The following is a 127,500-nucleotide window of genomic DNA, read 5'->3' as shown; positions in this document are numbered from 1 at the left end:
AATCACAGGAAATGCACAAAACATCAATCTGTCAGCACACACCTGTAAGAAAAGAAAACAAAAATATATATGTATACTTGTTTACAAATAATCCATGGGGTATATAAAGAAAACATAATTAAATTCAACATTCTACTTTAATAAATTAAATAGCCGTTGCTTACCACTGGATGAAAACTATGTAAAAAAAAAAAAAAAAAAAAAAAAAAAAAAGCACTACATACAAATATGCACAACGCGCATGCGCACACACAGCAGCAGAAGAAAGCTCATCGAAGAATATACAGACGAATCCTCCTCCTCCTCCCTCTGCACCTGTTGTTTCGTGTGTAAGGAAGGGCGCCTGGCCACAGGTCAGAGGGGCTGGGGAGGAAAAGCTCTCACGACTCCACCACTTCCGGTCCCGTGGGAATCTAGCGGTGGCGTCGGGAATGGCTGACTGAGCAAGAATGGGAATGTTCCTGTGTCTTATGACACCTCAAGTCTCCTATCATATCCTGTGGAAGCGCTGGCCCACCGGAAGAGGATTCCTTTAGAATGGGAATCAGGACGATCATTCCAACGCGAGGTCACCCCGGTTTCCGGCAAAACAAGCGACAGGAATCGTTTTTCAGGAGCGTGAAGGATACTTCTTAGTTCGCTGGAATAGGAATCAGCTTTGGACTTCCTGCAATTACATGGACCACCGGATGTCGCAACACTCGGACAGGAAACGTTCCCAAAAATATTTTATGTGGCGTACACATGGAGATACGAATTTTCTAGTCGAGGGAGGTAGGCTTCATTAACGAAATTCACAATAAAAGACGATTTATATCAGGACGCGAGAATTTTTTAAAAGGTTCGGTTTCGGAATTCCAATTCGCTCGGGAATCATATTCAAGACCTAAGAACCTGGGAATTATAGGGATTCAGTCTAAGTCGCTCCGATAGCGCGAGAATGGAACCACAGGGCGTTTTCTAGCACGGGAAATAAAATTAGCTCCTGACGATGATACAGATCATTTTGATAACGCTACCTCTACAATCACAAATATTTAATGTTTGGTGAATCATTAAAAAATGAGCAAAACTTTTGATTGTGTATAATAATATACCTATATATGTGTGTGTGTATGTGTGTATATATATATATATATATATAAATATATATATATATATATATATATATATATATATATATATATATCTGCGCACACATACATATATATATATATACATATATGTGTATATAATTATAAATTTTCGCAAAATCTTGATCGTATATAGTACGCTTATACATACATAAATACATACACATGTTTTATGTATATATTTATATATATGTATATATATAATCTTATATATTGTATATATAATCATATAGTTTTATATATTTGTTCTAGATACAACTAACTGTTGGAGAGAACTTTATCCTCCTTGTATAATTGCCGAGTGAATTTAAGATGGTTGGATATAAGAACTTGAGTGGCAAATACTGTTAAATTTGTGTATACATAAATCTAGTCATGTGTATGTATGTATAAGCGTACTAAATATGATAGAGATTTTGCGGAATATACAAGTACCTACACAGAGACTCAAAACCCACCCTTGGAAACATACTCCCTCACTTCTTAAAACCGGCGCACGCAGACGAGGCTGCTGTCTTGTCCGCCAATCGTGACTTTATAACGGAGAAGCAGTCTGTAAAAATCCACTTGAAATCGGCCGTGCTTTCGAAGCATATCGAAACAGCGCCCTTTTCGGTTAAGCTCTTAAACTGCTCGATGGCCGATCAGAGGGTGCTATCCTTTTGATGAGTTATGATTTCAATGTTGAAGTGGGTCTTTAGGAATCGATTATTTCTCAATTTCGACCGCGATACAAAAGGTGCCGGGCGATTTTATTTCCGGCCAGAAAAAGATTCGCGTCTTGTCTCCGTGACAATAAAGTCTGATCATGAATCTCGTAAAAGGTGTAACGACGGAAAACGTCGGAGAAGAAGGAGAAGCGTCTCATTCGATTAAATCTCTCGGCTCACTGGGTTTCCTACGGGATATTTAATGAAACTGCCCAGGGAGACTTTTTCTGGAGCTACTGCTCAGTCACGAAACTAAGATACTGCATTGTTTGCTAAACTTCCACAGCACCTTTGCTTTCATTTTTTTTTTTCACGAGTTACTTGATATGCAACAAGAGCTTGTATGACTCCAAAGTGGCAAAAGGTTATCAATGTAATAAACCTCAAGGAGAACACTGGAAAATTTTAAGGATTTTTATAGCAGAATTTCATTTAAAGCTCATGACTGAGAGAGAGAGAGAGAGAGAGAGAGAGAGAGAGAGAGAGAGAGAGAGTGTAATCTTGCAATTATACACACTCGAAAGTAAATCGATTATTTTATAGCGGATTAGTGATTAGATAACGGTTTCAGCGAAGAGAGATGATCAGTAGACTAATCTTTCCAATTCGTTTCTACAGGTTATTCTTAGTAGAATCAGAAAGGTCTAACGAAGATGAAACCATAAACAAAACAAATGTGCATGTGAAAGTACGTAAACACACACACATTTTCTATACATATACTTAATATATACATATACATACATATGTATGTATGTATGTATGTGTGGTGTATATATATATATATATATATATATATATATATATATATATATATATATATATATATACATATATATATATATATATATATATTTTTTTATATATATTATATTATATATACATAGTGTATAAAAATACATTTTCATACAAATACATACAGTTTGACACCTTGATTAACAAATACATTACAATGATCGCTGTTCTATGTTAATAACACCACTGTAACGAATATTACATTTAATGTAACTGCAACCTTTTAATACGTAAAAAAATTGATGCATTTTATGACGGAGGTTAACATATAGCGAACAAAAGAAAAAAACTGAAAACCAAATGCAAATATAATGAAAGCATGAAGTTTACCCAATATCACTTCATGGCCCGAGACCCTCAAAGAATAAAAATCTTTTGCGAGCAAACCACAGAAGGAAAATGGCAAGGTGCACAAAAGCATCGTTTTTATCCAGCGTATCTGAACGACAGGCATAAGCTACATAAAACAAACAGGAAAAAAGATTACATCTCATCTCATCAGCAAGAGGATGAGGTGAATGAAGCCCTTAAGCTCCGCTATGTAAGTCATATAAAGCTTGTACCACGGTCTATAGATTACAGACCTTGGCTTGTACGCTAACAAGACGAAAACAGAACTACAACGCCGACTGTACACCAATAACACGAACACAATCAACTCACAAGTATCGTCGACAGCAATTCCAGTTAAGCCTTGATGCTCCGAGTTGGACTCGCCCGAAGGAGCTCTTTCGACTTGGGAGAGAGAGAGAGAGAGAGAGAGAGAGAGAAGAGAGAGAGAGAGAGAGAGTTACAAGGATTAGGATGTCTCAAAGACTTGTTAGTCCATCCGAGGAGACATCGTGTGCTCTCTTATGTCTAGGAGCAGGTTTTACTGTTCATTCTGTGTCCCAATGATTTTGTCTAGAGAGAGAGAGAGAGAGAGAGAGAGAGAGAGAGAGAGAGAGAGAGAGAGAGAGAGAGATTAATTATTCACCTTGACTTCCTCCAAATCACTCTTACAACCAGTTAACCCCCCCCCCCCCCCACCCCGCCATACGGCCACGGTAATATGAGAAGCGGTAAAGCGGCAACATATGAAAATGAGATTATGTAAAAGCCGCAAATGGTGATTGTGTGAGCTCTCGACAACTTTCTTGATTATTAATATACTTGGCCAAAACGAACGTTTACAAATACCGCCACGCTAATAGACGCCATGTTAATCAAGCGCTACTCGCATCATGAAAAGATAGTAGAACGCTCGATGATGATGAGTAGCTGGAATTGTATACTTCATAACGAGGAAAATCAGAAAAACAATACTGGAGGATTACTACATAAGGACAATGATGATTCCTTCTTATTTTCCATTATGTATATGAAGACGTTAGACGTAAAAATTCATGGCCCATAACAAGGATGAGACTCTCCCCAAATTTTCGGAAACAAAAAAAAAAAAACACACACACACACACACACACCCAATTTGGTAATTGTAAAAACTCGTACTGTCTCTCATGCTAAGAATGTAAACTGAATCCAGTATGAACCTACTTTTTCACTTTACAAACAAACAAACAGCGAACAACCAGAGATAATATATATATATATATATATATATATATATATCTATATAATATATATATATATATATATATATATATCTATACAGTTAAGAGAGAGCTCGTATTATGCCCCACGCTAACATATAATATGTCTTTCTCTCTTGTATATCATCAACTGGAGGTTGATGAGGTCACCGTCAATTCATCAACTAAGGAAACCTTTGACAGCAGACTAATAACGAACTGCGCGTTTGTTCCCTGCTCCATAACTCATCATCATCATCATCATCATCACGAATTTAACTTTGATTTTCTTCTGTTGATATCATCATCATTATTCATTTGCAAAAATACCAGCTTTCTGTCTTGATATTTTCATTAGGTAACTAACTTCGTTGCCCTGAGAGAGAGAGAGAGAGAGAGAGAGAGAGAGAGAGAGAGAGAGAGAGAGAGAGAGAGCAAATGTGTGTGTGGATAATCACATGAAAGCATATACGTAGTGAAATAACTATGACATAATCACACCCAAAGAGTATCACGTATTTGGGAATATTGTTCACCATCCACAAGATTATATTTAAGAAATGGACATACCATAAACAATTTCGATCATTTAAAAAACCAAGTCAAGGTTAACTAGTGCAAATTCCCACATTAAACATAATAATGGCTGCTTGAAGTTTAAGCGGTAATAAATACAAACAGAGATTATTAGTGATTACAGAAAGGAGCAGATGGGTCTATTACAGTCGTTTACCTACACTTTTCATTTTGCCTTTTCCAGTCTTGGGGACAAATTTTGAAGATGACTATCATCGAAGCAAGTCGGAAAGTCAGTGTTGGAGAGTATAGAGGGGTGCGAGGGCAAACTGTGGCAAGCCTAAATTTTTTTGTCACCAAAACTTAGTGAGACCAGAGGGTTAAGTTGAACAATCGGTATTTAGTGCGATTACCTATCTAGCTTCTGGTCTTGGTCGATAGAAGATGTCATGGAAAGACCAAACAGACCAGAGAGAGAGAGAGAGGAGAGAGAGCTCGATTAGAAATAGCATGATAACAACTCAAAATGGAAGAGCTGAATGGAAATTCAATTCTGATGAATAAAGCGTCAAGGGCCTTAATAAAAATTACATTACTGTTAAATACGGGGAAATGAAAAGAGTCAAACAGCAGCCTGAGTGCGCGCGTGTGTGAGCCCGAAGAGTGAAATGTAACAAAACGTTTCTTCTCTAAATGCACAGTCTCACGTTCAATACACTGCAGCAATGATCTGCAAAACTAACAATGAAAAAGAAAAAAAAATAGAATCATCCCGAATACCGGTTGACACACAGTTGACTCTCTCTCTCTCTCTCTCTCTCTCTCTCTCTCTCTCTCTCTCTCTCTTTTGCCAGCAAGGCCATGAGCATCAATACAGTATATATATATATATATATATATATATATATAATATATTATATATATATATAATATATAGCTGACGAAATAAATAAATATTAAGATTGAAGAGAAGAGAGCGAGAGAGAGAGAGAGAGAGAGAGAGAGAGAGAGAGAGAGAGAACAAAATACCAAAATACGAATTACAAGCGACCTTAACGAATTCGAATTACTTCTCAAAATCTTAACCATGATTACGGTGGCAAATTATCAGTCATTTCGTGACTTGGTGAAAAAAAATTAAAATAAATAAATAAATAAATAAATAAAATAAAATTGGTACCAGATTTTCTGTACATTGAAAAGTCCAGCACAAAGGACTCTCGCCTGTAAACTCAATTTTACTTCTGCATGACAATACTTCTGGTTACAGTTCAACAAGAGAACGTGTGTTAGAGTTGTTTGGTTTTGCGATATGTCAAATATGCTTGAGTAAACGTTCGTATATATATAGTATGTTTCCATTGTCCTCAGGTGATCTTTGCTCAGCAATGACGTGACCTACATCCCTATTGGTATGGCAAACATGAAAGTTCCTTCCATTCAGTTCAGGGTAGACGTCATAAATCAAGATTATGTAGCACACACAGCGTTAAACTTCTTTTATGCTGACGGACAATACTTACTGAATAATAATAAAAAAAATTATATGTCTGATTCTTCACGAACTTTCAGTGTTGACGACACTTTAGGAGCATCTTTGCCAATGAACGTTAGTATTCGTTTAACAGTAATCTTAAGAATATAAAGTCACTTTGCCAAAAAGTTCGTATGGTTTTCTAATGCACATGGCCTAATTATTCTATCATTCTCATAGAGGTGACTACAAAAATAAACACACAAAAAACTCTCCACTAGGTGAAGCAATACGAGACTAATACATTATTCTTTGGGAAACTGTCTCCCCGACATTTGTATTGTTATGATTCTACAGATATTTCTCCATTAACAGCAATACGTATTACCCCTGGCAGTAGCGACAATCCCAAATAACCATGAATGCCAGTACGGAGACATACAGTTATCAAACCCACTACTTGTATTAGCGTTGTTCCTCTACATAACTTTAAATAACCAAATATGTTCTCAAAAGGTTTTGTTTGTTCTGCCGAAATCATCAGCAATATCATCTTCAGTCACAGCGTTGCCTTGAGCACGTTTGACGATTACTTTTCTCAGTTCTTTATGATAAATATACTACATGACTTTTACTGAATGCATTGGATCCGCCTTTCTTAATCCATTCATCAATTCATACAAAAGAATCTTGAATCTACTGGCTGTGGTAACCTCTCTTAATCCCGCTAATGGCAGTTAGGCTTAGCCCGCCTCTCCCATATTTTTTATTATTTTTGTAGTTAGAAAAGCGAAAAGGGGATCAATAAGGGCTTGAACGAGCCGCCCTTAACATTTTTTTGAAGTAGATTTATGGCTGCACTTTTCGTGTAAGTGTAAACCAACAGAATCCGTAGCAAATAAGAAACTAAGAACTCTCTAAAGTAAAAGAACAGAAATAAACAATAATAAAAAATAAATTATTTAGAAAGATAAAAAAAAATTGCTTATAAGGGTAAATATCTAATATTTGCCAAAAATTTAATTTATAAAAAAAAACTGTAAAATACGATTAAAAGAAATTCATGAACTCTCCAATTCCCAAGCAATGTACATAACATAAGAGTATAAGCGCAAAAAACTGGAGAAGAAAGATAGGAGGAATTAACACCTAAAGTTAAAGGAAACATCGAAACACCGGGAAAAATACGCTGGGTGCATGACTAATGGTCAAACCTCTGATTCGAGTGCATCAGGTGGATGAGAGAGAGAGAGAGAGAGAGAGAGAGAGAGCTAGGAAGACTTCCTTGTCCATTCTGAGCGACTTCAGATAATGTAACTTCCTTCTAAAGGAATCAGAGGATTTTGATCTCACAGTTTCATCATAATCATGATAATCATTTCCTGGGAGAAATACACCCACAATTATGTATGGGTACGTATATTTAAAAATAAATCTTCGCAGAGAGCATTCTGGGATTTGTTTGATTCCCCTTATATATGTACCCATACATAACTGTGGATCTGTTCCTCCTTTTCAAGACTCATGCTACTCTAGGAATATTTTTTAGTCATTTCCGCCCCAAACGCCGTGAGACGCTACTTGTATCTTTCTTGGGCGCTTTCACAAACCTCTGCTAATCTGCAGCGCCCCGTCTCTATGTCCTCCAACTATTCTGGTACCCAAAGAAGCCCAGTTGACAGAATCGCGTACAGTAATATAGTAGACCTTGCTCTCAGGGGTAATGAGAAGATCGTGACCACACCGTCCCCATCCCCTCTTCATCATTATCTATGAAACTTCCATAATTTCCCTTATGGTATGATGAATTACTACCTCCACCCTACCTCCTTACTCTTCAATTCTTCTTCTTCAAGCTCGGTTCTCAAATACTCAGAATCTATAAGATATAGTTTCTCTGTCAAAATATGATTCATATCCGTATGAAAATATAACTGCTACTTGACCCTTTGAATAATCTTAATTTCGTATGCTATATCAGCCTATCTGACTGTCAAATCTGATTCAGCATACCCATTGTTTGATATGCCTTTTATAGCCTTTCACTAAATGCCATCTCGGGATAACCCATACTGGACATCATTGTTCCTAAAGATTGGAAAGATTCTTTCTTATCAATATTTATGTTCTCCATCTAGTGTCACTTCATAGCTTTGTGCAGACTTTGTCCCCATTTCTTCTCGTTTTCGTTGATTTCGTTGAGTCCCGCGTCTCTTAAACATATATAACGCATTCTATTCAGTGAGATTTGTAAATCTCGTCATATTGCACAAATGAAAACGGCATCATCTGTATAATTTGTGCCCGTCAAGTTTTTAACATTCCTTTCTTAACCTGTTCCCTTTGCGATCTTTATATAATATATATATTATATTATAAATATACCTATATAGATATATATTTATATATATATATATGATTTACTCGTTGAAAATAGGACAAATCAAGAGGAAAGGTTAAGGTTAACAGAACATCCCCTCGAAGCACCCCATTATTCACTGCAAATTCACTTGACATACCTCATAACATACTGCGCAATATGCCTTTTCCTTTCCACAAACATTTGATCTGTGCACTTCGGCCCCTTTGATATAGACTTCTCATTCCCAGTCACCAGTGTACTAAGTTTACGAAATGATATTTCAGTTTCAAATACAAGTCATTGCTACAGAGACCACATCAAAACTTGTTTTCCATTGCCCACTTTCTTCTGATATTGATTCCACTTCAGAGCCGGTGAATTCATTGTGCAGTTCATTCAGGTCTGACTCAACTTCTGATATATCAAAATTATCCCACTTATATCTGTCGTTCATGAATTCACACAAATGCTTCGCCCAGCTTTGTCTTTCTTCTTCCTGTGATATTACATATTAACCAAGGCCTCTTTTTGATACTGATTTTTCAACCATAGTTTCTTTCATTAATTGACATAGTGGTGCTTAGCCCTACATCAAAACGCCCACTTCGCGTAAATTACATACTCCATCACTATTGGTTTTAATCGTGTGCGCAAAAGCTCAAAAACAAAAAAAACATGAAATTCAAATTTTTGTGGGCTAGAAAGTATTCATATTAAACAAGGCCTCTTTTTTATACTGATTTTCAACCAGATATTTCATTAATTATATAGTGGATTACCCTACATCAACGTCACTCGCTAAATATATACTCATCACTATTGTTTATCGTGTGCAAAAGCTCAAAAACAAAAAACATGAATTCAAATTTTTGTGGGCTAGAAGTAATCAGTATTACTAACAGCGGTATCTTCTAATTGCGGAATTCGAAATGGCTGTTGTCACATTTAACTGGCCAATGGTTATGTATGCTCCCTCGTCACTAACCCTTCACGTGTTCCATAATCAGGGAAAAGCATACATCTGAATTCAATCAACAGGCATCATATCGTAAACAATGGGGAAGGTGGTCAACTTTCCCAACTCGTCCAAAAAAGCATAACAATCTGACATCGGAAAACTCCGAAACAAAAAAAATTTGGAAAATCACTTGTCCTGTATTTTTTTCTCCTGAATTGAACAGCTAAAATACTCTGGCAAACGAAAACAACGGACGCGTGCTTAGTTACAATGGAATGATCCGAAACTATTCATGTAATTAAGCAATATTTCCTTCTATGGGTAATATTATTTCATCATTTTTGTTTGCTCGTACTTCAATATACAATAGTCTTGAGATATTGACTGTCGATGCGAAAATCAACACGTTTTCCCGCAATTAATAAACCATAAAAATCTACAGTTGAAGAGATTAATTTTTCTGAGTTTTCCATATAAAAAACATGATAAATTACAAAACATTTCAATGACGTTGTTTTAAACGATTGAGCAACCCATTTATTTGATAACACTGTCTTCAAGGATCTAATCTTTAATACTGTGATCAGACTGACATAGTATATCTAGTTAAAAATCTTTCATAAGATGAACCTAGTCTAAAACCTCAGAAATCTTATATGATAACAAGAAAATATTAACTTTATCAACCACAAAGCACATATTATTACATATACAATACGTAATTCTGCTACACGCATAAACATAAATGACTTATATACAAAATTATTTACAACATTTCTTTCTAAAACTGACCTAAAGGATCGCAATGGAGCATAAACATCTACCGGCATTCTGGGCTTAGCAATAAAAAGTGGCTAGTTTTGGGAGCATCCCACTCCAGGACTGGCTAAGCTCGAGCCTAGGAAAGTTGCTAAGGACTTCTCTGAACAACTTCACTTTCACGCGGAACTTCTCTGTAGATGTGCTGCTCTCATACGCATGGGGAAACTCGACATTCATCATTCTTCTTGGGGGACTTTAATTGTGTCTAATATTTTGAAGGTCCTTGGTTGTATACCTTTGACTCCACGGCAGTTACTCCTGACGAAGCTATTAGCACTTAGTAAGCATTGTGGATAAGTCGTAATCTGAAAGTTAGCTAGTTTAACAAGCCCTTCTTCAGGAGTTCTGTCAACATTCCTCTGTTTCTTGAATGGTTTAACCTACTTACGAAGGGGAATCCTTTCACATCATTTCTTTTCTTTCAAAGAATATGTCGAATTTTGGCAGGTAGGACTTTATTTGTCTCTTGAGCTAAAAAGACTAAGAAGGTAATGATTTTCAGCATCGGAGGATTCAGCCTTATAGCTGAGTGATATATAAATTCCTATAATGCGCTTTAGTGTGTGTGTGTGTACATATATATATTATATAAATATATATATAATATATATATATAAATATATATATATATCTATATATATATATATATATATATATATATATATATATATATATATATATATATAATATATATAATATCTATATATATATATATATATATATATATATATATATATGAGAGTCTGAGAGAGAGAGAGAGAGAGAGCGAGAGAGAGAAGAGAAGAGAGAGAGAGAGAGAGAGAGAGAGAAGAGAGAGAATCGTAAAATTTACACAAATTTAAACATGCTTACACAAGCGTAATTTTCTCCTCCTCTCTCTCTCCTCTCTTCTCTCTCTCTCTCTCTCTCTCTCTCTCTCTCTCTCTCTATCTCTCTCTCTCTCCTCTCTTTAAAAACATTAAAGGCTAGGTCACTGCATATCCGCCCTTAGGGGTTTTGTATTTGAATGGAGGCCAAGTCACAAATTAATGAAAAAGGAGGGTGATCAGGTGACCATGAATCCTATTCTGAAGGAGCACTTTCACTTCCCTCCACCAACTCCACTCCGCTAGTCCCTTTCTTTCTTCTTCTTGTTCCTCCTCCTCCTCCTCCTCCTCCTCCTCCTCCTCCTCCTCCTCCTCCTCCTCCTCCTCACCCCCCCCCCCAACCCCCAACGCTGCTCTTCTTCCAACAGGGGAGAGACTGCCATCTACACAAGATCTTCTATCAACATTCACAAAACCCCAAAACATTGAACGACCCATAAACATATTCTCTCACTTCCTTTTACTGTCAACATCGCATTATCTCTCTCTTTCTCTTTCTCTCTCTCTCTCTCTCAACACGCGGCCCTTTACCACAGCATCATCATGTCTTTTCTAATCACACCTTGAGGTAGTGGCCTGGTGTGGGCGCGTGGTGGGCGGAAGGTGGGTCAGGTGGGTCAGCCACGCCCCTACTTCACTTCATCCATTCGCCGATATCTCTCGCCCAGTTCCCGGCCCTCCTCTCTCTCTCTCTCTCTCTCCTCAAATCTTGACTAGTTCTTCCTCATTTTCTACCAGGATTTAAAACAAAGATATAAAAAATATATATAAAAAACAAGTGCATAAATAAAAGTACGAAGGAAAACTGCACAGTTTATGCAACAGCCTTTCAAACTCAATATTTTTAGCCATATCAGATGTAATGACTGACATAACTTCTCATAAGAACAGCTCCCAATTTCCAGGGGCAATTTCCTTTTTTCTCGTGGGTAATGATGCAATCTCGTCCCACGAAAATGTCACTATCAATTATTTTCATAAACTCAGAAGCAATCATTTGCGTTACATAGTAGTAATTCACATTTACCCTCTCTCTCTCTCTCTCTCTCTCTCTCTCTGTGAGCTGTCAAAACAAATTCCTTTCCATAAGCTCACCGTTCTCTCCACTGACCGACCTGTCTTAAAAGTCCTTCCCAGCGCAAGGACTGCGAGCCCTTTCTCCCTCTCTCTCTCTCTCTCTCTTTATATTCCACTTTCCTGTTAAAAAGAAACTGTGCTTCGTCCCCCTTTGGTTTCCAAACAGTTTTTTTTCCCCCTTTTAGGTGGCCCCCCCTCCGTTTTTTAGGTTAAAACCCTTTTTTAACCCCCCTGAGAGAAGAAGAAAAGAGAAGGAGAGGGAGGAAGTAGAAGGAGAGGGGTTAAAGGGGAGGAGAGAAGAGGAGAGAGGAGAGAAGAAGAAGAAGATAATTTAAAAAGCCCTTCATATTACTATATATATGTGTGTATATATATATATATATATATATATATATATATATATAATATATATATATATATAGAGAGAGAAGAGAGAGAGAGAGGAGAGGAGAAAAGAAGAAGAAGAGGAGAAAAAAGAGGGAAAAGAGAAGGAAGAGAAAGAGGAGAGAGAAGAAAAGAGAAGAAAATTTATAAGCTTCATATGAATAGAAAAGGACTTCAGCTTTATTGTAATGAAGAGTTACTCACGTTAATTGATCATAGCTATTAAATCGTATCGATTTCCGTGACTTGCTCTCCGGACTTAAGCCAGTGAATAAATCTTCATTTTTTCTTAATCAAGTTTCTAACGTCATAAAATAAAGTTTCGAACAAGTACTTGAGATCATTGGGATGAATTTTTAAGTTTTGCCGCTGTCTCTTTATAAAGTGATCTGAAACAGCTTTAACGTGCTCTGGTGAAATATTGCATGGAAAGTTATCCTCAACGGAAATAACATATGAAGAATGAACAGTTTGGGCAGCAAATGTGCATTCTTCATATCCTTCTGCGTTACCGAATTCTCCCACTATCCCTTTCGCACATGTTTTATTCATATACTCATTCCATTCACTTCTTCAATTCTCATTCCCACTTGAAACGGTGTCATCAAAGATTCAAATTGTTTTGAGGGCAAATGGTCTTTCTCTCTTTATATATATATACTATATATATATATATATATATATATATAAATATATATATATATATATATATACTATATACACACACATATATATGCATAAAGCTACAAATGTCCTTTAATATCCTCACTGGTTGGCCGAGTTGATCAGTCACTGAAGTCCTGATTTCTCCTCTGTCCGCTGGGCGTTGGTTCGAACCCACGAGAGGGCGAAATTATTATATACTAAAAAATTCCCCTTCAGTTAACATATATGAAAATATATTAATTCCGAGGTAGAGCAAATAGGATGTTAAAGGAAATTTGTAGCTTGATGCATGTATATGAATCATGGTGATGTGATAAAAATTCATAAATATACATATACATATATACATATAAACACACACACACATATACATACATATATATATATATATATATATATATATATATATATATATATATATATATATGTATGTGTGTGTGTGTGTGTGTGTGTGTGTGTGTGTGCATGTGTGTGCAATTGTAATAGCAACTATGTTTATTTTACTTCTCGTATTTGTAACACTTTTTTGGATACACATGTCACAACAAAGATTTAGATCCAAATGCAAGAAAGACGAAGAAATTCTGATGTCCCATGGCGGGAATCGAACTCTCATCCCAAGTAATCAGAACGAAGTCACGTGGACGACCTGACCACCAGGTTGACAAACACGTCTAATTACTCGGGATGTGAGTTCGATTCCCGCTACAGGACATCAGAATTGCATCATATTTCCTGCATTTGGATCTAAGGCTTTGTGGTAGACAGCGTATCTGGTAAAAAGTGACAGTAGATTCTATGTACACATACATATACATACATACACGTACGTATATATATATGAGTATGTATATATATATATATATATATATATATATATATATATAAGTATATATATATTGCACTCAACACACATATATATATACATATATAACTGGTAGTTGAGGAAGATAGTTATCTTGGAAATATATCGCTATAATTTCAAACCCTTTTGGTGTTTTTATGGACCCCTTTTATTAGATGGAACTGTGTTTTAACAGAAAATAATTTACAGTCTTTATATATTCATTATATAAATATTATATATATATATATATATATATATATATATATATATAAAATATATATGTGTGTGTACACACACACACCACACACATACATACATATTATATATATATATATATATATATATATATATATATATATATGTGTGTGTGTGTATACACACACGTTATTTAGCCAAACAGTCTCGTAAAAGAAAACCTGTTGTTAGCCCCTTGTGACTCAAGCATATTAAAATTTCAATTCGGATGCCTTTTATATGTCGTCAAAGAGTACATGAAATTCTGACCAGGTTACTCAAAACAAATACCGAAATGCTTTTGACAACTTTGAGGGATGAAAACTGTATAATGTATATTCCATCAAACAGAAAGAGAGCCAGATGCCCGCTCAGAAGAATGAATCACAAGCAAAGTTAGGAGTAGAAGCCAATATAAGAGGAGGAAGATCGATAGCTAAACCTACAACTTTTTTGACAGCTCCAGAGTGGATCACGCTCCTGTTGAGCGAACCGAGATCCTGGGATTTGTCCTTCACCGCGGTGGAATTGGACCAAGGTAAAATCAAAGAAGTCGGACAGCTAAGGAAGAAGTTTACAAAGGCAACATATAAAAAGTAAAATTCTAAAAGAAACGCAGCTGTGGTCAAAAGCTATCTCCGACGGGGTATTCCCATCTGTAACTTGAAAAACCAGTACATGACATTTGACCCGATAATTTCATCTGAAATTTCGTAAGTGGTTTCGGGTTCACTCGCAACCGTAAGAATAAAGAAAAAATACACAATTAATTAACGCAGGAATAAAAAAAAAAGGTAAATCTAATTTATGAGATACCAAAGTAATATCTTAAACTCATGACGTGTAATTTGCTCGCTGATTATGATCAAAGTTTTTTGCCAATTCAGGCTTCCCCAAGATATTATCATAACTTAACTTTGGCGAAATAAAATGAATAATCACTAATGGAATGAAAAACATCACCTACTTCATTACCAATGCGGGCGGGCATTAACGGAGAATGCCACCCTGAGCAAGATGTCTTTTTAACGGAAAAGGTTTTCCTCCTCCTCCTCCTCCTCCTCCTCCTCCTCCTCCTCCTCCTCCTCCTCCTCCTCCTCCTCGCTATAATTATGATCTAAGACTCCTCCAGACTTTTATGGCAGTCAGGAACGTGCTTATTATCATTTGCCGGACAGGACTTTTCATATCAAAATACTGGAAAAGCTCCATAAAAAGAATTGCAAGAAGAAAGTGAAGGTTCCTGAACCCCCCCCCCCACCCACCCTCCCCGCTCCGAAGTGAATAAAAACAGAAGAAGCGAAGAAAAAAAGGAAGCTCCGTGTTTCGTATCTCATCATGATGTGGGTAATTAAGTGTTCATTAGGGTAGTTAAGTGTACGCTAAAACAGTTAAGTCTCATGATACCATACCGAGCGAGACAGGTAATTAATGGTTTATTATAAGGGATAGGATGCATCGCCAAAAACTCTGTTGAGAATGTTAATGGACACCGTCGAAGTATGTAAACCTTCGGCTTTTATATATAATTAAGGTCATTAAGGCGAGTCAAGCGGGGTCACGTAAATTATAGATGCTTTTAGCTAAATTTTACTCGACAGCCGAGTGGACTTCGTTTCTGCAGAGGTTGAGGAAAGTTTCAAGATTCTTTCTTGACAGCAAGCAAGCGTGCCCACGCACACGCACACATTCCTTAAAAGACACGGAACTTTTGCAATACGCTCTCGCTTGTCCTTGATAATAGTTTCTTTGAAATGTTTGAAAGATAAACTTTTTCGCAGATTTTCAAAATTCTGAGAGATATACATCGATTTAGTAGGATATAACAGTCATAAACATCTCTAACCAAAATCCAAATTTTTGGTAAACTGCGCTTACTATGCTAACGATATCTATTGGTTACAAATTAAAATGAAATTACTGACAGTGTAGATACCCACAGGTATAGTAATTCACATCGATTTCGCCTTTGCAGTCTAAAGAGCTTTAGAAAAAAAAATGCCCGGTATTTCATTAGAAATAACTATTCAGTACTGTTTGACATGCACATTATTTATATTTTCATTTTATTCTAATAAATGTCCTCTCCTAAAATTCCTGCATCTTTAACTCAACGCAAAACACCTTTTTCATACCTTTTTTAGGCTTTCCTAACCTCCCCCCACAAAAAGAACAACAACAACAACGTACTTTGTAGGCTTACTCCCCGGGTAAGCGAAAACATATTCCTGAAATGAGAGACAAACTTATCACCAATATACCTTTAATCAAGAACTCGACCGGGAAGCACATATATATTTGCGCAACTTGTGAGGTTATAAATGTAAAATCAGTATTGAAATAGAAAATAAACAATGTTAATTGTATTTCAACTAGTTTCCAAACACTCCCAGCTATCCAAATTATCAATTATAACACACACACATATATATATATATTATATATATACATATATATACATACACATTCACATGTATGTACGTTTGTATATATGCAATAAACAAAATATCCTGATGTCTTAAAAACACCCTAAGCGACGAAGCCTCTCATTAAACCGTACAAAATTACGCCTCCATTCATAAGAACAGCACTTAAACTTGCAGCTAGGTAGTGAAACCTCATGTTTCTACATGCCCAATCGGTGTAATAATTCCACCTTTTATTATCCATCTTTTCCTTTTTTTCCCATTTTTTTTTCTTTATCAGAGCGGTGTTGGTCGAATGCCTGAAACGCATTTCAGCCTTTAATGACGCTAATTTTGAGACATGCATAGCGCTAATTTGGAGTCGTAGGCAGCGCTAAATTTAAGGAAGGCAACGGCGGGAATTGCGGGAATGCGCAATTTACAACCGCCGTAAATGTCCTCGTGATTATTATCAATTACCGAAGCATGCATCAAGGCGACACACAGGTTAATTTGATTCGGCGAGAGCAGCTTCTATTAACGGAGTCCCAGGACGCTTTTTTCTTAATCTTTATTTTATTTTTTATTTTGGCAATTGAATGTTGATAATCTGAATGCTCTATATTTAGCAGGACATTTCAATAAATTTGTGGTGTGCTTATCGCGATCATTTGAGCGTATCGATGTCCAGTAGAACTTGATATTGAAATTAAGGGACCGTGAAAACATGGCATAGGCACCAAGACTACAAGAATGAAAATAAGATAAATAAAAAAAGATGAAGATTGACTAAAGCATTCAGGATGTAAAAGGTCTAGCGATGATATAGAATATAACATAGAATTTAGGTCAAAGGCCAAGCCTTCGGATACACGAGGTCATTCAGAGCTGAAACGGAAACTGACAGTGAAAAGGTTTGAAAGGTGTAACAGGGGGAAAAAATCTCGCACTATGAATCAATTATTACGAGAGGATGGAAAGTAAGATGGAAGAAAGAGAATATGAACGAAGGTACAGTAAAAGGAATGAAAGGGGGTTGCATCTTTCTAGGGGCCGAAGGGATGTTACAAAGAACCTGTAGTAATGCCTACAGTGCACCGCATGAGGTGCACGGACGGCACTCCCCCCCCCTTAACCCCCCCCCTTAACCCCCCCCCCCCTTTCGGGATATAATTGATAAACATCACTTTTTTAACGCACGAAGAACTATTTAATAAAAAAAATTAAATTTCATCAGAAAAACTAAAAATTACATACGCAATAGCGACACGAACTTGCATTAACACACCGGCTACACTGCTACCTAGGCCACAAAACTCATTGCAAGGTTATGAGAGAGAGAGAGAGAGAGAGACCTTACCTTACCTTACCTAACAGTTCGTTCGGGTTGCCCCAGGTCCCTCAGTGTGAGGCACCTCTAATGTCTACCAGAGAGTTGCTAGTACATCTTCCGGTATATTTTGCATCTTCCAATCGTGGATGGTCTGGGATGCAGTTTATATTTTGATATTTGTAAGCTTATTCTTAAACACATCTACGCTCACTCCTGATATATTCCTCAGATGAGCTGGCAACGCATTGAAATAGACGCTGCATTATCGATGCTGGTGCGTAGTGGATTAATGTCCTGTGGTGCTTTCCTTATTTTTCCTCCCGTATTGTTTTGGGCACTATTAATCTAACCTCTGCTTGCTCTTTCTGATATTTTTAGTTCCATGATATTTTCTGTTATTCCTTCTATCTGTTTCCATGCCTGAATTATCATGTAGCGTTCTCTTCTCCTTTCTAGACTATATAATTTTAATGATTTGATTTTAGTCTTTCCCAGTAGTCAAGGTCCTTAACTTCTTCTATTCTAGCTGTAAAGGACCTTTGTACACTCTCTATTTGTGCAATATCCTTTTGATAGTGTGGGTACCATATCATATTGCAATATTCAAGTGGACTACGAACATATGTTTTATAAAGCATAATCATGTGTTCAGCTTTTCTTGTTTTGAAGTGCCGTAACAACATTCCCATTTTTGCTTTACATTTTGCCAAAAGAATTGCTATTTGATCATTGCATAACATGTTCCTATTCATCATCACACCAAGGTCTTTAACTGCTTCCTTATTTGTGATTGTCTCATTATTAGGTCCCTATATGCATATAGCTTTCCTTCTCTGTCTCCATAATTTATTGATTCAAATTTATCAGAGTTAAATACCATCCTATTTTCCTCTCTGCCCAATCATATACTTTGTTAAGGTCTCTTTGTAGAGCGTTCCTATCTTCATCAAACAAGTAATTTCTCTACTTATTCTTGTGTCATCAGCGAAACTACTCACTACCGAATCCTTAACATTACTGTCTATGTCTTCAATCATAATAACAAACAGTATTGCAGCTAACACCGTACCTTGTGGCACACCGGATATTACCTTGGTTTCATCCGATTTCTCATCGTTTGCAATAACTATCTGTTTTCTGTTGTGTAAAAATTCTTTTAACCATCTTCCTACTTTATCCACGATGTTGTGTTTTCTAATTTTCTTTGCTGATATATTATGGTCTACTTTGTCAAAGCTTTTGCAAAGTCTAGATAAACCACATCTGTTTCATTTCCGCTTTTCATATTTTTTGAATATGTTCTCACGGTGGACTAACAGTTGGGTTTGTGTACTTTTTCCGGGTACGAAACCGTGTTGTCCTATATTAAATACAAATTATTTTTTTATTAAATGTTTTCATAATATTTTTCTTCATTACCCTTTCATACACTTTCATAATATGTGATGTTAGACTCACAGGCCTATAATTACTTGCCTCAAGTCTTGATCCACTTTGAAAGTAGGGGTGATATATGCTAATTTGTGCTCATCATAAATCTTGCCTGTATCTACACTTTGTCTTAATAATATTGCAAGTGGCTTTGCGATAGAATGAACTACTTTCTTTAACAAAATAGCAGGGTTTCCCTCAGGCCCTGCAGCAGCTCCATTTTTAATTTCATTAATTGCCGGCACAATATCAGCTTCATTAATTTCTATGTCAGCTAAATATTCACTATTTTCGTCCCTTACTTCTATATTATTATCTTCATTATCTATTCTAGGGGTGAATTCTCTCTTATTATCGTTCTGCCAGTATGTTGCAAATTTCCTTTTTTTTGTTTTTTTTCATTCGTTAATCTCCCTTCAATTCTCAGAGGGCCTATTTCTATTCTTCTTTTATTCATCTTCTTCGCATATGAGTATAATAGTTTTGGGGTTTTGCTTGATAATTTAATAAGGGTTTTTTCTTCCAATTCCCGTTTTTCATTTTCTTTTGATTGTATAATCTTTTGTTCAGCATTTTCTATCTTACTTTTTAGTTCTATAACTTTCCATGCATTTTTTTCTTTTGCAAGACCTTTTTTCCACTTTCTGATTTTCTGGAACAAGATCCTTCTGTCTCTTGGTATGCATGAAGGATGTTTACTTTTCTTCTTCGGTATATTTATCCACTATTTTCTCTAATATTTTATATAATATCTCCGTATTTACTCTTATGTCATCACTTACGAAAATGTTATCCCAATCTTTGTTTAATTCTTCATTTATTTCTGACCATTTTATATTTTTACTGTAGAAGTTGTATTTTCCATATCCTTCCCACTTTTTCATTTCTTGCTTATCTCTGTTTTCACTTGCTTTGGAATGAACTGTTAATTCTATGACATTATGGTCTGAAATACTCGCATTATAAACTATTATTTCTTTAACATAATTCATCTCGTTCACAAATACTAGGTCTAAAGTATTTTCCTTTCTTGTTGGCAGGTGATTTATTAGTTGAATGTTTGTATTCTAGTAGCATATCCAATAGCTTTTCGAATTGCCTCTTATCTTCTGCACTACTATTACTCTCTTTTTTATATGTATAAGTACATCCACAATCTCCTATTCGTTCTTTCCATTCTACGAAAGGAAAGTTGAAGTCACCAGATAGGAGAATAGTCCAGTCCTTGTGATTTCTACATATATCATCCAATTTTTTTTCAATTATTAAGTCAAACTCTTTAGTATTAGGAGGTCTATATATTACTATGTTCATTAATTTTTCAGATTCAAATTCTACCGCTATTAGTTCACATTCTGAGTTACTATATTTCTCATATATTTTTTCCTTGTTTTTTGTCTTTCCCATATATTGCGGTTCCCCCTTGATTCCTATTTTTTTCTATCTGATCTATAAGTTTGGAACCCTTTTATTTGATCATCATTCCCAGTCTCTTGGGAATACCAGGTTTCACTTATATTCATTATATCTATTTTCTTTTCAATTTGGGTTAGTTCTTCTAAGTACTCTATTTTTCTTTTTGAGTTACTCGTAACTAAACCCTGCGCATTCATCACTATGATGGTTTGCGTGTTTTCTCCTTCATTTAATATTGGTAGTAATAAGGATTTTCCCATGTCTCTTTCCCTGTTCTGGTATGTTGTTCTTTTTTTTCATTTCCAGAAATTCTGACATTAAAAAATCCAACTTTTCCATAATATTTGATCTTCCTTCATCATAATTATTCATTTTGTGTCTGAATCTGCAATTTTCTCCGTTTCTGCAATATCCTCTTGCATAATAAATACAGTTATTATCCCTTGAGTAGAATTTTGGAGCTGATGCATTGAAATTTTTTGCTGACATCTCTGCATATCTCATTGGTGGTTTGCTTTTCTCTTTTACCTGATATTCTTGATTTCTCTCTTTATTTGTTTCTTTCTTATTTTGGATTTTATTACTTGGTTGGTTATTTATTTGATTATGATTCATGGCTACAGGGTGCATATATTTGCATTTTTTGTCGAACTTACATCCTTTTCCTTCTTTTAGGTTTTTGCATATTTTTGGATGCAGATCTCTGCAATCATCCCCATATCCATCTAGGTATGCACATTTACCATATATTTCATAGTTGTGACATACCTTAGGATGTTTGTAGTAACATCTTTCTCCAAATCTGCAATTCCCTCTTTTCAAAAGGTTGCAGATTTTGTCTTTCTTGTCTATGTTTTCCTCTTTCCCGTCATTGTGTAGATCTGGGTAGAGCCTCTTCGGGATTTGCTTTTCTGTTGCCATATCGTAATTTATTTCTTCGTAGGTATGCTGCTTTATTGCCTCATATGTAGTATCAATGAGTATCTCTGCATCCATACTTTTATCTTGTTCTTTGTTTTCCTTATTTTTTTCTGTCATTTCATTTTTGTTTACTTCTCTTCCGTTTTCCTCTTCTTCTTCTTCTTCTTCTTCTTCCTCTTCTTCTTCATCCTCAACTATTTGTACATTCAATCTTGATTTAATAACATTGTCTATCCATGATAGACATGTTGAACAAAAAATTCTTGTATCTTTTCTCATATCTTGCATTACCTCAGCACACTGTGGATGGGTCGGAATGTTGCATGCAGCACATTTTCTGATTAGGTTTTGTGGATTGACTATGCTATACCAAACCTTACACAGTTTGCATGCTTTTGGCATTCTTTTTCCTAATGCGTCAATTAGGATATTCACAAGATTCACCTTATTCATTTTCTTTGTCGGAGAGAGAGAGAGAACGCCGAGTACCTGTTACACTTTAGAAAGAAAAATCCGGATCAAATTTGCTCAGACATATTTATTTCACTTAATTACAGCAATGGTGCATTGATGTGAAATACAGCTACCGTTAGCAATGCACTAACGTATTTAAGAGGCTAATTAGCTTACATGTTCTCATCCAACAGCTACTCTCTCTCTCTCTCACACACAAACACACACACTAATATATATCATATATATTATATATATATATATATATATATATATATATATATTGTAAGGGTATTAAGCACCTCTTGTATTGTTTTCTTGTCTCGGACGATCGAAACGGTTGTTTCGGGTTGTTTCCCCGTGAGGGTCGTTTCACCTCTTGTTTATTGGTAGAAGAGGTGGAGGTAAGGTAACGTCCGACAGCCCGTGTCTGACTACTTCAGTCAGTAAGGTACAGAGACCTGAGCAGGTTATAAGCAGCATGGGAGTTCCATGCAGGCATGGTTGGAGTCCTTAATGGTTATTTGGTTACGACTTGGGACCTGCAGGGTTAAGGACGAGCATCAAGATGTTCGGCAGAGCCAGTTTTGTCTGGGTTAGCAGCTTCGTCTGTGTTATGTTGAGGACCACGGCTTCAGAGTTGCAGCTTCGTCTGTGTTCTCCTGAAGGGCAGTTTCGTCTGTGTTGTGTGTGCAGCTTCGTCTGTGTTCTCCTGAAGGGCAGCTTCGTCTGTTTGGTTGACAGCTTCGGCTTAATAAATTTCTTCAGGAGGTATTCTTAGCGGGTCCTCGTGTGTTATCTCTGCAACTTGCCACGGTTTCCTGGGTGTGTAGTGTCCTGCAGCATTTATTGCAGAAGGCTTTTGTGCCTTAGGTTTTCCCCAGTGTTTTGATATTAATGCTTAAGGTAATTATGAAGTTGAAACTGTATTTGTGGCATAATTTGTTAACCCTGCTCTTGATTTTTATGGTCCATTATTATTGATTTGTTTCTTTAATTGTAACCTTATGTTTCTTGTTAACTATTTGCTAACTGCTCGTATTAGGGTTACTGTATTAATTGTTATGGCATTTTACAGATACTTTTATGTAAATATTTTCCCCCTGCTTGCAAGGAATGTTTATTTTTGGTTTTTTGATTTACTGACTCATTCATTTTGTTAAAGATTGTTATACTGATTGTTCGATATTTGCCTTTTTGATATTTGCCTTATCTGATAATTTTCATTTTAAATGGTTATTTTTGCTTAATGGTTTTTGCTTTGCCACTGATGCCTTTATGTAAATATTGAATTCAAACAATTTTACATTTTATATATAATAAATTAGTCTTAAGGTCTCTGTTTCGTATTACTTGTTTCGTCCTCCTTTGACTGTCTCAATTGCTGCCAGATTTTCAGTCCTGATACATTTTTCATTTATTTTTTTTATACTTATTTAATAAAGAACCTGATTAACCCAACAGTGGTTCATAACTATATATATATATATATATATATATATATATATATATATATATAGAGAGAGAGAGAGAGAGAGGGGGGGGGGCCTGTTGGTTGCGCACTTGTAACCTTAAGAGTGTGTGTGTGTGTGTGCGCGCGCGCACGCACTTAAATATGCTCTTTTATTATTCGGAAATACCAAGCACCTTTCACGCTTCTGCACAACATTAAAGTCTTAAGGGGTGCTGTTGCTACTCCGACCCCCTTTTCCTGACCCCAGCAGCTGATGCTGGCCCACAATTACAGGTGGGTTGGCTGGTGAGCGATGGGCTGGAACAACCAATCCATGGATCTAGCAAATGTGAGCCTTGCATCACACAACCTAACCACGGCGCCCACTTTAGCTGTTGAAACCCCTGTCCCCAAAACATATCCAAATTTCACTTGCTCGAAATGGAAAGCTGAAATGTTTAGCATCAATGAAATGCCAAGCCACAGTAAAGGTTTGGACGTGAACAAAAAGACATAAAAATATATTAATGAAAAAGAAGCGCAATTTGGTAAGAGGTTGTGCAACCTAGCGATAAGGTTGTTGAAGCAAGTGTCAAACTGGGTGAGAATTGTGAATTGTACATCATTCGAGTTTTCAAAAGAAATAAAGATGTGGGCCTGGAGGATGTCGGTTTGACTCAAGTCTGACTGTGGACGGGACTTTATTTTCACCTTCTCATCTATGAATTCCAATGAAAAAATGTCTTCTTTATCTGTGAAAAGGAACTCTTGCTAAGCTGATCACTGTGAAGAATTCACACGGCATAATATGTAGATATTATCGTTATGAAAAACTAAATTACATTTTGCTAGTGTAATGCCAGCATTCAGACAATGTGCCCTTTCTTTTTTCAGCAGACCATGTTCCCCGGTATACACCAGGATGGCAAAACCGTTGCTGGAGCACAAACCAAGGTTATTATACTCAAGTCGATGATACCCACGCCGTTCCTTGCCCAGGTGAGTACTGCCACCATTTTTTTATTCCATTTTAATCTTGAAACGTCACTATCATAAAATGCCATTTTTCTTAAAAGATTATCGACAGAACGAGTGAAACTGTATTGTCTTTCATTCAATAATGTTCAGAACAGCGAGTCTACACAGCAGGCAGGATCTTTCTACTCCGTCAAGTAACTGAGCGACGCGTACAACTTCGGTTTATAGCTCTGAAGGCCCTAACCAATGGCAATGTCGCTGTTTTTGTCTAAGTTAACCATCTGACTGATGTCTGATTTACCATTTCACCCCAAAAAGCCGAAAAACTAAAATAAATTTCAAAATACTGCTTCAAAGGTTCGCGAGTGACTGGTTTGGGGTCGAGTATACTATAACTGGAAGTTTCTGATAAGGCGGGGTGGGAGCTCATTAAAAGTAACATATTCATATGTTATCATACGACATAATGTTAGTTGGTGAAATATCATGTTATAAAAAAGAAAAGTTAAGGAGTTTGACATCAACTGATTGTATATTATTCATATTATTATTATTATATCTTATCAGTCTTCCCAAGGATTCGTTATTAAATAAGTGATCAAAATGGATGAATGTAAATAATTAAGAAGTTAGACAGCTAATTTAGGAAAAATAAGAGAACAAATGAGTAGTTATAGGGTGATAGCAATGCAGCTGGGACAAAACGACAAAGCATGTAACTTTCAGCATTATCTTTAGCGACCTGTAAGGCACGGTGTTGGTGTTATACCCTACGGAGACGAAATGGCTGAAAGGGTCAGGTATATCGAGATAAAGAGGCAGCGAGAGGTGATCACTGTGACTTTACTTTGGGGGTGGTAGGGTGTCACACGAAGACAGGTATGTGGATAGGTTTCAGAGGAAGAATACGTGATACAGAAGTTTCGTGAGGGATCAGGTGAGAGACTCCGTGAAAGGGATAGACAAAAGGGACGAAATACATGTTGGAATAGAAGGGCCTAATCTCGCGCTCAAAGAAGGGGAAAATAAATAATTAGGATACGATGGGGAATCATCAAAGTTAAAATTGTTCATGAAAATTTAACTTATCCAAACATGATTCCTAAATGCTTCCCAACCTTAAATACGTAAAATACATAAAACATTTGCAAAGTGGCAAGATAGTGTTTGAGAACTATATCATTTTTATTAGATAAGCTGAAACCCTTTGTTAAAATGCAGAAAGCTACCAGCCCATGGCCATCAGCAGGCAAATCAGCCTTATCCATAAAATAGATATAACGTAGCAAAGAAGAAATTATATATATTACAATGACCTTGAAAAGAAACTGAGAAACTGACTGAAAGACCAAGTCTTTATCCTACAATTTATGATAAGTGTCTGGTGATGAACATCAAACCGGAGAGAAATATCAGCAACTAGGGCTCAACCTCAACCCACATAATTTACACCATGTAATAGTTTTAGTTAGGTTAAGCGAATCCACAATTACTGACCAACAATATTTCCCGGATTCCGGTTTTCTCGACGTATTTAAAACTCTGCTACTACCGTATACCATATGCCCTCAGACACAGAGGGTAATTCCCCTCCTCATTAAGGCACTTGGAGAGGAAACAACTGTTTCTTATGTCGCCAAAGCAACGACATTCAACCAGTCTTCGGGACTTCACGACATACCTCAGGTTGCCGAGTTTTCAAAATTCTGTGGGCCAAAAGGGTGTGGCCAGTCCCCGAACGAAAAATGGCAGTATTCTATCGCCTTGGCAAAATAAATTACATCTATGGGAGAGCTGATTTGGTCATGTCCAGTATTTTACTAGTTACTAAGCAATCACATCAAAGGCGCAATTGCGTCTTCTGCCCAGGCATGATGTTATGATGTTCTGCATAAAGCTTCCTCCTTGATCCAGAAGTTCCAAGATAAAGGTGACGGTGACTTTTGTCTCTGAAGTCACACTTTATATACTCTTCATAAACACTTTGATGCTGTAGTGAACAAGAGTACGAAAGTCGTGCAAGTGAGCGCAAGGAATGAAAACATCCCCAAAGAAAATGTCTACCAACTGTGGGAGACCTGGGCCGAAACATTTCCCGACAGGTTTGGTAAGGCCAGATAATTTATCGATACGTACGTTAAAGGGTGATCCCTTTTAAACTACCAGAAACCTTTTAAAAAAATATCCCTTTCCTCGAGTTTATTGGCTCGAGTTTATTGGCTCGAGTTTGTTGGATAGCAGGAAAATATACACGAAAATATACTGGAATACGACGTGAACGATGAGGACGAAGTTCGTTGTGCAAAACAAGAAACAACGTTAGAATATTAACCTGTAAGAGTCAGGACCAGACGTATTTTTCTTCGCAATTACACATGCTGCCAAACCTTTCTGTTATCACAATTGAATCAGCCTTCTATATAAATATATTTCCCCTTTTTCGTGCGCAAGCTATTTCTGGAGTATAAAAAGAATGCTGGGTTAAAGCCTTAATAGAATTACAGTGGAGTCCTTCTGAACAGCCAATCAGGGGCTTGATAAGAATCTTCTGAAAGCTAATAAGTAAAACCAACCATTGTCGATTGCAAGACCATAATTACGGTTAATCTCGCCTTTAATGGCCGACTCGCTGCCTTCAGGACGAAATGGTTTTCTTACGTTGGAAGTTTTCTAATGGCCTTTCTGTTTCAGTTTGTACCGCCGGAGTAAATATTTAGAAAGCAAAAAATAAATAAATAAATAAATAAATAAATAAACACAGCAGCAGTTCACAAACTACCCTCGACAGCGGCACGATCGTAATAGACAAGATTTTTCCTATATGCTCTTAATAATCTTCAACGTGACCTGCCTTTTATTTCAACAAACTAAATGCCCGGAAGCACTTTCCCCAAGATGTAACCGAGTACCGGGACCTTTCCCTGAGAAAAGCGGGACGCCATATCTTAAAAACTAACCATAGAATGATTTTTAAAATAATTTCTTTATGTTTCCCAACAAACAATTTCATTTTCAGAACGAAAGTAACATACCTAACCTAGAGGCATGGCAATTCAAGAGCTCTTAAAAATACTTATACATAAAGAGAATTTCATTTTCAGAACATTCCCACTCCCTTTGAAATAGAAAATTTTTTTAGCGTTTATCCAACTTTCTCTGATTTAGCTTTCTCTAGCGTATTTATACATAAAGCTCCGCGAATTCATACTATAAACAAACACACGCAAAATGCTAATAGTAAAGGCTCATTATAACATTGATCAACTGGGAACTGAAGTTGAAATATCTGAAAAAATCTTCTACGGAAGAAGTAGGTAAGGACTTTCAATACCTAGCACAACATTAAACTGACATACATATTAAATATAGTAAAAACAAGTATCACAATTTGACAGAGAGAGAGAGAGAGAGAGAGAGGAGAGAGAGAGAGAGAGAGAGAGAGAGAGAGAGAAAAGAAAAACACTTTTTAAAATAAGACACAGACAAGGAATAAAAGTACGAAAGGGGGAGTGTACTGAGGATAAGAGTATTGAGATATATCAGGATTAAAATAAGGTCTGCCTGGTTCTACTTGGCAACTAAAATCCCTGGAACTTCCATTTTAATAAAAATATTAAAGATTTCTTTTTATAAATGGGAGAAGGAGACGATGTTGCAAAAAATGCACTTACAATCTCCCTTCGCCTAATTTGTTACAAATAATACGATATTTCATAAAGGAAAGTTTATTTTCGGGTCGTTACGCTAGATCGAGGTAAAACATTAACCACTGAAATTTATATCATAATTAGCCTAATGTCTCTCCGGTGTTTTATCTTCCACAAATCTCCACTCATCTCTACTAACCTCCCTTCTTATAGAACTGACTATAGAATTTAGGCCTAACGCAAGAACTGGGATCTATGAAGTCATTCAGCGCTGGAACAGAAATTGACAGTAGTATAAGGTTTGAAAGGTAAAACAGGAGGAAAAGCTCAAAGCAGTTTCGCAATGAATCAACTGTTAGGAGAGGGTGGAGAGTAAGACGAAAGAAAGAGAATATGAAAGGAGATACAGGAAAATGAACGAAAGGAGATGGGGTTGTAGCTAGGGGCGGAAGGTACGCTACCAAGAACCTCAAGTAATGCCTACAATGCACCGCACGATCCCTTCTTATAGTTCTCATCCATGTAGGTGTGGGTCTTCTGACTCTTCTAGTGCCCACGGGAGTTCGACTGGCAATATCCAATACTGTTCTGTCTCCTTTTCATCAACATCCCATCTACGTATGGAGCTTCCGTGATTTCCCTAATGGTAATACTTCTCACTCTATAGTAGAAGTCTCCTGTCTAATATTCTTCTTGAAGCTTTATTCTTAAATCGACAAAACTTTTGATATAGTTTCACTGTAATAACTCGAATCACGTCCGTATAGCAATATAGACCGACCTTCCTGGATTTTTAGTTTACAATTTCTGCCTTTTCCATTTCCACGGCTTACTACTCATCCCGCCCTACGTCTATGCCTTCTTTAGGCATTGACCGAATTCTAACTCAACGGAATCTGTACAAGATATTATTGTTTCTAATAATTATTATGAAAAATTCAACCTCATAATCGTTTCTTGATCTAAAGTTATTTTACCCCATAGTGCACAACTGTCAGGTTGTAGTATATCATCTATTTGGAGACTACAACGGGATTGTAGATGGTAATCTCCGTTACGAAATCGCTGATACAGTATTTTCTCATTGATACTGTTCTCTAGTGTCGACATATTTCGGCCATCTCCCTGGCCATCATCTGGACGTTGCAAGGGACGTTCTGGATGAGCATTGTTGATGGGTCATCTTTCATAATAATAATAATAATAATAATAATAATAATAATAATAATAATAATAATATCTTCAGTTATATTCTTTGTTAATCACTATACATCTTCGCGTTAAAGAATTACAATCAACTAAAATACTGATCAGAATAAATGCGCATTATGAGTCGCGAAAACATCTGGTAAAAAGATTCCTGGAGTCTCTTAATTTGGTCTGCACATACATGCAAGGTATATAAACTCTCTCTCTCTCTCTCTCTCTCTCTCTCTCTCTCTCTCTCTCTCTCTCTCCTATAAAAATTAGAGTCAGCAAATAAGCAGTTCGTTAAGGTAGCATGATCTCGACAAAAGAAAGAGGTGATCAGGTCCAATTGGGCTCTGCAAATTTACTCGAGCCTGTGGTCGTCGTCTTCGCATTTTCCACTTGAATGCGTATTTCCTTATACTGTTAATAGACGCATAATAGAAGAGCTCGCCATATTTTCAAACGCGCATCAAAAAATACGTTTTCAATTATAAAGATGCCCCGCAATATAGCAAGATCCTGTAATTGGGCTGAAATGGCTGCATTCCTGCGTAATCTTTCTTTTTCAATTTAAAACACATTGTCAGATGTTCCAATTGTTGGCGCTCAAACGAATCATTTCGCTGGCAAACATTGCTACTGCATGTTCAACAGCACAATGTTGCTTGGATAACAATTTCTCTAACGTAAGCCAAGACAGGGGACGGGCAACACATTCGATATATCGTAAACATATTTAGGGGTATGTCCAAAATGGTCAACATTTTTATGGATCGACGCGAGCCAACCATAAAAGATTTAAACATGCAATTTATAAATAAAACTTCCAGATAATGTATTCACTTCTACACGAACCTATCACATTCCGCAGGAGTTTCACTGCCCAATCTGAGCTTTTTTCTTCTGGCTGAACATTTTATAGATACAAAGGTTAGTGAGTACATTTTGTGGATCAATTTAGCATGAAGCCACTGCCAAAATGGAGGAAAAGAAAGTTGTAGAAAGCAGGACGAAAAGAGAGCTTCGTTAATCTAAAAGGATATTCGTTTGTTATAAACAGATACTCATTCAGACATGACTGTCAGAACTAAAGACTTGCATTTTCTTTGAGAATGAGTGAGCAGGCAAAGATTCTAAAGGAAAAAAGATCGTTCTTCGTCCCAACGGTAATATACAATCAAAACAAGCCAACACCCGCCCCCCCCCCCCTCCCCCCCACAAAAATTGTGAAGGCAAAACAGCGGACTAAACTTAAATTGAGAACATTACCAATGACCATCGGAATACTTGTCTCTTCAATGTCAATCTTACAGTGAACGAAGAAATTAGTTTGGGTGGAAATGCAAGCATCTCAAGAATAACAGCAAGAGGGATTCCTTGAGTTGGGAAAATGTTCAGATGTTTGAAAACAAAAGAAAATATCTCCATGCATTATTGACTACAAATGCAATCAAAAGTTTGAAGTTTGCTATTTTTAGATGAAAAGTAATAAGGATCTTTTATCATCTACCATAACTAGTATATGCTGGGGATTAGAAAAAAAGTAGTAATGAGGACATGAGAAACATTAAAACAGGATGTAAGCGAAGCATATATGTTCACTTAACTAGTCCCACAACTACTTAAAAGTTCATGAGCTGATAACTAATGAAACATATATACCTACAGAAAAAGATATATAATGCACGTGTAAAACAAATACTAATAAACAAACTGAACTGACTAGTGGATGCTATAATTTGACAGAAACTATATTCCAAGATAAGTATAGATAGGCAACAACACTCGCCTTTTGTTTCTAGAGAAGAACTGTCTCTAGTCGTAACTCTAAGGCCTCCGTCGTCACTGAGCTTTCCAAGAATTCAATTCATTTTTATTTTCGAAACGAGTTCAAATTTTTCTCCCTCGAAGAGCAGACGAAAAGAGTCAGTCAACCTTTGGACGCATCTCTTCAAAGAGGGTGTTAATTGCATAGATTAGGTGGGTTAGATGTGAAATTGTTTTCAGAATGTCCCGCCCCAACAGAAGCACTAATTATAGACATCATAAAAGCAATTACGACGAGAGGGTATTTTGAACTCGCTACCCCGAACATACCAACCCACAAATAAGACAAGTTCACATCAAGCAACTGCACGACCGTGCTTTGCGCGGAGTCTGATCTAGAGCCGTGGTTCCCCCGTCGAAGGCAGCACCTAGGACCACCTTAACGAGCAGTTACGAGCACGTAAGAGGGATATTGGAAGCAGTAGATGAGCGTCTAATTGGTAGACGGCTTCCCAATAGCAGTCACGATTCGACTTGGCCCTGGAGATGCGTCCTCTTCATAGGTGTTCATCATCCCTTAAGGTGTAGAGAAATCAAGGTCCCTTTTAACTGTAATTGCGACTTCTCTCACGGTATAACCTCGGATTGCAATCTGTCTTGATCTCCACGCTGTCTGTCCATGCCACCACAGACACTCCAAGGAAAAGTGCAGCCACTTCTCTATCACCAATGTACTACAGTGGGTGTAGATGACACCGAGGATTTCGCAACTGATAAAAGTAAAGCAAGTCAAAGAAAAACATCCCCTTCGCCTTGCTAATGATATCAATTGAAGCTTTAAATTCGTTGCGAGGTCAAGAATTGTTTGAACTTCATTAAGACGTGTTACAGCATTTCTTTCATTAGGTGGAGTCCAAAGGGGGTTATTTAAAATAAAAAATCAATATAGAAAGGGGGGTTAGTTCTACCGAGTTGCAACGGATGAACTGTGCTTGGCAATAAAAGGGAAAATCTGCAAGTTTTCACATTAAAAAACAACTATACTTGGGTTTCCTATTGCAAAACATCAGACATTTAAAACCCAGGTTCACAACTTTAAGTTCAGAAAAATGATGTACATGAAGCCATACCAATTATTTCTTTAAATGTCACTTTGCTTTCGACTTTAAAAGTAATCTTATTTATATGAAATTTGTCTTGATCTTTAAGTAGGGGCATATGCTGAATAAATCTAACCTTCATATCTATAGAAATCACTCAAGTAAATGAGACTGTTTAAATCAAAACACAACGTTACCATTTCTATTGTGTATTCATTTCACAGACGTATACATGCCCTAATTTACAGATTTCCTTGTATTTTGATATTTTTCTTCAAGCTTAATGCCTCAAGAGAGGCAATAAACCTAAGTACACCTGTACCTCAACACTTAAGAATAAGTACCCGACTGATGTACCTTGAGTGATGCTCAGAGGCGATTTCTAACGTAAAGCTTCCGTCGTTTAATAATCACCTTTTCTGCTTTTCCTCTATAAAGAGCTGAACCAACTAATGCCTCGCCTCCACAGGTTTTTATTCAAAGCGTCTTTCTTCCCAAGTACAAGGTAAATCTCTCTTTTTTTATGTTATTTCATCATCACCATATGGAACATGACTGACGGAGTGGTCATTAGGTGTTATGCGATTTCTTTTCCTATCATAAAACATTCTGAATTTGTCCACCAGTGAGTAAAAGAAGGCCCAAAACTGTAGATATCACTGGCACTAAAAATGTGGAAGGCTAAGGCCCTGTCCGACGGACAAAAACTGTTCCCATAACCCGTCCCACTATACTGACCGACCTAGTATGGAGCCAGAACGATTCGATTGTCTGGTAACACTGCTTCAGAAGTGAGAGAAAATATGAACAGCTGGAAGTGCCCTACGTGCATGCCCGCTAGTGTGGACAGGCCATAACAGTAACCTTGCCACGTGGGGGGGTAAGTACGTCAATCGTTTTAAAACATTCGACAACTTTAAACCAAAACTGATGAACGATAAACTCGAAGAGCATCGGCACAACAACAGATACCTTCCCTGTAAATTTCAATCTAGGTATATGAAGACGTTTACGTACAACATTCCACTCATCACCAACATACTCAAATGTGGGGCTTATTCAAACGTTTCACACGCCATTATTTTCAAATGAAGATTTTGGCATAAGTCACCTCTTCACTCAAATTTCCTTTCCCAATATATACTGCTTGGTACGACAATGAAACTATATCCAACAGATTTTGTCGATTTCAGAATAAAGCATTGAGGAGAATTTTAGGAGTCAGATGGCAGGATCGAGTTAGAAAATGTAAGGTAAGGTGCGGGAATACCGACCTATTAAGAGAAAAAATTGCATAAAAATTCCATTTTGTACCTGAGAGAGTGCACACTGTGCTCAAATCAAACTACACAACATGGCCAACCTATGGTACACTCATAAATCCTCTATTCAGAAAAATTAAGTATACCAGACCACTGAGCTGATTACCAGCTTTCCTAGAGCTGGCCCGAAGGATTAGACATTTTTACATGGCTAAGAACCAATTGGTCACTTAGCAATGGGACCTACAGCTTATTGTGGAATCCGAACCACATTATATCGAGAAATGTATTTCTATCACCAGAAATAAATTCCTCTGATTCCACGTTGGCCGAGCCGAGAATCGAACTTCGGACCACCGGATTGGCAGCCGAGCGCAAGAACCACTCGTCCAACGAGAAACTCCCTCCTCAATTCAGAGAATAAGTCCATACTTTGCATTTAAAAAATTTTTGCGACCTCTGTTGGTGTTCTCCTAACGTGGGGAAACACCGACCGGGGGTTGGGGAACCCCCCAAAAACCAAATTTCTTTAAATGTCATTTAAATTAGATCAGAAAGACTTAAATGACATTAGACATACGAATAGGTAAAGTTGAACCCACCCATTAAAAATTTCCTTTTTTTAGCATAATGACAATTATATTGCATCATAATTTACTAAATATTACCTTAAAATTTAAAAAAAAATCAATCTATCAATCAATAAAAAATAAAAACAATGTTTCACTTTTTGTTATGTATTTCGAAAATATTCAAAATTTCAAAATATTCAAAACTTAAAAAATATTTCAAAATTTTCATAATTTCACGCATCTGTGTTGGCGGTCGATGTTCCCCTGCATGTTTACGGTCGGTAGTTCCCAGCACATTTTTTTTTTTTTAAAAATGCCAGTGGCAGCCACTTCAAAAGGACACACTTAATATCACTTGATAACATGTCAATATGGCTAAATATTGTGATGAAACCTAACTAGAAACAATCACACCATATTCATGGACTTGAGATACTATGTGAGGAGTGTGACAAATTACAACAGATATCCAAAAAATCAATTTTCTTACCGGATAAACACAGATGGCATGATGGCATAAACCTGTTGCTTTCATGTTGTTCACCAAGATGGTTGCTGTGTTAGTGATGAGTTTCGGTGCAAAATTTGAAATAGTTTTCATACCAGAGCATTCGGTCGGTGTTCCCCCGCGGTCGGTATTCACCCACCTCACCATAATGGGAAACGGAGGTTTCACATGTAAAAGAGACAATGATGAAAGGGTGATTGTGGTGGCTTTTAGACATGTTCTCTGCACAAACTCGGGAAATAATAGTTCGTGACAGTTGTGACGACAACTATAAAACGCGAAAATAAAAATTACACATATCCAAGTTTAACCAGACCACTGAGCTGATTAACAGCTCTCCTAAGGCTGGCCCGATGGATTAGATATTTTACGTGGCTAATAACCAATTGGTTACTTAGCAACAGGACCAACAGCTTATTGTGGGATCCGAACCACGTTATACAAGAGATGTCCACGTATATCAAGAGATTTCTTATCACCAGAAATAAATTCCTCTTGAGTTCCGCATTGGCAGCAGCTGGGAGGGAAACCTGGGCTACCAGAGTGATAGGCAAGTACGCAACCCACTGGTCTAATGAGGACTAGGAAGTGTTCTTGTGCGTGTGCATTTTTTTTTTCTTGAAGGCTTTCAATTGCCAGGTTTTTTTTTTCTTTTGTTGTGTTGATACGAAAACTTTATTGTGGGATCCGAACCACGTTATATCAAGAGATGTATTTCTTATCACCAGAAATAAATTCCTCTGATTCCGCATTGGCAGCAGCTGGGAGGGAACTCGGGCTACCAGAGTGATAGGCAAGTACGCAACCCACTGGTCCAATGAGGAACTAGGAAAGTGTTCGTGTGCATTTTTTTTTCTTGGAAGGCTTTCAATTGCCAGGATTTTCTTTTGTTGTAAGGACCAGCTGTTAACATAGACACTGATTACCTTTCATGGTTATTTATTTGTTTCTTTTAATATGCATTTCTGTGTTTTGTGGTATTGTTGATACGAACTGGGTGAGTTCTGGTGTTAATGGGAGATGATCTCTCTCCCTACAGATGTTCCAATGACAGTCATGGCATATAGCCACTTAAGGACTGGTGACTCACACAAATTGAAATAATACGGAGTATTTAGTGACGGGATGGGGAATGGGAATTTGATTCTAACATTGATATCACTTATGACTAATTAATGCTTTGAAGCGGTCGTTCAATAGTTTACTATTTGCATATCCTTCATTTAACCTGCCTTAAGTTAGTCTGGTAGAATAAATTTTATATTTGTATCCCAGGTTTGAGTTAAGCACACTAGATTAAATGCAGGTTTTAAGAATTCATGAGAGAGAGAGAGAGAGAGAGAGAGAGAGAGAGAGAGAGAGAGAGAGAGAGAGAGGTCACTTTCACCAAAACTTTCGAGGTGTTACCCAATTGTTTTTGGGGGGGTTTAACACACACACACACACACACACACACACACACACACACACACACATATATATATATATATATATATATATATATATCTATATATATATATATATATATATATACACCCCACATTTAAACTAAACTTATAAAATGTCAAAGCACGTTATTTTTCATTAAAATGGACATTCTCTCTCTCTCTCTCTCTCTCTCTCTCTCTCTCTCTCTCTCTCTCTCTCTCTCTCTCTCTCTCTCTACTGTAAGGGTTGCCAAGAATCAGAACATTCACATATATCGTTATTACGCAGTCTCATGCTGACATGTCTAATAAAAAAAAAAAAAATGGGGGAGGGGGGCCGATTTCATTAACAAAAAATAATACTAAAAATCGACCCAGCGTCTGACCCGCATGTCTGGACTCTCAACAAACCGCGTATAATCACTTCGTTGTAAACGAACCCGAGCAGTCTTCAATCCTCTGGAACGAGCCCTGCAACATATTCCCCGTAAAGAACGGCCGGACCTCGAAACCGCATCGCACCGCCAGAAGAGATTCGATGCCATTAAGAACGATAGCAGAGCGAGGCATTTTTCATCCAATCAGAGTTTAAATATTGGCTTCTGACAACGCGATAAGCAGCGCAATACCGATGGGGTCCCGTTGAACAAATTATGCCATGACACTGATGCCAATGGCGAACTGGCCTTTAGCACGAATCAATTTATTGATGGCGCACCTGATAAAATAGGTTTAAAAGCCACTTTGCATACAAACTACATTCTCCTCCTCAACCCCTCTGACTTCCATCTGCCTTCTATGTTTGCAATTTGCATCATATTAATCACTGGTTCCTCTCTCTCTCTCTCTCTCTCTCTCTGACACACTTCAAAGAATGCCCTGCTTTTTTTAAAGATGTTACAATATTTGCATAATAAACAGTAAGCAAGGAGACGTTACATTTTAAGTATTTCGAATAAATTTTTACTTATCTACGAAACATTGAGGACAATTTGTCACAAAATCATTCTCTCCAACGCACCTTCAGAAACACAGTCCCACCACCCAAGAAAGGAGACTGACCTGAAACCCATGAAAAAATGATATATCGGAACATCACACGCCCGTAACTCATTCCGGTTATCCAGTCCCTACTGAGACAGACGCTGTACGGTTAAAGAAACTATGCCTGCGCTAATATACCACACCTGTTACTGTTTTCGAATTCAAACCCTCGTTACACGTACATATAAAAGTTGTTGCAAAGAGAAGCTCACAACTAAAGATGAGAGTGGGACACTCTGTCCTGTCACCAAATAAGACCCGGCATAAAGATGAGCATTTATCCCGTATGTCGATTTCCGTAGCCCTGAGATCAATTTAGATTGTAGCAATCAAAACAGATATACGGAGTGGGTCTCTCGCTGGAAGGAGAGGGGAACTGGAGCGGGAAGGCGTGAAATGGAAGAGGAGAAAGAATTACAACTGGAAGAGGAAAGTGAAGGAAGGGTACACACCAAGGCTTACAGACCTGGTAAAATATAGAGAGAAAAGCAAAAGATTGTGAGTGCAACGGGCAGATCGGAGCAAAGACAAGAAAAATTGCGACACAGAGGAGCGGAAAGTTTTGAAAAAAGATACATTTCAAAGGCAACAATGGGCAAGCAAAAACTGGAATGGAAAAGCCGATGGCATCGAGGAACGCCTGAGGTTATAGTCATGGATTTGGCATCCCTTATTAACACCGACCCCAACTTGGTCAATTTCAATTTCAATAATCGTCCAATGATCAATTAAGTCATACGTTACAACTATCTATGGGGGAATATATGGTCGGATTGAGCCTGGGGTGGTACGAGTGTTGTCAAGCGCCTAAAAGAGATTTCTTTACTATGTATGGGTTGTTAGAGCTAACTGTTATAAACTGTCCCAGGATAGAAAGAGACGAAAAAAGTGTATATCGACTGCAATTATGAAATGGAAATTGTATTACGCTGCAGATAAAGAGGGTCTGAAGACTTTCATTAAGGTTATGAGAACCGGCGGTATCTTCGAACGGATGCTGGGACCTATCTATTGATCTTTGGTTAAACACTTCATAAACGTTTACTGAAAACGTTGGCCGTTCTGTAATGACACAAAGGTAATCATCAATCTGCGCCAGAGGATCGCGGTAAAAGTAATCGCCTTGATTTTCTTGGATGAATAATATGAAAACTTAAGAAAGATTCGTATATATTTCCGTCGGTTGGCTTTTCCGAATACTTAACCGTAGTACTTCGAGACATTTCCATCAATCTTACTGAAGTACTTTATTGAAAAGAATTTGATCATAGTATCTACACGAATGCCACAATAAGTGAGGTTATCGAAATTAATTACTTCTTCATTACCAGGACTGTAAGATGCAAAGAGCCATTGTGCCGGTTTAATAAACAAAGAGGCAAGCGAGCACAAAATGTTCTTTCTTCCGGTCTCACCCACTTCTCGAACCCGGGGCGACTTATCTATTCTGTCCCAGTTAAGAGACAGCTACTATGGGAAACGTCTCTAAATATTTTAGTTTTACCCACAGTGTCCTAACCTTCGAAAATATCAACATACGCAAATATGTCTATCATACACTTTGCCAATCATTGCTCTTGGTCTAAAATCCCTTCCCAGTTAGGGGAGTGACAATCATGACATCTCACTCTTCTTAAAAGTAGTGGAAACTGACTTGAGCTGGAGTTTCTATCTCGGCTTTCTTTTGGACGTTGAATTATCTAACCTAGTTTTCCCCCTTAGGACTGAGAACACAGCTGCCGACATTAAGGTTACCCTTCCCGAGTGGGGTGGAGAGGGATATATATATATATATATATATATATATATATATATATAGATATATATATATATATATATATATATATATATATATATATATATATATCTCTCTCTCTCTCTCTCTCTCTCTCTCTCTCTCTCTCTCTCTCTCTCTCTCTTTTTCTTTTTTTTTATGCAACGACAACAACAAACCTTAACGCCACAATTGCCTAATATTCTTGTTTATGTTTTTACACCGAATGCCTTGAAACTCGAAAGGAAGTGAATTAAGTCATTCCAAAGGAGAACTCAAACCCACACTGATGGAAACTCGGAGGTTAGAGCTTAATCGTTGACACGACAATAAGCACAAGAGTTTACTCCAGCTCATACATACAAATAAGTATATATTAGTTTTACCAGACCACTGAGCTGATTAACAGCTCTCCTAGGGCTGGCCCGAAGGTTTAGATATCTTTACGTGGCTGGGAGCCAATTGGTTACTTAGCAAAGGGACCTACAGCTTACTGTGGGATCCGAACCACATCGAGAGATGAATTTGTCGCCAGAAATAAATTCCTCTGATTCCGCGTTGGCAGGAATCGAATACAGATAAGTATATATCGATCTCTGACAAACTTTTCATTTCTTAAAGGATACCTCATGCTCATCTGAATGATGTAGTTTTAAAATATTTTCCCGGCCTCAGTGACCTCCGACCCTACAACTAGACAGATAGTTAAATTAGTTAACTAATTAAGGTGATATGTTAAACATTGACCGCTAAATTAATACATCTTGGCTTTCCATTACTATACGTATTATGAACATATCCATAATTCTAACCATGAAGCAGACTGTATTCATAATTTTATCTTTGTTTATGCTCTTTAGTTTTCACATACATACAAACATACATACGTACATACCTAAGTGTAGGCTTGTGGGTGTATATGTCGAGGCACCAGAACGAGGCAATCGATCTCATATGAAAGAAACAATAAATACAATCCAGCGATTTAAATACAAAACCTGTTGGCGATAATGAGCGTTAAATTGTTTTCGAAGCAGTGAGAAACCAGACATTTTACCGAGAGCCCGCCGGTTGCCTCTACGAGAAAAAAAAGTAACGATTGATTAATTAACACCGAATAACACAGAGCTGGTTTTAAATGTTTTATACAACGAGAAACTATACATGACCTGGTGAAGAAAACCGATGAAAATGAAATGGCCAAAGATATAAATTTGTACTTAGTCCGAATAACAAAATTTTAATTATAAAACGCATGAGTGCTTATAAACACAGACAAATCTGATTTCTTCACGCCGTTTGGATACGCTTGTCACTACCAAGTCTAGAGTTCGGAATGAAGAACAATTGAATAAACTCCAGCTACCAGTGATGACATTTGAATTATTCGCACATGAAGAGCTGGGGTGAGGTTAAGCTAAATCACTCGCCCACGAAGGAGGACTAAGTATATTTTAGCTCATACATACCAATATCCGTCTAATTCGGATAAATTTGGCTATTCACAAATTACAAAGGTGGTAGTAACAAAAGCAGGCGTTCTGAACTGTAAAGGGGTTAAACAAACTAACAAAAATTTAATAAAAAGAAATAAATAAATAAAAACTGTGAAGTCGATCAGCCCTCTATTAAATTGGAAAATTATCGATCATGCAAAACAATGAAGCAATATGCCTTTATCTATAAAGAAGTCAACTGCGGCTGACCGAATTGTGATAACAGCTTACAAATTGCACAATGTAAAGTCAATCAGTTGAACTAGTCCTCCATTCCATTCACTTATAGCAGTACTACGTCTATGAGGTCTTTTTACTCCTCATCCGAACGGAGTTGCAACTTCGCTTTGTCTCAGTTTTTTCAAATTCCCTCATCAGCGCCAGAATCTATTTTCTATCCCACATTATTACTAAACATAATTTCGGGCTGCTCAAGGAGCAAGGGCCTGTGCAAGCACAAGGCTGCTTAAACCAAAACAACGACACAAACCCCTCCGTGTTTTTCTACAAATTTCGATTGAAAGAAGCCTTGACAACTTTGGAGAAAAGTGTAAAATGAGAAGGAACAAGGAATCATGTCTACATTGGACTAGCCTTCCACGAAGTATATAGTAAGATTTTTTTTTAATAAAGACGAACATAATCAAACATAAGAATCTGCCGTCAGCGCGGTCTATGAAATAGGAGCAACAACAATGGCATTATAGCGTGAAATGAAACAGGTTGCTTACATAAGGGAAACTCACAAGCGTGTTCATCCTCTCTCTCTCTCTCTCTCTCTCTTTCTCTCTTTTTCTTTTTTTTAAATAATGCTTCCAACCAACATCAATTTCTCCTCCCGTTGCCCATAATCTTTTAGCCATTCCATTAACTCTGCTCTATTCCATAACTCACCTCCGAAGTTATTAATATCGCAATGATTGATGGAAAAATTCTCATGATACAATTAGCATTTTTCATCATTATACGTCTTCCCTCTCCCGTCTTCCTTCATATATAATGATCCGTAGAGTAACCTGAGTATGGCCTTACAAGATAGGATACCTTTCATTTTCTTAACCTTGAAGAATATATACATAACCCAGAATAAATAGCAGCAGCTGAAGAACAACTACCGTTTCATTTTCAATGAAATAAATATATCGCGCATGGGGATTTCCCGCCTCCGTTTCATTTTATCATAAACGGTCCCTGACATCATAATCAAACCGATAACACACCCAGAGGAGAAACAAAAGGTGAAATGAGAATAGTAAAAAAATAACATGAAAAATGCTCTCTCCCTCTTTTTTTCTTTTACCCACCGATGACCATCTCGGCCCTGGGGCGCATAAGGACCCATGCGTGTCCGAACTGAAATATAAAAAATAAACAAGTAAATAAAAAAATAAAAAATAAAAAGAGGAAAAACAGACGTGCGGTCCTAATAAACAATCAGGCGAAAGTTGATGAATTCGAGCCGCGGCCCTTGACACTATCGAGAGTTCATTAGTTTAATTGTTTGGATTTACACACCCAGACAAGAATGGAAGGGTGGTGGGGGGGTGGGGGTGTCAGTGAAAGGCGCTGATAAAAATGGGAATGGGGATGGGCGAGACTGAAGAAGGAACAAATTCGACAATGACAATAATAATTAAAAAAAAAAAAAAAAAATCCGGGGAGATAAATAGATAATGAATGATTAAGACTTGCCGCTTGAAGATGGTCACGTAAGATAAATTGCAAAGGACGGTCATTACCATCCAAGATTTGACCCAAACGTTGTCTCTATATCTTAGAACATTGAAATTATTGTAATCCTCTCTCTCTCTCTCTCTCTCTCTCTCTCTCTCTCTCTCTCTCTCTCATTCGAAGAAACTACCGGTAGAGACCCATATCCCATACCTCTTGTATAAAACTCCAACTCACCAGAAACCAATCGCAGCTAGGAATCACCAGAAAGCCGATACTACTAAGAGACGAGGAGGCGGAAAGTACCAACAACCAACCTAGATAGATAGATATACCCATGGAAGCTGCTCTCACCACCCCCAAGGCTCCAAAACATGAGCTAATTCAAAGATGCGCGTGCTCTCTTAGACCCACCCAGTGGTTATTACAATCCGACGACTCCACCTCTCATCATCAGCTTTAAAATGGCTGGCAATAACCACAAGTCTAGAGAGAGAGAGAGAGAGAGAGAGAGAGAGAGAGAGAGAGAGAGAGAGAGAGAGAGAGATATTCCTCAAAAAAATGTATCGACTGGTGGTCACACTATCAGCTTTTGCAGAGTGTTTCGTAAAGTACGTAAGTCTGAGAGAGAGAGAGAGAGAGAGAGAGAGAGAGAGAGAGAGAGAGAGAGAGAGAGATTCCTGAAAAAGAATGTATCGGCCAGTGGCCATACTAAATATTAGCTTTTGCGGAGAGAGTAAATTTCATAAGTTATGTAGGTTTGAGAGAGAGAGAGAGAGAGAGAGAGAGAGAGAGAGAGAGAGAGAGAGAGAGAGAGAGAGATTCCTGAAAAAGAATGTATCGGCCGGTGGCCATAGTAAATATTAGCTTTTGCAGAGAGAGTAAATTTTTCATAAAGTATATAGGTTTGAGAGAGAGAGAGATAGAGAGAGAGAGAGAGAGAGAGGAGAGAGAGAGAGAGAGAGAGATAGAGAGATTCCCTGAAAAAGAATGTATCGGCGGCCGGTGCCCATAGGTAAATATTAGCTTTTGCAGAGAGAGTAAATTTCATAAAGTATATAGGTTTGAGAGAGAGAGAGAGAGAGACAGAGAGAGAGAGAGAGAAAAGAGGAGAGGGCTTAACGGGGGTGGCCCCCCCCTTCTTTCCCATCGCTCCCCCCCCCCCAAGGAAAAACATCCCACCGGGTATGGGTGGTTTTCTAATATTGTGCTAGGCATAATCTAAGGAACACCATGTTAATCTCATAGAGTTCCTGAAAGAGAATGTATCGGCCGGTGGCCATAGTAAATATTAGCTTTTGCAGAGAGAGTAAATTTCATAAAGTATATAGGTTTGAGAGAGAGAGAGAGAGAGAGAGAGAGAGAGAGAGAGAGAGAGAGAGAGAGAGAGAGAGGCAGGCTACGGGGGCCTTCTTCCATCGCAGAGGAAACATACCGGTATGGTGGTCTATATTGTGCTAGGCACATAATCTAGACACCATGTTAATCTCATAGCGTCTGGAGATGATGAAGGGTTGGTTACAGATAACCACAGAGCCCCGAGTGATGGATGCCATGCCCACAAGTTGGACAGCCCCTCTACTCAAAGAGCCTTTCTGAAGATCCAGATCCCACTACTTCTACCTCACACCCTGACCCTTTCCTTAAAAACCTTCTGTCATCCGCAATGCACCACGCCCCCAACCCCCAACCCAACCCCAGTCGTTGGGTCTCGGGTGCTTAAAAGCTAGTGATGACCATGGTTTAAAAGATGAAAATTACATATTCAAAACCGCGAAACGACAGAATATTAGCCGTATTCTAAAAGTGACAGTCACTGATGAGAAATGAATAAAAATGAACGCGGCGCAACTTTAAAATATACTCACACATAAAAGCCATGACTTTAATATCATCAGAGACATGGGAAAACTCGTTTACAAGTACTACAAAAAATGTTTTGGACAAAAAAGAAAATAAAAACAGTAGGACTTCCCAAAGCCTAACAGGACTTGACCTACAAGCTCCGATGATCAAAAAGCACTGGACTTATACTCTGTTTTTTTTCATCTGTCCATCTGCCTGTGGTGTTTTTGTATGGTAACACTGCATCCCGGGCTTTAGAAAGTAATGTTATGTTTAAGTTTTAGGTAAATAAAAGGATATCTGGGCGTACATTTGCAACTGAAAAGTGTTTTAATAATTTACTGTATGCGAATTACACCGTTAATATTCGAAATAGGATATAATTATAATCGTTGAATGTAAGCTGAATGTAACTATCTAAAGCCCGGGACGCAGTGTTGCCATACAAAAACATCACAGGCGGATGGACAGATGAAAAAAAACAGAGTATAGGTGATGATAATAATGACATTTAATAGCTAACCGTGGTCCAATAATTTTTCCGCATTACACAAAGAAGAAATGCTACTTGACACTTTTTAGATAACCCAGAATGACCAAGATGAAAAAATAAACTGTTGTATTGAGTGGCAAGAGTCCATACCAATTAAAAACCAAAATGACTATGATAACTAAAAACTGCTGTATTAAGTGGCAGGAGTCCATGCCAATTAAAAATAATAGTGTACACCTTCGTCAGAAAGGTTCAAAAACAAACTTTGGTCTACAAAAAATATTCCCTAATTTAAAATGAGAGGTAATGGGACTTTAAACATAACCATTTCTTGCTTTCCTTTTAAATGGCATCTATTATTTAAAATGGATTTTTCCGCGTTGTTTATTAATCACAGCGAAAAGGAATCTGCATACTTCTACGACCACGAGAGGCTCAAATAAATATATTAATAACAAGGCAGTGCGGAGTTAAAAACACAAAACGGTAAGGTGAAGGGAAATCTCTTGACAGAAAGTTCTGAGACATAGCTACTAACGTATTATTGCCATTCATAACAGCAGTGGAGTAAAGATTTACTCTCTTTCAATAATATTGCGATGTTCTCCAATGATTTGAATTGTATGCATACACTGCTTATTTTGTCAAACTCGCGTCTCTTATTTTCTTTTTAGCATCAAAATATCATTAAATATCGATGAAACGAGTTGAGATAGTGATATACGTCGAAAAACAACAACAACAATGAAAATAATATCAAAATAGGTTACTAAAGAGCACACCTCTCAAAGCACGATACCACTATAATATGCAGCCAAATGTGAAGTAATCATACTGTCAAAAAATCCCTGGTTCAATGTTTATCTTAAAAACAGTGGAACAGAATTTAATAAAAATCTGGACTGTCAAAAATCCCTTGTTCTATGTTTATCTTTAAAACAGCTGAACAGAATTGATAAAATCTGGAAGCCATCAAGAGATGATTAACTTTTGTCAAAAATAAGGTGAGAGTTCAGACTACTTCCACGGTAATAAATCGTTCGCACAAAATAGGTATCTTCGAATCTTTAATCACCCTAAGGTCACCTGGCTGAAATATATGACAAGCTTCATCAAACGATCTTCGCCCGGTCTTGAAATATGTCTTAAATCGCAATAACCAAAAGAGGGAATCCTTCCCTCCAGTTTCCCTGGCACTGGTATTAACCACGTACTGCTAAAGTAGTCTGAATAAATCTGTGGATAAAGGAACGAATGAAAGTTTGCGAAATATTCTATAAAGAAATAATACGGACTTTTATAATGGTGCGACGATACAGATCAGCTGTTGAAAATGCATAAATAAAAAGATGTCATCTACAGGACCAGGAAGGAGAATGGGATTCTTTCAGAAACAAAGAAAAATAAGGATTATTTCGAAAGTTGAGAGAGAGAGAGAGAGAGAAGAGAGAGAGAGAGAGAGAGAGAGAGAGAGAGAGAGAGAGTTTATGTTACGATATCTGGAAGAGCATAAAACTGAAAACAAAATATTTCAGTAACCTAAACACTTCACAAACAGAAAACTAATAATAATAATAATAATAATAATAATAATAATAATAATAATAATAATAATAATAATAATAATAATACTTAGCTTAAAGGCATTGTCGACAGCCGAAAAGCCTGAAAATACGAACTCGAGGCTGAAGTCCGGGAGCCTTTTAAGCAAAAGCTATTATTATTATTATTATTATCATTATTATTATTATTATTATTATTATTATTATTATTATTATTATAAAAGTAGTTTAACCAGACCACTGAGCTGATTTTCAGTTTCCTAGGGCTGGCCCGAAGGATTAGAACTGGGACCAAATAGGTCTTTCAGGATAAATAAATAAATAAAAAAAAAACTGCACAGGCAAATGCTTTTATAGTAGACCACAATAAGCAAAAGCAAACTCTGCTAAGAAGGCATGAGGAAGACGCCGAGAATACAATTACGCTTGTAATTGTATTCTCGGCGTCTTCCTCATGCCTTCTTAGCAGAGTTTGCTTTTGCTTATTGTGGTCTACTATAAAAGCATTTGCCTGTGCAGTTTTTTTTTTATTTATTTAGTAACCGCTTCAAGCAAGATAACCTCAGAATATGGGAGACTACGATCCAGATATAAGAAGAGAGAAAAAAACTCAAACTTCCCAACCTTTTCTTTCTTTCTTTCAGTACAGAGGTAATCAGGAGAGAGAGAGAGAGAGAGAGAGAGAGAGAGAGAGAGAGAGAGAGAGAGAGAGAGAGAGAGAGAGAACGAACCGAAGAAAAACCTAAAAGGTCTTACCGTACGTGAGAGAGAGAGCAAATGATGCCATTACCATAGAATCCGTTTCTTGTGTGGGGTCTGGAAAATCCGTAGAGGGAACCGCAGGGGAATGACTGATGTTCCATCTATAATGTTATGATTTCAGCTACGAAGACAATGGAGGGGGAAAAGCATCCATCACTTTCCCGGCAATTGCCAATGACAGTCGACCCTTGATCCATCACTGGATGGAGGAACGTACGTACATCAAGGTGAGGAACTCGCATCAAGCATCGGGAAGGATTGATTTTCACCTTCCAGGACGTGGATACCATTCGAGGGGGAGGTGGGCAGGGGAGGAGGTCATTCTGGACGGGGGTACTTCAAGATGAGTTTATTTAGAGAGGATGTTACTTCTGTAGTTCATTATACATAGGGGGTAATTGCGTATAAGAACTCCTGGGTGGTCATTCGGAATAAGGTGCCTCACACAAGGTATTTCCTGTGAGCAAACACGAAAATAGACGAATGGTCTGCATTGCTGTTTATATTTCCTTACATTCAGATCAATTACACATAAGTGGCAATTTACAATATCAAACAACGCAAGTGTTCCTTTATTCCATTGATGCTTTTAATATGCTGCTTCTGGTGATAACGAGCCAGTTCCAGCATACAACTATATCGAGCCTAACATGATGTTTGAAACATTGATAAAGCACAAATAAACCACCTCCAAGTTTCGTAGATGAGTATTATCTCTAAATACTCAAACTCAATGTTTTGTAATAAATTTCCCTATCAGGAATGTCAAAATCTCGATCCCTCAGATGTAAAAAAGCTTGTATCAGCTTGTATCAAATGTTCGCAGTTATGTAAAATAAAAATTTACAAACTTTCATTCAAAGTCTTGTAATCCACATCGTATTTTAAAAACCCACATCTGACAAGCGCCGCAAATTTTACTTTATGAAAATGCAAATTTTGTAAATAACTCCCACTGAAAATCAGACAGAAACATACGAATCGAAAATTTCCACTAACTCTAAACAGTATAATCTTTCATTTCTGAACTGAGAAGATACATATGTGAAACATATGTGATAAATATCGAAAAAGGTAAAGAACCAACGAACTTCTGACAACTGACGTTAAAAATTTAACAGACAGTGTTAAAACTATACGTTAGTTTCCTTAGCTCCTATAAAAGTTTATTTAAAGCAAAATAACTGTTTCTAAGGAAACTTTGCCCGTAATTAAAGTCAACCTCGGAATAACTTTTAAGAAAAGCCAACACCAATCAATAAATGCTGAAAAGAAAATGATAGTAATGCTAATTAAAATAAGAATTCCCCGTTCACATTACCTCCTCGACGAAGCACACCATTTACTCAAGCCTACGTCTAAAATATTCAGGATTTTAAAGGGCTACGAGGAGGGGGAAGGGGGGAAGGGGGAATAGGGAAGGGGAAGGGGAGGGACGTGTTGTTACGAGCTAAGCGGTGAAACGTCTTACTAAATGACAAATGTGCATAAGAAATTTGATGAGTGGATGTACCGATTCCAATGAACAATGGGTTCGATGAATAATGAAGACGAGGAGTGCAAATGAATGAGCGACGGGTTGGAGATGGCGAATAAAGGTTTGATGAATAACGGATGCGGACGTGACGGCGGAAACATCCACTGGATCGAATGATGTCAATTAGACCCAAGCAGAAGAATGCCTCATGTAATCTGCATTCGCATTAATCATTCCCCACGGCAAAACCACAGCGTTTCACACAATGCGTAAACGCACACTAGGTATTCCCAAATAACGGAGGGACATTCGGTTCAGTATTGCTGTCCGCTTCATCCGCAAAGCCATACTGTTTACTGAAATTATGAAGCAACCGAAACAAATATACAAAAGATCATTGCATCGTCGCTTAACGCATCTGTAAGAGTTTATGTCCCTACGAAGTTCCTCGCTGGGCGAGTGGTTTTCACGCTCGGCTGCCAATCCGGTGGTCCGAAGTTCGAATCCCGGCTCGGCCAACGCGGAATCAGAGGAATTTATTTCTGGTGATAGAAATTCATTTCTCGATAAAGTGCGATTCGGATTCCACAATAAGCTGTAGGTCCCGTTGCTAGGTGACCAATTGGTCCCTAGCCATGTAAAAATATCTAATCCTTCGGGCCAGCCCTAGGAGAGCTGTTCATCAGCTCAGTGGTCTACTTAAACTAAGATATACTTAACTTACGTCCCTACGATCTAAGCCGAGGGTGAACCGACGGCCAGCGAAAGGTTTTGAGATCCAATCACAAGATTTCATTGTTACTGTAGGAAATGATGAGTCAAAAGCCAATATCCTTGTCAGTTGTACGGGAGTGAAGTTATAATATAAACAAGTCGACTGACTTCTTAGTCGTAATTTTCTTTACGGTTATTGTATTCTTTCATTATACTACAAAGAAGCTCAAGCAGTTCATCATTTCATCATCCTTGATTCACCAATTAGAGGACGAATAGTCTTGTTTCCTCTGGAGCCACCCCTAAAGAGGTACAGTTATATATACACATACACAAATTATATATATATATATATATATATATATATATATATATATATATATATACCATATATATATATGAGCAAACTAGGTTAAAGTTGATGATTGCGAACATATACATTTACTTACAAAAGGTTCTGGTAATCATGACCAGCAGTGTTCGTTGTTCGTTTTTACAAACAAACACGCAAAAACACAATATATACATATACATATATATATGTATATGTATTTTTTATACATACATATATTTATATATATATATATATATAAATAAATATATATATATGTATTATTATATAGTATAATATATATATATATATATACTTCTAAATAATACTAAGACACCAAAGTTCAAATTCAAAAAGAAAGAATTAACAAAAAAGTAAGAGGACCCACTATACTGGCATGCATAACCTAATGCAGACTGTATGGCTCATAAGCTAAAATTTAATATTGGGGAAAAAAGCAATTTCTAAGATATATCGGAAATGCTGTATATCCTATGAGAAAATTCTATGGGCATACATCACATCTGTCATGAATTAACGAGTAAACCATACAAACAAGTTAAATAAATGGGTCTGTGTAATGGCAGACGTGGAATTAATTTAATGGACCACTTTACAGACAGTGCCATAGCCAGACACAACAAAAGATGATATTCTTAAATTATTACTATTATTATTCTTATTATTATTATTATTATTATTATTATTATTATTATTAGAATAGAATAGAATGCAGAGTTTAAGGCAGAGGTCAAGAGCTGGGACATGTGAGGCCATTCATTGCAGAAACGGAAATTAACGGTAGAAATGTTTGAAAGGCGTAACAGGAGGAAAACCTTAAAGCAGTTGCACTATGAATAAACTGTTAGGAGACGGTGGAAAGTAAGATGGAAGAACGAGAATATGACGGAGGCAGAGGAAAAGGATTAACAGGTGTTGCAGCTAGGGGCCGAAGGGACGCTGTCAAGAACCTCAAGTAATGCCTACAATGCACCGCATGAGGTGCACTGATGGCACTAACCCCCAACGGGTTTTTCTTATTATCATATTATTATTATTTATTATTATTATTATTATTATTATTATTATTATTATTATTCAGAAAAACACCCCATTCATATGGAACAAGGTCACAGGGGCCATTGACTTGAAAATCCGAAAGAAAATGGTGTTCATTAGGAAGACGAGAAAGCAATGGGAAGGACAGAAAGAGATCTCTCTTATTAAAAGGAAACAATAAATCGGTAAATTTAAAAAAATATGCATTAAAATTCAAGGAGAATAGAATTTCGGTAGTAATGCACTGCATTTTCGCTTGAACTTTTGAAGTTTCAACTGCACGACATCTTATTCAAGACCGAATATCTATTATTCTCGTATATATGATGAAGACGATTACGAAGTTGTACCTGAGAGAGAGAGAGAGAGAGAGAGAGAGAGAGAGAGAGAGAGAGAGAGAGAGAGAGAGAGAGCCTTTTCACGGTTTTAGAGCGACTGCATTCGTATATATAAAAGGTTAATAACTTGGCGTTTAGTTACATTTTTCCTCAAACATCAAGGAGAGGATTTTTGTAAGTGCCGCATTCCCAATATTCTACAAATCCGTAAAAACTTGGACATTATAAGGATCGTTTCAACAAAAACGTTATTTTCCTATTTTACTTCTACGTCATATTTCCGCTCTGGTCGCCACAATAATATAATCTTGATCATCATGATAATCATAAATGACAGCAATAATATCGCCATTTCACTCGAACCATCACCAAGATTAAGATGGAAAGAAAATCTTTTTTCTCATTAGTTCAGAAATTTTTACTTCACCAATTTTTGTTGCTTTAATTTGTTTTATGTACAAGGGATGGAACTGCTAGATCCGCCATTTAATCCCCAAAGATCTCTAGTGAGGAATTAAAACTTCACAGCATCTGGCGTTCTCTTACGGACACCCATCCACGGAACGACCTGACTCAACGCTGATGAGAGGAAAGCCATCACTGCAGTGGGCGTGTCCTTTTATCCTTTCGATCAGCGCAGATGAGCAACATTGGGGCTCGTCAGCACTTATAGAGCCAAAGCCGTTTGCCACATAACTTACGTGGCCATCCGCGAGTAATATCAGATAAAATGTGGATTTATAGTAAAACTATTTTCATCCGTCACCCATTTTTTTTATTATTTTTTTTAGCGTCTAGTCACGCCCTGCAGCTATGAACAAGCGAAGGGAGAAAACAAATAAATCAGAAAGAGAGAGATAAAACCAATAAAGAGATAAAATATGAGAAATAAACAAGAGGGAAATGCTGTCGCATCCAACACCGGTGAATTAATATCGGGAGTTATCAGAGCGAGACTAATAAGAATAGAGAGTTCCATCGCGCAAGTTATGTGGCGTCGTAATTGCCAGTATTACCAGAGCAGAGACGCCACCTGAAGGTGTGTGAGAGAGAGAGAGAGAGAGAGAGAGAGAGAGAGAGAGAGAGAGAGGGAAGGAGAGAGAAAAGAGGGAGAGAGAGCCTGAGCGAAGGAGAAGCCTTAACAATCTAAAGAAAAAACGGCCCACATTTTTTCATTCACAAACTCATCGGATTCTCTAACAAAAGGACCAGCTGCGAGGATATATTTCACGGATTAAAAATGGAGGAGTACAATAAGACTCGTAAAAGAGGGCGTACGTCCCAAATTCCATTTGAGAATGAGAGAGGAACGTCAATGACAATTTAAAAAATCTAAAACCGATAAGAGGACTTACTACCATTTCCAAGTCGACGATAACAAACTCAGCAATGTAAGGGATTAATATATTCTAAATTCGTAAGATTTACATTTCATCTTGAGTATCGGAATCTAAAAAAAAAGTCACTCATTTCGTATTCTATAACCCTATGGAGCAGTTTTGTTCTTGCATTCACCGGCCACTGACATGCATACGCATATAGACACTTGAAACAAGAAACTAAGCAATACATTTATCTGCAATAAAATTGCAATATAAGAGAATAACAGTTAAAAGTTTTGAAACCCCCTGGCATGACTGGAGCCCTCTCAAGAGCAATCACAACAAATGGTAAATAACTTACTCGCGTGAGCTGCTATTTGTCAAATATGCATATATGTTTAAGGAGCTTACATACATACATACACGCACGCAAGCACGCCCCCGCGCACACACACACACACATATATATATATATATATATATATATATATATATATATATATATATATATATATATATATATATATATATAGATATATGTATATATCTATATAGATATATAGATATATATATATAAATGTATGTATATATATGTGTGTGTATGTATGTATATATAAAAAAAAAAATACATTATTATATATATATACATATAATTTATACACACACACATATATATACACACATAATCAGGATCACAGTAGGCAAAAGCCCACATGCTATATACGTCAGAAAAATGCACAGCGATACTTCTGTTAACGGTAATGCAGGACAAGCATTCAACACAATCAACTGACGGAGGCATGAATAAGGCCGAATAACCCCTGTTTCCTCGAATGCAATAATGAGATACTAAGTCTGGAAAACAGACAAGAGTAAAGAAAACGAATGTACTATTGGTGACCAGTTTATGGAACTATAATATTAGATGGGCTCCAGTGGCTATTTTTTGACCAACCACGGCGTTTCTTTCATTTAAGCAGGCAGCGATATCGTTATTATTTCCCTCTGTTTTCTATTATTCTCCCATAGAAGATTAACAGCATATTAAGAACAATAATCTAACTAACTGTACGTAGGCGCGACTGTACAATACAGATTTTTAAAAATTAGATTTCCCCAAATTTCCACAGGAAAATCTCAGACGACGCACAAATTTAGAAAGTCACTTTAAGCATCGAATTAATCTTTACAGCAGCAACTAAGCAAAACCAACAGGCTGGTGAACAACCGAAAATTATATATGTGTAAGAGATGAAAATATCTTTCTGTAAAGTATATTTAACACAAATATGACTTGAAGTATATAATTGCTTTTCGATATAACCGGTCATCAATGGTGTAATTAACTTCGTTTCTATCACATTTTAGTTTTCTGTCAAAGAAAACTATTGAGATGGCTTTGTTTATCCGTCCGCACTTTTTCTGTCCACCATAGATCTTAAAAACTACTCATATAGAAGGCTGCAAATTGGTATGTGGATCATCCATCCTCCAATCATCAAACATACCAAATTGCAACCCTCTAACCTCAACACTTTTTACTTTATTTAACGGATAAATTTAGCCCTGATCGTGCGTCTGGCATCGCAACACACAGGTCACCACTTACGTCTGAGTTTCATCGGACGAGTTTTTCTTACGCTGTACAGAAATCTTGATTGCGCCGAAGAAACTTCGGCGCATCCTTTACTTGTTTATTTTAAATATTGCAGATGTTGTTACAGTTGTAAATACTGTTGTATGTCTTATGGATTGTACCATCTGAATTATTACTAGTTGCTTTCACTATTATTAATATTCTAACAATATTCATAAGTTAATTTAGATACATTATATTTACCGCTAATGTTAGCGCGATTGCCGACGACAATATTCTTTAACAATATTTGGCATATTCGCAACTACTTTTGCATTATCTACCTTAAAAAATATTATTATTATTATATTATTATTATTATTATTATTATTATTATTATTATTATTATTATTATTATTATTAACGCGATGACCAACGACATTTTTCCTTAACAATATTTTACATCAGGGGAACTATTTTTGCGTGATCTACAAAAAATATTACTATCATAATTATTATTATTATTACAAAAATGGTTGTCAGTGGCGAACGTAATCCAGATAGAAATACAATCCACAACTTTGTTATTGCAATGTAATTTAAAAATGACGAGCAACAGAAGAGAGCTTTTGAGAACCTGCTCTGGTTCCACCTCCAACCAAAATCTTTATTCAGACACCTGTATACTTTACAGGCATACAATTCTTTATGCGTTTCCTTTATTATTATTGATTTATTACTGAACAATGCATGATGCACAAAACGTTTTTAACAAACTGCTACTTATATTTCCAAATTAAAATCGAGAATACAAATGAAGGACGGCCACAGTCTACAATCCGAAGGGACTTGCTGGAAAATGGATACAATCTGCCATCCGTCATTACGGTTTCAGCTTGGAATATCATCATCATTAAGAATTCCCTTCTCAACGCTTGGCGATTTCCCTCGACATCTTTAGGCTTAATATTAAGATTTTTCTTTCACACCGTTATGAATTGAGATTACGGAATCTCTTCCATTATTGTCATTATCGACATTACAAGCAATATAACCCATGAAATTGTGTTTTAATTCTAAAACCATAAATAACAATGAAAATGCTGGACAGATGGCCATCTACAAACCATCGTCCCGTAGAACTATTCCTTCGGCTTACTTGACGAGAGCGAAAAGTTACGACTAATTATACCGATTGATATGAGCGGGAGACATTTTCGTTCGCCAAGAGACTTACTCAGTCTTTTTCTCTCTCTCTCTTTCTTTTTACCGTATTTTGCTTAAGTGAATACTGAGTGGGACGGGGTATTAAAACTACCAGAAGTGAAGCTTGCGTACCCCTATCATTGGTGATTACGCGATTCCCAATTTCAAGGGTCTATCTTCGATCATCTCAAAAGATATTCTCAACGGTGAATATAATTATAATAATAATAATAATAATAATAATAATAAAAGCAATCATTATTCATTCCATTTATCCATTATAACGGTAAAGGGACTTAGCAGTATCATTCACTTCATATTTTGAAAATAAATGTATATGAAATAATGTCACCGCAACTTCAGTGGTTAGAACTTAGAAGCAAACAATTACGGATTCGAAACCGTATGATAAACTTCCGCAGAAATTCTCGTTCACTCGCTCTGTCTCTCTCTCTCTCTCTCTCTCTCTCTCTCTCTCTTGAGCCTGAACCTAACGGGAGACTTGTTTTAACCCCGCACGAAGGAGCAACAGGTATTATTATAGGAGGTACTCGGCTGGCATCTGAGACAGGAATGAATGGAAGCGGGTTCGTGTTTCTGCCAAGTGCGAGAGAGAAAAAGGGGGGCTTTAAAAAAAAAACTTTTTAAACATGAATATTCACGAAACGTCCTAAGCCCAAGGGCTACTGAAATCACATCAGAAATTAACGTTAACTTCACTAATTTCCTTACGAATGGCAACCACGAATAAATAAAGGAAGGACTGATTTATTGATGAATAAATAAGTGAATAAATATAGAAGAATAGGATATCGACTCCAGTTGATAACTCCGTCTTCCTGAACACGATGGCAGGTTTATTATTGCGGTCAGCTGTCTCAAAACTTCCTCAGTCCAGTTCATCATTCATCCGTTTTTGCTTGGAACTCTTCTAAGAGTAGATTCTCTCTCTCTCTCTCTCTCTCTATCTCTCTCTCTCTCTCTATACGTGAGCTAGTTGTTGCTCGGCTGAGACAGGATTAGGAAGTTACAAAATATAAAAAGAAAATATGTACAGACATTTGAGGGCGCGATATATATATATATATATATATATATATATATATATATATATATAATATATATATATATATATATATATATATATATATATATATATATATATATATATAAACATCTCGGATAATCAATTCTAATTTCTTGATTTCTAGTGGCTAGTGGACGTTACATTTAAACACACTTGTATATATGTGTGTGAGCTCGAGTGTTCAAGCACTTATTGAACTAAAACTGATGTTTCAAGGCCAGTCCAGAAACAATATTCTTTGCGGGAATCTAACGTCACATGCCTAACAAATGTCCGGCCAAACAAAATTTGCCCCACTGAGTTCCGACTTGCTAATAAACGGAAGTGCATTTTTTTTATTTACCTTTCATATATACAATGAAATACTTGTACATCTTTACGATCAAACAAGAGTAACTTACACATGCTATAGAAAAATATGCTCTTGCATTACAATAGTGTCAGTGTCAGCCATGCGACTACATAGCAGTCTCTGGGAAGGCTCGACTAGGGAAGCGACCAGCCCTCCGCACAACCATCTCCCCTGACGTCTGCAATGCCTCTGGCTCGGTCAAAACACACCAACTCTCCTGAACCTCCTCCACCAACGCGTTGAGGAGGATCAACGCACGCACGAACGAACATCCAGGTAACCTCCTCCCCGTGCCTCCCCGTTCCACCTCGCCCTCGACGATGTACCTGCGCCAGCTCACCTGTAGCGGCAGCAGACAGTTGCACGCCAGCCGCCTTTGAGCTAGCACCAGACCCGCGTCACTGGTGGGTCGTCGTAACCTCGGCACTGTGACGCACACACACACACACACTCGCTGGAACATTCAACTCTGGTTGAAGAGGAATCGTCGTGAAGTGATTACAGTGATCTCCCGTCACCGGAGGAATTTTAAACGATATACAGTGCTCCGTGAATGAGTCCATCACCCGGAAGATTTGGATCGTATCAGTTTATTTCGATTTTCTTATTTTATTCTGTTGGGAATTTCGAAAAATTTTGTATTCCATCTCGATGACATGCCAGTGGAGTGTTGCCTTGCCCAACGGATTGCAAGAATGCGGTGGAGGTGAAGAGAATAATAATTGTGATTCTCCGTTGTTTTGAGTTGATGTTGACAGATTTTGGTGAACTCATAATAACCCCTTCCTCGAAAGTGTCCCTTTTTGAGTTCTGTGTCAGACCTTCGCCACTTGTGACCTGTGACCCGCATGTCGCCAGCAGGTCAGGCAGTGGCAGTGTAGTGACCTAAGTAGTGGGAAGAGGAAATTCTAGTGGATAGACGGACTGTTAAAAGGCTGAATGCGAGCCATGACAGACTTGGACACTAGCGCCGCTGTCGTCTGGCCAAAGTGGTGTTATTCTAGTAAGTCAGCTTGGTATCATTCCCGTAAGTTAAACTTCAGATTTCTTTTCTCACTAACTCTTTAATCTAGAGAAGTAGCCACACAAGGCCCCAAAAGTCCTTTCACTAATGCTTCCCCTTAGTTACTTCCACTCTTAGTTGCTCTATTTCCGTAGGTGTGTTCAAGTGATAATGTAGTGACAGCTGAAATCTTGAAAGTGGTTCCGTCGTTATTGTAGCACAACATTATTTTCCTTATGACAAGGCTGCCACAAATTTTTTTTTTTCCTTTTAAGTTTTAGAAGGTTGAAAATGATAAATGTAATTGTAGAAAATTACACAATATAGGAAGGTTTTTAAATGAGTAAAATTTAGAAGATATATACATATTAAAAATGAATTTACACAAGTAAAAAATCATGAAATGAGATTTTATCTAAATTTTCAGTGGTGATTCAATCATTCACTGGGTTTATCTAAATATATTTTACACAAGTAAATAAATCGCCTCTGAATCGAATTTATCTAAACATTAATAAGGTATCAATAAATGAGAAGATTTATTAGACGTTGCTGTCCACCGAACCCGAACAACATAAAGACTATGCATGTAAATTCGAATAGCTACCTTTTTTTGGTAAAATGTAAATTAAGGAAGTGTGTTCCCAGCGCAGCATGTAGTAAGCTTCGGACGAAAATAAACCCCAAATTCCGGGATATGCAAAAGCATCGTACACGTTTCCAAGACACTTGAAAAATTCCCCCGATCGCAGGCAGCTCCTTAAAGGGGGTAAGGCCAAGACTGACCTCCGACCTGCATTAAACCTTGACAGTCCAATCCCTTTTGCCCTTATCAAAGGCCTTATTCCGGCTTCCACGGAGCCCTTTTCCCTTTATCAAGGCCCTTACTCTGCTTAAGGATGATGTCAATTAGTCAATATTCTCCAGTTCTTTTTCCAAGGAAGATTTCTACTCGCCATAAAATTGATACGAAAAATGAAGACGAATGTAAATTCTACCTTGTCGGGAAGCATCCACACGAATCTCAATTGCAGTCGAAGATATGGCAGCGTAATGTTATAAAGCAAACCGAAGCAAGATGTTCCATAAACACAAACTGTCCATTCTCGAGAGGGAAGTATCAAACGATTATTATTCTAAGATGCCAGTGGGGCAACGTGACCTCTATGTACGGAGTCCTTAAGGGTGGGAGTAATAGGAAAGACCAGGAAGGCATCGGTTGTTAAAATATACCCGCAACAATAGTCTATAACGAACGCCAACACTGTCCCCTTTGCTTGAATGGGAAGGTGATGGGAGGAGTTGACACGAGGGACCCAAAAGTCCTCTAGAAATAGAATATCACACCGCCCACAGAATACTATTATTGCGCATTTCTATTCTAGTGCTTTCTTGCCGTTACGTTTTATTTTAATATATTTTTTTTATTCTACCCTACTTCTACTTCCGTCATCATTCACTGCCATTATACTTCTATTTCTATTAATGTGCTCGTCTAATCTAATATTCACCGCTAATATGGACTATTCTATTTCTATTCTATGATGGTTTATTCTATTTCATTTCTCTTCCGTTTCCCACCATATTATTCGGTCTTCCTGCTCTACTTAGGTTGTGTTTTCATATCGTTCCTGGGTCTCTCCACTCCATTTTTAGTCCCTCCGTGTAAAGTCATTCAATTCTGCAACGCATTCTGTCTCTATCTGACAGATTCTCCTCACCGTTCCAATAATGAAAACTTTAAACATCTCTCAGGACCTAGACGACTTTTCACCAAAGATACAAAAGCATCTTAAGGAAATTCTGAGGGCAATTTAATATGCAAAGAGCTCCTTTTACTTGTCTCAAGATTTTGTCTCGATGAAGCTCACAAGTGATTCGCGCACGTCGTGAACAATATTATTTACATTTAAATAAAGGGGAGCTCTTCCTTGTTCCTGAAATCATATACTGCGACAACCGTCATCTGGAAGGGATATAACCATACCTGGAGACGAACTCCAACAAGCGAGGAGTTGCAAAACACCATAATGACAAAACGGTGCTTTGAAAGGCAAAGTAAACTGTGTTATAAATATGAAGCTGCATTCAAACCGACGAAAGTACAAATCAAAAGCATAAAAAAAGGGGGAGGGGGAGGTAGTACACTATAACTTTTGCCAATCATGGGTGCTGTGAAATTTGTTACGTTTGATGTGACTTGTGGCCAGGGAAAATAAAAAATGTATATTAACCGATAGGAGGAAAATGAATGCACATTTTGGAATATTTTTAAGAGTAAAATTTGGAGACAGTATCAACACCCTCGGAACGGAGATATCAACTCACTCTCTATCTTGTAGAACAGGAAATTAATCTGCAGTGACCTGAATTTATCATTTAGCACATACGATAAGTGAACGACTTAGGATTACGAAAGTGTTTTGATTCACATAACAGGGAAATTGCTTAAACGTCATAAAACGACTATAATCATTTTCCGGTTATCGGGCCTTAAAAAAAATAACTCCGCCAATAGATGTCAGCACCCTACGCAAAAATCACTTCTTTTTTCAGTAACCATCCCAGAACTGCTTCTATAATAGTGATCCTTCGTACCTTTCAGTTTCCCTTACGTATTTCCCTTATATTGAATGCTTGGGAGGTCTCGTGCCTCCCATAGGAAACGCCGCAAGCGGGCACCGCCCCCCCCCCCCCCCCACCAACACACACACACGCACACACAAGAACGCTACTAAAGGGGTATCGGGATTAAGGCAAATTTATGGTAACCCCGCCCCTACGCCCACGGAGGGGAGAGGGAAGGAGGGAGAGAGAGAGAGAGAGAGAGAGAGAGAGAGAGAGGCCATCCGTTCGTAGCGTACTGACTGATCACCGCCCGAATACGATGACGAATGTGCATCTATTACCGGCTCAAAGCCTTCGGGTCCTGCGTAAGTAATGCTAATGAGACCCGGGATGCCGAAGTCGAAAAATGGCTTTATTGAAACTGCGGGGCCGAGATGGATGACCCGTGATGAGAGGTTTCGGGTTCATGTTATCTGGGGTTTCTGTTCCTTATTTGAGACCCCAAACCTGAATTATTCATTCACGGCCCAAGACAAATATTAGGAATACTTTCTACCATCGCCTTCCCGAGTCGCCTCGGAAGAACACCACCACAATTTAGGGGAAACGCGTCTCGCTGACAAAATATACGGTTATTCTCAGAATAAAATTTGTCCCAAATTTATGGCAATCAGTTTGATTATATAACGTGCATCTACGCAATTGTTAATAAAAGTAATAATAGTGACAAGAGCAATCACTTCTTAACAGAGCATTCGTTCACTTGGTATAACAAAGTGGTAATAAGAACAGGTTCCGAAAGATACGAAGCAACGAGCGAGAGCAGCATCAGCAGCAGAAGCAGGAGCAGGAGAACCCGAAAGACTTTCCCATTCACCGTCGAAGGCTTCAAAATGGATCGACAATGAAACGGACTCCATTAAAGAAGAAGCAGAAGAGGAAGAATTCTGATCCCAGATTGTGTATATTTGGCTCCGGACAGGACGCGGGTGTAGCCGGGGCCACTCCGCAGCACAATGTGGTTCAAAGAGGCCATTCGAAATCAAGCCACGAATCTGTTTGTATTGGCGTTTTATAGGACTGTTGCATCCAGTGCCGAATGGGATCCTCCGTGGCTGTAAACATTTTTTTATTGATAAGACGCCTACATAAAGGCATATCTTGCTCTCCCTCGTGGGGTTCAACTGCCTTCGAAGCAACCTGCTGCCTCACAAAATAAGACGTTTATTTGTAAACTCTCTCCAATTTACTTCCTGCTCACAAAAATTTATTCTTCGTGTCATAGTTCATGTAATCATACAAGAATTACTGGCAGAATTTATATTTATAGATATACATGCATATATAGTATATATATATATATATATATATATATATATATATTATATATATATATATATATATATATATATATATATGTGTGTGTGTATATATATATATAGTATATATATATATATATATATATATATATGTGTGTGTGTGTGTGTGTGTGTGTGTGTGTGTGTGTGTGTGTGTGTGAAACATTCACAGATGAACAGATTGAGTTGTCCCAAGACACGTGCCTAACGTTATTCCTAATAATTAATTTATATAATTTTTAAGTAGAAAGAAACGAAGAAAATGCTTTAGGTATAACAAAATAACAAAGCAACAAGAGACTTTATCCTTTCAGAAGTTAAACAAACAGACAGACGCCATAAAAACCACTTTCCTTATGGAATAATATGACGTCCCTATTCTCGTCAACCCGTTTGTTCTGAAGGAAGCGTTCCTTACTAGAGAAGCACGTCTGCATTAGAATCCATACCATGTCCTATAAGGACTCCCTTAACATCGCGGGGATTCCTTCAACGATCCTGCCAGAGCCGCTTCTCTTATGTCACTTCGTAAAAGCTTTTCAATTCACTATAATTTAGGTGACAACTCCCGTGTAAAGAAAGGTGATTATCTTGTCGTAACCTGAAAGAGAGCCTCCTTAAGGTACTCCAGTAAGGAAGGGCTTCTACCCATCTAGAAACTGGCTGTACCCATAGGTGTGAACGATAGATATAGATGTAATATAAGAAGTGCATTAGCATCACTTGTCCCTTTCCTAAATATATCTTTTTTTATATTCTAATTTCTATGTAGATATGGATCTAGCACCTCTGCCAATCCAAACATATTACAGAGTCAAGTTGAAGTTGAACATCTGTTCTAAATCAAACGATATTACTACCGAGTCAAGTTTTACAGCTGCACTATCGCCAATCGCTGGTTAGAACAAATTGCACAGATCCATCACAGGCGAACAACATAAATGAGATTTGTGAAATGCTTCAACGTTTCGACACCAGTGACGACAGAATCAATCACTGCTGGTCTCCCGATGGGCTGTCGCCATGACGGCCCTTATTTGGAGAGACAGACAGACAGAAGGGTTATAATCATTAATAGTCCGAAGGCCCATCTAGAGCGACGATGGAGAACAAAAAATGCAATCTCGAACGCTAATGGACGGACGGCTGCCGCTTCTCGCTCGGCCAACATTTAGGAGAGGCCATTCTACTCCAAATGTACTTCAAATAAAAGGATGTCTGGCTGATGTTTTAGCAAATCACATGATGTTTCGTCAGACTGAAACTTCTGTTTGTTTCGCTCTTCTTGGACAACACACTTCTTTAAATACTGATAGTGAACTTTGCCAAGAGCTCATGCCTGTTCTTTTCTATTTATTATGTGAGGTATTGTGTGAGTATATACGTATATATATATATATATATATATATATATATATATATATATATATATATATATATATATATATATATATGTGTGTGTGTGTATATGTGTGAGTGTGAGTAGATCATGTATATAGATATGCTATATATTTGCGAGTGTGTATATATATATATATATATATATATATATATATATATATATATATATATATATCTTATATATATATATATATATATAAAACCGCCCAAAAGGCATAGGTTCTAATCCTATCCAGGGTAAATGGACTATACATAACGCAAAACCTTTGTACATACATATATGCACAAAAACACGCATATACACACATACCAACTTAGCCATAATATCTATTTTGTACCTCCCATAAATATTAAAGAAATCCATTTGCCTATCAGCTACAGATAAAGAACCGATGATATCCGCAGTAATGGGAGATAAGCAACACCGTCCTGTACAAGATCACGCTGATAACAGCAAAAATAAAATCTTCAGCTACATAAAAAGAAACGTCAAGTATATAGTCGCATACGGACGAAATAAACTACCTGGACAGTGTGCTTCAATACAAACGGAATCACCCCGAACAAGCCCCAAGGGACCTTCTCCAACCGCGGCCTAATCTTCGTATCAGAGCTGCCGACACTCCCGAATCAGTCCCCGACATCAGTACTTGAGTCGATGCATTCTGCTACGTGATGAGCCTTCCAGCCGACAAAGGACGTTTCGCAACCTTCTATTAAGTTGGAAGGACCATCAGACTTCAGGCTTCCGCGCGGAAGGAGGTTAAAAATGTGCGCATCAAATTTCCCGTTGTATAAACCGTCAATATCACACAAGGCTATTCCAAGTTACAAATCAATTGTTCTTATGCTCCAGATAGTGGTTGCTATCACTAATTTCATATATTCAAATAACTGTAACGCTTCCGCAGATGCATAATGTAAGCGGGTGTCCACACACAAATTAGACTCCTGAACAATATCTTATGACCGACTGGATTGTATTAACAATCATTTACATAAATCCATGTGCTCATGCACAATATATATATGATATATATATATATATATATATATATATATATATATATATATATATATATATATATATATATATATATATATATATATTTCTCAAAACAGCCCAAGCTCTTCCAAGAAGACTACATTACCTTCCTCGAACTCCCGTCAGCTACTCAAAAGGCCAGACCCAAACGAGTTACATGAATAGAAAATCCGATTTCCCGAGGACGAGGCCGTTGACAAGTGTCCCTTATGTTACCTGTAGAATACCTGCGGAATCTCCCCAGCCATCTTCAATTTCAACACCAGGTTATCATCCGCGCAGCATTCCTCCCCTATTATGCCTATGCCGGAGATAGCATCGAACAAACAGGAGGTTGCGATTTCTCCACCATCGTTAGATAGTCATCGTGGAGCCATTCTTCGGGGGAAATGGAGAGAGAAAAAAACAAGGGGTTTCGTGTTAAGGACAGCGGTGGGAATACGTTTGAAATGCGTCTTATGCTAAAAGGCGCCTTTAAGAAAATGACCCTGCCTTTCTGCTGAAACCGGTTCAAGTCTCAAGACATTATTTCTATAATTCTGATTATATTCATGGGTTATCTTTTTTCGACAAACGACAACATAAAACAAGACAATATCTCAATCTCCCGGTTTTTTGGTAGGATACTTAATAAACTTAATACACTTCGGAGATAATAATAATAATAATAATAATAATAATAATATCAGAAAGATAAGAGGGAGTGTTATAAAATTTCACAGGAATTATTGACACTTCTCGCGACGTAATTTCAATCGGTCAGAAAACTGTCAGCAAAGCCACGAACCTAATGAGGTGCACAATCCACAAATCCATCCGTCAAAATTAATAAACCACCTACGGATAACACTGGTCGCAGCCTTCACTTTTTACTTACGTCGAATAACTTCAAGAAATTTGTAATCTTCAAGGAAGTTGAATGAAATCATTGGTCGGTGTATGAGATATTAATTAATTAGTCACCTCCTGTACTAGCGCAAATTAATTCCCCACGTACCCTCCACGCTGACAATGAATTCACGAACCGCAAGTTTGGCGCCGACACGCGCACACCAAACGGCGACCGCCGAAACCCCGCAATCAACGAAGGAACTTGCTGCCAAATTTCTGCACCGCAGGATTAAATACGGAGTCCCCAGAGATAGCGGCCACCTCTTCTTCTTCTTCTTCCGCCGTGGGAGGAACAGATAACTGATAAATACGGCGTCATGAGCCGTATTTCTGGCGATATCATCAGATAAGGCTGATCAAGTGACAAGCAGCGCGCGAAATGCGCAAGATACGAGAGGCAGGGGGTCGGCAATATACACTTTGACCCACTAGCAGTCCTAAACAAAAGACGATCGTCTACTTGGTGCGAAGAGAATCTGATGGTCTCTCGTACCTCTTTGAATCTAATGTTGCCAAGTGAGTGCAACAGATTTCACCTGCATGGGAATCTCTGTTTACAGCTCCTCTTTCGAGGGGCGTTATGCTCGCTTGCTCGCCTTTGAAAATTTTGAAAACCTAATAAACATTAGTAAAATGCGAGAGAATCATCACTAGCACTAGTTTACCTGAAATAGAGTGTTGAAATGACTACAATGACAACATTCTGATATTTTTCGAAGAGAGGGATACGGGGAATAATTCAGGTAAAAGAGAAAGATGAAGACACCGTTAATGTATTCATATGGACGTGATTCGGTTTCAGAAGAAGAGAGGTTTTACAATGCCGCTGTCGAGTTTACAGTCTGCGGGAATGGGAATTGGACTCTGAGATTTACGGCGCGGTTTGGAAATTTCGAAAGCCAACCCAAGATGTCTTCGTTTAGGCCTGTACTTATTTAAGCCAATTTCTCTTTTTTTTTTTTATATTCGTCTTTTATCGTGCCAGGGTAATGCCCAATTCCTCATTCTCGTAACGGGTGACAACGCTTTGACTTTCAATAAAGCCGCTTTTGGGCCAAAAAGGCTCTCGGTCGTATTTCGTACCTGGAAGAAGGCAAAACAACCAAAAAAAGATGACAAGCTTTGCGGTGGTCAGAGGTATCCTGCAATTGTAGTGACCAGGAGCCAGAGAAAATGGAACTGAGGGAGGGTGGGTGGGTGGTAGATGGGAGACGGGGGAAGACCGAGAAACGGAGGGGGAGACCAGTGGTGACCGAAAGCACGCGAAAGGCGGTGACCACTTCCATTCCTCCCAACTCATGTAAAGTTAAAAGATGGCTGGGTGCGGCCGATGAAGGTGGCACGCGACCACTGCGCAGATGGTAATTTCGATGTTAAGTAGCAGCAGCAGAGATGATTATCTGCGATCTACTTCCTGATGTAACTGTCCGCGCTGCTGCGGCGTTCTTTGCCTGCCTCGCTTCTCCTCCGCTCAGGAATCCGTCATTGATTCGCAATCAATCAGAAATTCTTTATGGTTTGTTCAACTCCGAGAAGTCCTATTTACGGCAGGCATCTATCTATCTGCCACCTCCAAGCAGACGCTGGTCAAATGGCCAAAGTACATCTCAAACTCACGTAGAAAAACTTAAAAAAAGGAAAAAATGGTAAATAATTTACAATGCAGTAGGAATATAAACTCAGAGGGGAAGATAAATAAATGGAAGGCCGGCAAGAGAAAGGTTCCTGTAAAAGTGACGTCGGTCGCCACGCGTCGTTGAACTTTCCTCTCTCTCTCTCTCTCTCTCTCTCTCTCTCTCTCTCTCTCTCTCCACAAGAGACTTAATTGTTTTACTGTAGTGGGATTCTTAACCTTAGAACGGAGAAAAACGGACACGATCAAATAAATGGTGTTTGAAATCATGATGAAGGTCCTTGATTCTTGGATACACACACACACACCACAACACACACATATATGTATATAATATATTTAATATATTATATATAATATATGTATATATGTATATTATATATATATATGTGTGTGTATGTGTGTGCGTGTGCGTGCGCGCGCGCATGCACGCGTACCTTTAATAACGGGTGAAGGGGGAGAGAATGGGATGGCCAAATGTTGCAGAAAGCAGACCGCGTTGTTTAAGGGAAAGTTTAATTCTTGACGAAGAGGTTGATGGCAATGAGCCCAAGAATATCTATAAGCTTCAAACAACTACTAACGCATTTTGTTCATGCAAACATGCCAAAAATAAACAAATATGCATTAATGCACATTTTTTTTTTTTTTACAATACTCGTATAAACATATTCAACATTTTCAAATCTTGGTCTATAGAATTTAGTTACTGGTAACGAGGAACCCAACAGGACAATGAGCAATGTTTCAATACTAAACTTGAGTGACAGAAAGACAATTCACCTAATTATGTGGTGATACCGAAAACAGCAGTATATCAGTGCAGCCTAACGAGCGCGGATGAAACAGGACAAAATATTACTAAGACGAGAAAATAACCAGGGAAATGTAAAAAAAAAAAAAAAAATGTAAATAACTGAGTTATGGTTCAAATTATACAAAATGTAAATATAATGCCCGATTATGTGTAACTGGTATCTCAGATGCTGGCTTTAGAAGTCACCACTGAATAAAACAAGTCATTAATTATATGTACTTTCAAATTCTTGGAAATAACAACATATTCACTTTATGCGATAAAATTAAATACATAAATTTAAATCATCAATTTCAATAAATAAATGTGTGAAAATCTATCCACCCTGGCAAGGTAAGGATTAACTCTCTGGGGCCCTCCTGGTTTTAATTATGACATCTTGGTGTATATTTCAACGGAACAATAATCTTAACGTCTACTACTCAGCTTGCTTTCTTCTCTCCTTTCCACAGCCCCTCCTCATCCCCCCATCTAATCCTCTTTCCTCTCTCTCTCTCTCTCTCTCTCTCTCTCTCTAACCTACTTCGGAACACTATAGTTTACTGACTACTTGGTACATAACTCGGTGCTAAAGTCAACTATGGCTTGCACACGAGAGAGAGAGAGAGAGAGAGAGAGAGAGAGAGAGAGAGAGAGAGACAAGAGAGAGAGAGAGAGAGAGAGAGAGAGAGAGAGAGAGAGAGAGAGAGATCTGTCAAATTCCAAATTCTTATTCTAAATAAGAGTATTTTATTACTCATGAACATACCGAGATTTCTGTGCAACAACACACACACACACACATAGTGTATATTTGTGTGTGTATTTATATATGTATATTATACACATATATACGTGAGCTGGTTGGTAGTGACGTGAAGGGTATATATTTTGTAGGGTAAGTGGAGTAGGGGGTCGGGTGTGAGTGTACGCGTGTGCACGGGGCCTCCGACACACGTCTCCTGCCAGGCTGGCATGACCCCGTCGCCCCTTGCGGTAGCCGGGGGCGCAGCCCGACACAGGGAGGGTAAAGGGTGTCCGCTGTGCCCCTGTGCCCGCCCGCCCAGTGGTGGCCGCCGCTGTAAGGCCTGCCTGGGGCATCCATTGAGGCATCTGTAGCGGGACCGGAGTCGTGAGCCGCAGGCCAGAGGTCACAGCATCCCGCAGGCCAAGGGTCACGGAATACCCGAGGCCACGACATCATCAACACCGCAGGCCAGATGACCTGACAGACGCAGGCGGCTGATGGCGACATTTGAAAATACGGGCGAAAGAGAGAAAAGGAAAAGATGGAAAATGCGACCTTTCTCGTACCAAGTCTTCGCCGCCCCCCATCTCCCCTCCACCGCCCGTGTTATCCTGAAAGATAGCAACATTTATCTGACAAAATGCGATGACCTTTCTATGATAACTTCCTTCCCGTGAATTGATAAGATGGAGAAGACTGATTAACGACAAAGCACCGTCGAGGCCCACTCCAAAGGGGGTCAAGTGTATGATAACCATATTCCCGAAAACTGATAAAAAAAAAAAAATAAAAAAAAAATTACAAAATGAGAGAAAACCCTCCAGCTCTCCTTTGCATCGACTTATCAGACCCGGTGAGCATAATGAATTCTCAAGTTTTACAAAACTTGAATCACCCCGACTGTAAACACAACTTACGCGCCAAAGAAAAAGAAAAATGGGCAAAATTCTCTACGGGATTTGCTCACCATGCTACAACTTTCCTTTCCACTGCCTTTTCCCGGTACATGGAGAAAAAGAAAGCAACACCGCTGGTAATAGCATAAAAACAGTTTTAAAACTTACCAGTGTGCTTCTTTTTAACATTCCGACATGGTATTAAATTAATCTAACATTCTTACTGGAAATTAAGCAAGAATGGAGAAAATAATAGTTACTTTTTTAATGTACTTTAAGAAGACCTCATATGGTAAAATAAAAGCGATAAAATTGTCTAAACTTGCTAAAGATAAATACAACGATTATATTCTGGATAATAATAATAATAATATTAACCAGTTATCTAATAATTCATCTTTTCAAAATAGTAAATTAGAAACTTCCCTCTCTTCCGTACTTCTGTCTCTTCAACAACCAGCAACATTACTCCTCCTCTCCCCCCCCCCCCCCCCCACCACAAACCCTCATTTACCCTTGGGCCGGGTTAGTGGGCGGGGGTGACCTGGCCTACCTATGCCCACAGGTGTCGCCCGAGGCTACCACGCCCACCTGCATTCCGATACGGCCCGATAACAACCATAATTTTGACAGGGTAATTAGGCGTCTGCAAGATTACGAGTTAGTCAATGGCGCTAGTCTTTCGCTGTCGAACTTTTTAGCTACAGATGAATTTTTCTTTCATTTTTTTAACAGAAAATGCACTAACAATTACCCACCCCCTATAAAAACGAATATCTGGCATTTTCTTCATTGCCGATAGAAAATTGCTAACATTTCAGGTCTGATCGGAAGAATTACACGAAAGACCTTTCGAATTTCAGAGCTTACCCTGACGGGCCTCATTTTACAACAGTTTAAGCGACAATGATTTCAACTGTACGGCGGTCGAAGACTAAATGACAATTGGGCAACGCGAGCTAGATCTATTTGAAAGTTGCATCCCATCCAAGAACCTTGGCTGCCAAACGCACGATATTTTACCTCGCATTATTTACGCCCTTCCTACACGAAACAATAATCCCATTCACATGAAACCATTTAGCAATTTCAGTTTTTTAAGAAAGAAATTATTAATGCATATGTAATACGTAAATAAGTCAGAAATACATTAATGGGGCCTCCGTTGCAATAGTGGGATTGCGGCCAATGGAAACGAGCGAGCTTTCCTTTGGGACGAACCGAGCTCGGCTATTGGCTCCGAGGACTTGCCATGAAAAGTTACCAACGCGACGCCGCGACACTTGACGTCATGCCTCCTCGAGAGAAAAATATTCATGCAAGGGTAAGTAATAAAGAAACTTTCCACTGAACTATCTGGATACTGACGACGTCGTAACTCATTGCGGTAAAATATATATCATTACCAAGCGGTCATTTGAAGACGAAATGAAGCCTGGGGTGACAGGGGCGGGCAGCCGAGTCACAAAAACTGGTTAGGGAAGTGTCGGGTCAGCGGGCGAGGATGGGGTCAAGGGTACTTTGGTTCGGGACGGTGTAGGGGGGTAGCGGGTAGAGGAGAGGAGCGAAGCAGTGTGCCCCTCAGGGCAGCTCCAGGTGGGCTGGATGATGACTATGATGCCACCCAAGATGTACTACGTCATCCAGGATCACATGTTGGTCCACTGTGATGACAGCTACCGAGAAATGTCGTCCTCCTCCTCCTCCTCCTCTGACTCAATCCCTCGTCGTCATCCGCTTCGATCGATCCCGACGATCTTCGAAGCCCTTTTTGCCAACATCCCCTAAAGCCCTTGTCCTTCACACCAAGCTGCACCTTTGAACCCAAGACCAACCCAACTTTACATCCCCTCAGGAGTATTTCAGCCCCCGATGAATCCTTACCCTTACCCAAGACCCCTTACTCCTCCTCACATCTCACCTAAGTAATGGGCATCGCCCCAAGCTGAACATGGAAGATCATGGCAGAGGTCAAGAAGCTGCTGCTGCTGCAACCGCCTCCTCCCTCGACAGACCTTTGCGTTAAATGCTCTGCCTTTTCGCCAGCTTCCGAAAAAGACTTTTCGAGAATGGGGCCATCATTCGTTAGTTCAGAGAGAGAGAGAGAGAGAGAGAGAGAGAGAGAGAGAGAGAGAGAGAGAAATAAAAGGTTAGGGTCAAGATGGGCGTGCAATGGGCGCGTGCTCGGAGAGGAAGTGTACGCGTGCCACCCCTTCACTTTTTAGAACCCTGCATGCTACGCACCCTCCACTATTATATCACCTTCCCTAACATTAAGATTCATTCTTTGACATGTTTCCTACGGGGGTGGGGGGTGGGGGGAGGGGGGGGAGGGGGGGAGTCAGATTCATGAAATGTCTTATTTGAATGTCTCCAAATACTGTAGTGATGTCTAACAGTCCTTCCCAAGGTCGCCTACTAACCAGCGTTCCTCTTTCTCTTTGCAGGCAACCAAGGAGAGAGTGAGGGCGCCCAGGACCTGGCTCTCAACAACAACAACACGCCCATCACTAAAGACAAAGAACACGCTGCGGCTGCAGCTGCCGCCAACGCCGCCGCCGCCGCAGCGTACGGAGCCAAGGGCCGGAAGAAGATCCGAAGGGAGGTGCCGAACGGCATCCGACCGGAGGAGAAGATGCACTCGGACTCCACGAACGACGTCAAATCGGAAAGACTGTCACCTGACCCGGGGAGCGACGCCCCCACCGCTGCCCATGCGACTCCGAGCCCGTCGGTGTCCCCCAAGTCGCCCGCCTCTCACCGCACCCGAACCCCGTCGTTCCCTGGCACGCCCCCAAATCCAGCCTTTACACCACCTGCCGCCCTCCCTACCGCCTACGACCGATTCAGTCCAGCGGCGTTAGGCGGGGTGGGCGGAGTGGGCGGTTTACCCGGAGGGCCAGGAGCGATCAAGCAGATGGAATCCCTCATGAACAGAAACTGCTCCGACCTCATGAGATCTTTGGCAGCAAAATATAACAACAGCAACCCTAACGAGTAAGTCATTCTGGAATGTTTTTTTTTTTTTTTATTTTTTTTTTTTTTTCCTCAGAATTCAGAATTTTCTTCCTGTTTAATGTTCCTCACAGCTCAGTCACATAACACATCTATCCTTTTATTCACATCTCGCAAGTAAAAAAAAAAAAAAAAATCCGGAAAATCCGCGTAGCTATTTCAATGAGACCAAATGCCCATTAAGTCGCCGACACTTCAAGTCGTCCTTGCGACTCTTTAATAAAGCCATCAAAACCTGGAAAGTTACACAACCGCCCTCTACCTCTACACCTCCACAAGATCCTTTTGCCCCATAAAAAGGTGCACCATAAAAAGTTCAAGATGACAGTCAGGTCACAAATGTCTCCTTAAAACCCGTAAAAGAGACTCTGTAGGACAGAACGTTATTTAGCATCGATGTAGTGGCGGTCAAGTCGCTACAGGTAGCCTAGATACCTGCTGCGATGTCTCCCCTCGCATCTCGACATCGGATGTCCCGCTTCTGCTCCGAGATCTTCACTTTCAAGTCATAAAACGTCAATATAATTCCAGGAGTATGTCATCTTCCCCTAAAATCGTGCGTCCATCATTTCCGACTTAGGTCCTTATGATCTCCCCCTGAAGAAATACACGAGACCACAAATTCACACGATCTGTGCCCACTTTAATAGGAAAAGCCTTGATAAGAGAAATGTTGAAACTTGAAACAAATGTAATAGTTAGAATAATAAATTACTAAAAAAAAAAAGAAATGGCTATTTTCAGGCTTGAACTCTATAGGGTAGGTTATCAAACTATAGACATAAAATACATCACGAAAGAGCTGAGGTCATATTTATGTAAATCATTTCCAAAGTGAAAAAATTTACATTAACCTCTCCAGATGTCAATTTCAAACGAAGCCTCAGAAAAAGTCCGCACCTTTTAATCCTAATATATATTCTACCCGGTCGTCGAGAAGTTTAACATATTCAAATCAACGCCTGGTCCGTATCCACTTTTTATGGCACTGTTATTATGGGCTGTCAATCGAACGGGAGTGTTGGGATGGGCCTTCAATTGACCCATGACCTTCTGCTTGTTAGCTGATGCGCGTCCGTCACCCTTTCTTCAATATGACTTTTTAAAAGGAGATTCGGACGTGACAGGCAACCGGATGACAATATATGAGAAATTCTGGAGAAAGAGACGGAACTCTCTTACAAAAGTAATATATATGGGAATGCAAAAGCAAAAGCAGCAGGGGCTGGGGCGTATGGTTTCTCCAAAAGCGGTAGGAGCACTATTAGTAATATACACAGCAAAGTCCATCATTCCGTACAGACATGAATAACCAACTGCAAGAAAATGCATTCTACCAGAGATAAAATCGAGGCGCATTTCTTATCTGATCTTGTGAACGTGATTCCAATACTAAATGCATAATAATACTAAGAAAGGTTATTCAGACTACTGCTCTTTCAATGGCCAAATCTAATACCTGCCAGTCATTCTGTAATCTATTTACATTCTATCATCTGCATCCCATTTTCAACGGCACTTTTCATCTTGCGATCAATCAATGTCTATCATCGAATTCTCGCTCACATGCCCAAACACTCCATCTTTTTCTTGGTGTTCATAATCAGCCTTCTCCTTCTTCTCCTCTTCTCTCTGTCTCAGGTCGGTCGTCATCTCTCTCAATCACTCTCTCTATCTCTCTCTTCTCTCTCTCTCTCTCTCTCTCTCTCTTCTTCTTCTTCTTCTTCTTCTTACTAGTAGCACGTTTTCAGAGCATGTAACGCATATTTGTACTCGTTAAACACACAATAGATTTTAGATTAGCAACAGACTACTGAATCACGACGTACTTCACTATCCGTCGATCAAAGATTTCCGTTAAAAAGCTATTTCGTCTCCAATAAATTTATAAGCCGGACTCAGATTCTAAGACGCAAGTGAGCAACGTCGTTGATGTTTGTTTGTTTGTATGGTGTTTTTACGTTGCATGGAACCAGTGGTTATTCAGCAACGGGACCAACGGCTTTACGTGACTTCCGAACCACGTCGAGAGTGAACTTCTATCACCAGAATTACGTCGTTGATGACCTTCGTCACTATGTTACTGATGATGGTAAAGAAAATAATAAGATTGCTGATAATACTGCCTGCGGTCATCAGGGTCATAGATCTTCCCTTCATCGATCCCAATTAAAAACACACACACACACTCTCTCTCTCTCACTCTCTTCCACTTCTACCCCATTCTCTCACCTATATGATTAACCTCTTGACCGCCGAGCTACTGACGCCCAGTTTTTGTAGAACCGAAATAAATATCTCTTCCTGAAGTCTACGTTTTGGACAACAAACTTTGAAGACTTCCTGCAACTCTCTGAGCATTTACCAGTGAATTTCCAAGTCACTCTTTCCTTGAAGATTGAATACTGCTGGCAAAGTCGTCTCTTCTCTCGCACTTTCTCGTGTATTCCGTCTAGGGGGATACTCTATTATTCTCTGCACCTCAGTTTGTTAAAGGGCCGCGCCCCGTGGCAGCAAGCACTTCCCTTCGGGTCAAAGATCAGTCATGTGGTTTTACCGATAACATCGATCTTTTGTGTGACCGGACCTGAAGTCAGGCACATCTCCAGGCGCAGGGGATTGTTGTCCAATTTCTTGGTTTTCGCTTTACGGCACCCCCTTTCTTCGGCCGCCTCCCTCCTTCATCTCCACCCCAACCCCACCCTCTCTCCCACGTGAGATGAATCATTCTATAGAAGTCTCTCTCTCTCTCTCTCTCTCTCTCTCTCTCACCACCGCCTGAGGTCGCCCCGAGTGCTCTGCAGCTTTAGAATTTTTCCCTCTAGATGCTTATCTCGAGAGGAGATTTCATATTACGACCTGTATTCAAGAGCCGGGGCATCAAGCTGCCTTCACATACCTCACAAGGGCACCACGCAGGGAGAAGGTTAGGTCTGCAGCCGTATTGCTATGGGGGGTCGGGGTGGGGGGGGGGAAACTGATGCAATGCTGAAGGGGGGTGGGGGGGTGATGTGTCGGGGGGCTGAGGGGATGGCACTGCACCTCAACACGAAGACGTGACACGGGCTGTGGATTACCGTGTTGGCCACTTTCTTGTCACTGGTCCTTTATGGAAGCCGCTCGCTACCTTTGCCAAAGCCGAGGTGACAATGGCGGTCACCTGGATATCTTCATTTAACTCAGATAAGGTGGTAAATATGATGAATGAATCACTATCTGTCTCGTCGCAAGTTCGGGACCCGTGTACGCCGTCTGCCGGTGAGCAAGAGCACACGGGACCCGACCGTGTTTTTCTCTGTTACTAGCGGGCGTGCAGAAGATCCTACAGATAGGGCGTGTTAGGACTTCTATCTTACCCATTCTTGTGCCAGAATCGTTACCGATGTGGACAACGCTGGCGGAGGCTGTTGGGCTCAGAAAGAAAGAGAAAAATCCGTTCGTATTATTATTATTATTATCTTTTATGGTTTTACTTCTTAAAAAAACAGTGATGTAGCGCGACTAGTTTTTATGCAGGGCGCGTGCCTCTTGGTGTCTCTCCTTTGCACTGGATTTTGTGGGCATTAAGAAATGGGTTCCAATCGCTCTCAAACGTATTTTGTGTACTAATATACTCATATATATGTATATATATATATATATATATATATATATATATATATATATATATATATATATATATATATATATATATATATATATATATATATATATTGCCTGTATTAGCCCAACATTTATCACAATAACAAATAATATTTCTCACTTTCCTCCATTTCCTTCTTCCTTCCAGATCTCTTTCCCTCAGCCCTTTCTTTCTCCCTCTCCGTCTCTTTTCACTTCCATCGCTCGACAGCACTTGATGCCTTCCCTGATAGCGGAGCGTCTCAAGATAGGTACACCTTGCAACTCTCTTGTGACACCATGCATGGGGATTTCACGGGTCGCTCTCCCTGCACGTGTCAGATGGACCGATAATCTGAATCATTCCTCCGTGAAAAAATAGAAAATTACACTTAAAAGAGAGAGAGAGAGAGAGAGAGAGAGAGAGAGAGAGAGAGAGAGAGAGAGAGAGAATAAAAAAAACACGTTTGGCAAGCGGCCTATGACTTTTACAATTTTATGGCATAACTTAAAATCAGCTTTCAAAAGCGGAACTAAACTGTCCTCGTTCAGATGAATTTACAAGAGAAAATATGAAAAATAAATCACAATTACCTCATTTAAAAAAAAATTGACACAGAATAATTTCTACTTCATAAGCACTGAAGCTTTTACAGATGAAATCGTCTTACACTAGATCCATAGAAAAAGGAGTTTTCATAACGGAATATTCACCTACATCTGGCACTGTGAATAAGTAGGAATTTCACAATATAATAAAACCTATGTCAAATGTCCACGGATTTCATCCCTGCGTAGAAGGAAGTCAGTAATCTTCACTACAGGAACAAAGTCGTTAATATGAGCACAGATTTTTTTTATACAAATTAAACGTCAGGGAAAAGGTCACACCAATATATTATTACAAAACCTCTCTCTCTCTCTCTCTCTCTCATCTCGTCTCTCTCTCTCATCTCTCTCTCTCTCTCGTGTATGTAGTATATTAATATCCATTTGTGTGGGGAAAAATATGTATGTATTTATGTATATATAATATATATATATATATATATATATATAATATGTTATTATGTATATATATATATATATATATATATATATATCTATATACATATGTATAAAAGCGCAGGTTTTCCACACATGTAGTCGTCAGATTATAGGTCCACAAAATACAGTATTGCAAAATTTACTACCAACTAGAAATTCACACACACACATAGAGACAGACACACAGACACACATATATATATATATATATATATATATATATATATATATATATATATATATATATATATATAGTTATATATATTAAATATATGTATATTGATAATTCTATATATTTATAAATATTAATATTTATATATATCTATAGTGTAATTATATGAATAAGTATGTAATATAAAATAGTTTTATATATATAGTTTATATATATTATATAATATATAGCTATATATATATTAGTATAATTCTATATATAGTAGTATATATATAGATAGAGATAATAATTAGATAGATAGATAGATATAGATGCAGACATATATGGTCTGGGCTCGCATACGTATATAGCCACGAAGGCGTATAATAATACTCTTGATGCATAAGAACGCGGCGTCTGGACATAACAAAACACCGACTCTCCTCCGATGCTATCTCTATCTCCTGTGTATCTTTAAGCGTCTCTGTCCTCGCAGCTTCGCTTGCGTGCGCGCGAAGCGTTGCGGAATAGTGGACACTTCTTGTCCGTCCGTCCGATCTCCCTCCAGATAAAACGACGAAGGGACGGCGGCTAAAAAAACCACCCTGAAAAAAAAAAAACACCCTGGAAGGGCTGGTGGCTTTTCAGGGTCGCCGTCCGCCAACCAAGCCAGCCCGCCCGCTACACACCCCTGGTGCACGCCATGGATAGATATTATTTGCTCAGGAGCGAAATGGAGGAAGGGGTTCAACTTACAGTTTTTATTTTTTTATTTTTTTTTTTGGGGGGGTCAATTTATCATTTATTCTTCTGTCTTGCATACACACACGCTTATAACATTATATTAATTATATCATATATATATATATATATATTAAATATATATAATATATATATAATAAATATATATTATATATCATATACATATAATACCACCACACACAATATATAATATATATATATATATATACACAACATATATATATATAATAATTATATATAATATATAAATATTATAATTCATCACACATAGTATTATTATATAATATATACATATATATATATAGTAAATATTATATATAATAAAATATATATAATAGGTAAAAGGGGTTTTTTGCCACGAAGGAAAAAATGAAAAAGCGAGATAGCCAAGTACTTTCGGTCCTGTTCGGACCCTTTATATATAAATGCTAAATGCACGCACATTCACACTGACCGAGAGGCGGTAAACCATTATCCAAGCACAGCAGTCCTCACGGAGACAGCCGTGTGCCGGTGTCACAGTTCCCTTTTACGCACTTCTGTACAAAAGCGACACGGGTATGACACGCGCTGACGACACGCGTTTTATCAGTTTCTTTGTATAAGCTGCTTTCACCAATTTCAATATGCAGCAACTTTACCTGTATCCATTTTTTCCGAATAAAACCATTTTTTCCGAATAAAATTTTGGATTTCACGACAACTGATAATATTGGGCATAAACATTTCGCTCTACATCTGTATGAATTCAATTTTACTTATCTGTGACTGGCCTCTTGATGACGTTTTGTAACGAAATACAAAGAGAGTGTATACTTGCCGACACAGTTTGTAAATCTCCCACGACAACGACGCAGGTGATAGGGAATCATTATTATTATTATGTTGAAAATGAAGCTGAGAAATTAATAATTTTATTTTTGGTATTCCTCATCTTCCATCCTTTTTTTTTTTCTTCTTCTTCTTTTAATACCCAATATACTTGTCAGGGTAATGCGAGAAAATTGCGGCTATCCACGTCGAACTCACTACTTACGTCCTACAAAAACCAACTCTGAAACCTTGCTGTAGTTCGAAGATGCAAGATACTTACGCGAGCGCATCGGTGATCTTTGTGTATGTAGGAGAAAGACGGAAAAAAGAGAACATTTCCTTCCCAACAAAAGGGCAGCCTACTTCCTCCTGCGAAGGAGTAGGAGGAGGAGGCAGAAAAGCAGCAGCAGCGAGCGTGCTGGCATAAGGGCGCTAATCTCGAATTGCACAACAGCCGTCATTAAGACAGCTGCGAGATAGCTGCTCTCTGCCACTCGGGTCTCGTCGAGAGCGCGAGAATGAGAAAAAGCGAATCGCTTTTGGCGTAGAACCCGGCCCTTTTCTTATACCGTTCTAGACATAAAACTGCAGCTGCAGTCATTAACTCGGCGAGATAAGAGGTCCAAGGCTGACACTACCAAGAGTCTGGAGACATGGCCGGCGTAGCTGTAAGACAATCAGGTTATCTTTGGTTTGCCCAGTGGGATGTCCTGACCTCGGGAGTCACCTTACCTCAGGCCCACAACCCAACACCTTTTTGGATCCACCCACGATCGCCCTATCCCCATTCGACGTCACACACACACAACCCCCACCCCACCCCACATTCACACCCCATTGCACTGACACTTGCATCATCATCTGTTTCCTCCGTTTCCTTTTCTTTCTAGATTTGCTTTCCTTCATATCGAAGATTTATGAACTTCCTCCAAAGTGTCAAAGATTGTACGAATCATCCAGATGATTTAAGGCTTGAGCCTTTTCTCTCTCTCTCTCTCTCTCTCTCTCTCTCTCTCTCTCTCTCTCTTCTCTCTCTCTCTTCACATGTGCATAAGAGTACATACGGATTTATATAATTCTAAGGTAATATGTGATGGTGCACCTGTTTTTCCGGTTTCCATCACTACTCTTTCATATATTTTTCTAAACCTTTAGAGCAATAAATGTAAATAACGCATAAAATATATATAATATATTATATATATATATATATATATATATATATATCTATTATATATATATATATATATATTATATTATATATATTAATATATATATTAAAATTGTAAAATCTGCAAACCCCACCAGACGTAAAAGGTAGAAAGAAAATGCTTCCGTTTAATATCAATATAAGATCACCCAATCCTCCTACAAGAACATATAGCGCTCTGAGAGAGAGAGAGAGAGAGGAGAGAGAGAGAGAGAGAGAGAGAGAGTGACAACGCGGCCCAGCGATGTGTTATCGGGAACCATCAGAGCTGGGCAACATGATCTGCAACAGTCACAAAGTAAACAGCCGTAAACTCTGGGAACGACTTCATCCAGAACCCGACAACGATCCTGGAAAGCGACCCTCACGAGCAGCGCTTCCAAATAACATCCACTTATCTCTAAATTCTCCCACGAAATTGTCATAGAAATTAAGTGGCCAATCGGACGGAGGCGAGATCACCAATCGCTGAGGGAGCTCCCTATGCGGACTTGGAAATTTAACTGAGGACGAACAAGAAGAACCGTTTTCAGTACTAGAGCGAAAATGCAGCCAGTTGTTAAAGAAGTTGACCTGCCTTAAAAAAAAAAAAAAAAAAAAAAAAAAAAAAAAGAGCGGCGGCGGCCCAAAGAGGAGTAGGAAGCCCGATACTCGTCTGCTTCATGTGGAGGAGCTACCATTTCTAATGAACGCCCTCGGCAGAATAAACAATGGCGAAAACTACAGAAGGAATACCAATAACTGAATACGAAAATGTTTAGTCTGATAAGGTACTTGATTTGGAATACTGCAAAAGGGTCTTAAAATAACTTCAACCAGATGATACCAATATTTGCAGAGATGTTTATATGTGTTTAATAAAACTATCACGAAGATTACTCAAGTCTGCGGAAAACAGAACTACCCGCAGACACTACATGGGAAAATGAGGAGACAATATAAAAAGTAATAATTCACTCGAGTCCTTGTGTCGCTGGAAAAATAGCAATCAAAAAATGAAATATGTAGTTGGAACTCAGTCTTGATTAAGTTAACGAAAACGAGAGAGAGAGAGAGAGAGAGAGAGAGAGAGAGAGAGATGTGCGCTCAACATCGCCAGCTTTAATAACCGTTCGAAGACATTCCGAGCGAAGATCAATTCAGACTAGCAGAAAGCTTCCTGAAACAGGTCCGGGGACTTAAAGAGAGAAAAACCAGAATTGTGGCATTTAGATACAAGTCATAAGTGCTAATGGTTTTTCGATTTCTGGAACCGGCTCTTCTTCTTCTCCTCTCATCAACGGCCGCTTTAGAACATAACGACATTGTTACTACAACTGACGAATGTTAAGGAGAGTTTTATGCTGCCATCTCTCAGCTATTAAATGATCATTTTCGGTTTGGTGACAGGGTCGCATACGCACGAACATGCATGCATACCTACAAACTACATAGAGTATAGTATATGTATATATATATTGCATACTATTCCAGTATACTAGCAACCAACCACTTACAATCATAAAATGTTAACCATAATGCATTGTAACACTTCTTGCTGTCTGCGTTGCATGAGAAATGAGGCTACCTTGTGCAATAGGTGTTAATACGCATTTCCAAAAGATATCTGCTTAAGATGCAAAGGCTGACAAGGTTGTACTTAATACTAATTAAAAAAAAAACTATTCCGAAACTCGAGCTATTTCTTTTGCATAAACCACGCAAAAATAATCCAAATAACAACACAGACGATATTTTTGTCATCTTAACCGGCCACTTTTTTATAATAAATAATTTCTGCCATGACTAACTCGGACATGAATGTGTAAAAACCAAAGTATGTCAGTCAGGTTCTGACGACGTCGAGTACACTCAATCAAAATACGATCCTGCATGAACACCAAATGTCAATTCTGAAATGCCAGAAAGAGCGTCTTCAAATATCAAATCTGTAATACCTCTCTCTCTCTCTCTCTCTCTCTCTCTCTCTCTCTCTGTGGTTCCTTTGTGAACCTAATGAAGTGGCCTGAATATCAACCACTCATGAATCATTTTGCAGATTCCCCCGAACACATGCTTTGTTTTTTGTCTTGCAAATGAGGATGATGCATTATTCAACCATACCCACGGTAGCTGTTAACAGCTTCCAATCTATTCATTGCCGCAGACCCAGACAAGCCATACAACGGGCATGAAGGCAGCGAAGCAGGTTTCTCTTAAATATCTGGAGGAAATTGACCCCTGGGGCAGTCACGCTTTTACCTGGCATTATTGAAATTTGACTTTCCTACTCCTCTTTCTACCACTCTTAATTGACTCAAACCGGACTCTCTCTCTCTCTCTCTCTCTCTCTCTCTCTCTCTCTCTCTCTCTCTCTCTCTCTCTCTCGTCATTTCAAGAGTTTCTTAGAAGAAATAAAAGCGCGAATATTTCGGATAGAGACCAAGGCAATAACAGCAACCGGTTTATCCTCTGGTCGCTGTCCTTTCCCAACTTTCTTTAAAGTGTTGGAAGTAGCATAAAAAAAAAACTTTGAAGATTTACGAAGAAAATGAAATATTGTTCAATAAACTCGTTTTATTGCTTCGTTGCAGGAATAATAGAACAATAAACAAGTGTAAAAGAACAACAACAATGCCAGTTAACATCCAAGTGAATAACTTCTTTACTAAGCTATCTTCTGTTAATTGGTATTTAGCTACAGCTCTTGAAATTTTTCACGCAGTGAAAATACTGCTGTTTAAAGATCCTACCGTTTATTACTTAATTTTTGTATAGAGCCTCTCTCTCTCTCTCTCTCTCTCTCTCTCTCTCTCTCTCTCTCTCTCTCTCTCTCTCTCTCAACAATTCCTTAATTATAATCCTGCTGCCCCATGGCTCTCCTATTTATAAATTTGCATTCTATGCTTCTTCTTATTTAATCTGTCTGAAGATCACTGGAGTTTCTTCCTAATCAGTCAACTTGCCAACACCCATTCGGTCTCGTAGCTGACACGGCAGCGCCTTTCTTATCGCCAGCAAACACCCACCCCAGTAGTTATCCTTCAACTACGAAACACCTCATCAATGGCCATCCATCACCATTCACACCTATCACCAACTCCATCAATCCCCTTAACCAGCTTCCCACCATCACTGACACCAACGCTATGATGATCATCGTCATCAAAATCATAAACATGGAGCAAACTGCTCGGCGAAGGCCTTCTACACATGCTTCGACTTTCGTGTTTTATTTATATCTGCACCGTCGTGCATTCGGTCTCGATTTATATCACATTATTATTATTATTATTATTATTATTATTATTATTATTATTCTCGCTAGCATATTTTCCAAAACGAAAACTACAGCTCTCGTTCATCAACCGTCATATTTCTTTAACTCATGCGGGAATTTCTTTTTGAATTTAATTAACTACATTACCCGTCTGTTCTGATGACATGGAGAGCAATTTGTGCCAGGTGCTTAACATTTAATTAAATGACAGTCATCTCCAATTTGACTTAAAATAGTTTATTTGTCTTGAAGGTAAAAATCACTGAAAAACACTGTACGCTAATAATGGTAATAATCCTACCAGTAATACCTTCGTTGATAACTCGGGTCATGATGAAAGATGCCCCGGAGGGTATAGGGCAACTGCAGAGGCGAAAAGAAATGAAGAACCCTTGAAAGGTTCAATTATAGAGAGCCCAATGGCATGTCTCGATATCGCTGGGGAGCGCATAAGGGAATATCAAGTAGCATGAAGGGGCGGATCGTATCAACTCCACAACACTGATTAATGACCGAATACTCAGATACGAAAAACTGGCCTCTCTACAGAAGCACAGTAATGATGGCTCACTGCATCGCATACCAGTTTAATGACGAGGAGCGCGTTCTCAAAAGCAGAAAAAGAGAGAGAGAGAGAGAGAGAGAGAGAGAGAGAGAGAGAGAGAGAGAGAGAGAGAGAGAGAGAGAGAGAGAGGAAAAAGTTGTTGACTAGAGATTTTTGTGGATCTGTTTAAATGTTTTATGACGTGATCCGCAAAGCATTTGAAATGTAAAATCATAACAGATATACAGCAACGAGAGAGCGACTGGTGAAGATGAGGATGCACGCAGCAGGAAAAACACATATTTATAAACATCGGAATCACCTTGGCAACAACATTTGCAAGGATTTCCAAAAACGCCATGATTCTCGATGATATGAAAGGAAATTCTTGAAGTTCGAAACGGACATACGCACAAAAGAAAAAAAAAAAAAAAACTGAACTAGGGAGGGGGAGGGGGGAGGGAGGGAGGACCGGGAGGGGTAGGAAGGTAAACAGGTAGTTGCAGTTTGGACCTTGCAATTGCATATCGGCCAAATATGGTTTCTGGGGGAAGGTCATAACCAAGGCAAATAATTGTTAAGGCAACCGATCATTATCACCAAACCCAAAACATCTACTGGCGGGGAGGGGACCACACTGGCTGGGCAGGTTTCTTCCTTCGGCGGTGGCTTCCTCTTTCTCTTATTACTCACACCCCGATGAGGAGGGCGAGCAAGGCTCGGGATCGATTCATCGCCTCTTTCTTTCATCCAACATATCATGGTCAGGTAGTCACTCTGTCGGAGGCTACTTCGATCACGTTTTTGGAATTAGCACGAGTATTCCAATGGGCCATTGTGAAAAAATTAATATATATATATATATATATATATATATATATATATATATATATATATATATATATATACGCTAAAAATATCAGTAGATACACGTGACTTCATTGAATAATCGAATCGCACAGGAAAATGATAGGCAGAAATCCAAGCGCTTTTCTGACTTTATTAAGACATTGCAAGGAACGATGTCTTAGTAAAGACGAAAGCGCTTGGATATCTTCTAATCATTTTTACTGTGGTATTCGCTTACATATGATATATATATAGGTATAGCTATAGTATATATATATGTATATATATATATAATTTATTATATATTATTATATTCTTATATCATTAGATATTTTTTACTTATATATATGTATGTATGTATTTAAATTTTATAAATAATAAAACCTTGTATAAAACTCAAACTGGTTCCCAAGGGAACTATTCATTCTTTTCTCTTCTCATGACTGGTCTGTAACACTTGAAAATTATTCCAGTACGGAAAAGGCGAGTAGTAGCCGGACCGCTTCCACGCTTATATAGGAGAGAAGGCGGCCGTAGAATGCGTCTCTTTGGAAAACTTCCCCCAAAACCAATATAAAACATCTCGCGTCACGACCTTTGAATATTAATGAACAACATATATGGGTGCAAGGGTTATTTGAATACTTCGGGAGACGGGCAGCAGAGGGTAGATGGAGATAAAAGTGAAGGAGAGAAGGAAGGGAGAAGGAGAAAGGGCCAAGGCATCATAACATAGTATACATCTTTCTCTCCCTCGTCTCTTATCTCTCTCACCTGCTCCTCCCCTTTTCCTTTCAGAGGCCAGTCCTTCCCTCTACGATTGGATCTCTCAATTTCAATCATGCAGATGATTTACAAGGACAGAAAAGGATGGGTCAAATTTATGCTTCAATTTCTTTCCCATCTCAGCTTTACAAATTTTTAGAAAGGTTTCCTTTCAATAAATTCATTCTCAAATACAAAACTTACTAAGATCACCGACAGTTTACCACAGAAGTGAGATTGTTATTCATCAAATGTCTCTCACAGCCTGTCCCGCCTGCACAATATCCCCTGCTCTACTGCAGCAGCGTGCCCTTGCAAAAGCTCCAAAGTTGCAGCTACAGCAGCAATTCGGGGCCTTGGCTCTTCTACGTAGCATTGCCCGATTCGGCGGTTCCTAATGCGCGATAAAAATGGCAGGCAATGCGGAATATGCTGCCGCTCGTGAGCTCCCGAAGCTGCCGTTGGCGCAGGGAACCGATAAAGAGATAAGCTTACTTATTCTGGCTACCGCTGGTGCATAAATGTACAAAAACATGGCGATTCCGCACACGAACACAAAATACACTTAGATATTCTACTCAAGAAAAATGCCTTCTCTATATACGACGGCAACAATGGAGGAGGAGGAGGAGGAGGAGGAGGAGGAGGAGGAGGAGGAGGAGGGGGAGGAGGAGGAAGGCACTCTGGGCAGAATTAGAAGGGACGTTCGATTGTAATTGCGCATCTTCTCAAATATGTAAGGATATGTGCAAGAATACTTTCGAGCCCTCACGCTGAAGGTCTTCCTTTCCCGTTTTCTTTCACTTGCATCATGAGGTTTTGGCGCAGAGCAGAGTAGCCAAAGCATGTGAACAGGAAATATAGATTTTACATCTTAATGATTAAACAGATGGACACATTACCAAAAATTTATGACAGTTTAGCTACATCACAATGTACACATAGAAAGCCTGACATATACTTTATTTACATATATATGTATCAGAACACTTATTTTTATATTGTGGAGACTTCTTTTTCTGCCAGCGACGTTTCTAAAGAAAAAAAAATCGGCCGGGCCACTATATAAATTATAATTCCACCTTTAGGGGATGGTTTAAAGCGGTCATAAAACCGAGGTTCTTAATGTTTTTTCTAGTAGTCTGAAGTTTCTCGCGTGCCTGGCTGCTACATTCAAGAATGGACATCCACGGACTTGGAGCGGAAAAAAAGAGAAAACAGAGAGAGAGAGAGAGAGAGAGAGAGAGAGAGAGAGAGAGAGAGAGAGAGAGAGAGAAGGTTAAGGAAAGAAAAAAAAATCAACCCATTTAAGTAACCCTACCTAGTAATTTACTTTTCTTCCGCTGGAAGGTCCGATGGTCGTCCGCATTTCCAAGGGTCATGAAAGCACCCTCGCTTAGACTGGGGTTTCATCTTCCGAAGGGACCTCTCCTTATTCTCAGTTAATTTACCTATAATGGGCTCTCTCTCTCTCTCTCTCTCTCTCTCTCTCTCTCTTCCTCTCTCTCTGACCGTCGTAAGGTGCACTTCACTTTGCGGGAAAGATTATCGGCAAGTAAATAACCTCTTATTAATCCCAGGCATATCAATTTCATGGTACCATCCGACACAACAGCGCGATTGCTTCTGACCCTGTCAAATGTCACCAGCAATTATATACCAGTTCATGAAAATCTTGGCTTTTTTTCTCTCTCTCTTCTTCTTCCCTTCAGTCCCCCGGCCATTTGTTCCTCGTGTTTCGGAATTATTCCTCCCTCACGTTCCATATGTTTCTCATCAGCGTGGTATGTCTGGTATTAAACTTGAGGTGTCGTAAAGCCACCTGAGCGTGAACTATAACGCCGTGCCACCTGCCACATGTTTACGCCACTTGGCTTTATATTCGAACGCAGACCGACGCCATTTCACTGTGCTGTTTTTGTCCAGTTTCCAGAGCGACTCTTCAGTCCGACTTTTTCTGCGCAATGACTGAAACGTCATTTCGACCGTTTAACATTTTCACATCATGAATATCTCTCATTCGGTTGTTCCGCTGCTCTTATTTACTGTGGGGCAGTTATAGGGATTCGTTCAGGCGCTCTGACGCCGAGCCGGCTACCGAAATCGATATCATTCTCTTAAAACTAAAGCAACTGAATGAGGTTTACGTGAAGACTGGCCAATGGCCAAACCAACACATCCATTTGGACCTCTGCCACAAAATGAATTAATGATTATCCTCTAATCTATAATGACTCTAATAAAACATAAGATACCTGATTCCTCCTATCATCCCCCCAGGCATTTCTGCCTTCGTCTTGTCCCCTATTGTGATGTAGCTAAGCTGTTATATTTTTTTGTAATGTGTCCACCTGTTTATTCATTACGATGTTAAATCTTAATTCCTATTGTCATCTACCTTTCTAAATGGAATATTTTCATTCGCATGCTTACTTCTCATCTACGTCGTTGTGTTCTTTTCGTTTTAGCAACTCCAATTCTTAGGTATAGCTAAAAGATGTATTCAGTTTCTCGCAACTTCTCTTAGTCACGCTTAGAATCTTCCTCCTCGATTCTCGTTTCTGTCTTATCAAAGACGGAAAAAAAGGGAACTCCGGCCAATCAAATTAAATTACACCCTCCCGATAGGGCATCATTGTTATGTTAAACTCCGATCGTCCCAGAGCGTTATAAATTATGCTAATGGCGGAGTCTCCAAAGCGAGAGACTAAGGTGAATATGGAGAAGCCATTTTTGGAAGCACCCGATTAAGATCCTCCCGATTTGCTCCGGTTCCATTCTGCTTTTAATTTGTAATCACAGAGTTCCGCTCCAAATCAAAGCGGACCTTTAATCACTGTCGATCTCAATTATCGTTACAAGCCTCCTTCTTCTGTAGCAACGCTGAGAACTGTCGACCGTCACTTCGTCGCAACCTTGCACTGCACCAAATTCCTCAGGGGAATCAAGATTTAGGATCTAAAATAACTTGTTAGACTTCAATAAATTCCCGAGATACTTCTATACAAGGCGTACCGTAGTCTTCGACAAAAAGTACGTTTTTTTTTTCTTTTACTTCTATCCAAGGCGTACCGTAGTCTTCGACAAAAATTACTTTTTTTTTCTCTCTCCCTCTCTGTTGTCCAGTAGTCCATTCAAGTACTCGGCACCTAAGGCGGTCATGTTATTGAACTTTGAGATACACTGCAGATATAAATGGAATAACTGTACGGTACCAAACGCCAAGCGTGAATGAAGCATAACGTCACAGCATACTTTCCCTGTGAGAAAACGGTCTTCCGGGAACACCATAACTATGAAATGCAGCCGAGGAACTCCCTATACTCCTATATACGTTGATAAAGACCGTCTATGTCAAAGTATATGCCAGCGCAATGTATAAAGATTTTAAGAGAGACCCCTTCACGTGAACACCGATAAAATCATGTGACTATATATGGCGAGAAGAAAACATGAACATATTGGGGAAAACCTTGTCACTGCATGCATGGGCGTTAGGGTGTGAAAAAAAGAGAGAAGCACCAATGAACCATTTTATCTCCCTTGTTCTTGGCTGGCTGTTCCGACCATTTTTGTCACTGACGCTTCACTACTTATATAATTACACTGACTTTGCCTAAGGCTGATATGAGGGCGGTGGGGGAGGGTGAAAAACACCTCTACTTGTATACTTGCTCGCTCTTCCTTGGTCATATACGTACGGCATATCCAATATCTCTCTCTCTCTCTCTCTCTCTCTTTCTCAATGCTAAAAATTGTGTAACGCTGAATAATTTCTAAATAAAGCAGAATACGCTAGATTATTTCCCATGCTTTAACCCTTCATTTAACACAAACGATAAATGTTTGTTCCAAAAAGTATGATTTTAATTAGCTCATCTTTGAATTCATGCCATAAATAAAGTGAAATACCCTAAAACTGACAATAAAGAAAATCGAGTTTACGAATGAACAAAATTAGCAGTGTAAAGGCGCCTTAGGCATCGAAAAGTGTAAAACCTAACAAGATGTGATAAGGAAAAGAACGAGACTTATTCCGTGTGATGAATATATAATCACCGCCGCTTCCTTGGTGTTTTGGAGACTTTCTCCTCGAGGCCCTTCTCACTCCTACCTTCCAAGACACCCCGAAGCTATCTCCGTATTGGCTCCCTTTGTAGCCGCCTTCCTTCCTGGCTGGTGTGCTCAGACAAAACTTTAAAGCGATAATGAGTCTCTCTTAACCTTTTCTCTGAAGGTGAATTAGGGCGGCCGAACTAGAGCACCAAACCTGCTCATCATTATTTTCCTACACTCTGGTCTTCCAGGCATGTTCTAACTTTCTTACAGCTTTCTCTCAAAGACCAATTCATTCTAAGCATATAATTGAACATACCTGTCTGTCTGTCTGTCTGTTTGAAATCATATTCATACAACAACGGGAAAATCCATCCACTACTCTGAAGAGCTGTTTAATCATTAACACCAAACTCAAACATTACAAATTTTTAAAATAAACATTACAATTTTTTTATAATTCTAAGTTTATTTGCATCGTTATAAGCTATAAACAGAGTTCCAAGAACTAATTTTTTTTCAAGAGCTCGATACTGATTAATAATTTCCCGAGAAGGGTTCGGAGAACCTGCTCACGACCTCCATGATACATAAAACACGAAAAGGGAATTCAATCATGAATATTAATGCAGAATTAACATCCTTCATGGATTCTTCCACCACGGAATCACGAGACGAAGCGAAGAGATTCATATACATGAAACCGTCACGAAAAGGCGAATGAAAGGATATTGCTGAATGAGAGGGGCTTATTGGTGGAACGCTTCAACAAGGGAGCGTAATTATTTCAATATACACCCTGTAATACCCACAAGTCCACAGAGTTTCCGATAACAAATAGCCACGGAATGCTGTGGATGATTTTCCTATTCATCAAATTAATTGGGCCCGTTCCTTCAGAGTCCCTAGCGCTAAATAACCGTCAGTTTTAATGTTGTAATGAACGAGCGATGATTCATCACTTTGACTCATTATAAAGCATGATATCGATGACAATGACCCTAGGTTGGGCAATTCGTTTGATTTTTCCTCAGTATGGCTACTGTCAATAAAGGTACATCACATCAGTAATTTTCCAGTATTGACAACAGTAGTTGGCTTTTACATGCTATATAGAATATTCCATAATACTGATTATCCCCCCGTCTATACCAACCGCCACGTAGGATTAGATTTAAGAGGTAAATCCAACAGTCTTATCTTTTCTCATGCTGGGAAAAATACCCGTTTTCTGCGCGATTGATTTCTGCTGCTGTAACCTAATTGTGGGAAAGTTTTTCTAATGTCGCCGTTGAATCACTGAAACCTCGAAAGTTCAAACTAGGTGCAAATGCTTCTTCGTCTCACTCCAGAGCTTCTAAGTTAGTCTTGTTTATTTTACTTTGTTATATATCTTCTTTCTCTTTCAGTGATATTACCTCTTCACGTATCGCATCGCATTCTTTACTGCTCAGTTTCCTTTTCTGTAATATTCTGCTTTCACTGAACTGTATTAGCTATTCTTTAATGATGGACTTCAAACACTGCTGTCTTTCTAGAAGACACAAAAACCAAAAAACAACAAAAAGTTTTTATACTGATCAATTGTAGGTTAACTTTTCAGACAGCTAAACTAACTTAACGCCCAGAAACTACAATCAAACAACAATTCTCCATGAAATGTGGAACTGTCAAAACAAAGAACCTAAATATAATATATAGTGTTACCAGGCATATCGCCATCTGTGGGAAACCCGTCGAATAGTCAATGTTTTATCCCATCAAAGAGGGAAAGCTTCCAGGTTCTACTTCCCTTAATCTCAGAATCGATCTTGGTCGAGGGAATAAAGACTCCCCAAGAAGCTTCATTCGTCCCCACAGAAAGATTCAATCAAAAGAAAACGCCCCACGGACAAATTTGCGAGTCTCCCCTGCCTGCTGAAGTGTTCACTCCACGACCGTCCTCACCATGATGCCTCGCTACCCCCTGCGGGCCCAGTCGTCGGGAGATGAAGCTGCTGGAAGATGCTGAGAGAGAGATGCTGCTGCTGCTGCTCTGCGGATGCTGGAAGATCTCGAGGGCCCATGGGACGGGATGCGGGGATATAGGGGACAGCAGTAGGGGGTGTTGTTGAGAGTTGAAGCGATGGGGAGGGAGGGGGCATGGAATTGGCCAGCGGGGATTCGACCTTTGAACTCCAGAGCTACAGTCAGCGCCACCATTGCCACCCCCAGGCCTTTGTTATTACTGAAGTATTTTGCTCTTTGGTGGCTGAATAAGTTTGCGTTTTTTGCGCCTCCTCTTCTCATTCGTTACCAACACGCATTTGCAGAACGATCAATAAAAAAATCAGCTGAGTTATTGCCCGTGATACTGGTTGACATTTTCAAAAGCTACGCAGCAAATTTCCCACCATATATTACCGAACATCACAAAACCTTCTGAAAGATACGTTGCCTCGTTTTACGAAGATGAAACCAGCAGCCATTTCCCGCCACATTTAACCTCTCTCTCCTCTCTCTCTCTCTCTCTCTCTCTCTCTCTCTGCCGGCACTTTTTTCCATCCCTTGGACTTACTCCGCCTCAGAAGAAAATCTTCGAACCACTAGCTCCTAATTACGACTGCGGGTATTATGTCAGACCCAAACCGTTCCAGTGTCGGGCCATTCCATCAGTCCCTCTCAGTTGGCGGCGTCATCCACACTTTTAAAGTCCGTTTTGCCTTGAAACGAAACTTGACCACTGAAGTATCACGCGAGAGAATAGGTACGCCATGTCAAATGATAGAGCGAGAGAAGAACGAAGAGATAACTTCTAAAAATAAGTGCTGTAATGGTCCTGATAAATGACAGCCTCGCGAGAGAACAATAAGATGCCACTCTCTCCCAATAACTACAATGAAGAGAAAAAATAGATAAGGTGTGCTCCCCGGAATCTACTTCGCCGAGAGGAATGGAATTCTTGCGGAGGCCAAAGGTCATCTTGGACCTGACGCAGGGAAAAAATAATTGGGTGACCGCTTAGGATTCTCCAGAAGGCCCGAGGTGTCGGCAAGACTGCATCTGACTTGACTTCGAATATAATAATCGTAGGTAATAAATGAAAGATTAAAAGTGACCCAGACCTCTATAAACCTAGAAAAGAAGATATCCGTTTCACACTGAAGAAGTTGAATGACTCTCTCTCTCTAAATGCGATTTCTCTTGTCTATACTTTAGCTTTTAGATAACGGACGCCACTACCTGCGACACTAAAATCTAATCTGACTGAAATTTCGAAGAAGACGGAAGTCTTCCATCGGTTAGGAGGAAAACTACGAATCAGCAGAACCTCTGAATGGCCTCTTCTTCATTAAGCTCATAAATATGCCTCAATTATGATATCCAGCAACAAATGATCACGGATGAGCGTACCGAAGCAATGAAGGGTAACGGGACTTGAGCCGTCATTTTTGAGAGTGAGTCAGGATCAATGTTTATGTAACCGAAACGATTAAAATGCAAATAAAGCCAATATCTCGTGCAGCAGCTAACATTCGCCTACTTCTCCCACAGAACCTTATGCACCTTTATCCAATATTCTAGAACAAGGGAAAGCCGTTCCTATCTTAACAGGGTATAGAGGCCACAGCACCATACATAGTAGACAAAATTTCGCCCTCCATAATCAACTCTAAGAGAAACAACGCTTGCCTGTAACCATAGCAAATTGGCTATTTATTCTCCGGTATCAAGTCATTGTCTGGTTGTTCTGCTTTATCATGGCCGGCCATTAAACTACACAGAAAAAAAGGTGATAAAAAGTGCAAGAAGACCTATCTATGGTAAATTTACTTTTTGCCCCACATGAAATAGGCAACAGTAAACTTACGGGAACGATGGATGCTATCTGGTGTAGCATAAATGTTCATGCAAATAACTAATCGTCACTTGGGCGGACTCTACTACGGAATATTACTAAGACTATTTATCATATCTGCAGTTGTATAAAACACTAAAGTAATATGAGTTATTCCAGTAGAAGTGATCCCCGTGAATAAGATTAGGCTAGTTAAATCATTAAAACCACTTTTTAGAAATCCATCGCTTGAATACGTAGTGTCACAGACCAGACTAATATAACCTCTCCTATACACGACAAAACTTTGCTCATCATCTCGATAAGGACATGAGTGGATAGTTCAGTCATAAAAGATGGCTCAAGGGATAACCTTTGCATCGTTACACACTATACTTCTATCTATCGCAATTACCATCATCTTCCTCATTCAAAACAAAAATCACACCTGTCTCATTCGAAAACAAAAGAAATATATTTGTCTCCTAACTTCTGTAACAGACTCTTCTTTGCTGAGAAAAAGCCAGAGGAAAAAGTGACTCACATCTCCCGTGGATCTTTCTATTTTCCATCATCTCTCACCCTTCCTCATTCAGTATTTTTACCACTAACTCCCATCCCCAAGATAGACCTGATAGCGGCGATAACCCCAGATACCCCGAGTGGATTTTGTTCTTTCGCTGCCATGCCCTTGGAGAAGACCTCAGGTTATCTGCGAAGGAGTAAGGGATAATTTGCGTTCTTTGTGTCTCTATTTCTTGGGCTTCCCGTCAGTCGTCGGTCCCAGCAGGATATCGCAGACTCTTTCGATTTTTTTTTAAATAAATATTTCGTTTATTCAAAGACCCCATGGCCGTTCATCAATTCCTAGCATACACAATTCAATACTTCTATTCGTATTCAACATCATGCCTTCACTATCTATTACCGTCTTCCTTACATATTTTATTTTTCAATTTATCCTTTGCTTCGCTGTCATCCTTATCATCATGTAAATTGCAGCTGTCAATCAGGATCCTTTCGACTTTCTCTTGATTATCGTTCATCCTTTTGGACGATCTCGCATAGCTCTGCGTGCATGGACGTGTGGCTAAACAATTTTTGTGTAATGTACCGCTGCCAATTTATAGGCTTGACTTCTCTCACTCGATGCACTTTCTCTTTGTGTATGCCTGCGTTCTCCTCTCAAACGCTCGATCAGTTTTGCTTTCCGATTCTCCTTTTTAACTGCGCTTTTAGCGACCTTGCTACAGACTGCTGTCTACTTCAAGTAGTAACTATTCAGGAACAGTTAAAGCCATATTTTCTTGGCATTTCTGCAATATGCAATTACGGCAGCAATCATTCGCTTTATCAGCGGCGACAAAAGGCATTACATCAAGTGCCAAAATTGCTATTACAGCCGCCGATACAACGAACCAATCATCGTCAGGTCACACACACACACACACACACACACACACACACACACACACATCCTCCTTTCGATCCGTGTCAACAGACCATATAATCAAAGGCAACGGGGGAGTGCAATGTCAAACGTTTCCCACCGCTGTAAAAGGCGCTGAACGTCTCTCTCGGACGGACGTTCTCGGGCATGAGAGGGAGGGCAGCCCTCAAGTTAATTCCGTCACTGCTGCTCTAATGACCTCCGTTAAATTAATGCTCTGTTCTTATCAATTAATGAAGCAGAGTCGTGAGCGACCGAGGCATCTCCGACGCTGACGAAAAACGTGACCAGATGGATAAATACTTGTCGGCTGTTGTCGTCATTAGAGGGGAGGGGGTTTATAGTATAGGGGAAGGGGGTAGGAGGCTGGGATGGGGAGGTGGGGGCGAGGAACAAGTTACGATAGTAGCCCCTATTGTTTATCTTTGTTTTGTTTGCGCTGTCGTTGTCTGGTGCTTGTTTGCTGTTACGAATGGTCTCGTTATGATGAGCTCTAGTTATTAACGGTTGTACTTTCGTTTATTGTTTCTGCCTTTGCCACTTCCTTAACTGTTCTCTAATGATTGCAACTGCTGCTGGCTGTCTTGTTAGTCGCTACTGTTGATTTAACTGCCAAGTCTTCTAGTCTACGATACATAGCACGGATAGTCAGTCCTCTTTGTTATTTAGAGCTCAGGTCCTGAGTTATGTCTTGCTTATTAAAACTGGTGGTGGAAGGAACATGCTGTATTTCTCTAGTAATGTATGATTACTCTGCCGTCATTACCCGCTCACCTCTTTTGGAAGCTGCAGTCCTATTTTTTTTTTTCACTACTCAATTATAAATTTGTTGTTCATAAACGTATGAGGCTGTTGAGAAAATCCAAACATTTTTTGTTTTCTCTACAATGAATTCGTTAGAATATCAATGTCCATCCGCATTTACATCCCAACTTTGTGTGTATGAGAGCATCAACGCTAATGGTTTCATTTCCATCACTATAATGAAGAAGTGTTTTCGCCTCTTATGACTTCAAAATAAAAGTCACAGTAACCATGCTCAGTGTTCCATGTCACATAATCTCTTAAACTAAGGATCTGCAAGAAACAAGAAAAAGGTAGACTTGTTTTCTCAAAGGGCGCTGTATTGACAAGTTGGGGCTTTTCAAATAACCCCAGATTTTGGAGAATATAAATATGAAAAGTGGCTGCAGAGTAAAGCAACGACCATTAACACCGTTTCAAATTAATTTAACACCTTTGTACGTCTATTCTTGCAAACAATAAAGCCAAAGCTGAATCCTGTCAAGTCCTGTAAAGTCTAAACGTCAACGCCAGCACGAAACTGACCGCGGAAAAGTAAAAAATTCCCCATCAGTCAAGATTCGGCACCTAAACCTGAATTCCTGTATACACATCCCTTATAAGAGGACGGAGAGTGAATTTCGAGGTTTGGGTGGGAGGCAGAAGTGAACTTGGTTAAGGGTAAAGGGGACGATATTAAAGGGAATTAACCCTTAGATATTGAGTAAAATCTTGTTATGGTACTCGGAGCGCTGTAAAACTAACACGCGTCGCATATTAAACCGCAGATAAATGCTGGCGCGGTGATTTATATTGTATATTTTCTCCCTCCGTTGCATCGCCGAAACATAAAGTCCTCTTTGAGGCCATTTCGCCGACTGGTTCTCTGTTCATCGCTGCAAGAACAGGTGGTCTGATGGAAGAGTCGCCTTTCCTCAGTTTCCTTTCCTTGTCTTTTTCTCACCTCTGAAAAAAACATATATAAAATGGAGTTACGAGAAAACGAGAATTCGCCATGGTGTGATTCACGAATATAACCGAAAAGTAATCTACATATTTACACTAATACCGTATCCGAAGTACAATGGTAGACAAGGCTAAAGTAGCATGAGATAAGTACCATGGAAACACGGTCAAGGCATACTGCATTCTTAGGGGGTTCGTAATTGTCATTATGGAAAAAGTAAAACGAAGACTATTATAATTTTCCAATTTTGTGGTCATTTGCTCTGCAGGAAAGTTGAGTCCTTAAGATAAGACTGGAAATTTTTCCAATCTGAAATGACGATGCATAAAGTCATTCAATTTAAGCAGTGCCTCTGAATCCCACGAAATAATGTAAATGGAAATATTCAGCAGGGAAAAAAATCCATTCCACGCACACTCAACCAGTTCGTGGTTTCTTTCGATCAAGCTGAAATATCCACATCGTTAATAGACATAACAGCGATGATTAAGAGCGAGATATGGATTCGAGGAGAGGAGATAAGATTGATGACGTGTCTACAAAAGGTCATGGGCGCAGCGATGGTCCAGTTTTACAAGGAATCGTGCGCACAGATCTTTCCACCGGCTTCGCTGGAATCTTTGATATGAAAATCTTAATTCACGACCCATTCTTGCTCTAATATGCAGATTGGATTTACCCTGCGTGAATTCTGAGGCTTTCTTATCTCTCCTCGCCTTAAATGGCGGCGTAACATCATTTATTTTACTGCTAATTCTTTTTATCGATAACAACTCCAACTCAGGTTCAGATCGAATACCACCTCGATGACGCAATGTCTGGTTCACCAACAGTTCTTCAAAAGCCAGTCAATTCTATATTTTCCATAAAAAGCTATTCCATTTTTCCATAAAAAAATGTACGGCTATGGGTAATTTTTCGACTCCCTTAATACCAATAATTAACCTTCTAAGCAACTAGCAAACCGACAATGAATGGTATGCTGGAGTGGGGTTGGCGGGGGTGTTCCGGTGAGGACCTTACTATTAAAATTGACTGACCATGCATGACGAAATCTCTCTCTCTCTCTCTCTCTCTCTCTCTTCTCTCTCTCTCCAGCCATCAGTTTGCGGCGTCGTGAAAAGGGCGGTCCATCTATTGTCATCTCAACAGGCTTAAGAAACCCGTCGCAGGGTCGGCCAGAGCCGTGGCATCAAGTGATGTGCGACGTGCCTCCTGCCGGGGCCACCCTGAAACACTTTCAGATGCCGCCCCTCAATACCCTGGATTAGATATTAGTCTCTTGGTTCAGGTCGTGACTACCTCGGGTCGTTAGGACAGCTTGATATGGAGATTGTGTGTACTGATGCTACTAATGAACTCCCTCTAAGCATTCGGTGCATTTACCTGCCCAATCAGATCTCTTTTAAATTGTTTTTTTCTCTCCCTTTTCACAAAAATACTGCTGTTGGTTTAAAGCATCACTGGGGGTTTTCTTGGTCCACTAGAATTTAACGGAGAAGGTTACAAGCTGTAAAGAAACTTCTTACTAGTGAGGGTAAAATAAAAATGTCCCGAGGGAAGGACCACAGCTGTTGAGCCCGTCTCTTCCTCTTTCCCCACGTGGCAGCAGTGATGCGTTGGGAGGCGCCAAAGAGGCCTCCTGTTGTTAGCAACTCCAAGGGTCACGGGGTCAGGGGGCCCGCAGCTCGGAAGAAGACCGTCGGAGCCCTTCATGTTTCCACCTGACGATTTATGCCATGCCCCTCTTTATAGACCATTGTATCCGAAAGTCCCGAAGACTTCGAGGGCGCATTGTTCCCGAGTACCTTATGAATTAGGGCGTGGCTTCTTGGCTCCCTATCACTGTCTTAGGGGAGATTGTCATGTGATCTGACAACACCAAATGAATTGACCCTCAACCGCTCAACGGAATTAGCCAGCCTCTCGTTTAAAACGAGTTAACAGGTGCAGAAGCGACGAAGTGACGATTACTTTCACATAGTATTTTACGCGAATGTCAAATTCAAGAAGAATTTGTCACCCTGTCTTTTTCTTTCCTAAATTTTACGTGGCTTCAGGTGATATCTCGTGCCCGTTTGTTACTCCGAAGCACAATAGATTAAAATTTATGTCCACGAAACGCGAACGCAGTTTACTCTCTGGGAAAGGCTGTTTTGTTTGGTCTTTCTATGGGCCTTTACACACCTTTCGATACGCACGAATGACGAGCAGCTTCAGTTAAGTAAAAAAGGTTGCTCACAAGCTCCGTAATCTGCCCTTTAGTGCCGCTCCTGATTCTGAAAAGCGGTCCTGAGAGAGAGAGAGAGAGAGAGAGAGAGAGAGAGAGGACGGGAGGACGAGAGAGAGAGAGAGAGAGAGAGAGATGGTTTCAGAAGCGATAGGGTTATTCAGCCCTTGTGCTGATCCGAAGACGTGACTGGTCACTTGAATGGAGAATTACCGCGGCCTCTGAATCATTACCCGACATCTCCATGCGGTCCATGGCTGAAGTTCGTGCAGTTTTGATGTAAGGTTACGATATAATCAATGCAGCAACAGATTAAATCGTTCCAATAAAACAAAGTGGTTTACGACCTATAATCAAAGAGGGAGAATGATGTCGAAAGGTCAAGAAGAGTCATTATCATAACAATCGGACTGCTAGTTGAGGACTAGGCAGGTTCTTACCTACTTATTGATAAAATATTCCTGTACTTCTAACGAACAACGTACGTAACAAGAAAGGCCAGAAACAGATTTAACATGTTTACTGTGGCATAGACTACTTTTCAAGTAGTCTATGACTGTGGTAAACAGATACATTAAAGGGATCATTCTCTCATCTTTCCATAAGGATTGAATTTTTAATTGGGGAACACTACATACTCGATGGCAAGAGGCGGGGTTGCGCTCTTATCGATCTTAATAATTAACCAAAAAAAGATATTTACTCGTAAAGTAAAAAAAAAAAAAAAAAAAAAAAAATAGTTCTGTTTTCTTTTTAGCTTCCTCCTCATTTTTGATCATACACAGTCTCAAAATGTAGGAACTGTTTCAGTAAAAAAAAAAATGCAGTCACCAAAGTGAGTACTCAAAGTATAGTTACAACAAAGGGGGGGGGGAATATTGAAAGTTCCCTCTACTCTCATTCTTTTGTTCCTAGGGGCTTTTCTTAGTGACAAGTAAACATTTACTTCTACTATTTTAACCTTTACCCATCAACCTCAATCCACTTTTTTTCTTCTTCCATCTTATATTGTAACAATTTCAAATCAGCATGTAGTTGAATTTCAGCATTTATGAGTCAAGATTTTCTTTAAGTCAGCTCATGAAAACAATGTAAAAAACTCTCGGTCACTGTGAGCGGTGTGTGAAGCGGATCACTTTATGAGGTGTGTTCAAGTCACTGAAGACATATCTGCGTCACGGTCAACATGTATATTTTGGGGGATAATGAGGATACTGAAAAGCTATTCAAGAAAGGGGAATTGCGAGGTTTAGGCGGTGGGTGTGTGGGCGGTGATGGTGCCTGCTCTCTTGATGGTCAGTAATCCTTGGTTAGGTAGACGGCCAGCGGACTCTTCGCTATTACGTTAACGATAATTCCATGCAAGTAGAGAAGCACCCTTACCTACTACCCTCACCCAAGATCAGGAATCAGCCCCAACACAAACACACACACACACTAGTACACACACACACACATCTCCTGAGCTTACTTTTCCCAGCCCTTATTTATCTATGTTTGCTAATGTGCTTTTAGGCAGATAATGTAGTGGAAACTTTATCAATCATCTGGACGTGGCTAATTTTGTTCCGTTTCTTTTTCTGTTGCAGTTACTTCAGCAGCCCCAACAACGGTTTTCTGCGGAGTCCGCTAGGGGGACTAACAGGATTCAAACCTGGATCAGCCCCCTTCTTGGGGGTTCCAGCGCCCCCAACGTCCTCTGGTCCAGTCAAGGATACTGCGGACAAAAAAGTCGACAATGTTCCTGTCTCAACGACTTCGGCGCCAGGAGGGATGCCGCCCATGCCCCACCCGGGGGCGCCTCCCATGTTTCCTGGGACGGGCATTCCCGGTTTCCCCGCATTCCCACTCGTCGAAATCTCCTCCAGTCAAGTTCTCCTCAATATGGTCCGGAACGCCTCGGCGGCACAACAGTCGCAATTGGAGAACTACTTGAGAGGGGCCATGAAGCGGCCGGCTGACGCGCCCACCTCCCCTCTCGACCTCTCCGCCTCAGTCACCACCAAGAGACCTCGCACAGATCCTCCCAAGTCCTTCGACGTCAAAACCTTATTCGGTCTCCAGCAGGAGGAGGAGAAGAAGACCGAACCCAAAAGTCACACCACAACGACCACCCGGTCGCCCACGCCTCCCAAGCCGAGGCCCACGCCTTCGCCGGGCAATCACAAATCACCCACGCCATGTTCGGATAAGAACTGCCCTTCGCTGGAGACCATCGGTCACTGGACGGTGGATGATGTGTGCTCCTTCGTCGCTAGTATAGAGCTGTGCTCAGAATATGCAGAGGTGAGTACAAGAGGTCATTTCTACTTATATTTTTCTATCTTCCTTTCGTGACAACAGCTTCCTATCACTTCACACCACAACAATTAACCTTTACTGAACACCCAAAGCAAAAAAGAAAGGAAAACTGACCGGTTGGAGATGTATGGCCTTGAAGAAACTTATAAAACGATGGTCACATCCCATACCCGAAGGTGTAACTACCAAAGAACATTCCTCGCCAGAGAGCAGTTGTTACACGCACCAGAATCAATCACATAGGTCTATAATTGTCCCCCTGGAAGGTGGCGGGATGACGGAGGAGTCATCAAAATGTCACCGCCGGCAAAAGGGCGGTAATGGGAGGGGGGGGAGGGGGGAGTCCTTATCTAAACATGGTGTCCATCATTAACCACATCACAATGGTCCTCACTTCTCTTAGTGACCGCCAGAACAAAAGGCACTTCTGCGCTGCCCTCAGGTGGCGACCGGAGAGCCTACTAATGTCACCACTTATAATCGTTACTTTACCAAAGGTTCATTTGCCTTACCTGAGTTATGTTGTGGGCAGAAGGCATCACCTACACACTTTTCTTATATGACCAAATTCATTTCCATCTCCTTTTCATTTTCGCGTTATATCGTTAGTTTTGTGAATTTTAATCTGGGGGAATCAGGACCGGGCTCATTTTATTAATTATTTTATGCCATCTCGATGAAATGCGGAAAATAACACTTAAGCTTCCAGTCCTTCAATATTACAAATATCATTATTACTTTGTCTGATTATTAATATATAAAGAGATAACGTTTCAAGAACGTAAAGCTCTTTTTTTGAATTCTGAAAACATCTGATATGGGACACCAAAAACAGGAAATAACAATAGGTGAAAGAATAGACAAAAAATAACGCAGTTTAAACACTTCTTATGACGTTAGAACACCGAACAAAGGTCTGCTCCCGAAAATAATAATAATAAAAATATTAATATAAGAAGAAGAAGAAGAAAAAGAAGACGACGTTTATACCATTTCTCTTAATTCTAAAATATGAAACAATCCTGAAAACCGTATTCCATCATCATAATTCTCTCTCTCTCTCTCTCTCTCTCTAAATTCTAACCGCTGATTAAGGGCCTCCGATACATCTCATGTCACCTCCTCTCTTCCTCCATTAAGCGCGTGAGCCCTAAGATCAAATAATCATCTGCCGTGGTTCCCGACTGCTAGACATATGTGACGGTGGCGGGGAGTGGCGGCGGTCCACCGCCCAGGGGCCGGACAGCATCGCCTTCGACCGCCTCTGGAGTGATCGTCGAAAAGAACGTGATATTAAGTTCATTAACTGCTCCTTGCCCAACACCCTTTTTTTTCTTGTCGCGTAAGCTCATGTGGATCCTCGTGTATTATTATTATTATTATTATTATTATTATTATATTATTATTATTTCAGTTTGCTAACAGTTTTTTTACAAGCTGAAACAAACGTCGTGACCACCATTTTTTCTCCCATTTAAACTCCCGAAGTAAAAGAATGATTTTAAACTGTCGACGAGACATGAAACAAACGATACTGACCTAGGAATTATGGATCATCAAAAGCATTAAAAAAAATGGGACGTAAAATCTATGCAAAAATATACGAGTACACCACTGCAATGAATCACTAGGCTCTCTCTCACACTATAAAAAAAGTAGACATTTTATCTGATATCAACTCAAGCTGATGAAAACCTTATCGTCCATCTGGGGCCATCTATCATGGGCAAGTACATTTGTCAGACCCAATACGACTCGAGCAAATGACATAAAACATTACCAGAGTTGAGTACATTGTGCGATACATAATGGCTTTTACTAGATGTAAGGAACTGAAGGGATTCATCGTCGTCAGAATGCTGTAGCCTCAGCACTATTTCAAGTTAAAGGTTGCGCAATGAAAATGTACAATACAAACGATTGCTACTAATTTCGATCCGTTAATCCTTCTGCTTAATTTTAACCTATTGTAAAACCAGACAAAAATGGGATCGCCTAACCTGAGGGAGTGAAGAATAAGAGTGTCTTTAGACACTTCTTTATCAATTATCGGTAATTAAAAGAGAATAGTATTAACGAAGAATATGTGAATGAAAGAGTTAAAAAAATGAGGGAAACGTCTGTCACAGTTACCTCCTTCTGAGATATAAATCTCATCTCAATTTCCACCGCTTCTGGCAGCTCTGCATCCAGTATGTATATCACCTTTTTTTATCGCAATTTATGATAAAAGCAGCCTTACGCGTTAGCCCATTATTTCCTAAAGGGCACAAGGGAAGCGTATAATAATAGTCGACGCCCTTTATCTGCAAAATCTTTGCTTTGCAAAATGATGAAGATGGTGGAGAAGACGTTTCGAAACGCAAAAAAAAAAGAAACAAAAAAGTTATGTAGACACAAAAAATGGAAAATGGAGATATTCGTAGCAGAGACCTCCAGGTAGAATGTCGTATATTTTTACAAAATAATCTTCACCTTCTGAGATCTCACTTAGAAGAATTTACAAAAGAGTAAAACATAACCCCAGGGTATATTCAACTCCTCTTCAGAGGTACGTGGCTGACATAAGCAAGTCATTCGACCGTTTTTCCATAAAGTCGAACGTGCAGTTTAAATTATATTAATAACAATAACAATAATATTAATAATAATAATGACTCGTCATAATCTTCGTATTCTATCACCAAATGGAGAACTTCTGTGGAAGTAGGGCCATCCGTCATCGGTAAGACAACGATAAGTCATCCACTAAGGTAATAAGCCTAAACCTCTCTTCCAATCATGTATTCCAGAAGCATTCTTTTCCCACTAAACGACTGGGTGCGGATTAGGATTACAAGAGGGGAAGACGCCTGGCTGCCACGACCGCAATTGAGAGGCATTTTTAGTAGTAAGACGAGGTGGCTTGCTTGAGTCCTGATTAAAATGACCCCGCCCCCCTCCCCCACCGACATTTAATTTAATGAAAGGCTACGAAATGGAAAACGTGCGATGCTTATAATGGAAAGATTCCTCACATCCATATTCGAAAGCGCTATCTCTTATAGTTTGCCAAGTCATGTTTCTTCCGGTCGGTACTTTCTATATATATATATATATATATATATATATATATAATATATATATATATATATATATATATACATATATATATAAACACACACATATCGCGCGTGTGTGTGACCTTAAAACTCTGCTCTCAAAATAATACACAAAATTAACCTACTAAAGAAAACGGTTAAAACAGATAATTTTCGTCATGGTTCCCATTGATAATATATTATTGTTTTAAAAGTAACAAGCTGATTAAAAATGATTAAAACGTGCTGCATATATATATATACATATATATTATATATATTATTATTTATATCTTTATATAATGTATATATATATATAATTACTATATATATTATTATATATATATATTCCGACCAAATTTTCTTCAAGAACTGAGCAATTTTTATTTCTTCTTGCCAAACCAACACACAGCTGGATGGACAATCAAAGGAAATTGTAAGCTATACTGTGATATTATTTCACCGATTATATATGTTTTAATTCTAATAAAAGGAAATGTCTAAAATTCGCTCTAACTCTCAATGAGAGGAGAGGAGGAGGAGAGGAGAGAGAGACGAGAGAGAGAGAGAGATTAGAGAGAGATTACTATGAAGTTATTTGTTGAAAAGCCGAGAAAAACAGTTAAAACCATCGGAGTTAACACGGAGGGAAGCATTTCATGCCTAGAAGGGAAAAAGCTTTATGCTTTTCCTATCGGCTCAGCACGAACTCTTAAATACTCCAGGAGAAAGAAAAGAAGTGAGATGTGGCAAAAAATAAAAAAAAAAATAAAAAATACTGAGAGGTATTACAGGCTTTAAAAGTAAGGCGAGAAGGTGTTTGCTTTAAGGTGGGACGATGAGAGAGGAGGTAGTCACGAAGTAATTTTGCTCTCTCTCTCTCTCTCTCTCTCTCTCTCGTCACAGTGAGTTGAAACCCAAGTATTCGATAAACCTTAAAGAAAAAGTCTTAATGCGTATAAATCATTTGTTAAAAAATAAAAATATTTATGATACAAAATTACCTAGCAGGATTGTGTGTGTGTATATATATATATATATATATATATATATTATATATATATATCTATTATATTATATAATATTATATATATAATATATATATTATATATATTTATAGTATATATATATATATATATATATATATATGTTATATCTATAATATATAATATATATATATATATAGATATATATATATATATATATATATCTATCTATATATATATTATATATTATATATATATATATATATATATATATATATATATATATATATATATATATATATAAAACAGTAGGCAATAATCATCGAGTTTCATCATCCCTGCCATTTACACATTCACCAAAGGATTAGTTCTTCCAGCAATATGCAAGACTATTTAAACATTCGTAAGACACACACTCTTTAGAACAATAAATGCCCTGAGTAAAGAACACAAACATTTCAAGTTCTCTCTCTCTCTCTCTCTCTCTCTCTCTCTCTCTCTCTCTCTGATGAAAGAGCGTCAGCAAGTCGTGGAGACGTTGGACAGATACCATCAGCTGAGAGCATCAAGAGGTCGTACCCTTTTCCTTCTTATCTACCTGCCCTCACTCCTCTGACCTTCCCTTTTCGCTTTTTTTTTTAACTTTTTTTTTCTATAAATACTCCTGTTTGTCTTCCATTGGCTCTCCAGCTTTTCACTTGTCATCTCGCAAACATTTTCTTTCTTTCCTTTTCCACTATGGGAGCATTCTTTTCCGAATTCCTCCAGAACAATTAGCCTGCACTTCCAGGCCTTGTTTTACCTGTCAGCTGCCCTGACGTGGGAGACGATGGCGCTCGACCAAAATTAACACTTGGCCAAAAGCAGATAGAAAAAATAGATTGGTCAAACTTGTTATGCTTTATAAAAAATGCCAACGTCTCGGATGCCACTTCACTGCCATTGAGACAAAGGGAGACAGAAAACAAAAAGTCTCGCGGAAAAGTTTCGAGAGATCTGACCTCGTGGCCCCTGGTACAAAAACGTTTGTTTAAGTTGCGTCTGATTGCCTAGTGCAAATTGGATAACCGCTCCACTCACTATCCAAGAGAACTGGGCGAGACTCTCCACCTGCTAGAACTGGAGATGCCTCTGTCCTCCGAATGGACAGAGAAGCAGTTCCTTTCGGTGGCTGGCTTCGTTTTCCCTCCGTCGATAACCCAACCGTTATTAAAAACCGGATGGCTCCTTTCTATCGCAGAAATGGTAGAGACCCCGTCTCTTCGAGAGAAGGGCGTTTGGTGATTTCACCGGCAAGCATATATGCCAGAATATGTCGGAACCGATGAACTGATGACAACCATTCCTTTTATTATCAAGCGGTCGAATCGTTTCTCTCTTTGAAACACTTGTTTTTAAAAGGAATTTCTTTTCTTTGATTTTCTTTCCGTTTTACGAAGCATATTTTCATAGTGGACTAAATTTGTTCTTCCCTTAAGAAAAAACAATAGTCGCTCTACTTTATTTTTAAATTAATTTTTTCTTTCAATTTCCTCTTTTTGGGATTTTCATCTTTTCTTCCTTTCTTGACGAGACTACATTTTCAGTGATTCTTGTGATAGTGGTTAGAATCGCTTTAGCTAAGGAGGCCGATCTACAGAAGATCGTGAGATCCGATTCGTGAGTGGGGTTTCTCTCGGTCATCTTTTCATCTTGAAAGGTTCATAAGCAAGTACTCAGGTGTTGCCGGTAGAGGTCTTACTCATTCGATGAGGCCGAGACTTTGCCTTTCAATACTACTATTATTACTACCAATATTAATTATGGGGGTAAAAAAAATTCTAACGATGACAATTATTTTCCGTGACACAGATGCCCTTATCTACAAAAGAAAAAATTGGCAATTTTTAACAGAACTATATAATCGTGAACAAGCACAGAAAAGATGGTCAAGTTAATGAAGCACACTGTATGACTGTATTGTTAATAAAAACATCATTAAAGCACCAGCAACAAATATAGAAGTGGTTTTGTTTGAAATAAGCATCTCCATAATTTGAAGGATTGTTTGAAATAAGCATCTCCATAATTTGAAGGATTGTTTGAAATAAGCATCTCCATAATTTGAAGGATTGCTTGAAATAAGCATCTCCTAGTTTGAAGGATATCGACAATATGATGACTTGCATTACCTCTTTCACCCTGAGAAACCTGAACAGAAAAGGGAAGAACTCACCTATGGCAACCTGCAAACTATACGACGAGTATTATCAAGTGAGGAAGGTGTGAGAACTTATAGAATGGGGTAAGCAACATTAATAAGTTACTAGCTTATTAATTAACGGCACGGCTAATTCGGTCGGCTCAATGATCTGTCGAACTCAAGCTTCGAACCACTACCGCCCCGCAGCCGAAACAGGTCGCCCGACCGATCACATTAGCCGTTGTCGAATCGTCGTTTTCGGTCGTTTTCCCGGAGCGACATCGTCTGGGAATGTGTAATATGAGTTTTGCATTGCTAATGGTTTGGGTAATCAGGGTGGCTTTCGCTTCGGAATAGATCCTTTTACATGCCTTATGAACATGTTATACCAGTGTCCCCAGATGCTTCTGTTCGCTGGCCCCGTTTTATCTGAAGCATGCATCGAATACCACCTTTTTATGCTTCGCGGAATGAGGCCATTAGTGTTCGTTTTACGTATTTGCAATTCATTCCCGGCTGAATATGGATAATTATAGATGCATTTGCAAGGAACTCCTACCCGCAATTCAACATGTTAATCGCCGATAAGATGTTTTAGTCAAAGCTATCGGTTGTTCCATCGGCCGTTCGAACACGACTCCCAACTATTAGGGAAGAGGGCAAACATCGCATTCAGCAATATTTAAGCTCCAATGAAGTGATCTTTGTTTTGAAAGAGGCAAAATGGCTCTCGGATTATGGAATGGCATGCTTTAAGGTCATCTCTCGGGTTATCCTCCTGGGAAGCCCACGAGGACACCACAAAAACACAAAAAGACCATTCATAGGGTCACCGCAAAGATCGAATGCATTCTCAGTCGACACAAACTAAAGTTCGGGTTCTGGATTAAATGTTGCTCGGTATGTTGATCCCAAACATGTAGGTGATACTGCAACCTAAGAGAAGATATGACATATACATAAGCATGTTTGTGTGTGAGCGCGCGGGTGTGTAATATACACAAAAACACACACATATATTAAATTTGGAATCTATTGGTCATATTTTTACCGGACACGTTTGTAATTTTAATAATCACTGTGTTTTTGTGAGCACACACGAGAGGAGAGAGAGAGAGACAGAAAGTGCAAAAATGCAGATGTATACTCGCCGGCATCTACTAGCATTTCCACCTTTCTGTTAACTTGCCTAATTTGCGAGTTATCACTGTATATAACCTTAATAGGAAGTTGATGAGGATCTATCTGCTCGGAAAGGCAATCCCCGACGGCCCTTAGCAGATGCTTTCCTGAAGTTCGTGTACTCTGTCAACTGCAATTTACTCATCATCACTGCTCCTTCTTTCCCTTGCTTTTTTTTCACTCGTATTTTAACAGTAGATCGGGGGCTTTAATTGGCTCATTCATGACCTAACGTGATCTCGAGGTGACCCCCTGTCCCGAAGCTGACCTTCGAAGTGGAGGAAGACGGGCACGAAAAGAAAGAAGAATACAGAGATATTAAAGAAAAGATGGGGATGGTGACTGACTTGCTTGCCCCGGGATGGAAAACTCGAAAGGATTTGAAACGCCATTTTTGGTCATCATTTAGCAGCCATATTCATTTATGATATGAATTCGGTATATCAAAATAGTTTATTTTGAAAGTAGTAAGGCCATTTGAAAAGAGCATTAAAAACAGGATTATTGCAGAAGCAATACGGATGAAATTAAACAGATCACAAGATCTAGAGAGAGAGGAGAGAGAGAGAGAGAGAGAGAGAGAGAGAGAGAGAGGACTGCATAATGAGTGAGCAAGAGAGTGAGTGGGACCTGTTTCTGGCGAAGGCGATGACGTCCTTCCTTAAATCAACAAAGACTTAGGTGTCTCGAGGGCGGTTCTAGATGGATGCTCAGATAACATCATGATTCTGGGCAACTGATGAATATATCATCATATATTGACCTCAACGCAGGATGAATATATCATGAATCAACAGGGCTTCGTCTGCTATAGCGGTGGTGCGATGAATAATGGAGAGAGAGAGAGAGAGAGAGAGAGAGAGAGAGAGAGAGAGAGAGAGAGAGAGAGTTACCACAAGATGCATAAAAAAGAGGAATATAATAAAAAAAAGTAAAAAACAAAAGTGAAAAGGAAACATAAGTGTACCCAACACGGCTAAACATAACGAAAATACCGAGGGAAAATTCAACAACGTGACTTGAGAAGTGAGACTTTACCAAATATTTATGGGTGCAAACGGTGGCCCTTCTGGTTGATCGATTAACTCCCCGAGGTCATGACCCGGCGGCAGGAATTGCAATAAATCCTTCGGGAGATAAGAGGAGAGATTCAGCGTACTAGCAAAAAGGATATGCTAACCATGAGATCAAGATAACTGTCCTCACATGTCACCTGGTGTCAGCAACTCTTACTCAAGCCTAGACGTGACCAGCCACAGGCATTCGCTTCGCTTCCCCCTCCACGTCTTTTCCATAGGTGGCGGCTTCTCTCTCTCTCTCTCTCTCTCTCTCTCTCTCTCTCTCTCTCTGGAAAGCAGTGAAGAGAAGAGACCACCTTCTGTGAAAGACGAGTGAATAAATGTCAAATCCTTTGCAGCTGGGTAATGATTCCAGTTCATTTTCCTTCTAATCATCCCATTGTTAATTATTAAACTTCACTGTTATAAAAAACAGAACAAACTCTATTACTATAAAACAAACAGAAAATAAAGAAATGAAGAGAGAGCTACGTGAGCCAAGCTTCACCTTAAAACTGGGAAAGGTTTAGCTGTTCGTTAATTTAGAAAAGGAGTACCTACATCGTTAGTGTCAATGGACGTGTGTCGCCGTCAGGAGGAGGGACCGCTGAAGTGGAGTCAGACATCTCTCTCTCTCTCTCTCTCTCTCTCTCTCTCTCTCTCTCTCAGGATACTGACGTGACTAGTCAGATGCTCTCTCTCCGCGCCATAGTCACGAGATAATTTTTAACAAATCGATCCCACGACTCATGGCCAGGATTTCCCGCTGAATTTCTCAGCCTCTCCAGTTGAAACGAATAAAGGGAAATTCATAGAATTTGCAATTTTTCATGATGAAAATGTCAGGAGAAAGTGGACGTATTTGAACGTTTTCTCTACTCTCACATTCAGACGTCTACAATCTTACCTAACATAATTGAATTATTCTCATTATATTTCAACATCCACATTTAATTTCTCTCCTCTTTTATTGAGCTTCAGCTTTCCCTCATTTTTATACAGAATTTTTAATGAATGAAGACCATTCTTTTCATCATCCCATTTCTTACTGTAAGTAAAGTTTGTGTGAAATTTGTTAAAATACCAACGAAGGTCTGACACAAAACACATCCGAAGTGTCAAAAGGGGAAGTTTGAAAATACTCGTAACATCTTGAATCCGACGAAAAGCCTCTTGTCTCCAATGAGAGAAGACCATCATCCCACTGGGCAAAGTCTTCGGAGATGATCACGTGACCCGAGACGGCCAATAGGGGGCGTGAGTTGGGGACGGGCCACAGCAGCACGATCAGGTAATCAGTAAACCAAGCTACTGGGGCCGTGCGGCAAAATTACTATTATATAGCATGCAACGATCCTGCCTCCCCAACCCCTGATCACTGCCTGTGACAGGCTGGCACGGTTAAGGATTGTTTATACCAGCGCCCCGTCTACATGATATCATGCTTGAGAGAGAGAGAGAGAGAGAGAGAGAGAGAGAGAGAGAGAGAGAGAGAGAGAGAGAGAGAGAGAGAGAGAGGCTTGCAGGGATGACTATGACCAAAAAAACTCTTAAAGCGAAAGAAAAGATAATGAATCTCAATCCACAACGAAGCCAAGAAGTAGATGCCGAAACTGTACCGGTATTTTGTTTCTGGTGTCTCGTATTTTATGAAACTTTCTCAGGCAAATGAACGACACTTTAAAGCAACGCAAAGGTGATTTAGTAAAACGCTTCCTTTATGATAAGAACAGTAACGAGACGAAGTTTAGAGAACTTCATCCTAACATTATCAACTTCTGCCATACATGTCTTAGCTCAAGTCTTCAGTGACGGTCTTCCATGATTCAGGAATTCTCTCTCTCTCTCTCTCTCTCTCTCTCTCTCTCTCTGTTCCTTCACATACATCGGTGAATTTACTTACTTTAGATTCTAGCGATTTGATTGGCTTTTGTCACTACACCAGCAGAAAATTTACTGGACTCACTGTATGCACGAAATTTCTTAACAGTCATTTTCCACTGAGGGCCAATACCGAGGGGTTACCAAAACAATGCAAATAGGGGATGCCATAATAGAGAGATACCAGGAATAATAAGCAGCCCAGAAGGCCTTCACTAGAAAGGGAGGCTGAGGAAAGGGTTGGAGGAGGGGAATGGAAAGGTCTCTCCTTGCAGCCTTTCAAAAAGGATCGAACATTTGTTCGTTAATAATCTCACTTCCTCCCCTCTTGTCCCTTGATCAATCTTGGATGCACGCCAGTTAAATTAACATTAGCTAAACACAAACAACATTCGCCTAGGCTCGATTTTAGATCTTTTACGAGGCACCTTGCGAAAGGGGTCGTTGGGGGTTCCTGATTTGCCCCCTATGTAGCTTAACTTTTGCATATTTTGCTTCCTAAAATTATAGAAAATATAAAAACACATATACAAACTCACTCCCTCACATACGCAAAGTGACGCCAGACAGCTCACAATCAATCAATCACATACACAAACACATCGCCACTGTCTTCTCCCCCTTTCTCTCGTGGATTCAGGAGGAAACACGTCTGTGTATATGCAAATATTTCATGTTTCTTGTTCTGCAACATGGAAACAACCACACAAAATTGCTTGTACTCTTCTCCTTACAAGTTTTCATGCTAAGAAAAACTGTTTTTTCTAAAAGCATTTTTCCATTACAAACAATGACCCTGTTGCAATATCAATTTCTCCTTCAGAGAACCAGAGTAATTTTGATGTTAGCCGAGTCTTTCTTCAGCTTTAAGGTTTAATAGATTACAGAGCACATTTTGAAGTTATTGCAAAGCACGAGACTTTTAATTGATCCCGACAGAGGGATGTTTCTCAAGAGGCAATTTTTGGACTCTCCGAAATAAGTTTCCTTTTAATATCAATAACAGTAATAGCTGCAACATACATTAATGCCAAAGGTGGGCCTGTTTGAACGTCCATCACAGGTGCAATCCCGGCAATTACAGCGTTGTTAAGACACCTCGACTAACCCATGATTTTTCTCTCTTTCTCTCCCTCTCCCGCAGGCATTCCGTGAGCAGCGCATCGACGGCTCCGCGCTCCCTCTGCTGACGGAGGAGCACCTCACCTCCAGTATCAACATGAAGCTCGGTCCCGCCCTCAAACTGCGGTCTGTTCTCGCCCGGCGGCTGGGCGCATGCAATGTCTGCCTCCACTGCGATCACTGTCACACGCAGACGCAGGAACGAAGGCCTGGATCGGCCTCTTCGGGGCAATAATGTAAGCGAAGGACACCACCCACTTCTCTCTCTCAAGTCTTGGACGTTTCAAAGGGCACTTCTCGAAGAAAAGACGACGTTCCCTGGAAGAAAGTCCGTCGCCCTGAAAGTGATTCCTCCGTTGCGGGCATCATTCTTCAAAAGTCCTCTGTGTGTTGTGTTGTACCTCACCTAATGTGTCGAATAAGATGGCCTTCTTTGTTACATTCCATGTGAAAGTTTATGCGAAAATGTTCTGTACATCCCATCATGATAAGATATCGAAAGAGACATACGTACATGTATTAGGAAGTCGACGAGAACAATACTGATGAGCAATTGCTTAAGCTTTAGATGATGTCTGTGTTAACTGGTTATCGTTAGGAATGTTCATTTCCTTATTTGGTTGGTATTTTAGAATACGTTTTTCTCTCACGGTACCTGAAAGTCACTCGTCACTATCTATGAACAACAGTGTTAGAATCATTGTCAAAATTCACTGGGTCTCAAATACCAGGTGTTTGATGAAGGGTGATGACAAGACTTAATTAATCCATCCAAAAAAACACATGCTAGTAATCACAAGTAATGTCAAGATTGGATGTAAACGGTTCAAGGGAGTTGTACCATTCCTGAATATTGTGTGAGTTTAGGCTTTGAGCCTCTTACTAGAAAATCCTTAGCACTTAGATACTAAAAATCTCTTTATTAAGTGTCAGTCCTTTGCAAGGACATGAAAGAAAGGTGCTCTTTCCTGTAGATTTTGACAGACAAAACTGTAGTTGCCGTTGCTTAGTCGACCAGTGAGACAAAACAATAGCTTATTTCTAGTGAGAGGAAAAGGCTTGAAAAAGCTTCAGCCTCCACAAGAGCTAAGCTTAGGTATACTGTAGGTGCATTAATACAAGAGGCATGCGCTTAATAGGGCCATATTCTGAAATATCACTTCAATCTTTGTTGAATCTGATCATTATTATTATATAAAACTTTCACGAATCATTCGGATGTAGATATAAAACGTTTTAAAAAGTGGCTTTAATTTCTTAGAGAACACAATAAACTGATTCACTCCACCATTTTCCTTCCTGAAACGTTCAGCTTTTCCGCAGCGTTGTGTTGGATATTTCCATGACTATGCGTCTCCGCATCGGGTAATCTGACGACCAAATTCAAGTCTGAATGATTGAACAACTTTTCCTTGCGCGTATTTATTTTCCTTCTCCTTTTTGAGGCTATTTTAAGTGAGATTTCAGAATGTGGAGCTGCTCTGTGCTTCCAGACTCGAAGAGGTGATCGCCCCTCACGAGTCCCCAAAAGACAAAACTCGCTCAAGAATAAACAAGTCATAGTTTTTTTTAAATACATTTTTTGTTAATTTTGTTTGTTTTTTAATTTCGTTGTACAATCATTCCACACAAATTATGTACATTTGCAAAGAATACCTCACAGGCTAGTTGTTTGTTTTTGTGCTGTAAACATGCATTGCAACTAAATGTTTCTTTTTAGACACTGCAAATGAAAACATAAAAAAAAATGATAAAAAAAGCTAACAAAGAGAATGAGAGACTTCGTAGAGTTTATTATGGAGCGCCTGAGCTCTGGGTAGTTTTTGAGAGGGGAACATGATCCTACCTACGGTGGTTGTTAAACCCTTAGCTGTGATTGTATCCATGTTTGTCTTTTAAACTCCCATTCATTAGAGGAATACTTACGTACATTTCCCCTTTCAAATCCGACCTTCGTTAACCCAAAGATTATCCATAAGTCCGCCTTTTTTTAATTCTTAAAGTCATTTTGATGGTAGGTGCATAGAGATGGTTCAGTATTTATTTTGTCTATTATTTTTTTTATTACACGATAACTAAATGTGTAATTACTGGGTAGTCTGTATATAATTGTTGATATGTTTATGAATACCACCTCCGAGTCGCGTGGGGCCACTGTAAGTCATCTTTAATTCTTTTTTAACTTAAGTTTCCAAAGTTCATGGTCATTTTTGGTAAACGTAGCCACAATTCAGTAGGTTCACTAACAAGGCCGCTGGACAGACGGTAGTTAACAGCGAACAGAAAAAATAAACTACGATCGTTACTACGTTTAGGCATAGGCACTGATAAGAAAAAAAAATCAATAAACAATCTTCCAAGACGTACAATGAACGTTGAAAATTATTCCCATGATAAAAACCAGACGATAAAGAGTAATATTTCCACGTCTGTTACCTAAATCTCGTAAGTTCCTCCTTCTGAAGGAACATGATCTCCACAGTTGCCATTTCAACCACCCCTGCCCGCCCCAAAACAAAAATAGGGAGGGTGGGGGAGCATAGAAGATGACCAAAATGAGACTTCGCAACTACCGTCTGCTATGAGAGGTCGAATCGCGCTTCATTAGTCATGTTACTCATTAGTTTTCCCTTTGCCATTTATTCCATTAATTAGTTTTCCCTTTGCCATTTATTCCATTATTATTCTTCATCATCGTCTTTCATCACATGAACTAGATCTTCCCGTCATCCACCCATTGTGTTAATAGACTCTGTTCAGAATGTCGCTGTACATAAGACAAAACTTAAGAGTTAAATCTTTTTTTTATCTATATTAATAAATAAAAAAGAACCCGGTGGTATGCTAGAGAGGCTTGGTGAGCAACAAAACGTCAAAAGCAAAACGTGCAGCTGATGCCATCGAAAGCAGGCGGAAAAGCTGCTTCTGCTGCTGGTGCTGGTGCTGGTGTTAATCACTAGCCAATCATAACTTGTCTCTGGAATGTCTTCCCGGAGACTGGAAGTTATGATTGGCCAGTTATTAGCACCGGTAGCTAATAACTGGCTTAAGGGAATTTTTGAAGGCATCAGACGGCGGTCGAAACTGACGTCAGAATCTCGCGCAGGATTTCGAACGTTAATGAACGTACCACTATTCGACTTCAGGAATCGTCGGTCTCTCGGCCACTTTTGTCCTCCCAGTCGAACTAGCTCTGAAGGGCCTGCAGGGTCGGGTGTAAGCAATAACATATATATATAAATAAATATACAAATGATTTACGTGCGAGTTGATGGAACTCTAAAGTTGAAAATATATTTTGTTTGTTTATATTATTTTCTATTGGGATGGCTTGTACTACACCACACACCATATTGTAAATATCATAACACCAAAATAAAGAAGAGAAAGATGACTCGGCATTTTATTTGTTCCTGTTACCTTTCACGTAAGATGATAGAATAAAACTACAAATTGCAAACAACGAAAATTGTAAATTTAAAAGTTGGTAAGTGTGAAAACCATAATGTAAATAACTATGATTATTTACAGTTCAGATTGATTAAAGTGATACAGGGTCCTCTGAGAGTGAGTGAGGGCCACTTATGAAATAAACTTCTAAAAAAATAATAATAATAAAAAAGTAAGGTAGATTTACTCCGCCAAAGAGTAATGTGACAAGCATAGTCTCCATACTTCAACCAGAATAAGATTATGGTGATTATAATAATTCATTTTCCTTATTCTGATCCTTACCAAGGTCTCTCGTCTTAGCTAAAACGGTTCTAGGGAAAAAAAATGCTCAATATATGAAGACAAAATCACATAAAATGAATTAATAAACAAACGGCTGAAATAATGAAAATTAAAAGATAAACACATCGTGCACAAGTCGTGATAATCTACCAATTTCAAAGCGTCTTTCATAAATCAAGTCATTACTGCAAGGAAGGCTACGTACCCTAAATCCTTGCTTGTAAGACTAACCCATAATCAATGCAACAGTTCCTCTGCACTGTAAATGAAGAATGATAGAGCAGATTTCCTCATTGCTTTAAAGATGTAAGAATAAACGTGCATTATAGATTATCATTATTATTCAGAAGATGAATAATAACTGACTTGAAATTCAAGAAGCTTCCAAAGAATATGGTGTTCATTCGAATGAAGTAATAGAAGGTAATGGGAAAAACAAAGGAGAGAGAAGTTATTAAAAAAGAAATAAATAAACAAAAGAATCAATAAAAACAGTAATTAAAATATCAAAATACAAATTGAATTAATATCAACATAAGGAAGCAGTAACAGTGTAAATGATTATGATGACAGTATTACCGTAGTATTACCTTCATTACTGCTAATGCAGATAAAAATAACACCATGCCAAAGCATAACAGGAACAAAATCTACAGACTGCAGATAAAGCGTAAGTGAAAATTCAAGACTAAACATATTTATTAGACAATTGATGTGACTTCTTTTCTGATTAGAGTAAACAAAACCTAAAAAAAAGAAAAGGGCAATAAACTGTATTACGTGATAAATTACAAAACAGGATTTGAAAACCAAAGGTAAAATTATTATTATTATTATTATTATTATTATTATTATTATTATTATTATTATTATTATTATTATTCAGAAGATGAAACCTATTCATATGGAACAAGACCACAGGGCCACTGACTTGAAATTCAAACTTCCAAAGAATATTAAGGTGTTCATTAGGATGAAGTAAGACGAGGTAAAGGGAAATACACACACACCCAACTTACTAAAAAAAAAATTTTAATAAATAAAAATATAGATAAAAATGTATCAAAATGCAAGAATAGTATTAGGGTAGTAACATACTGCATCTTCGCCTGAACTTCGAAGTTCCAGTTGCACGAGATCCTCTGGGGGAGGCTGTTCCACACTCCAGTTTTGTAAGGAGGCACATAGGATCTCTGGAACTGAGAAGTCCGACAGGGAGGCACATCTACTGCATATTGGTGCTGCTGTTGAGCGAATCTGGTTGCTCTCGGCAGATAAAGGGGATCAGGGATCAATTGTGAATGTGAAAGATCTCTGTTGAAACACAACTTATGAAACAGTGACAAACAAAAGACCATCCGCCGATGGTCTTAGTCAGCCATCCTCAACCGGGGTTCCGTAAGAATTCTTGTTTCATTTAATTATTTGTTATTTATAAGTATATAGTTTTCTTAGTTAAACATGCCGTGAGAAATCGTAGGCCTATAATTTATTTGACCTTAACATATCGTGCGAGATTTATTTCCTCAGTTTTACTAAAGGTAATTATTACAAATGCTTATATATATATATATATATATCTATAATATATATATATATATATATAGATATTATATAGGTATATATATATATATATATATATTTGGGGATGGTTCAATTGTCTTAGGGGTTCCTCAAAGTGCCAAAGGTTGGGAACCACTGATCTAAGTCATAACTACTACTATTAGGAAACAGAAACCTACAAGAAATAACAAATAATTTACTGCCCACTTCCTTCAGCATTTCAGCAGTCGTAGTCCTTGTCGTTAAAGGAATAATACTGGGGCTGACTAACATTTGTCCACCTTCTACCCTCAGCTTTATTATGAAATATAGATGTCCATTAAAAAGGACACTTATACACTTACAGTAAAGATAAAGCATTCAAAGAAAAGATCACGAGATACTGCAGCTGCAATTCCGACACAACTGACCGTGAGTGTTACATAAAAAGCAATTTAAGACTTGATATTTAGTAAATTAAATTTTGAAGAAACGAACCTGCAACAAACTTACATCCCACAAAGGGTAATAAAATACGCATACTTCAACATGGTACACTGACATTAAAACATGCGTGATCTATAGGCAACGTAAAAAGCCAGCACCCCTAATTTTGACTGATGGAAAACGACATATTTCGCGTTTACTAAAACAAGAAAATAGCACATCAACGAGACATCTTTTACCATAACCACAATTTCGCCTAAAATGACCAAACTTCCCACTGCGAGGGATATTTGCATTAGCCTCACCAGGTGTCACAGAGCATGCTTCTAAAAACATAGTCTCCAAATGATGTCCTTCTAACAAAAGGCTCGTTTGGAAGACTTTATTTGGATGGTCGCGTCTCAAGATGACGTGACTGGCGTTTATGTCCAAGAAATCACAGGAATAACAACAGCCGGAGTACTTCAAATCAATCACGCTTGCTATTCACGGACAACTTTTCATTGCTGGATAAGCATTCTCTGTCATATTACTGGAAGTTGCATTCTAATATAAACTGTTTTCATATATTTTTCAGCTTTTGCAAGTTGTGTGTTGTGTATAATACTACATACATACACACACACGCACACACACACACACACACACACACACACATATATATACATATATATATATATATATGTGTGTGTGGTGTGTGTGTGTGTGTGTGTGTGTGTATGTGTGCATAAATTACTCTACTGCTTATTAAAAATAAATACCAGCCTACTCTTACACAGACAGGCTAAGGTATGAGTGCGCTTTCACACAATTTGTATACACACTACACACAGACACACACACACACACACTACATCACACACATATATATATATATATATATATATATATATATATATATATATATCTATATATATATATATATATATATATATATATACTTTTCGTGTATGTGAGTATCCGTATACATGAATATTACCGAACTAATGTGTGGTTACAAAATATGTAAACCTAATAACATACATTTAAGACATATTTGACGGTACACAGACGCTCGGTAATGTCAAGGCTGGATTTCTTATTAATCGAAAAATACTGTGTAAGTACTATTATAAAAGTACAATTTCAAGAAAATAAGAAAGCTGATGAATAAGTAATCCCTTGGCACATACAGAATAGTATCTCTGCACTAAACCGTACAATCAAAATATCCAATCCAATGACAAGATATGCAGATTTGCGACAGAGACTCAAAGCGGACAAAACTAAGAATGAATATTATTGTTATTATTATTGATTGCCAACACAGACTGATACCGGATGAAGGAGCTTAGGAGTGACAGATATCCTGCAGGAAAACCAGCATTATGGTGGGGATAATCCCTCATCTATGAGGGTCCTCGATCAGCAAGATGGGAGCTGCTGAGGTAAGGCTGGAAGATGAAATTCAGGAAGTTTTTTTTTTTTTTTATCTTATAAAGGGGATTACCGCGGGTTCTTTGAAAGGATTTATCGGATGCTAGACGTTTGCTTATCTAGAGTGCAAACAGTATCAAATATCGCTTTCCATTGGATTATTGCTATTTACGCAATTGAGAAAAAATCCGGTCTCAAACCACGATAATGAGTCAACATGACCTTCCTATAAATCAGCAGGTTTGGGTAGTTTAACGAAGCTAACTATATCTCTCACAATATTTATTATTATAATCATTATTGTTGTTGTTGCTGTTGTTGTTATTTAAGCAATAATACTCAAAACCATATATTCAACTGAATCTAATAAAGATCACTCGAAGGAGATCATATATCCCGAAACTTGCCATCTTTGTACAGCTCAGTGTTATTTAGACAGTCATAATATTTCACTTCAGAAATTCCACAATAATTGACAACAGTGATTTTCACATTTTTATTCTACTTTTATTCTAACTACCGCATTTGGAGGCAAAACAGTGGTGGGATAAAACTGTCAACGTAGCTGGAAAGTTAGCAGTAATTTGAACAAGGTACTTCCAGTACAGCAGCTTGATAAATTAATTTTTATTTTGTTTCTTATTGGCATCTTATAATTTATATCATATCCATCATTAACATTAGTCGATTATTGATTATTTTCCCCTTTTTTGCAATGTTTACCTTCAGCTTCAAACCCTTTTGTTATCATCTAGCCCTAAAATTATTATACATAATACATTTACGAATAGAATAACGAGAATTCTAATTATCAGGCTGATATTCTATTGCAGCGCTAAAACCTGTCGTGTATGATTCCGTAACTTAAAAGAAAAATGACAAAACGAAAACTGACAATCTGATTAATATCCTTAAAGGAGAAAAGGGGGTTTCACTAAAAACTGCAAGGGATTATTGTCGTCAAAACTATATACGATGATTTCTAATCAAAGTGCGAGGACACAGCACCCTAACAGGAAAGATCTCTTCATTAACAGATTGTTTTATAATAACTACTACAAGTATATGAGAGAGAGAGAGAGAGCCATTAGTTCCATCCTGATATGTAATGAAAAACACCGTAAGATGAATGATGAATAAAGTCTACGGTGTTTACAATTACATCTTCAGTATTTCTCTTACACGATAGACTACTACGTATACATAGATAAACTTATAGTTGAACAACTTGTATATGATTCATTTTTTTTTTTAAGCATTTTGAAATTTTAATCTAATTGAACACCATTCTGATGTTGAAAATACACACACACACACACCATGCATATTAATTAATATAAGATCAACATATATATATATATATATATATATATATATATATATATATATATAATATATATATGAATGTGATATTATATTAAAAGAATATATTATATGTATATAATATATATATTATATAGTAATGACTGTGATAGTTAAATATTAAAAGATATATGGCCACAGGGAAAATTAAAACAAAGGAGTGCAATGCATTTCCCTTTAATGACTTAGATGAAAAAGTATATATAGTATACTAGCTGACCAACCTGGTGCTGCCGGGGGAAACTCTGAATAACAACAGATACTATCTCTCTCTCTCTTCTCTCTCTCTCTTCTCTCTCTCTCGCTCTCTCTCTCTCTCTCTCTCCTGTTACTACAGTTGCTTAAATTAATTTGTCCAGCATTTTTGAAATTTTATATTTCACCAGTTCCACCATTACTTCCTATTGGCGCTGAACTTGGACTTAAGAGCATTGGGAGTGTCACTATTCATCTCAGCGACCTCGAGAACTATGGATTAGAGACTAATATCTAATATCTGTCATTTTTCAGTTACATATATATATATATATATATATATATATATATATATATATATATATATATATATATATATATATATATATATAGTGTGTGTGTTTACATCCCCTAGTGAGCGGTTGTCTATACCTGTTGTACTGGTTTTAACCTGTTTCCATGATTCTGAATATTTTTTTTTTTTTTGCCATTTTTTTAGCTAGTTAATTACTCTTGGCATTTTTAACACTGTATACCGAAAATGTGTTGGAAGTGAATAAAATAATATAACTGAAGTAGGTTGGCCATAAGATCGTAAAACCAAGCAATTACATTTTATATACAAAACTGCGTTTAGAAAATAAGATATTTTACGATGATTCACGACAGTCATCTGGTAATGAGACTGATTCGAACGAATCAATAAGTTACCATAATTATCAGCATTACAGAGCGGAAAACTTTATAAAAATCAATAACAAACATAACTCATAACACAGTACTCATATTGATGCATGCATATATATATTATTTATATATTATATATATATATATATATATATATATTATATATATATATATATATAATGTGTGTGTGTGTATATAGATAGATAAATAATGTATATATCAATAATAAAAAATATATTTATTTATATATAATGCACTGTACTCACATTAATGCATATATATATATATATATAATATATATATCTATATATATATATATATAGATATATATATATATATAAATGTATATATAAATATCAAATACAAATGTATATATACACATATATATACACATACATATATATATATATATATATATATATATATATATATATATATATATATATATTCAAAATAAGGATGAAAGCAACTGATATAATTCAGACGCAAACTACTATTACTAAGGTGCAAAAGTTATAAAAACATTGCACTTCTGATTCTCGCAAGACGAAATTGCTTATGTGTTTAGTGTACGAATCGGTCTGCATCACTTCATTCCAAATCTGTTGTACTGCGCTTTTCGGTGATCCCGTGAATTCTCACTTTTCTCAAACGAATTTTTGATGGTCTGACTGTCTCTCTTCCTACTCATTTAGGCTACAGATGCAGCATAATGCAATGATTCAGAAACTCGAGGAAGTCGTCCGAAAACTTCGAGTGGGAAAAGAACATCGCAAACACAGCTCTTGAAAAACGCGACCCGGCCATGTATGACAACCGCAGGACCTGTGATTCACCGAAGATGACTGGACGATTGCAGCATGAAAGGGCCACTCTCAGGCTTTCAAGAGAAGGAGCTCTCTTCCTTGCACTTCCTCGAAGCCCTCGGGTTGATGTCGTGAAAATAGCACCAGAATAGCAGCAACATTAACAATCATTTGACCTTTTGGATCGTTTCCCTGCACAATATACCAGGGACCCTGGAAAAAGACTTCAAGAAACCCCAAAGCGGTTTTGTGTCTAGGAGACCATCTGTGAATGCTGATACTCGACTCACGAAGTGGTTATTCATTTCACTTGAAGAGGCGACTTTACAGTCTTTTCACGGGCGATTGTTATCTGGAGTCTAAATAAGTAAATAAAGGGAGGAACGTGAGTATGATATCAGATTTGAATGCGAGAAATACAATTCACCCACCAATACACGCACTTCATTCTTCAGTTGGCAAGTTTACCTTCCTTTAATATAATCTTTCAATGACATGCGCAGAGAAGTGCCTTGAAGCTTGTATTCAAAGACGCCTTTTTTGTATTTCCCGTTCTGAGTTGAAGTTCGCAAAAGCTATTGGTGAAATGTTACAATATATAATTATGCTGCTCTGACATCACAGAAAATAAATAATTGCACAACTATTGATGGTGTAAAATTTCATGTACCATAGCAGTAACAACAGCCATAAGAATAATGGCGTTGGTGATAATAACTGATAAACAGTAAGAAATTGAAAACGATTACCAGACCACCTTCGAAATAAACTATCAAAAAATAGGGTCTACAGTAGGAATATTGTCCGCAAAATGAACAGCAATTCATTAAAAGTGAAATGCTCTAATTGAATCGAAGTTCACAAAATCGTAAGATATAGATTTCCATCTTTTCTGATACGTTTTATAGAGAGATTAATGTTGAATTTTGAGATTAAAACGTCTGTCTCATATTCAAAGTTAAGCTCATTCGTTATATCTGCCAATGCTTACCCTGATATTTGGTTTCATATGACGTTCATAGAATTGACAGTATTTAAAGGATACTTTATTAAAACGTTCATAATTATGATCAATAAACACACACGTACATTTGCCCGCAGAAAGAAGCCCTCACAACCCACAATTAAAATGTGTATGAGGGATCATAACCGTTATGCAAACATCAAAAATCCCACAACAACAACATGTTATTATTATTATCATTATTAAGAAGATAAACCCTATTCGTAAGGAACAAGCCCAAATGGGGAAACGAATTGAAATTCAAGCTTCCAAAGAATATGGCGCTCATCAGGAAGTGAGAGAAGGCAAAGGGAAATATCAAAAAGAAAAAATAAATGTATGTATTAATAAATAGAGAACAATGTATTACTATGCAAGAATAGCATTAGGTAATGGACTACATCTTCGCTTCAACTTATACAAACAAAGGCCAAGAATAATAGAGCCCGAGGAGAGATCATTAGCTGTGTGAAATCGGCGCGCAGGAAGAGGCCAGGACGTCAATTCCTGACATGTATGCCAGTATTGCATCAGCCCCGTTGTTGTGGTTGTTGTTTTTTTTATGACCCTGGTTTAGGTTAGGTTAGATTGGATTATGCTTAGTAAGATTTGAACCATAAGAGTGGGAAAAGTGAGATTATTTTCAAGAAGATTCAATGGTTAGTTTTGAAGATATGGCGTCACGCTTTTTTCAGGGAAAGGTACCCACCCACCCGGTAGTACTTGGGGTTACACCTCGGGAAAAAGCGGCCCGGACCAACAACTGCATCTCAAGTCATTTCCCTCTTCGACATCTGGGGATTTCAGCAGTCCGTCGTCCACACTTACTTTTCCATTATGGTATTATTTTTATCAGAAAACAACAGAACAGAATTTAGAACAGAGGACAAGCGCTGGTACCTATGAGGTCACTCAGCGCCGAAAAGGAAATTGGCAGTAAAAAGGATTGAAAAGGGAGGCTGCAAAAAAGCCTTTTTATCTCTAATCTTCCATATATCTAAGTCACTGAGGTCTCATTTTTTGGTCAACTCATTTTCCTTGCATTGTTCAAGTACTGTATCCCAACTGTCTAAGGAACCAAAACAATGAAATATAAAAATTAAGAGGACGAGCAATGAATTCATCAACCTTTTGTAATTATTCTAAAGCGCACAATCTCCTTGCAAGTAATGCTTACGGTACATAATGATATGGGCATCCCGTTATCTTAGCCCTGATAACATTGTTATCCGCTCACTATCATTACTATCAAAAGATATGCCAATAAATACCTATGAAAATACCTATCCACGCCGACAACGCAAGCTGTCAAGCAGGAGAATAGGAGGGGGCTGGCAATTGCCATATTTGTGAACACATAAAATAAACAATAAATAACATTATCGCAAAACATTCACTCGGCTCTATTGTTCTCCTATAAAATATCTCTTTGGTACTCGGGATACACCCAAGCAATAAAGTCCCTAATTACTTTAATGCCCTTTTGATAAAGTGCGTGAGAGAGAGAGAGAGAGAGAGAGAGAGAGAGAGAGAGAGAGAGAGAGAGAGAGAGAGCACCATGTTACTACTTCAGTGTGACCAATATGTTATAGCCAAGTGCCTACATGCTTAATTAAAAAGACACCTTCGATATATATATATATATATATATATATATATATATATAGATATATATATATATATTATATGAGCGAGAGAGGAGAGAGAGAGAGAGGAGAGAGAGAGAGAGAGAGAGAGAGAGAGAGAGAGAGAACCCTCTCCTGTGCCAATATGTTTGATTAACTTTGACATCATCCTTATCTGCATACTAACATTACAATGAAATATGTTTTTTCAATTTTAAGCCCTGAACTGGGGTGGCTCCAATGGAAACAACACAATGGTCGCTGACTCATTCATGCTTTAACGGTAAAATATCGGATGAACCCGTCGAGTAAAACATCGACAACATTGGCTGCTTCATCAGTACCTCATCAAACTTCTAAAATAACTGAGTCATTCACTTCCATCTCTCAAGCATTCTCATGCTTCCTGAAGATTAAGGTCCGGCATTTCCATTACCTCTTAGTCTTCCTCTCATCTTCCCCCCTAACACTTCCGAATTATACGCTTTGCACCGACCTCTTATCGCACATTCCATCCACAAGACCGAACGATTTCGAGATAATGAAATCCATCCTTTCACCTTCACTAATAATTCACACATTTCTATTTTTTTCTCAGTCTTTCGCAGCTACGAAAAAATTTTTCCCTTCGTTTATTTTCGACATCCACTGTCCACTTCCATAAAGGAGAATTGGCTTAACGCTCCCCTCATTCAATCCCACCTTGCATTCCATTGGCAATTCGAGTCTCTTCTCATTCCCTTGGATTCCTGCTGCCTCTGTCTTTACCTATACTTTGCGACTCGCCCCTTTTCTAACCGTACTTATAATCCAGATTATCTACTCCCAACTGCTTACATGGATAAAATGCTCCTATTCCTAATCCATCTATATTACTTCCCACATACCCTCATACCCTCACTCTTGCCCACATTTAACCTCATTCTTGCTTCTGCAAGCGCTTTTCAAGTCTTTCATTGATTCTGAATTTTTTCATTATCCCCAATCAGTACTGTATCATCTGTAAAAATCTACCATTCCAAACACAAAAGTGATAGGGATCTATTTATCACGACAGTTGTGATAAGTGAAAATAAATGGAAAAGCGCAATACATGAACCTCGAAAAAGCATATGATGAGAGAGAGAGAGAGAGAGAGAGAGAGAGAGAGAGAGAGAGAGAATATGTTGAAGATACATGCGTTTACCAGCTTTATGGATGCAGTGATACAAGCAGAGGGAGAAATAACAGTAGATATCAATACAAAGTTGTGGAGTTAGAAAAGGGTTATTGAATGGAGTGTGGAGTGGTTCTATGATGTTACAATTCTGAACTGGAATACTAAAGAGAAACTGACAAAACTAGTGAAAGCTTGAAAAGGTTAAGGCTATGAAGGAACCAGAATGACCGAGGAATGAATGTTGGCTGGATGATGGAAGATTGGATGCTGATGATTTATTTAAGTATTTGGGCGCAAATATAAAGAAAGATGATCCGGAGACATTAAAAAAACAAATAAATAAATAAAGGAGGGGAGAAGTCACATGTCGAGCAAGACATATGGCAGGGTATGATGCGGCTTTCAGTGTCTAGGAGACCCAAGGAGGGAATGAATGAAGTGTGTGTTGAGCACACTCTCCTCTATGTTATTAATGTGTGCATTTTGCATGGAAATGAAAAAAAAATTAAGCTGCTCAGATGAACTGCTTGAGCGATACAAGTGGCGTAGTACAAACTGAAAGATTAACATGGGTGAAATGATGGCTCAAGGTATTCATATGATCAGGTCATGGGGAAAGAATGGGGCACGAAATATTGGTGAACATCTTTTAAAATCTTCAAGTGTTAGGAGGACAGAGAAAAAGACTTACGAAATAACAGAATGATCGAGAGTAAAGGACTTTAATGTTCATGAATCCCAAGAATAAATGTTAGAAAAAGAGATGAATGGCTCTGAGAGAGAGAGAGAGAGAGAGAGAGAGAGAGAGAGAGAGAGAGAGAGAGAGAGAGACGTGATACTGAAGAGCTTTTGTTTAGGTGTACCAAGCAACTGTTATTGTAGATTTCTTATTTTTTTCGGTCATCCCCTTTTACGGGATTTATCCATATATTCTAAATGTAGCTGAATGCTGATGACACAAGAGAAACAAACCGAAGGATATACTAGTTGACGGTTCAATGCACATAGGTCATTCTAGACTCGAGTCAAAAGATCAGAAGATGTACCACTGTTTTTAAGTGGTCAGGTCACATTCAGTGAACTGCAGAAGACAGCTTTAGACCAAAGCATGCATACTTTGGATATCTTAGGAGAAGGACAGACAGCTAACTTGTTAGACTGGAAGGATTTACGAATATGAAGCGACTTTGATGCTGTGGTACTTTTCTGTAAATGTTAATTATTGATTCCACAGGTAGGTGAGTGAGTCAGTGTCGCCTAAATTTACTCTGAAGACGTGTAGAATAAAATTAAATTTAGTACGAAGTCAACATATACAACTCACAGCACAATTCATGAATTGGCTCTCTCTCTCTCTCTCTCTCTCTCTCTCTCTCTCTCTCTCTCTCTCTCTCTCTCTCTCTCTCTCTCTCTCGTTTAAAGTGCGTAAACACACACGCCTTTAACACATTGCAATCTACACGGTCCCATCGGCTGTATCTTAATACTTATGCAACGAAGCTTTTCGCCTTGCAATATATCATACTAGGAAGCTGGAAGTGCATTATTGCAACGCCAGATGCAGGATCAATATCGAGTATTTTATTGCAGGTCGTAAAACCAGACATGATGAATTACAGGAGGAGACTGTTCCCCGTGGCATGGTATCTGCAACTGTGCTTTGCT

General features: G+C 38.7%; 1 protein-coding gene across 2 annotated transcripts; it reads left to right on the top strand.

The window, feature by feature from the left end:
- Positions 1-56,746: 56,746 nt before the first annotated feature.
- LOC135212164 (nascent polypeptide-associated complex subunit alpha, muscle-specific form-like) lies at positions 56,747-115,252 on the top strand. 2 transcript variants are annotated; one of them, XM_064245589.1, is made up of 4 exons: positions 56,747-57,391; positions 71,175-71,724; positions 99,656-100,352; positions 111,881-115,252. In XM_064245589.1, exons 1-4 carry the CDS (start codon positions 57,328-57,330, stop codon positions 112,091-112,093), a joined length of 1,524 nt encoding a protein of 507 aa, XP_064101659.1. In that variant the 5' UTR covers positions 56,747-57,327; the 3' UTR covers positions 112,094-115,252. The 2 variants fall into 2 exon arrangements, with proteins under 2 accessions (XP_064101659.1, XP_064101658.1); XM_064245588.1 differs by having other exon boundaries at positions 56,747-57,415.
- Positions 115,253-127,500: the final 12,248 nt, after the last annotated feature.

This window comes from Macrobrachium nipponense, chromosome 40, assembly GCF_015104395.2.
Source record: "Macrobrachium nipponense isolate FS-2020 chromosome 40, ASM1510439v2, whole genome shotgun sequence".
Classification (NCBI taxonomy): domain Eukaryota; kingdom Metazoa; phylum Arthropoda; class Malacostraca; order Decapoda; family Palaemonidae; genus Macrobrachium; species Macrobrachium nipponense.
Note: the sequence above shows the minus strand (reverse complement) of the source record. Positions and strands in the feature narration are given on the sequence as shown.

Coding starts and splice junctions, on each gene's coding strand:
- LOC135212164 (XM_064245588.1), top strand. CDS start 57,328: ATGCGAGCCATGACAGACTTGGACACTAGCGCCGCTGTCGTCTGGCCA. Junction 57,416..71,174: donor GTCAGCTTGGTATCATTCCC/GTAAGTTAAACT, acceptor TTCTCTTTGCAG/GCAACCAAGGAGAGAGTGAG. Junction 71,725..99,655: donor AACAACAGCAACCCTAACGA/GTAAGTCATTCT, acceptor TTTCTGTTGCAG/TTACTTCAGCAGCCCCAACA.